This window comes from Homarus americanus, unplaced genomic scaffold (genome assembly GCF_018991925.1).
Source record: "Homarus americanus isolate GMGI-L3 unplaced genomic scaffold, GMGI_Hamer_2.0 scaffold14393, whole genome shotgun sequence".
Taxonomy (NCBI): Eukaryota; Metazoa; Arthropoda; class Malacostraca; order Decapoda; family Nephropidae; genus Homarus; species Homarus americanus.
This window is the reverse complement of record NW_024730271.1, coordinates 17,249-161,427: the sequence shown is the minus strand read 5'-3', so window position 1 is coordinate 161,427 and position 144,179 is coordinate 17,249. Positions and strand designations below refer to the sequence as shown.

General features: G+C 39.1%; 3 protein-coding genes across 4 annotated transcripts; 2 read left to right on the top strand and 1 right to left on the bottom strand.

Annotated features, from left to right (window-relative positions):
• The first annotated feature begins 32,556 nt into the window (after positions 1–32,556).
• On the top strand, positions 32,557–44,546 carry LOC121866940 (ruvB-like 1). 2 transcript variants are annotated; one of them, XM_042366692.1, is made up of 9 exons: positions 32,557–32,790; positions 38,035–38,163; positions 38,537–38,711; positions 41,146–41,348; positions 41,921–42,089; positions 42,815–43,013; positions 43,223–43,417; positions 43,578–43,777; positions 44,354–44,546. In XM_042366692.1, exons 1-8 carry the CDS (start codon positions 32,650–32,652, stop codon positions 43,735–43,737), a joined length of 1,371 nt encoding a protein of 456 aa, XP_042222626.1. In that variant the 5' UTR covers positions 32,557–32,649; the 3' UTR covers positions 43,738–43,777; positions 44,354–44,546. The 2 variants fall into 2 exon arrangements, with proteins under 2 accessions (XP_042222626.1, XP_042222625.1); XM_042366691.1 differs by having other exon boundaries at positions 43,578–44,546.
• Positions 44,547–51,646: 7,100 nt separating this feature from the next.
• On the bottom strand, positions 51,647–104,503 carry LOC121866939 (WASH complex subunit 4-like). The gene is made up of 22 exons (XM_042366690.1): positions 104,387–104,503; positions 100,644–100,783; positions 99,777–99,942; positions 99,355–99,548; positions 98,078–98,302; positions 97,568–97,669; positions 91,870–92,013; positions 86,458–86,643; positions 84,626–84,724; positions 84,001–84,234; positions 83,113–83,268; positions 82,470–82,643; positions 75,931–76,050; positions 74,147–74,312; positions 72,701–72,855; positions 66,084–66,263; positions 65,054–65,164; positions 62,302–62,431; positions 61,935–62,152; positions 59,272–59,452; positions 53,647–53,747; positions 51,647–53,237 (listed from the first exon to the last, which is right to left on the bottom strand). Exons 1-22 carry the CDS (start codon positions 104,421–104,423, stop codon positions 52,974–52,976), a joined length of 3,483 nt encoding a protein of 1,160 aa, XP_042222624.1. The 5' UTR covers positions 104,424–104,503; the 3' UTR covers positions 51,647–52,973.
• Positions 104,504–109,234: 4,731 nt separating this feature from the next.
• LOC121866938 (transmembrane protein 184C-like) lies at positions 109,235–126,773 on the top strand. The gene is made up of 11 exons (XM_042366689.1): positions 109,235–109,497; positions 111,456–111,626; positions 111,937–112,079; positions 115,197–115,233; positions 115,453–115,655; positions 115,906–116,032; positions 119,894–120,048; positions 121,750–121,870; positions 122,085–122,259; positions 123,296–123,483; positions 124,372–126,773. Exons 2-11 carry the CDS (start codon positions 111,507–111,509, stop codon positions 124,408–124,410), a joined length of 1,308 nt encoding a protein of 435 aa, XP_042222623.1. The 5' UTR covers positions 109,235–109,497; positions 111,456–111,506; the 3' UTR covers positions 124,411–126,773.
• The last annotated feature ends 17,406 nt before the right edge of the window (positions 126,774–144,179 follow it).

Here is a 144,179-nt window from a genome sequence, read left to right as displayed (position 1 = left end):
TGGTGACCCCCAGAGTACAATGCCTTTCATTGGTACCCAGGTACAGTACACTACAATTGGTGACCCCCACTACAATTGGTGACCCTGTGCAGTACAATTGAGTGAGCAATGCTACAATTGGTGACCCAGTACAGTGCGCAATGCACTTAATGCGCCCAATTGGTGACCCCCAGGTACAATGCGCTACAATTGGTGACCCGAGTGCAATGCGCTACAATTAGTGACCCCCGGAGTACAGTTTGTTACAATTGGTGACCCCCGGAGTACAGTACGCTACAATTGGTGACCCCCGGAGTACAGTACGCTACAATTGGTGACCCCCGGAGTACAGTACGCTGCTACAATTGGTGACCCCTGGAGCTGTGAACACCACACTCTCTCTCTGCTGCTATACCCCTGGAGATGTGAACATCACGCTTTCTGCTGTCGTACCCCTGGAGCTGTGAAGACCGCCCTATCTGCTGCCATTGTGGGCCAACTGACCTGACTGGACCACCCGCCACTACAGCGCCGACACCATCTCACGACCGTTAGGTTTATCGCACATTAGTATGTTCTCCCCACTGGTGGTCTGAGTGACCCCACACCACAGCTGGAGAGCAGCTATAGCGCGATATTCCAGACGTGGTTTGAGCTCTTTTCCTTCTTTTTTTTCGCTCTGGCCTTGGGACCTGCACCCTCAAAAGTATATTCGTCCTGCAGTCCCCCCTGCAACTGTTCACCTCCCTCCCAGGAGATTGTGAACACGGAAGGGGGTTGGAGTAAGCACCCATCCCTCATCCTTACCCAACAGCATTGAAGACTGGCTTTTCCACACAGAGGCAGCTCTCATCAGCTCTACAGCCACAGATGAACAGAAATACGTCGCCCTGATCTGTTCCCTGCCCACAGAAGTCGCCACACAAGTCTAAGAAACCATCACCAACCCTCCAGCTGACAACAAATTCGCAGCTCTACATGATGCACTCAAGAGGCGATACCAGCGGCCTGACACCAGTCTCCTGCAAGACCTAACCTGTCTCTCCCTCGGCAACTCCACGCCTGCCCGTTTCTGGGGCGAGATGCGTAGACTGAACTCCCACCACACATACAGGCTTCCTGACATTATCCTGTGCCAGCTTCACACTCAGAAGCTCCCTGCAGAAGTTCGTCTTGTCCTATCAGTATTGGACTATTCTACTACCTCGACGACCTATGCAGCCACGGCAGACAGAGTATTCCACGAATACACTGCTGTGCGCCATGCTGCCGTAAACAACTCAGCGGCCACACTTTCACTTTCCTCCAGTCTCGTCAACCAGATCAGCGCTCCCCAGACGACCAACACCTCACAAGACATGAGGGACCTGCTACTGTCCCTACACTGCAGGTTGGACACCCTAGAGCAGCTCTGCTCCTCCAAGCCTGCAGCTGCTCCTGTTCCTGCCCCACGCACTACGTCCTACCGACCCCAACACACCCGTCCTGCCTCAGGCGCTGCCGCTGCCAGCCCCCAGCACAATGTACCTACCTCCTGTTGGTACCATCAACGTTTTGGTGCTAAAGCTAGACGCTGTGAGGCTCCCTGCACCACACGACGAAGCGACATCGACGGAGATTGGTAGGCGCCATAACCTCCAACACTATCAAGCAGCACATCACACACCTTACTTCTGACCTTGACCACTTCACTCCTGCTGCCCGTCAGGTAGTTTCTGCATTCAAGGCTACTGCCCCACGCCAGCCTTCCCACCGCCCTGAACACATTCATCCAGCACCTCCTCCGCCAGTCTTCCCACCATTGCCGCTTATAGCACCACCTCGCCCACAACATTTCTGGGTACCCTCTTTTCATCCTCAGGTGCCTACTGCTCCTGATGATCCTGCAGCCGGCCCTATGGACCCAGACACCCCACCCGGCGCCCCTGCGCACTGTGCACCTGCCGCGAGAGAAGCACCACATTCCTCGCCCGTACAACCTTCTCTTATCCACAACCCTCCTTCTCCCTCTGCTTCTCCCACAGATCTCGTGTCTCTAGACAGAGTTGTCTCCTGTAGCAGCCGGCTCATCCACACCCCCGCCCGTTATGCCTCACATGTTGGATACAACCCGGCTGACAACAATTCTCCTGATGCGCCCGGAGGGGAGGGGGAGTATTGTAGTGGATACTCTCCCCTATAACTGCCGACTGATCACCTGCTGTTCGCTTACCAGCCAATCAGCTTACAGCCAGCGACGTCCACAGACTAGGTCTCAGGTGCAGACGCAGGAGTACTACCGCTGACTGATTTCTGACCTTCCGCTTACCAGTCAAGCAGCGACGAGTTCAGCACACCAGGCCTCTCTCGCGAACTGCACAGTGATTGGCGCCACACATTTTACACCTCACTTCCCTGATCCTGACCAACCGTATAAATACGTGTAGGCCTGGCTACTACTTTACTTCCCGTTTCATAACTTTCCTTCTACCTTACCTCTTCTCTCCCTTCCCATGGCAAGCCATTGCCATTTTATCTCCATTATCATCATCATCATCATCGGAGCTCATTCTACTCTACTCTCCAGAACCAGCAAGACCTCCCAACAAGCTCCTCACCAACCAGCTCCCTCAGCAAGCTCCTCACCCAACAGGATCTCTGAGCAAGCTTCTCACCACACAGCAACTCCTCAGCACAGCACTGCACTGTACATACATCTTACATGCACGTACGTATGTGAGCCCATACAAAGAGAAATAGACAAACAAAGAGAACTTGACAACTGGCCACATACAGTTTGCTACAATTGGTGACCCCCGGAGTACAGTACGCTACAATTGGTGACCCCCGGAGTACAGTACGCTACAATTGGTGACCCCCAGAGTACAGTACGCTACAATTGGTGGCTACTCCGGAGTACAGTATACAATTGGTGTACAGTACGCTACTTGGTGACCCCCCGCCCCCAGGCTACAATTGTACCGCTACAATTGGTGACCCCCAGAGTACAGTACGCTACAATTGGTGACCCCCGGAGTACAGTACGCTACAATTGGTGACCTCCGGAGTACAGTACGCTACAATTGGTGACCTCCGGAGTACAGTACGCTGCAGTACTATGTGAACCTGACGATGAGGCTGACCTGTGACCAGGCGAAGGTCGTAAGACTGTATCCAGTCACATGCCCTTCGTGCAAGGAACTAAACCTCCTTGTCCTAAGAAAGTTTTTTGACTCCTTAGGAATCAGGGGGGTGACAAGGGTCGTCCGCAGACCAGTGAGTGGTGGCCTTATCGTCACCTTCGCGGAATGGGGACAGGCCCAGCAAATAGCCACATAACATAAATCAACGGGACCAAGATACTAGTGGAAGCTCACACAGAGGATAACTTGGTGTTGGGAGTCATCTCCTACACCGAGATAGAACACCTTGAAAAAGATGAACTGGTCGAGCTGATCGGAGACCAGCTCTCAATAGTACGGAAGCTGACCAGCGTAACTGCACTGGTTGGTTACCCAAAGAATCTACCAAGCACCGTATTGCTGGGATAGGAGAACCTCTCAGTAAGACCGTATGAAAGAAGACCAACAAAGTGTTACAAATGCCAGAGGTACGGCCATCTGGCAGGGAAGTGTCGAGCTCGGGAGGTCTGTTGCAGTTGCGGGACACCCGGGCACCAGCACACCAACTGCTCGGCGGCCACCAAGAAATATGCAGCTTGTGGTGGCCCTCACTCCTCCTCCGACCGGGAGTGTCCCAAGTGGAGGGAGAAGTGTAGGGTGGCTAAGCTGTGAAGCAAGAAAAAACTGAGCTACAAGGAGGCTCTTCTTGTAGCGAAGACCGAAGAAAAGAAGAATCAAGACCCTAACAAGACAGAAAGAAAAATGAAGACCCCAAGAAGATCACAGAAAAGAGCCAGAATTAAACAAGACTGAAGAAAAGACAAAAAAGCCAGATTTAGTGACATTAAAATCATCAGCGTTTTTAGAAGTTTACGAGAATATACCAGAACAAGACCAAGAGGAAGAATGGAAATTGAAAAGCAAAAAGAACAAAAGAAAGAAGTCCAAAGAAAAAGACTCAGGAAAAAAACAGCTTCGGCCGAAATAGGCTAAAGGTGAAGTGGCCAGTAGTCCCCAAGACAAGACATGAAGAGAGACTGCCGAGGCAAGAAAGGTCTGAATGTCGTAAGATTTAACAACCACTAAATGAACAGTGAATCACCGTAGCGATCATTGGCCTTTTTTTTTTAACAAACTCCTTCACCAGAACCTCCCTTATCCATTCACTGGTAATATTTTTCATGACAGTCGAGGCTTTGTAGTTCATTACAAAGCCAGTACAGAGTGCTGTACCGGCTTTATCACAAGAAATAAGTGCCAAAGTGGGTGCACGAGGTCGACGGTTATTTGTCGACGTCACCAAGACACTCATTTCTTGGAATATCGTACTGGTCATGGGAGTCCATATGACCCAACTGCTCCTTATATCTTCTCAATGATTATGCACATATTAGGCAGTCATAATATCTGGCCAACACGCTCCTTTGTGGTGCCTCCTCCGGTTCTTTTATTGCAAGACTTCTCAGCCATCCTCACTCACCTGGTCACACAAAACAACACTGCTGTCCCCCAAGATGCGAGGATGGCAGGGAGCAACAGCAGTACAGTATAGAGGGTTTATAGAGAGAGCCTATACACCGCTTAACTCATAATCAACTGCCACACCACGAGAAAAAAAAAAACTCCATCTCTCACTCAAAACCAATCAACACCCTAAAACTTACCAACCAAATGAAAACAGACGATGCCATGTATCTCATGACCTCCCGCCCTTCACTCCTCGTCTACTGTGAGGCCGGGGCAACAGTGGGGATCCTGAGTGACAACCTAGCAGGTGGCTCAGGGTCCACTACAGGGACTCCACTACACTGATTGACAACAACTAAACATAAATGATAATAACACATCGCGCTTGCATGGCTCAACGCCCCCCCCCGACCCAACACATCCTGATTAGATGCAACTGGTGACATTCACATGAAGCCCCTCTGGATTCCCTCTCACATAGGAAGGGACTGTCATAACTTCTCCCCCACACATACCTTCGCCTCCTCTCCCACACATACCTTCACCTCCTCCCCACACACCTCCGCCTCCTCCACACCTCCTCCACCTCCTCCCCACACACACACCCACCTTCATCTGCTCCCCTACACCTCCACTTCCTCCCACACCTCCGCCTCCTCCCCCACCTTTGCCTCCTCCCCACACACTTTGCCTCCTCCCCACACACACTTTGCCTCCTCCCCCCACACACCCCTCCTCCTCCCCCACACACACACACCTCCATCTCCCCCACACACTCTTCCATCTCCCCCAGCACACACACCTCCACCTGTTCCACACACACACACACACACACACGTATATATGGCGTCCGGTAAATTCGTTGGGTCAAGTTAAATCATTAGGTAAGGTCAGGTTACTTTAGGTAAGGTCAGGTTGCTTTAGGTAGGGTTAGGCGAGGATAGATCAAGTTAACATCAGGTCAGGTCGGGTTAGGTCAGGTAAGGTCGGGTTAGGTTAGGTCAGGATTGGGTTATATCAGGTTAGGTCAGGATTGGGTTCAGTCAGGTCAGGATTGAGGTGGGTTGGGTTAGGTTAGGTCGGGTTAGGTCAGGTTAGTAAGTTAAATTGTTAATAGTTTCTACCATCATCAATAATGAATAAGCCACAAAAATAAAGACTGGAGGCAGATTATGAATAACCAGTGTACAATAGAATACTTAGATGAATGAAAACCTGACAGGAAACTTTCATATTATAATCTTGTATTTCAATTTGTCTTTGCTCCCCTCTCTCATGGGAGGAGGGAAAGGCCTGGGAGAATAGTGAAGAGAGAAGGTATGAAAAGAGCTGTGGAAATACTCGACATACACTTGCTCACATCCTCAACTTGTAGATGAAGAATATAACATGAACCCTGAACCTCAACATCCAGTACTGTAAATTTACAATGGTTCATACTAATTCAAACAGATTTATATTTTCTTTACTGTACTTGAAGATGATGGGAAGTATTTATTCTCTCTACTCATGATTAGGCAGTACAGTACTTTACTCTAAATTATAACTAAATTTAATCAAGGATGGATATAAAGTACTGTATGGGTAAAATGGCTTTTCCATTATAGTATATATACAGTAAGCGTACTGTAATATGAAATTTCATTAGAGTTTCTTTTGGCTTTTCTCTCGTAACCTTTCATTAAAAAACAAATAAACTTAATACTGTATAGCACGCAACATATAAATTAAGTGTGACTTCTGTTGACTGTATTCTTATAAGGATACAGTACACTACAAACATTCCCTACCAGCGAGAAGGGAGGGACTGGCTTTTGTTTATACAGGTAATTTACAAAATACTATATGTACAGTACTTGGTGATATTGAGCCACTCAACAAAAAATTACAAATACAGTACTGTAACTTGTAACTAAATCATGAATTGTTTGCATGAGATGTTTTTAATTATATTTTTGTTAAGAAGCACTAACAGCAAATGCCATTATTAGCAAGAATATTGTCCATATGTAAGATGAATCTCTAGCACCTGTCTTCTTTACCACTACCAACAAATTAAAAAACAATCGCATCATAAATGTCACAAACCTTCTGACATAACGACAGTTGACAACTCTTGTCATAAACCTTCTCATCAAGCAGGAAACACTAACATGAAACAGATTACCTCATTTGACAGAAGGCACAGACAGAATAAATGAATAAGAATGGACAGAACAACCTTAAATAAACAAAACATAACAATACAATACCTAATGTATGACTGATCTCTGGACTTCTTAGATAATAATATACCAACAATACTAGATACACTTTTTCTCTGTACTGTACACAGTAAAAGTGTTATGGATAAAAGTGTTGTGAAGCAGTGCCAATTTGCTACTGTAGTGTATGCTGAATTTTGTATGGGATCCTGTACAGTATTCTTTACTGATAAGTTAATTTAAATAAAAATATAAATCTGGTTGGATCAAAAAAATTTCACAATTATGGTGCTAAACCATTTTCAACAACATTAATCACAAATAAAATAAATCAAACCAATGTACTGGTTTAGGTTTGGTTTGGTTTGGTTGGTTTGTGCCATCTGCTATCATAAAGGATTACCGATAAGTGCCAAGCCTCTGACATGATCAACAACACATATGTTAACATTAATGTACAGTACAATACTCCTACAGATAATAGGCAAGGAATTTGGGTGATTTCACTATTTTTTTTTCTTATTTCCACATCTGATTTACATTCTATTTATCAATATTTACATAATTATCAGTGATGGCCTTTCTGATACCTTTACCATAATGCAGTATGGTACTATATGTAAGTTTGGGTTATTACAAAGATCAGCATCACAGTCCATTTCAGTCAAGGCAGAGTGAGGTGATATAATTAATTTTCTTTGTTTATTTAATGTATTTCTTTAACAGGCCTAACAAAACCAACTAACCATACCTAACCTGCCCTACCTCACTTAACTATACCAGTACTGTAGTGTAATCTAAGACCATTAAGTTAAGTTAGGTTAAGCTTGGTTAGGGTAAGTTAAGTTAGGCAGAGTTGACTCCGTTTGGCTGTTTTAAAAGATGGTGTTTAAAATTTCCACCAAAAATTTAATTGGGAAATCCAAAGTTTAGGATCATTAGGTGATAGAGGTTTACAGGTAGAATTATTTTAATTTACCCTCCTCATCACCTGTCAGCTTCTTAGCCAGTCAGTCAAACAGTTGTGTAGAACACATTGTCTCAAGTAATGGGCATGTTGAATATTCATGAACCTGTTCCACTGTGGTAGACAGATAAGTAGCCAAATATTTAGTGAATAAAATATCTTATTTTAATCATTAAAACTCATACAAGTTCATATTGGTTCAGCATTACATAGACAGTACAGGTGCAAAAGTAACATACACAGACAGTACACATACACAAAAAATGTACATAGTGTAGGTATACAAAGAACATGTATAGAGAGTGCAAGTACTGTAGTATATAGACAAACTTGGTAAATAGTAAGGTACCTGTAGGTTTATTTGACCTTGATAACCTGGATGACATTTACGGGAAATTTTTCTGTAAATTTGATCTCCATAATAAACGTTATCTGTTAGTAGACGCTTATAAATATGACAAGATCATATTTGTCATAATGACCAAAAAAAAAAACTAATTACTTTACTGTGCTTCAGGGACACTTCCGTATACAGTGCAGAATCTTTAATACTGAACTATTTATACTCTCTGTGGCTAATATCATTGTGTTTCAGCTTCACCATCTGTAATTACCTCAGGAAAATTAATAATAAAAATGGGTAAAAGAGATAAGCAAGTGAGAGACTGACAGGTTTCCATGATGCTCTATCAACACCATATTTAATGATTTTGGTACTCACCAATTCCTCATTTCTCAGCTGATACTCTGAGAAATATGCTTCAGATGTCGATATGCATCTACTTTTCCACAGGAGTAAACCGTGGGTGGTGTGTGCAATATGTTTACGGTGAGATGAGGCGTTCCAGCTGTGTTCCAGCCGTCGATGCCAGTCAATGACACGTAAATAAAGAAAACCTGCTGCCAAATGTATGGAAAACGAAGCTTTACTTTCTTTAGGATTTCCTGGAAACCATTATGGATGTCAGAAAAATATCTTGATTTTTTATTAGTTGCAAATTGTGCTTATTAAATTGAGGATTGTTTTAAAATAGACATCCGTGGTGTTAGATCAGTTAGGCTGAGGAGGCGTATAGGAGCACAGCGCATGAGTTTAATATTGACGTCACCATCCTGAGCCACACGTCGCACTGCCTCCTGCGACCTTGATCTGCCTCCTGCGTTCACGGGTTGACTTTACTTTCCCCAAAAATAACTAATATTCGCGGATCCTTGGAACAAACCTTTCAACCAATGTTATAACTCTGAGACTGGCGAAAGCTTTAAGTTTACATATGATAGCACATGGTGGCTGTAGAACGGGAAGTGAGAATTAATGCAACCTATGTATGTTATTGGCATTGTTATTGATAAGAGGAAATCAAACCTATTGTGTGATGTCTGAAAAGTTGTTTGTCCGAAAGCCCTCAATCTACTTGAATAATCGAGATGGCTTGGAACATAAGAAGATAAGAAAGGAGGAAACTGCAGCAGGCCTATTGGCCCATACTGGGCAGTCCCGTTTACACCCAACCCCTATCGCTCATTTTTCTTCTTTTATCCTCTTCACCACTGATTGCCTCATAGCCGCTTGGGCGATCGGTCACGTCTTTGCCACTCTACCAGAAGTGTGGAACAAAATTAGAGCCATTACCAAGTCACCCACCCCAGTCCAGCTTCATCACAGCCCTGCAGAATATGCTGACATGCTATTAGACCAATGGTCTAGTGTGTCGCAAATCACTTCCCTGCCTCCTGACATACAGCAATATCTTAAAACCACACACATTAATAGGGGTTTCAATATTGAAAGAGCCTGTTCCTTACCAGACCTTACCGACCAGTTTCCTATAACGCACCACGAACTAACAACAGCACTAATAAAAGGTGAATCATCCTCCTCTGGTGAGGATTACATAACCTATAACACCCTGAGATTGTTAAATGAGGTCCCTAACCATCCACTGCTTGACCTGTATCAAATGAGCCTCACACAGGGTATTCTGCCTAAGACATGGACTCATGGAAACATAGTACCAATCCCTAAAGCTAACTCTCCAAACTTCAGGCCCATTTCACTCACATCCTGTGTGTGTAAAGTTCTTGAAAGAGTTGTTCTCAACTGTCTCATGTTTCAAGTCAAAGACAAACTGGCCCCTAATCTGTATGGGTTCATGCCCGGGCGAAGCACACAGACATGCTTTGCAGAATATCTTGTTCACCCGAAAGATAAGACACAAACAGCCTTCATAGACCTTAAATCAGCCTTTGATGTAGTTAATAGAGACATTATACTTGAACAACTAACTAATTTTGGCATCCAAGGTAACCTCCTGACATGGATAAAGGGTTATCTGTCCAACAAGTATGTCAGTGTTCTGTTTAGGGGAGTCAAAAGTGCCAGAATGAGATCATTTGAGCTTGGCACACCTCAGGGAGGAGTGTTAAGATCCTATGCTCTTTAACATACTGATGCATAAGCTTATTGCTGACATTCCAGTGCAGCCAAACGAGGCTGTAATATGCTATGCTGATGATATCTGCATTATGACACAGACCAAGCTCAGGCTCCAAGCCTTGCTGGATGTATTTGTTTGGAGGACTGTGGAATGTGGTCTCATAATATTTGTTGACAAATCGAGTGTCCTCAATCCTCGTCCTGCTCACCCTCTGCCTCTTGACTTTAACATTAACAGGATGCCCTTGGAACTATGTAGCTCCTATAAATATCTTGGAATTTGTGTGAATGATGCAAACTTTGTCGGCAACCTTCGTGCTAAACTAATGCAGTGCATTAAACCCCTCAAAACCCTTGTTGGCAAGGGCTATGGAATTAACATCACTTATGCTTGTACTTTCTATCTTCACTTCATTCTTTCTGTAGTTGACTATCATACTTTCCATCTTGTGACTATTCCGCCTAAACAACTTAACAGGTAATGCAAAATAAAGCCATGCTCATCATTCTAGGATGCCCAAAATCAACCAGAATTGTAAACATGAGGAAAGAGCTCGGACTGCCCTCCCTATCTGAGAGGATAGCTCTACTTAATACCATGTTTTGTGTCAAAGTTTTGAAAAACAATGGTCCCCAAACTACAGCTCAAACTGAGTTGATGTTCTATCTAGGAAATCCCGACTATCTCGCTAACCTTCCACAAAAGACTCTCTTTGGGGGTGGCTTCATAAAAGTGTTGCAGATCTCTTGAAACTGAATGTTCCAATCACCCCAGACGAACCCATTAATGCCATTCCTCCATGGCTGGATATATCAGTTCCTATTAATTACACTCCTGTTGGTAGTGAGCGAATGTTAAACACCTATGTGATGAGATGTGTCACACTAGAAACTATTAACAGACACATAGATAGTATTAAATCAAGTGAATGTTATGCTTTTACTGATGGTTCTGTGCAGACAAACACAGGTAGAACAGGCTGTGCAATTGTAATATATAAAGAAAAAGAGATGATAGTGTCAAACAAGCAAAGGCTGAGCAACTGGGTCATCACAACACAAACTGAACTAACTGGAATCTACTTAGCCACAGACTACCTTAAAGAAAATGGAGGTGGGGTAATATTCTGTGACTCTCAAAGTGCTTGGAAATCAATGAACAGCCCGTTAGGTTTTATGTCTAAAGTTGTATGTATATTAAAAGAATTGTGATAACTGCCAATGAGAACAACTCTCGTATCGAATTTGTGTGGATTACGTCCCATGTTGGAATTAGGTATCATGACCGTCCTGATAGACTGGCCAATGAGGCAAGTAAGAAAGAAAATGTTGACCGTGACCTTGGCCTGTCCAATGCTGTACATTCAAGTCAGAATCATGAACTCTGATCTAGAAGAACCGAGAAATGCAGAGAGACCTGTGTTACGAACCCCTCCACCAATTGTCATGATCTACCTACCCAGCACTACGAACCACGCCATCTATTGTCCTGATCAACCTACCCAGCACCACGAGCAACGCCATCTAGGGACGAGACACGAGTATGACTCGTCTTAGTTACCACTCCGGGGTTTCCCTTCTCCATATCCTGGTTGTTGCGTCACGTCCTCCAAGTCTTCTTCGTCAGCTCGAGTTCGAGGAGAAAGCACTTCACTCTGGGAAGTGACCCCAGGATCACCTATCGTGGAAACTTACGGCACAGTGACTACCTACCGTCTTCTACAATACTCAGCCTTACTCGTCAGCCATCTCAGCTCCGCACTTAAGTATTTGTAATCTTGTATTGCCTCTCCCACCTCCACCTTGCTTCACGATTGTTTTGTGTTGTATTAATATGTATATACTGTTAATGTTTAGGTTAAGTATGGTTAAGGGTAATTTATAGGAAGCTGATTATTTTGTTAAGGAATTCATGGTACTTTATTATACACAACGAAAACTCGCATCCTTTGTCTACCCTTTTATAGTCCGATTGTCTTTGTTTTTTGTTTTTTTGTTACCTGTTGGGATCTGGGTAGACGTATAACTATATTCTAAATCCCCAACTCGTAACACCTGGCAGTTGTAGCATTAGAAATATGAAAAATTTTGTAACGAGAGGTACCGGTATGGCCAGCATAAGGTCCGACAGAACCAGACAATGCGATGTAGTCGTGGCCAGAATTAGGCTAGGATACAGACACATCTGGCAAGTTAGTAATGCTGTACCCATACCGGAACACTCGGCATGTAAACTTTGTGATAAACCTTTAATGCATACACTAACACTATATTACTGAACGTGACACTGTCAAAGACTTCAGGCCACCTGGCTTATTGTATCATGAACTTTGTAATTACTATATTGAATCGGGGATGATTGGGGACAGTCTTGCTGTTTATCCCAAATTTGCTAGCCCACACTGATTAGTCTTCAATTAAAATATGACGTCCAATGTATATGAACCACTGTCTTGCATGGCAGCGAACAATGGTATCACCCACATGACTCTGACCCATATATACTGCTAATGAATATGATGCATTTCTTTGTGTACGAACCTCTGTCCTACATGGCAGTGAACAGTGGCGGGCGGGCGGGTCGTGTTGCGTCTCTGTAACAAAGCGTGTTCGGCATTAGGGCCTTCGATGTAGAGTCGCAGAAATTGGACAGTGATTACATAAGATCGTCAAGATCGTCTTAGTGATGTGAAAGTGTAAATCGATGTACGACTTTTAATGCTAGACGCTATTGTATTTTTGAAAACTCAATTTCCACCGAGTTGGAGGTACAGCCAAGGTCACGAGGCCTATAACCACAAAATCACTGCCACATGACAAAGCTTTTTTTTTTAAGGAGTTGTGGTCAAGGCTGTGATAAAGGCCAACCACGGAGTGTAGTACTGTGATTTTAGGTAAACCAGTTCATAGTGTCATCAGTGACAGCAGAAGAGACTGTAAATAACTTAAAGTGAATACATATTGGCAATCAAGCTGGTAAGGACAACTGCCAGCCTATTCGTGTCATAGGTGCCACAGAGACTTTAAATTTTATTTTGTTTGTGTGCTTTCTCAAGGACTGAAACTGTGTTTATAATACACCACTCACAGAGAGATACAGTGTACACAGTGATAGTTCATAGTGTCATCAGTGACTGCAGAGTTGTAAATAACTTAAAGTGTGCGCAAACTAGCAAGCAAGCTGGAAAGGCACCGTGCCAGCTGAAACCAAGTCGTGTCATAGGTGCTACAGAGACTTTAAATTTTATTTTGTTTGTGTGCTTTCTCAAGGACTGAAACTGTGCCTACAATACACCATTCACAGGGAGATACAGTGTACGCAGTCGCAGAAGACAACTCTATAGGCAACAGAGAGTAGCTAAGTACTGTTCTTTTTCTCTCTTTACTTTTTTTAAATAGGTGTAGATCTATACACAGTCTGCACCCCCCCCCCCACAACAACAACCATGAGTTTGATATGTGATTACTGCAGGGAGACGTCGCATATGGAGGATACAGGCCTGACTAATGCAACGTTTAGGAAGTTACTAACTGCCGTAAAGCATGATGGCTATTGCTGGTATTGCCCTGGCTGCATAGTCAAGGTGAATGAAGCGATTGCAAGCCATAAGGGAACGAGTTCTCTAGGGACAAAAATAGATGAAGCTGGATCCCTGCTGGTTGCCAAACTGGAGCAAGTTGGGAAAGAGATCCTTGCTAAGACTGATGAAGTAGCCGATAGAATGGAGGTGGTTGCTAAGAGGAGTTATGCTGACGTATTAGGAGGGCCACGGGAGGGGGCGGAGAGTAATGCAGGATCAGAACAGGTTCTACAACAGTTTGGGACTTTGAAGAAGTGTGTCGAAGAAATGAAAATTAACGGACCTACTGTTAGGGGAGAAGAGGAACACCAGGAACGTCTGTAGTGGATTTCTCCCCTACAAACGCTGTTTGTCGCTGAGTAGCCGACCCCACCAATTCCCCAGTGTATGCCTCGTGGTCTAGGTCAACCAGCGCCGCCATACATCACGGAGCGGGGGTCAACTACTAAGCCACGCCTACCCCCCGCTATTTAAGACCTGACCTCGTGGTGACCTGTCTCTTTCTACCTACACCAACCAGCCAGCAACACCTCCTCCTCCTCCTCCTCCGCCTGCCTGGCGGTCCTCGCTCCCGCCGGCGAGCATGGCGACCCACAAGCTGGTCCTCCTCTGAGCATCCTCACCAACCAGCTCTCTTCATCACGCTTGTAACCGTGCTGCCTTCCCAGCACCAAGCTGCATTGTACATCCAATAAAACATGTATATAGAGAGCACATTGTGAGTTTCCTTTCTCCACCCCATCCTGAGTGTGAACCAAACATCTCATACCCCACAAATGGTGACCCCCGGAGATTCGCACTCACACAGGATGGAGGAGAAACTGATCACGCTCCCAGTCTTCAAGCAACATGGAAGACTGGCTTATCCACACAGAAGCAACTCTCATCGGCTCTACAACTACTGTCTCTACACCGCAGGTTAGACACCCAAGAGCAGCACTGCTTCTCTAAGCAGACACCAGCTCCTCTTCCTGCCCCAAGCACCACGCCCTACCGACCCCAGCACACTCGTCCTGCCTCAGACGCCGCCCCCGGCCCAGCAGTAACCCCTGCCGCCCCTGATGCGGCCTCTGCTCCTGATGCGGACCAACACACCCGTCCTGCCTCAGACGCCGACCCCGGCCCAGCAGTACCCCCTGCCGCTTCTCCTGACGCGGCCCCTGTTCCTGAGTGCGGACCCACACACCCCTCTTTTCTCCCTCAGGTACTCCCTGCTAATGTCCTACACCCTGCTGCTGTCGTGGACCCAGCTGCTGTCACGAGCCCTCATCTGCTTCTGCTGACGCAGCCCCTGCTCCTGACCCAGGCCCACACACCCCAGCAGGCGCATCTGACGACTCTGTACCTGCCGTGAGGGAAGCACAACATTCATCGCCTCCACACACCCTTTTTCTCCCTCTCTACTCCCACAGATATTGTGTATCTAGACAGTTGTCTCCAGCGACCGGCTCATCCACGCCATCGCCGTTGTCTCACATGGGGCATGCACCGCCCGTTCTGCCTCACATGTGCTATGCAACCCTGCAGACAACAAGTCTCCTACACCGCCTGGAGGGAAGGGGGAGCATTGTAGTGGATTTCTCCCCTACAAACGCTGTTTGTCGCTGAGTAGTCGACCCCACCAATTCCCCAGTGTATGCCTCGTGGTCTAGGTCAACCAGCGCCGCCATACATCACGGAGCGGGGGTCAACTACTAAGCCACGCCTACCCCCCCACTATTTAAGACCTGACCTCGTGGGGACCTGTCTCTTTCTACCTACACCAACCAGTCAGCAACACCTCCTCCTCCTCCTCCGCCTGCCTGGCGGTCCTCGCTCCCGCCGGCGAGCATGGCGACCCACAAGCTGGTCCTCCTCTGAGCATCCTCACCAACCAGCTCTCTCTACATCACGCTTGTAACCATGCTGCCTTCCCAGCACCAAGCTGCATTGTACATCCAATACAACATGTATAAGAGAGCACATTGTGAGTTTCCTTTCTCCACCCCATCCTGAGTGTGAACCAAACATCTCATACCCCACACGTCTCCAGCGCAGGAACAATGTAATAGTTTTTGGAGTCCCAGAGAGCCAGGCGGAGGAAACTGTGAGTAAGGAAGTACACGAAAAGGTGCTGTTTCAAAATATTTGTACAGAGGTTCTGAAGATTCCATCAACCCCTCAGGTTGTGAGGAAGCTGGGACAAAAGCAGGGGGCTAAGCCTCGCCCCCTCAGGATCACACTAGTGAGTGAGGAGGAGAAATGGCAGGTTATTTGGCAGGCAAAAAACTTAGCAAGGAGCGAGGCATTTCGGGATGTATTCATTCACCCACATCGCACGGTAATGCAGAGGGAACAGCACAAGAAGCTCCTGCAGGACTTGAAGCAGAAGAGGGAGGAGTCGAGGAGGAACGGGGACAGGTGTACATGGGTTATACTCAGGGGGAGGGTAGTGGAAACAAGTGTGCCGACACAGGGCCAGGGGACAGCAGTGCACCCTCCACCCACTCAACCCCCCACCCGGGAGGCGGCACCAGCTCAGCCTACTGGACAGGAGGAGGCGAGCGCCGTGTAAACAATGACGTTTCTAACCACACCCTGCAAAATACAGTGAACTTAGCAAATGCTGCAGCTTCTGAGAATGGGTGGGGGAGCGGGTTTATTACTAAGAGCAGAGACGTTACCGAGAACAAATTCTGGCTTGAATGTCATGTACACTAATACTGACACGTTCCTTGATAAGAGAGGAGTTTGAAACGCTACAAAGAGTACACCAACCAGATATTGTAGGTGTTGTAGAACTGTTGTACAAGAACAGAAGAATCGACCCAGAGGAATGTGAGTTCAGTATTGCTGGATATGACTCATTTACGAACCTTTCTCAAGAAACTTGCAAGAGGGGTGTGGTTATCTACGCTAGGCAAAACCTTAGAGCCAGCCAGACGAGGGTGTGGGGTTATGAGATATTGGTTCACACTCAGGATGGGATGGAGAAAGGAAACTCGCAATGTGCTCACTGTATACATATTGTATTGGATGTACAATGCAGCTTGTTGCTGGGTAGGTAGCATGGTAATAAGCGTTGAGTAGAGAGAGCTGGGTGGTGAGGGTGCCCAGAGTGAGGGCAAGCAGCTTGAGGGGCCGGCGGGAGCGGGAGCCGCCAGGCTGGCGCGGAGGAGGTGTTGCTTGCTGGTGGCACTGGGTAGAAAAGGGCTGGTCACAGCGGTGTCAGGCCTTATAAGGCGGGGGTAGGCGGGGGTAGATAGTTGACCCCCGCTCCGTGGGCGGCGCTGGAGGCGTAGGCTGGGGAATTCGAGAAGGTTCGGTGCTTGTAGGGGAGGAATCCACTACATGGGTACAGGGAGAGGATGTTTTTGAAGAGTCCAAGTGGTGTAAAATTAAATTAAAGGGAGGGGACTTACTTATCGTCGGGTGTATCTACAGATCCCCAAACTGTGGCCCACTAAATCAAAGGAACTTAAGAACCTTAATAAACAACGTGGCGATGCTCAACCCTAGCCACCTCCTTTTCATGGGGGACTTTAACTATGGTGACATCGACTGGAGAAACGAGTCCACCCCGAATGACTTGAATAACCCTGCTACTCTTTTTGTAGAAACTCTGAGATATAATTTTCTGTTCCAACATGTTAGAGACCCGACAAATTACAGAGGGGAGCAAACACCCAAGCCACTTGACCTCATCATAACAAACGAGGAGGGTATGGTGGCCAAACTGGAACACCTTGCCCCAGTCACCACATAGTGTTGTCATTCAGATTTAACTTACCTAGTTCAGGATAAGGCCAGGCCAAGGTGCCAATATTACAAGGGAAATTACAATGGGATGAGGGAAGAGATGAGGGGTATCAACTGCCTGACTTATTAAGGTACAAGAACGCAGACACTACGCTGAATATCATAACTAGTAAAATGACCCATTTGATCGATAAATATATACCCAAGACCAAACCCAGTGCTTCTAGGAATACGAGGGGATCCCTACACATGAACCATGCGGCGGTCGACAAAATTAAGAAGAAAACCCAGAAATTCAAGACGTGGGTTGGGTCAAACGATGAGCAAGACAGGAGGATGTATGCAAGAGCCAGAAACCAAGCAAAGATAGAGTGTAGGAGGGCTGAAAAGGAGTTCCAGAGGCTGGTTGCAAGCGAGGTCAAGTCAAACCCAAAGGCGTTTTACCGCTATGCAAAGTCGAAATTGAAAACGCGAGTAGGAGTATCAGACCTGAGGCTGGTGGATGGTAGTTACGCAGATTCTGACCAGGATAAAGCTGAGGCATTGAACAGCTTCTTTTCCTCGGTGTTCACAAGAGAGGATGCAACTAACCTTCCTGCGTCTGAGGACAGACGGTTCGACACAGCACTGACCCACATTGTGTTCACAGAAGAGGGTATTAGAAATATACTGTCCAGGCTAAAAGTCCATAAGAGTCCCGGACCTGACATGGTGCATCCTAGAGTGCTAAGAGAGTTGTGCAACGAGCATGCAGAGCTCCTGAAGATCCTGTTTTGTAAATGCCTGGATGAACAAATGGTCCCTAGTGAATGGAAAGTGGCTTATGTGAGTCCTATCTTCAAGAAGGGCGATCGTCACTGCACGAACAACTATAGACCGGTGAGCCTGACCTGCATAATATGTAAAGTACTTGAGAGTATTATTAGAGATGCCGGAATGGAACATCTAATATGAAACAACCTTACAAAAGATTGCCAACACGGTTTTATGCCGGGGCGCTCCTGCTTAACACAATTGCTCAAGGTATTGGAAATTTGGACCCATATTCTGGAACGGGGTCGTAATATCGACAATATTTACCTAGATTTTGCCAAGGCTTTCGACAGTGTACCCCACGAAAGGCTGAAAATCAAACTGGAAGGGTACCTAATTTGGGGAAATGTCCTAGCGTGGATAGAAGACTTTCTACATGACCGCAAGCAATGTATGGTGATTAATGGCACGAAATCGTCATTTGTACCTGTCACAAGTGGGGTACCACAGGGCAGTGTATTGGGCCCGCTGTTGTTTGTTTGTTTCATAAATGACATGCCTGACGTTGAACACTCCTCCATACAAATGTTTGCCGATGACGCCAACTTATTTCGGGAAATTAAGAACCAAGCGGACTGTGAAGAACTGCAGAAGGACCTCTGTGGGCTCCAGGAATGGTCGAAGAAATGGCTGCTGAGATTCAATGTCACGAAGTGTAAGAGGATGCACCTGGGGCGTACCAACGGTTAGGAGGCGTATCATATGTCCCAACGGGATGAAGAAACTGCACTATGTCATGGGTTGCGTTGGACCTCCCGCACAACCCATCCCAAATGTTTGTTTATGGTAGAGATAAGGTAACCGGCCAGCCATAACTGGGACATGTTTTCAATTAGTGGTATGTTAGCCAGCCGATAGGGGGGGCAGGTCAGTGAGACAGTGGTGTACTGTTCATCACTTCACGCCTCAAAAAACCAATTTAGCCAGTGGGCTTTAGACCTTGGGTTAGAGAAGACCTCCTGCTCCGCGGACTTAAGAATAGGGGCCATACAGTCCTACCAGTGCTACGAGTCTGTGTGTGCAAATCCCCGAGATTTTTGTTAAGTCCAGCGACAAGTTAACACATACTGTAAAGGAAGTGATCAATGGTGAGGACCTGTTTGCTACAAGAGCACTCCAGGCCGGCCTAATAGATCTAAACGATTAATTCTCCAGGTTGACAAACTCTCCCTTATAACTTATGGTATTGTGGCGTGAATGTGAGTGACTGACCTATCCATGCAAATTATAAGTCCAGTGTATGGAATTGTGCCAAATAAAAGTAAGTGCAATCATCTGCCCGTATCTGTGATCCCTCTATTATTATTATTACCAAGGGTATTGACTGATTGGTTATGACAAAGTATAACCAATAAATTAGATGGATGTTGGAAGTTAATGGAATTCATTAAATCATCATTTATCAAGTACACAACGCATTGAATGTCGGAAGCAGAGTGAATTTGTACGTAGTGATACACCATAATCTCCTGGGTGAGTAACCAGTGTGAAGGTATCCGAGTTCTACGGTAAGAAAACCACTTTCCTACATTTAAAACAACAATTGGCGCCCGAACAGGGACACAGACCGTGGATGATTGCACAATTGTATCGCCCACATCTACACCATGTCAGCTCGTGCAGCGGCTTTTGAGGAAGCACGTGCTCTCGGGCTGGAGGGGGCTGAGGCGGTTGCATACATGGAGAAGGCTGAGGAGAGAGAAGACAAGGCTGAGGAGAGAGAAGACAAGCGACGCGAGCATGAAGGACTCTTAGCCCAGCTAGACTTTCAGAAGGAAGAAAAGAAGCTGGAACGAGAAGAGAGACAAAGGGAACGGGCGTCCCAACTGGCCTTAGCGGAAAGGAACCAAAATTCTCCCACTCAAAACGTCACTTATAGGAAATTCCCCCAGATGCCCACCTTTAAGGAGGGCGAATCCATGGAAATGTACATTTCCCGGTTTGAGCATCTCGCAGAAGCCTACGAGCTTGATGACAGCATTAAGGAATTTGAGTTCCTGAGCCTATTTGATGGGAAAGCTTTAGGGATTCTTCGACGACTAGAGCGTCCTGAAAATAAATTCCCTGACATGAAGTCTACACTGCTGCGGGCATATGGGCTGACTACTGAGCAGGCCAGGCATCAGTTCAACAGGGCAATGTTGAAAGAAAATGAAACGGCTGCACAGTTCCGGGATCGTTTAAAGGACTATGTGGCTCAGTGGATGAGTAAGGATGAAACCCCCAAATCCATGGAAGGGGTTATAGACTTAATGGTGCGCACGCAGTTTGAAAGGTCTTGTCCTCCTGAACTTGTGGCTCAAATTAGGGCTAATGGAGTTAAGACGTCGAAGGAAATGGCAAGCAAATCAGACACTCATTTCAGTGCTTTCGGGTACCACACTCGGAGGCGGTGGTCGAACAGGGAGTCGGCAGGTAACCAACAAAGTCAACAACCTCTACAGAAACAGCCACCGAACCCACCCAGGCAACAGGGAAATAACCAGCAACCACAACCACAAAGACAGCAACAGAAACAGCAGCAGAAGCAGTACCAAGGCCACCCTCAGTATCAGGACAGTTGGCGCCCGGGCAACGATCCACAATGGAACCGGCGGCAGGAAGCCGCCATGGCTCAATTCGTAGGCCAAGGTGCCAGCAATAATAATCCACAAAGAGACCAGCAGCAGGAAGCCGCTGATGTTCAAACTGTGGGCGGGGAGTGGCCTGACCTTCCAGCAGGGCCGATCGTCATGCAACCTGAAGCAGGGGTTCATACCGAATCAAGTCTACCCCAACACACCTACTAACTAACTGCCGCCTCCAACCTCTCCTCGAGGGGTCACCCCACCTTTCTTGTTAAACCTGGATACATTGGAGGAGTTCCAACGACTGTCGTGCGAGATAGTGGGGCATCGGGCTGTATTGTCAGGAAGGCATTGGTGGGGCAACATCAATACACCGGAGCACAAGTAAGTGTTAAATTAGCCAATAGTTACATTCAAACGGTTCCAGTGGCCAAGATTGAGGTGGACACCCCCTTCTTCTCAGGTTGGGTCGCTGCAGCAGTCATGAGGGAACCTATATACGATCTCATCATTGGGAATATCAAGGGAACAAGAAACAGTTGTGCAGTGGATGCTGCAACCCAAACTGATGCTGCCGCTTTGACCCAAGTTAATGCTGCTGCAGTCACTCGGGGTATGGCTCAAACAAAACCTCGAGTCACCCCATTGGCTATTGCCACAGCGTCTGATCTCATCAATAGTCAGGATGTCGTCCAAGAGCAAGAGCATGACAGCACGCTCACTTCGGTACACAAGAATTTGATGGTTGGGACCATCAAGGAGACATTTGGGAATCGAACGAGGTTCGTAAAGAAGAGGAACCGTCTCTACCGAGAGACTGTGACGTCTCTGGGTGAAACACGACTGCAGTTCGTGATTCCTTCCAAGTACCGCCTGGCTGTGTTCAAGCTAGGTCATTGCACTGCTCTTGGCGGTCATATGGGAAAAAAGAAGACCTTTGATCGCATCAGTGCAGCGTTCTTCTGGCCAAAGATGGGCCAGGAGATCACCAGGCTAGTCCGCTCTTGTGATGTGTGCCAGAAAACCAGTGATCGAGGGCGAGTTCCGCCTGCACCACTACGGCCCCTCCCACTGATCTCTGAACCCTTTGAGAGGGTGGCGGTGGACATTGTTGGGCCGATAAACCCAAGGGCGAGTGATGGGGCAAAGTATATTCTCACCTTGGTGGACTTTAGCATGAGGTGGCCCGAGGATGTGCCCTTGAGGAACATTGAGGCCACGACTGTTGCAGAAGCCATGTTGGAAATCTTCTGTCGGGTTGGTACTCCCAAACAAGTTCTCAGTGACAGGGGGACCCAGTTTACTTCTGCCATGATGGAGGAGTTGATGCGGTTGTTATCGGTAAAGGGGTGAAAGACAACACCCTATCACCCAATGTGCAACGGACTCTGTGAGAGGTTTAATGGGACGCTGAAGAAAATGCTCAGGAGGATGGCAGCCGAACAACCTAAGGAGTGGCCACGCTACATTGCCCCACTTCTGTTCGCATACCGGGAGGCGCCACAGAGCTCACTCAAGGTGTCTCCCTTCGAGCTTATGTACGGCAGGTCCGTCCGGGGACCACTACAGGTTCTTCGGGAACTGTGGGATGATGAGGAATCAGATCCGGAAGTCAAGACCACTTATACATATGTCATTGACTTAGCTGATCGTCCCCAAGAAACCTGTCAACTGGCAAAGCAAGAGCTGATAAAGGCTCAAGAGGTCAAGAAGACTTACTATGACAAGAAGGCCAAGCTTCGTTGTTTCCAGCCAGGTAACCAGTGCCTGGTTCTGTTGCCTACGATGCGCAATAAGTTACTGGCTCAGTGGAAAGGTCCATTCGACATTGCAGAGCGTGTCTCGGATCTGACTTACATCGTCAGGTGGGATCTCGACAGAAAGAAGTTATTACTTATGCTGAAGAGTACTTCCAGTGCGATGGGGTAGTCTCCCACTGAGAAGACAAGTTGAGCCTTCCCAGTGTGATTCAGGGTAACCTGTGCTGCCTGGCGATCTCTGCCAGTGATGAGGAGGATGGGCTGTCACTGCACGCTCCCGCCAGAGTGAGACTTTCACGGACGTTGGAGTGAACGGAAATCTATCAGCAGAGGAACAGAGATGCCATTGGCTCTCTGTTGCATTGCTACAAGGGACATCTTCTCTGATAAGCCAGGGAGTTGCCGGGTCGACTGTCACACTATTAGACGGCCAGCCCTACACCTGTTAGATAAGCCTATCCTATACCTGTCGACTACTGGACACTGTCAAACAAGAAATTGAGAAATGGAAGCAGTAAGGAATCATCGAAATCATAGTCTCCATACCTTAGTCCTATGGTAATTAAGTCGAAAAAGGATGTAAGGTGTCAGATCTAGGGATTATGGAGAATCATGCCATTACCCAGGTGGATGCTGAACCTATGTGTGATCAAGCTACTAAGAATAGCTGGTTCCCAAGTTACCAAGCTTGATCCTGACCAAGGGGTTCTTCCAAATCACTGGACAGAGTCGGCAGATCACAGCCTTTGGTACACCTGGGGAGGTCTCTATCAGTACAGAGTCCTTCTCTTTAGTCTCTAGAAACTCCCTGCCATCTTCAACCGTGTCATGAGGCAAGTCTAAAAGCAGCATCCAAGGTTGAGGCATTTGTGGACGATGTGTTAATCCATTCAGCAACATTGAGAACAGTTGTGTTCTGACCTCCTCAGTTGTGTTCCTGACCTCCCCACTAGGGAAAGGTCACGGCTTGGGGTTAGCTCGGAGGGATGATTATCGAATATGGCCAGTGCTATGTGCGGTCTTGGGTATGAGGATTTGTTGACCAAACTGGAGTGGTCCATTGAAAGAATTGGCGAGGCCAAGTTAGAAATTGAGAGGGCCACGTTGGAAGGCCACAGAAATTAAGGAAGAGCTGGCGAAGTTAAAAAGAAGGAGGGCTGAACGAGTAAAGCCGGTGTCTGACGAAAACTCAAGCGAGTGGAAAGTTGTGAGTAGTGGGAGAAAGCGAAGCTGGTGGTGAGGTACACCAAGGATCTGACAACAACGACAACAACAGCTAAGTGTACCAACGTTCAGTCCCTTGATAGACAGGTGGGCGTTAGTACAGTCAGGGACAGGGATGACAAGGAAAGGTATAAAACTTTTAATTGTTGGTGACTCACAGGTAAGGTACATGGACCAAGGAGACCTTTTGTGGTAAAATCAAAAATGGGATGAGGTGTGTGTTTGCCTGGAGCTGGGGTGGGGGATATAGTTGACAGGATGGACAATATCTTGTCTGTTAATGGGGAACAAACCCATTATCTGCCTCAGTGCAGGAGGCAATGATATTGGCAGGTGTGAGGAATAGAGGAGCTTCTTGATGGATTCAAGGCAGCTATAGATCGTATTAGGACTAAGGGAGGATCTATCATATCACGGTGTCCTGCCTAGGAGAGTTGGCAGTGAATGGTTGTCAGGGCAGTTGAGAATTGTCAACGGCCGTCTTGACACAGATATTGCAAGAGTCAATATCAGTCCCATTCATTGACAACTGGGACCTTCTATGGGGTGCACCTGTCTGGGGATGGAGTATTAACAACCTGGCTGGGGCTCTAGAGGGGGGCAGTTCAAAAGATATCGAAATCTTTAAACTGCTAAGAGAACATATGAGCTTGCGGGGGTGGAGGAGACTGCAGTAGGAGGCGGGTAAACAAAGTGAAAGATTACGGGAAATAGTGGTAGGAATGATGACAAAACTAGAAATTAGACGCTGGGAGTTTAACTTCGCTTGTGTGATGAGGGGAGGACTCAGAACAGACCAGCAAATGTATACTCTGCGAACAGTAAGTATGAGAAACAAAATGGATGATATTAGAGACCTTGGTATGTACCGAAAAAATCGATATAATTGCATTCACTGAAACATGGATCAACCCTAGACACACGTGAGTTACCAGTCGAATACCAAATTGCGGGTTACAAACTGTTCCATACCGATGAGCAGACCAGGAAAGAGGAGGCGGAGTAGCAATCTATGTTGGGGATAATCTGAAGTGTGAAATAAATAAGAAATAAAACTGAGGAAGATACAGAAACAATTTGGATAGAATTAGCGGCCCGATCGGGAAAAATTAATCACAGGAATATATAGACCCCCAATCTTGATAAGCGCCAATGCTGACTTATCTGGGATGAAATCGCTTGGGGCTTCCATACACAACAAAGTCTGTATAGTAGGCGACTTTAACATGGCCAAATAGACGGATGACCTTCTGAACTCAGAATCAGAGGATTTTTCTCGAGACGATCAGGACTGTTTCCTAAGTCAACATATAACCGAACCACGAGATGACAATATGCTCGATTTAGTTCTGTCGAGACAGAAGAAAACCTCATTAGCAATGTCGAGTAGAGGAGCGAACTTGCAAACAGCGATTACAAGAAATTCGATTCCAGTTACATTTTCCAGGGCAGATGGAAGGAAAATTTCACTAAAATTACCAGATTTCCAGAAGACAGAAGCTTTGACGGTTTAAAGGCAGCTGAGAGAAGGGTGTCGCTTGGCACGTGAACCTGACAGATGACACCGACCTGATATGGGATCCAGTTGCGGATTCCACGACAATTTAAATAGTGAGTTACTTAGTGCACAAGGCAGAACTATGCCATACAAAACTCAGATCAGACAACAATGACCTAAATGGATAAATAATTATTTAAGAACATCATTGGCCAAAGGAAGGCTATAGGTAGAAAGGATAAATGGCGAAATTCACCTCCGGGACTATTATAGGGTATTGACGAGTAGGGTTAAAACCGAGATTAGGAAAGCAAGAGGAATAATGAGGTAAGGATAGCAAAGGGCGAAGACAAACCCCAAAAGTTCTACCAAATGTATCAAACTAAAACCGAGAAAGATTGGACCAATACGGTCAGACTCCAGCAAGCTCTGATATGACGGAGAAATGAGCAATAATTTGAATAAATATTTTCAACAGTTTCACCACCGAAAATTTTAAACATGATACCGAGGCACCGACTCTATTCAGAGATAGTAAAAGAAACAAATTAAATTGAGAGATAGTAGTGACTAGTAATGATGTTAGTAAACAAATAGACAAACTAAAGCCTAATAAGTCACCTGGTCGATGAGATATTTGCCAGAGTATTAAAGGAATGTAAGGAAGAGCTTAGTATGCCCTTAGCAAGTTGTTTAACATGTCCTTAAAAACAGTGTAATCACCAGAATCCTGGAGGATAAGCGAATGTAATACCGATTTTTCAAAGAAGGGGGATAGATCACTATCCTCTAACTACCTTTAATCAGTCTAACATCAATAGTAGGCCAAATTACTGAAGCAGTGGCGGCTCGTGCATTAGGGCTGCAGAGCTACAGTCCCCCAGACACTCACTGCCAGGTGTATGATTCCTTTAGAGAGACAGCTGAATAATACACTACCAACAAATATATCATTTTATATGTTATTTAATTATTTTCAATACGTTGCTAAGTGAATTTTCATTAAAATCAGACCAAAATTTGTTACTTCATAGTTGCTGTACGATTCATGTCTGTTATTAATTGTGCCGCTGCCGACCACTTGAGACAATGAGCTGCACTTGAAGCAGCTCAGTCTCGTACAACGTGTTTACATTGCGTGTGGACGGTGTGGTTAAATCGTGCTTTCTTTAATTACCCTTTGACGATGGAAAATCGAGTGAAGTATTTGCAAAACATCAACTTTTCCCAGCTGAGATTAAATGAAAAGACTGAAATCAAAGCAAGAGGAAGACCTACACCAGTTTTATCCATTCAACAGAACAGTACAAGCAGGAACAAAGAATATACACGCCAGTTTAACATGAGTGTTTATGGCTCTGTGGTTGTGACGAGGCAAATACTTTATTCTGCTTTCCATGCTTATTGTTTGGTGGGGACTCGGCATGGACGAAAAGTGGTGTGACTGACTTGAGGCATTTGCCACAGAAAATAGTGAAACATGAGCAGTCAGCCAAACATATGAATAACATGATTAATTTATCGTTGCTGGGTAAAGTGAACATTGCAGCTCAGATTGACACAGCATACAAGCTCTCAGTTGCAAAACACAATGAACAGGTGAAAAAAAACAGAGATGTGTTATCCAAAATCATAAACTGTGTAAAATTTTGTGGAAAATTTGAACTCCCTCTTAGAGGACATGATGAAACAATGAGCTCTAAGAATCCGGGAGTATTTCGTGGATTAGTTGATTTTGCTTGTGAACTGGATTCTAGCTTAGATGCTCATTTAAAGACTGCTACAGTTTTTAAAGGAACATCTAAATCAATACAGAATGAACTTTTAGAATCTATGTTGGAAATTTGCAAAAATAAGATCAAGGAAGAAGTAAAGAATGCAGATTATTTGGCAGTTATGTGTGATGAGACAACTACCATGCCCTGGGAATTCGTGGACATCAACTACAACTCATACCTGAGGTAGGTCAAATTTGTGTATCCTACTGTTGTGTGAGGCTTGCAGTCCCTCCATTTTATTTTTCACGAGCCGCCACTGACTGGAAGCAATCATTTCAAACCCTATTCGAAATCACCTGGAGAAGCACCGATTGATCAATCATTCCCAGCATGGCTTCACAAACGGACGTTCTTGCCTAACTAATCTATTAACATTCTTTTCATCAGTTTTCGAATCGGTGGACGAGGGGCGCAATTATGATGTGGTATATCTCGACTTGAGCAAAGCCTTCGACAGAGTCCCCCACGAAAGACTAATTAGAAAGGTAGAAGCAAAGGTGACATCCTTAAATGGATTAGGGCGTGGTTACAGGACAGGAAACAGCGAGTGAGCTTTATCGGCACTAAGTCACATTGGAGCATTTTCACAAGTGGAGTTCCCCAAGGCTCAGTACTTGGACCATTATTATTTATTATATACATAAACGACATAGATATCGGCATAGACAGCAACATAAGTAAATTTGCTGATGACACTAAAATAGGACGTGTTATCAAATCGGACGAGGACTCGGCAAAACTACAGGAAGATCTAAACAAATTTTTCGAATGGTCTGAAAAATAGCAGATGAAATTCAACGTCGACAAATGTAAAGTACTCAGTATAGGAGATGTAAACAGGGAAACCAGATACCAGATGAACAACGATGCCATAGGGAAATCCGACTGCGAGAGAGATTTAGGAGTAATGATAAGTAGGAACCTTAAGCCAAGTAAACAATGTGTTTTTGCTCGTAACAAAGCTAATAAAGTACTTGGGTTCATACAAAGGAGTGTTAGTTACAAGACTAGCGAGGTCATCCTAAAACTGTATCTTGCTCTTGTGAGACCACACCTGGATTATGCAGTTCAGTTCTGGTCACCGTATTACAGAATGGATATAGAATCCTTGGAAAGAATTCAGAGGAGAATGACAAGACTAATCCCGGGCATTAGGAACCTTGAGTATAGAGACAGGTTAAAGCATCTTAATTTGCACTCCCTTGAGAGACGTAGAGCGAGGGGCGACCTGATAGAGGTGTATAAGTGGAAGGCAGGGCTAAACAAAGGGGACATTACAAAGGGTACTCAAACTATCCAACCAGGAGCGAACTCGTAACAATGGTTTTAAATTAGACAAATTTAGATTTAGGCGCGAAATAGGTAAACACTGGTTTGGAAACAGAGTAGTGGATGAATGGGACAAGTTACCAAATATCATCATTAACTCGAATAAGCTGAATTGCTTCAAACATAGGTTGGATGCCTATATGAGCAATAGGGGTTGGGTGTAAACGGGACTGCCCAGTATGGGCCAATAGGCCCGCTGCAGTTTCCTCCATTCTTATGTTCTTATGTTAACACCTGGAACTCTTAGAGGAGGTGTTCCGAAGGTTACAACAAAAAAACATGACCGTGAAACCAAGCAAGTGCGAGATTGGTCAGGCTGCAGTACAGTTCCTCGGGCACACTGTCGGCGGAGGACGCTGCACCTGTCAGAATGAGAAGATCAAAAAGGTCCAAGATGCACCACGGCCCACTACAAAAAAATAAGTGAGGTCATTTCTGGGCCTCGTAGGGTACTACCGGAACTTCATCCCAAACTTTGCCGTGGTGGCTCTTCCCTTATCCAACCTGCTCAAGAAACATGCATCTAACAAGGTGCAATGGGGATCTGAACAAGAGGATTCTTTCAGTGCCCTCAAGAACCTGCTATGCATGCAACCCATCCTTCAACTGGTGAGGAAGGAAGAGCCTTTCATCCTCCGGACCGATGCTTCACAGGATGGGGTTGGCACAGTGCTACTACAAGAGGCAGATGGCGAGGTTTTTCCAGTTGCGTATCACAGTCGGAAGTTGAAACCTGCGGAGAGGAATTACAGCACGGTTGAGAAGGAACTTTTGGCAGTGGTGGAAGGCATCAAGAAGTACTACTACTATCTCTATGGAGGTGAGTTTATGTTGGAGACAGACCACATGCCGCTCACCAGTCTCCGACCATCTAAGAATGCAAATGCTCGTCTGATGCGGTGGGCACTGTATCTCCAGCAGTTCAACTTCGTCCTCTGGTACATCAAGGGCAGCCTGAATGTGGGGGCTGACCTCCTATCTCGACTTGTGGCGGAACCAGAGCAACTGATTGAGAGGTCACCTTCCCAAATGAGTGTGGAGTTGGTCTAGACTCCAGTCGACTCGAGCCTCCAGCGTCTGGCGGCTCGTCAAATGTTATGTATAATTTTCTCACACCTTTCTGCACTTGAGAACATAACACAACACCTGTGCCACCTAAACAATGTCTGCATACCCTACACCACACAACACGTTGCTCTAATGTAAATGTAGCGTGCTTCCACTTAGCATGAACTATTGCTCGGGAATTGTCACCCTCGCCGCGGAGTTTTCCTCCAGCCAGAAGAACTAAAGTAAATGTTGAGGTTTTCCCTCAGTGGCGATTGGTGACTACATTCCGTTGCAGTGTTAGTGTTACACGCACACCACAGTGTGAATGTCGAATTGTGTGTCTGGGCTAGGCATTCTCTTGATTGTATACAGGTGCTGAAAATTTATTCTCCAAGAGAAAAATTTTTCTTAGTAGGGGCGATTGTCATGGGTTGCGTTGGGCCTCCCGCACAACCCATCCCAAATGTTTGTTTACGGTAGAGATAAGGTAACTGGCCAGCCATAACTGGGACATGTTTTCAATTAGTGGTATGTTAGCCAGCCGATAGGGGGGGCAGGTCAGTGAGACAGTGGTGTACTGTTCATCACTTCACGCCTCAAAAAACCAATTTAGCCAGTGGGCTTTAGACCTTGGGTTAGAGAAGACCTCCTGCTCCGCGGACTTAAGAATAGGGGCCATACAGTCCTACCAGTGCTACGGGTCTGTGTGTGCAAATCCCCGAGATTTTTGTTAAGTCCAGCGACAAGTTAACACATACTGTAAAGGAAGTGATCAATGGTGAGGACCTGTTTGCTACAAGAGCACTCCAGGCCGGCCTAATAGATCTAAACGATTAATTCTCCAGGTTGACAAACTCTCCCTTATAACTTACGGTACTGTGGCGTGAATGTGAGTGACTGACCTATCCATGCAAATTATGTCCAGTGTATGGAATTGAGCCAAATAAAAGTAAGTGCAATCATCTGCCCGTATCTGTGATCCCTCTATTATTATTATTACCAAGGGTAATGACTGATTGGTTATGAAAAAGTATAACCAATAACTTAGATGGATGTTGGAAGTTAATGGAATTCATTAAATCATCATTTATCAAGTACACAACGCATTGAATGCCGGAAGCAGAGTGAATTTCGACGTAGTGATACACCATAATCTCCTGGGTGAGTAACGAGTGTGAAGGTGTAGTGGATTTCTCCCCTACAAACGCTCGTCACTGAGTAGCCAACCCTGCGAATTCCCCAGTGTATGCCTCGTGGTCTAGGTCAACCAGCGCCGCCTTACATGACGGAGGTCAACTATTAAGCCACGCCGACCTCCGATTATAAAAGACCTGACCTCGTGGTGACCACTCTCTCTTTTCTACCTACACCAACCAGCAAGCAACACCTCCTCCTCCTCCTCCTCCGCCGCTGCCTGGCGGCCCTCGCTCCCGCCGGCGAGCATGGCGACCCACAAGCTGGTCCTCCTCTGAGCACCCTCACCAACCAGCTCTCTCTACTCAACGCTTGTAACCATGCTGCCTTCCCAGCACCAAGCTGCAATGTACATCCAATACAACATGTATACAGAGAGCACATTGTGAGTTTCCTTTCTCCATCCCATCCTGAGTGTGAACCAAACAACTCGTACTCAACAAATGGTGACCCCCGGACATTCGCACTCACACAGGATGGAGGAGAAACCAATCACGCTCCCAGTCTTCAAGCAACATGGAAGACTGGCTTATCCACACAGAGGCAGCTCTCATCGGCTCTACAGCTACTGTCTCTACACCACAGGTTAGACACCCTAGAGCAGCACTGCTTCTCTAAGCAGACACCATCTCCTCTTCCTGCCCCAAGCACCACGTCCTACCGACCCTAACACACTCGTCCTGCCTCAGACGCCGCCTTGGCCCAGCAGTACCCCCTGCTGAGCCCACACACCCCAGCAGGCACATCTGAGGACTCTGTACCTGCCGTGAGGGAAGCACAACATCCATCGCCTCCACACACCCTTTTTCTCCCTCTCTACTCCCACAGATATAGTGTATCTAGACAGTTGTCTTCTCTAGCGGCCGGCTCATCCACGCCCTCGCCGTTTTGGCTCTCATGTGGCATGCACGGCCCGTTCTGCCTCACATGTGCCATACAACCCTGCAGACAACAAGTCTCCTACACCGCCTGGAGGAAAGGGGGAGTATTGTAGTGGATTTCTCCCCTACAAACGCTCGTCGCTGAGTAGCCGACCCTGCGAATTCCCCAGTGTATGCCTCGTGGTCTAGGTCAACCAGCGCCGCCTTACATGACGGAGGTCAACTATTAAGCCACGCCGACCTCCGCTATAAAAGACCTGACCTCGTGGTGACCTCTCTCTTTCTTCTAGCTACAGCCGCAGCGAGCAACACCTCCTCCTCCTCCTCCTGCCTGGCGGTCCTCGCTCCCGCCGGCGAGCATGGCGACCCACAAGCTGTCCTTCTCTGAGCATCCTCACCAACCAGCTCTCTCTACATCACGCTTGTAACCATGCTGCCTTCCCAGCACCAAGCTGCACTGTACATCCAATACAACATGTATAAAGAGAGCACCTTGTGAGTTTCCTTTCTCCATCCCATCCTGAGAGAGAACAAACATCACAACCCGTACGCCACAAAGGTATCCGAGTTCTACCTTGAGCAATTGTTTTAAGCAGGAGCGCCCCTGATCATGGCGTCAGCAAATAAACGAGTTAAAAGGTAAACAGCCATCAGTATTGTAATCTACTATTCGCTTTTTATTATTTGTGGGATATAAATTATTGTATATGCTTTAAGTATATTTAGACAAAATTGTCCAGCATATGCCGTAATCGTGGATTTTCTTTAACATTGTTTATTTAGCCTCGTTGCCTAGTAACCAGAGGACGCTTTTTTTATCAAATTGGCTTTCTAGTCATAATTGTTTAGATGCCTGCACTCGCTTTGTATATTGTCAATAAATCTGTACTGTATATTTAATCCTTTAAAACGTGGAAGTTTTTTTGATGATTTACTTAATTAATGTATAACTGTCAGATATTAACATGAGCCTTGTGTTGCCCCGGGCGTCCACAGATGGCAGCAGTGGTCAGTGTTCAAGAGACCGCGGCACGAGGACTACACTAACAAGGACTTTTATAGCTTTTAACTGTGAATAGATATGAAGATTGAAGAAGTAAAGAGTACGACCAAGACACAGCGAATTAATGCTCATTCTCACGTGAAAGGTTTAGGGTTGAGAGAAGATGGGACAGCGGAACCCTCATCTGCAGGCCTGGTGGGTCAGGTCCAGGCCAGAGAGGTGGGTCTTTTTATTCTCTCCACGCCACTGTTGTAGGTATGGTAAATGTGTTGATAAGTGGGGGAGTTTTTTTTACAAGTTGCCCATAATGTCCCACAATATATTTGGGTCCAGTTTGGTATTTCTCCATTTTAACACCTAAGTCACATATAACAATACTAATGGCTGTACCACTTACCTTAGGCAATTCTAAGCAACTTTTCGGGAAAGGTGTAGTTTGTAGAAATCGTTGAAATTTTGTCTACACTAATAGCATCCTAATCAACACAGACATGGAAACGACGACACATAGAACCCGGTCCGACTAATTACCCAAATATAGCCAAATGTAGCCGCAGTGAAGTCAAATAATGGTCCTAGATGAATAAATCGGACTGCTAATCACTTCTCGACTAGTATTTGGTGTCAGAAAGTCACAAAAAATTGGAAAACGTACTTTAATCTGAGTTGTGTTAGGTTAGGTTAGGTTAGGTACGGTACATGCACTTGATCTATTAACTCAGATTAAATTAAGTTTACCAATTTTTTGTGACTTCGTGACACCAAATACTAGTCGAGGTTAGGTTAGGTTTGGTACATGCACGCGATCTATTAACTCAGATTCCAGCTATATTTGGCTACAGTTGGGTAATTAGTCGGGCCCCATAGAACCTATGGGTATGTTAGGTCACGTTTTATTAGGTTCTATGCATTATCGTGTTAATTTATGTGTTAAATAACTTGCCTTAATATTGAGGGATTCAGCGAGGTAAACAACAAAAATGGCGCCGGGAGAATTGTGAAGCAGGATAGAGTAAATAAAAAAAAAAAAAAAATATATATATATATATATATATATATATATATATATATATATATATATATATATATATATATATATATATATATATATATATATATATATATATATATATATATATATATAGAAATACTTAAAATTGTACTAGAAAGTCGTCGTTTCTTTTAATATACTTAAAATCATCAAAACAAGTACAGCAAAAATAAAGTAAACCAACAAACTCCTTCTGGTGTTAGCCCTAAACTACACCTTTACCAACTTTTCTTCTATAAACATCCGCTCGGTTACCTTTGAAGCTTAAAATTGTGTTTTTCGTATGGTCTTTAGTGTGAATCATTTGATTCTAATATCCATTTCTGTTGCAAATCACTTGTTTTTGCATGATTACCCCACCCAAAAAATCCGCTTTCCTACCGGTCCCTCATGATTGTCAGGGTGTTGGACAACTCGTACGCAAGCAAATCGTACCCATCAGAACATGTCAACTCTTGCCCAATTACGAGATAACTCGTACCCAATTTGCAAGACAGTTCGTACCTATATATATTTTAAAGCCTGCATTACATTTCTCTATTTCACTGCACTTTCCTACAAGATTTACATAATTTTTTTGTAATCATAGATAGAGCTAAAATGCATGGTATATACTGTATACTAATAGGTATAGATTATATCTTGAATTGGGTGTAAGTGATCTTGGGTACGACTTATCTCGTGAGTTGGGTTCGATTTATCTTGGGTACGAGTTGTCTTGGGTACGAGATGACCCTAACCCTGATTGTCAGGGGGGGGAGGAGGTCATAATTTGTTGACAAGTGATTTCCGACAAGTGGATGTTAGAATCAAAGTTTTAAGATTCAAAGAGAGTTGGGTGTTAATCAAGAAATTTACCCCCAGTATATCTCATCATTTCTAACAACTTTTCTGAGCAACGTTTCCGTCGCAAATGATTCGTTTTTTAGAAAATCGCAGTAATTTGTTAGGGAGACATCAAATATTTTCTAAGTCCAGTGTTGATGTTACCTGTGTCCTCAGAGAGCTTGTTAGGTTAGGTCAGTTGCTTCAATATGAGCTCTGTTGGGGGGGGGAGTCCTACAGGCAGAGCCCCCATTGGTTAGGTAATATATACAATGGTCCCTCGGTTAATGAACACAATTCGTTCCACAAAGTCATTCGTTTACCAAAAATTTCATTAACCGAATCCATTGTTTCTATGGGATAATGGGTAATTGGTTCCAGCTCACTGAAAAGTACATACAGGTTGACAATCCCTTATCCGAAATCCTTGGGGCCAGAGGAATATCGGATTTCGGAATTTTTCGGTTTTCAGAATGGTTAGATTTTTTTTTTTTTTTTAATGTGTGTATTAGCCCACCTGGGCATATATCACTGACCCACATCAGGGGGCCTGGGGGGGGGGAATATAATAAAAATTATAATAATAATAATTCATAGGTCTAGGTCGTGTTTCTCACTTTTGATCTTTTTTTCATTCTTGTATTTCTTTATTATTATTATTATTTTATTATTATAGTACTCCTGTATTATTGTTATTTTTATTAATTTTATTATTATATATTATTATTATTAATGTTATCATATTATTTTATTTTGGTGTATTTTTATAAAAAATTTATTTACGTACTTTGAATAATTATTATTACTATTATTATTACTATTATTACTATTACATTTTCGCCCCCAGGCCTGATGTGGGTCAGTGATCTATGCCCAGGTGGGCTAATCCTGTTTAAAAAAGAAAAAAAAAAAAACTTTCGATTTTCAGAGCGTTTCGGTTTTCGGAATTTTGGATAAAGGGTTGTCAACCTGTACAAAGTAAAAAAAAATGCAGTAAAGTACACTTACTTTGAGGTGTGTATGTAGAAGGTTCCTGGTTGATGATGATGATGGGAATTAGAAGTAGGGGTGGAGGAGGAGGGAGAAGGGAGAAATCACCTTTCAGGGGACCCATGCTTGATGCAGTCATTTCACCAATAAAATTTAAAGTTCACTAGGTGTAATTCAAGATTATTTTATTTAAATCAACACTGCACTGTGCTATATATTATCAATATATTAACTAAATTTCAGAATGACCAATAATTTTAATGTAAAAATACAAAAAATATTCAAGACCAACAAAATCGATGTTCACTCCACTGTAAACAAAGTCAAACTGATGCCTGGTGGGTGACTGAAGCGGCTGATGGGTGCACAAAAAAAATAGTTCCCTGTACTGCATATATTATCAATATGTTAACTAAATTTTAAAATGACTAATAATTTTAATTTAAAAAATGCAAAAATATTAAAGAGCACAACTTTCTTGATATTTACTCCACTGCAAACGAATGTAAACATAGAACAGATTACTGAATTGGCAGACTAGCCCATCAGCTGATGCTCACAACAAAACTTGTTTGTCGTAAGGTTTTCGTTAATCAAAGTTTTGTTCGTTAACTGAATTGAAGATCCTTACGGGAGGTAATTCATTAACTGAAATTTCGGTAATCGAACCGTTTGTTAACCGAGGGACCACTGTATAGTATTCTAAACAATGGCGGTTAGGACAGGTTAGGCTAGCACAGAAACTGATTTTGAGATGAAACCTAGTTTTTCCGATGGGTTTTGGTGTGATTCATTCAAATTTATAGTATTGTACATGTAATCCTTCTCCAAAACTTGGTTCAGATTTTCAAATTTTGGCTTTTCTTTACTCATTTTTGTCTCCTCCCACCCAAAGACCCCAATTTCCCATGGGTTGGGTCCCCTAAGATTGTAAAACTAAAAAACGAGTCATGTCCTAAACCATTATGGGCAACTTGTAAAAAATTACCAAAAGAGGTTATTTCTAAATTAAACATAACCTAACCTTCGTTGATAAGAAAAACAAGTGGCAGAAGCGTTGTTAAAAGACCTCACCAATTTAACCAAAGAAATTTACCTAAACTTATCTAATTTCCTAGCTATGAGGCTCAACCCTCCAGCATATTAAACACAAAGAACTTAATATTACAGTGTATGGTGTAATTTTTTCGTTATTGTGGATGTGAGTGCAACGACCCAATCCGTGTGGCTTATAAACATACATTGGTGACTGGCGTCGATCGGAGATGATTGGCAATGTACCGCTTCATGCCGAAAACAACAAAGTACTGTAGTGTGTGCCAGACAAAGAATGCGTGGCTAGACACCTAATTATCTACTAAATGAAACAATTTCCCTAAATATGATTATTATTATCAGAACTCACTGATGAAAATATAGTAATAATATAAACATCAAAACAAATAATGCGATGGCTGCGAAATCCTTCATATTAGCCACAGAAACTGCTAATTTGCACAAAAATGGAGTCAGTATTTGAGTCAAATACCAAAATATTCATTCTCATACCAAAGGCACCAACCTACCTAACCTACAAGGAAAGGAGGAGACAAGTGACTCTTAAGTGAGGAGTAAAGCCTCGGGTAAACATGGCGGGCACCTGCGGATAGCCGGTATACAAATATTAGTCGGGGCGGATCCTGGATTTCTTGAAGGGGGTTCGGATTTTGGGGTGAACAGAAATAAAATCACAAGAAAAGGTAATGGAAAATAGTCAAATTTTGGCTTGGAAAAAATCACATTTATAAATACCATTAACAGGTTGGTGGGAATGGAGCTAAATTATTTCTGACATCAGATGACATGAACCAGTTTCATGTACTGATAGTAGGTTATTTTGTATTAAATTGGTGATTTATGAGGAAACCAGAAGCAATTGTTTGATTTCATTCATTTCTTTCACAGATGTTCTTATCATTATAGTACAGGGGGTCCCCGGGTTATGAACGAGTTCCATTCCTGAGGACGTTCTTAAGTCTAGGTTTTCCCCATGGCAATTGGTGTAATTCATTCCAATTTTTCCTTCATTTCCGTCGGAAATGAGTCGTTTTTAAGTTATCACCCCCTACCCCCATAGAACCTGGCTTAATCAACCAAAGAACCCTACCTAAACTTACCTATCTTAATAGCCTGGGGGCTCCACCCCCCCCAGCCATATTAAACAGAAAGTACTTTTGATATCTGGTACCAATAAAAGTGACTTTATTGAAGCATCATGGTGTAATTTTGTGTCTATTTTTTTAACTTGCGAGTATGCTCAGACCGAGTGGATGACTGCAAATTTACATGAATTTTCTACGTTAATTTACCTTCTCTGTTATTATCCATTTGCGGCAGGAAATCTGGTCACCTTATTTACACTTAGTCTTATTTCTTTGAAAATCATGAGCTGAAATGCTAGCAAATACATTAATTGTTACACCAGTATTCTATTATATTTAATGTCAGTCATGAAACAGGTTCAGTAGTCATATAAAGATAAGCTTCCTCGTGCATGTCATCCTCTCATATTATTGTGGCTCTTTTAGTATTACTGTACTGTAATTTGACCATTTCAGGCAGGAGGTTACTTAGTTGACCTGATTCGCACAAAGAGAATGTCTGGCCGAGCAGCCCTGTTTGCCGGACCTCCAGGAACTGGCAAAACTGCAATTGCTCTTGCTCTTGCACAGGAACTTGGAAGCAAGGTATGTTGGGAAGATTATAAATACAGGTACTACCTGTATATGTATATAAAATACTGTGCATGTTTATGACCTTTGGATCATCACCAAGTGACTTACAGATCCATTCACTGAACACCCCCTGGTAGAGTCAACCTTGACACAATATCATCTCATTTAACTGGATTAAAACATTCAGATCTTGCACTGCACTTGACCTGTTTTCTGTCTCTGCAGTGTGTCCTTAGATAATAGGATTAGGTTGTTTGACATTGCCATGTGTGACATCAGGGGAGAGCAATTTATCTAAAGGAAGGAAAGGAACCATAAAAGTGAGTTAATGAATACACACAGGTGAAAAGTGAAAATAATACCTTAAACAAGCTACTATTGACAGGTGCCATTCTGTCCAATGGTTGGCTCGGAGGTATACAGCTCAGAAGTCAAGAAGACGGAAGTATTAATGGAGAACTTTCGGCGTGCAATTGGTCTTCGTATTAAAGAAGTTAAGGAGGTTTATGAAGGAGAAGTCACAGAACTCACACCGGTTGAGACTGAAAATCCAATGGGAGGTAAGAATTAAGATTATGCAGTACCTCATATTCCAGCATCATGCATATACCTGTACTGTACTCAGGTACCATATTTAGCTGATCCCATTATATGGCTTTCCTAGTTTTTTATAATAATAATTTACTGCTATATTTTTCAAATAGTGTATTTTCAGCCATATCACATCAACTACCTAATATACTTAGCATTTCTTGCAATAATTCTTAACAGAACAGTTATTTCTAACTACTTTTGTTTTGAAATCTACAGCCCAGAAAAGTTATTAAGTATATACCAGTGAAGTATTCTTATTGAATGCAAGGCATGCATTGCATGCTTAGTAGAAAGCAAAATATATTTTTAAATAGTATCTTCAATAATACATATTTAATTTTAGAGTTCACAGTTTTCACTCAGGAAAGTCAAGGAGACTCGGCGTCCCTCAATGCATGCAGTAGGATAAGCCGCATGCCCTCAATGGACATATAGACGTAACCATCCTATCAATAACATGCTAAAATGAACTTTATTGTGTTGGAGCATAAAGAATTTGAGCCATTTTAGTCAAATTTAATACGTTTTCCCTTAATAAGCATGGTCTTATGTTATATGCTGATATTATTTTACCTAAGAGTTGTTGTTCCATAAGAGTGGCTATTTAATAAGGTTTCTGTAAATGTAATGGGTACAGATGCATGCACTTCGAAAACTGCATTCACTTGTCGAGAGGCTATGTAGACCAGCGGCAGCTCTCCGTCAGCTGGACAAAACTGGTCCTCATTATTATTTTTAATATTTCTAAATACTGTAATTCTACAGTCTGCTTTCAGTTATAGTTTTTTCACTTGGGGAAGTTATTCAGTTTTCTGTTTTACTTGAAATTATAATCGGATCATAGAAATAAAAATATTTACCGATTATATAAATGTTCAGCAATAAGATCATTGGCAACTTTACAGAGGGCCAGCATCATGCATGATGTCTAGTCATTTTTTTTAACTGCAGTGGTACCACGATTTACGCGGTCAATTGAACCCATGGGGTACCGCGGAAAGTGAAAACCGTGTAAAGTGAACAACAGAACATATGGGATTAATTCCAATAGAGACTGGCCCGACCCCCAAACTCCACTTTTTCAAACACAATACCTACGTTGTGGTAAAATTAACATCTTAATTTTATGATGGTATGCATACACAATTAATAATTAAGAGAAATATCAATAATATTAGGTTTTTTAACACTTACATTAGTAGAAAAGATGGATGGGCACACGGGGATGGGGGGTTGGTTCCGAGGCAGAGGGCAGATTATTGGCCCTCACCTGTATCAATTGTATCACTATCCACCACATAGGCTTGCAGGGCCTCTTTGTCAAACCCCTCAAAGTCCATATAAGTCCATATCCTCACTATCACTGTCTTGGGCCGGCTGTGGTGGGTGGCGGGTGAAGAACTCGGTAATGTTTTGATGACTGGGCGACCTTATGCGCATCCTGCCCGTGCCGCTTCCCGCGTATATGAGTAGATGCACCGCGTGAAAGTCCGGTTCTGGCGAGGTATTACTGTATTTTATTTCCAAATTACTGTAGATAACACTGAAAGCTTAATATTCTTTTGCCATAAGTATTTTTGTACCCATTATTTCAATTCAATTTCAATTGTTTATTCCTTGACAGAGGACGCAGGATCCTAGTGCTGTCACTAGGTACCCCTGCCCATTATTTAATGATTTATAATACCCTGTAGATACTTTGTCAGATGCCACTGGCATAATTTAAGAAATTAAGTGCAGCTGTAATTTAGATTCTTAATTAAATGGCAACTAGCCAAATATAAACTGTAGGAAATAGGACAACAAAAACCCTCACATCTCTCTTTAATTTCAATCGAAAAATTGTTTTTGTAAAAGTTAATGGTGAAAAGAGAAGAGTTTTATAACAGTGTTACGGAAGAATTCTGCAAAAATTCTCGGATCTGAATTTCAATATAAGTAAATATTTCTTTATTGCAAAATTATCTGAGGTAAGATACTTTAATTTTAGTATTGTTTCTTAGGTGTTTGTAAAAGTTTGACAACCCTTATTTAGAAAAAGGCCGTATCCTACTTGATATTTGATTTAATAACTGGTGTATGTGGGTGTTCTGCATGCCTCATCAGTGCAATCATGGTACTCCACTGGTATATACAGTATATTCGACGTCATGTTTTTTATCAAAGGACTGAATAAAAAATACACTAACAGAATTGAGGTAAAATTTTAAGCTAATAGTAATGTATGGAAGATTTAAATGCTTTCTAGGTGTTGTTTATATTTTACCTTGTATAAAGTAGGGATCAGTTTACTGAATAGTACATGTTAAAATACCATATTCTACAAGTATATTGTTGTACTTTTAGGAGTTTGAGGCTTTCTGGTGTTACGGATAACCCAGTCAATTTTTGTTTTTACAGGATACGGGAAAACTGTGAGTCATGTTTTAATTGGCTTGAGGACAGCCAAAGGAACAAAACAGTTAAAACTGGATCCAAGTATATATGAAACACTTCAGAAAGAGCGTGTAGAAGTTGGGGATGTCATCTATGTTGAAGCCAATTCTGGGGCAGTCAAGAGACAAGGACGTTCTGATACTTATGCGACAGAGTTTGATCTAGAGGTGAGGTTTATGATACTGGCTAGTATTGATCTAGAGTATACTGGTTTGGTTTATTTTAAGGTTTATAGTAAATTATTATTGTTGTGGAGCATTATAATAAAATTAAATGCTTCAGGAATACTGTCAATAAATGCTGAATGAAAAAAAAATTGTATCTGTCCAAAGATGTTTAGATGCAAGAAACAAAATTCAGTGAGAATGGATGCCGTAGGACTTTCCTCTTTGGAAGAGAATTGTACAGTACAGTACATGTATGGGGTAATAGAAAAGGTTAGGAATGAGCTGTGGTGGAAGACAACGCTCATACCTTACTGGTAAATAGACAATGGAATAGCATAGGACTTTAAGAGAAATGTAAATCTGGAGTGCAGTAAGAATGTATACGACATCTTGTATCAAAGGATAATTATGGAGTTAATGTAAATTAAACCATCTTTGCAGAGCATATATTGGTCAACAAACTGTAGAGGTGATACTGTAGATGACAAGGCAGGGTGAAGTGAGGAGTATAATTAATTACTTGTATTAGTTTTGTATACTGGTATCTAACAATTCCCCATTTCTGTTTGTAGGCAGAAGAGTATGTTCCATTACCTAAAGGCGATGTACACAAGAAGAAGGAAGTGATCCAGGATGTGACTCTTCATGACCTGGATGTTGCCAATTCCCAGCCACAGGGAGGTCAAGACATACTCTCTATGATGTCACAGCTGATGAAGCCAAAAAAGACAGAAATAACAGGTACAGTAATTGTAGACTTCTGGACTTCATTAATTTTAACGGAAAATATTATTTGTGACGCCTTCAGAATAAGAAAGATATAATATAAAATTGTATTTAAGGGGTATGGAAGTGACAAAACAAAATATTCAAGACATTTTGTGGAACTGAGGTCATGTGTGATTGAAATGATTTTTTAGAGTTAAGTGAAAAAGGGTTATATGAGCAGATGATAACATAGAAACATTGTGCCAAGACACTAAATTTCTATATTTTATTGAGGAATTATACAAATGTTACAAATACCCAAGTTTTAAACTATGGTCTTAGGATAAAAATGAATTTTTTTTTTTTAAGGAAAATAAAAGCACGTGGTACATTTTTAAGAAGATACAGTATATCAGAGATGTGATAAAACTGTAACAATGGAGGACAGTGAATATGGAAATCAGAAATGGAAGATGATCTAGTTCGTTGTGAGCCTCAGGCATCTCTTCCACTTCATCAAGTTAAGATTGTAGATGGATTGATGGATAGAATAGGGATAAATGAAAAAGCATCTAGAAAAGTTTTATCCCTCTACTGTATTGTTGGAAAAATTGATGAATATTCCTAATTCTTGATTTTATACTGGAAGTAGTACAGTACCTACCTATGAAGAATAGATTTAATAGCTACGTAAATTTTCAGTGGAAATAGTAGTTCTTTCCCCCATGCTGTTAATTCTTTGTTTTTTGGTCATTCAGAAAAGCTGCGGTTGGAAATCAACAAAGTTGTGGATAAATACATTGACCAAGGTATAGCAGAGTTGGTACCAGGTGTGCTGTTTATTGATGAGGTGCACATGTTGGACATAGAGTGTTTCACATTCCTTCATCGTGCACTGGAATCAAGAATAGCACCCATAGTTGTCTTTGCCACAAACAGAGGACGTTGTGTCATCAAGTAAGTAATTGGCTCTTGATTGTGCTCTTTATTTTCTGATTTGTAATATTTTATGTTTGGGGGGATATTGTTTTTTATATCCATTTCCATACTGAGTTCACTCACAAAATTGTCAAGAAGAAATTTACTTGTTTATTCATTGTTGGGATTTTTTAAGAAACATTAATTCCAGAATGAAAGTCATAAATTGTTGATGTATTTTATTACAGAGGCACAGGAGATGTTGTATCAGCACATGGCATTCCACGAGACTTACTAGATCGCTTAATTATTGTACGTATGCAACCATATGGCCAAGATGAGGTAGCCCAGATAATCCGAATTAGAGCGCAAACTGAAGGCGTTAAAATTGAAAATGATGCCTTACAAGAACTTACTTCAATTGCTAAAAGAGCATCACTCAGGTTGGTATTTGTTTATTTTATTCCCTTTTACAGGAGTTGCCCAAAATTTTGACTAGGGTAAGATTATTTTGTCATGAACTTATTGTCTTCTCTGAAGAAATTTTTTAACTTTCATGCACTAAATCATAATGCAATATTAATCCTTAATCTAATTCCTCAGATATTCTGTAAGGCTGTTGACACCATCAAATGTTGTGGCTCAGCAGAATGGAAATGATTCTGTTACTGTTGAAGATGTGAAAGAAGCCGCTGATTTGTTTATGGATGCTAAAACATCAGCAAAGATGTTGGCAGAAAATCCAGAAAAATACATGAAGTGATTTGAGTATATCTGAGAACATGGTCAAACATTTATTAAAGGTAACATTGGCAATGTAGAAGTACTGTACATGAAGATGAGTGGATGCTGATATTGCAAGATATGCATGTCAAAAAGTACCATACTATATATTTTGATTGAATTCAGCAAAAGTTTTACTGTAGTGAATCTGATAAAGATTAGGAAGTTAATTTGTCAAGCATTGATACTTTTCTTTATGGTACCAGCAGACAGGGTAGGAGGAAGCATTAGAGTAGTATTCCCTGCACTTTAAGTGATTAATTTCCAAACCTTTAAACATCTGCTTACGCTATCTTCTATTATCCTAAGGTGGGATAAAAGTAAAATTAGACCTGATCATGGTGTTATGATTAACATAGGTCTCAAATGCCTAGTGTTACTCTTTTTGGCCTCAGTTGCTATTCAATTAGGATAAAACTTGTAATTATTCAATGATGTCTTACAATGGCGGTATCAAGAAAAGTACTGTTATTAGATATTCCAAAGCAAACATTATTTAATATTATGGTCAGAGAGGTAATGTAATGGATTTCACATTATTCTCAAACTAATTTTGTAGGCATGGTAATTTTTTTTTATTTTGTTGTGTGTTTCAGATCTGACATTGCTTTGGAGATTGGATGAGAATAAAGTTATATTAGAAACCAATATTCGTTACTGAAAACTCATTTCTTCACTGAGAAAAACAGGTGTGAAAATACAGTACTGTATCACATTGTGGTACAGTACTCAGTACAAAAAGTTATTGTATCATTAATGTGATTTATTATTAAAAACATTTTACATCAATTCATGAAGTTTTGATTTAAAAACTAAGTACTGTACCCTGTACAGTTATACTAATAAGCAATGTGTAAAATTAATCAGGATTCAATACCTTGTAAAAGAGGAGTACCCATGCAAAAACAGCCTTTTGCAACAGCAAGTTTGAATACAGGGATAATGTTTGCATGTATGTGCCCTTGTGTCTGACCATCTGCAACTTCTCTACTAGTGGAGTGTTGAGTCGAAGATCTGTGATGGATTAAGTATGAAGAAATGTTCCTTCTGTTTGCATCCGTATTCTACGCATTACTCTTCATCCTCTGAAAGATTATCATCACCTTTCAGAATCCAGGGTGAGTTAAGGGGTAGTGGATATGACTGAAAGACCTTTTGATATATATATGTATATATATACTGTACTTTATTTATATTTTTTCTTCGTATACAATAAATCATACAACTTTGAATCAAAACTACACCTTTTCACACTGTATCAAAAACACACATTACTGTTTACATTATCACAGACTTTATGATACTAATAATATACAATTTTTCAAAATATATGAATTTCTTACCCACCACTTAATAAAGATTATGCTGTACACCAAGCATATTCACCATTGGTACAAATTAACTATATACTGTATAGTACAGCATTAATCTACTAATGTTGGTGAACAAACTTGGGCACCCTGGTTGATATTTGGTACAGTAAGCCCATGAAAATAAGTTTTCACATGTACTGTATACTGAAGCACTATACACTACCTTTAGCTACTGATATACTGTACAGTTAAATTACAAAAAATATTTGGTTTATACTGAAGCACTATACACTACCTTTAGCTACTGATATACTGTACAGTTAAATTACAAAAAATATTTGGTTAACACAATGTAATAAAAACAACCAGGGTCTTGAGCCGAGTGTTGCACCTTGTCTCTCTTCCTCAAGCCAAGAAAATTAATTCTTGGAGGGTTCAACCATTTATTCTATGCACTCATTATTAATTCATTGGAGTAAGATTTACTTTGTAAAACAAAGACTGACCACATAAAATCATCATCGTTAATGTCTTCAGTACAATAAACCTCATGGGAAAAGAGGTATTGGCTCCTCACTGAAAAGATTTTTCCATGGATAGATCACAGCTAATGAATGTATGCTGAGCACTTGCAATTGTACTTCTTGACAAACTTTCCCAGATATTAGCCTCGGTTTTCCAAACAGTGCACAAAGGACTCATTAATGCTACAGGACCTTACCACAGAAGCTGTTTTCACCTCTGACCAAGTGATCCAATTACAGTAATTTTCCCAGTAGTTGCAATAATAATAAGACAAATCTCTCAAACTCGGAAAAATCCCACATTCTCGGAATTTTCTCGGGTACTGGTAAAAGTTTGAGTCTAAAGTATGTATCACACATGGACATACACTATCGCACATCTCCAGAATGTTTCCGAGTCTAAATTATGTGCATCTCTTCCCAACTAAACTACGCATCATATCATCTCATCTCGCACAGACAAACACTCCTCCATTACATTTACACTATGGGCATGAGCAAAAATATTTATGGCTAGCGAAAAAGTGCATAAACTTTTATTTACATGTTTTAATTGTGTTCGAGATAAATTTGATACCATAATGATCCTGAACAAATTCTCTAAAAGAATATTTCACGAACAGCTCCTTAAACAAAATATTTTGACACGATATAATGACAGACTAAATTCTTTTATGGAAAAACGTTAAGAAATGTTTAGACCGGAGTCTAATAAAAAAATTATCATTAGTTAGAAACAAATTTTTGTTACTAAAATAAACCTTAATAGTTTATCTAAAAGTATGTTCAAAGAAATCTATATTAAAACAATCTATATGATACGGGCGTGTGAGGTGCCTCATGAATGGAGCTGTGTCATGGCCAAGACTGGAAGTTTCCACTCTGTACTGGAGAAAGTTTTCCCCGAGTCTAAACTATGCATCTCACATGGAGCTGTATTTATTTATGTAAATACCTCTGTATACAGTATATTGTAAATAAGCAAAATAATGTCCAAGTCCTCAGTATATGCGAGGGATGCGTTCCTGAAACTCGCAAAAATTAAAATTGCATACAGTACATCTAATAATTAGTTAAATATAAAAATTAAGATGCATTCCATAACCCAAAATGAAGATGTTCCAGACCCATTTTCAAGACAAATAAACCATAAGCAAATCATCACAATATTATTTTTTTAAATAACAGATAAGGCAAGGTACAGTATAGTGTACTTACCAATAAAAGCAGATACTGTACATCAGCTGGGTAGAGGGAGATGATGGCGTGCAAAAAAACACCAAATCTCAAAAGAATCCATAGGAGTGATAAAGCGGCAGTCCACGGAGAACGCGGGCAAGAAGTGACGCACGCACCACCCAAGAGTAGCCGATGAGACTCGGTAACGACGCACTTACTTGCAAAAGGGTGAATTTTACTCACATTAATTGAATTTCCAGTAGGAATAGGATCCTTACCTGTGATTGAATTCGCATATACTGAACACACATATATCGAGGACTTAATACCACTGTACTCAGCAGTGGATACTGTTGTCTTGAGCCTTCATTCATTAGGCATACACTGTCCACTCTGCTGAATGTAATACCGTACATATTTGTGATCACTTTTTACATCTTAACACTTGCGATGGAGGTGGGGTAGGGTATTAGTGGGGTCTCATGTTACTGACCTGACCTGATGCAATGTCAGGCCACCCATTGTCAGGGTGGGGGATTAGTGGGACCTGAAGATGTCTTGAATACAGACAAAAGCTACGGTGCTCCAGTGTTTCCTACTCACTGAATGCACAGTGCAGTAAATGTAACTGTAATCACTTTTTATGTCTTGGCACTGCTTTAATACTGTATTCTTGGCTTATTGTGTCCTGGTACAGTAATATACAGTACAGCAAGCCATTCAAATTTGCAGGGAATAGGTTCTCAAAATGGCCGCGAATCTGCGAATAACATTTGCTGGGGGTTTACATTTTTACTTGTGTACAAAGAAATGTATATTCCCTTTATGTGTTTACCGAAAGGGCAATTATTCTTTTAACCTGTATTGTACAGTAGCTAAAACAACTATCTGTGCATACTTTGTGGGAAACAATATGAGACCATGGACGATAAATTTTGGTATGCGAGGACTGTCACTAGTCACACGTAAAATTTCGGACCATATCGACCCCCACCTGCACAGATAGTTGTTTTAGCTACTGTACATACAGTATGTGTAGACACACACAAACACAAAACACATACCATACAAATAAATAATAATGGGAAAATCCTCACAAATAATCAGAAACAAATGTTCATTAAAAATGTTGAGTCTACCCTCAAGTCCACTACGTGTTTTATTAATAACAAAGCACGGAGTGGACTTGAGGGTGGACTCAACATTTTTAAGATACATTTGTTTCAGATTATTTGTGAGAAGATTTTCCCATTATTATTTATTTGTATGTGTTTTGTGTGTGTGTGTGTGTCTCCACACACACACATAAAATACAGGTAAAGGAAATTACTGTCTCTAGAACGAATAGCTCCCTGTCCCAGCCTTGAAAATGCCGGCAACTTTAAAACTACCCGCAGACATTCTTGGGTACATCTAGGGTGTCATCCGCGAAATAAAAATCTGTAAATTATCCGGGCGTACTGTACTGCAGAAAGCAAATTTATGCAAAATCAGGAGCGAACGAGGGATCAACTTCATACGATGGCAGTGGACTATGAACCAAGTGCACCATGATGCTATGCTTAGAGGCGATAAGCTGGCAGATGCATCAGCCTATCACAGGCATGGTTTTTGCCTCCATCCCCACAAGGGAGAATGACAGTTATGAAATTTGATCGAGGCAATGTTATATTTTCTGTCGGTGAAGGAATCACTTGGTTGGTTCTGCAGATGTTACTACATTAATTATGACAGTTTTTGGAAATTATACTATAAAATTTCCAAACCATACCACGAACTCTTCATCAATGTGTGCCTGGTACTACAACAGTAAATAATACACTAATTTGAGAGAAAACTTAATTTAAGTTTAGACATGATACATATTCTGTGTAATGTGATAATGTTAATACAGTACTTTTACTTATAATCATACAAATTTACATAAAAAAATTTTCATCAATAATGAAATTTAGAGAAGGGAATCCATCAATAATATGAATATAAAATCATTACTTATCTAATAATACAGTCGTTGCTTGCATTAATTAGGATTGTGGAATTTCACCCACACGGAATTTGTAAATTTAAATCATTAAATCCAGGATATGGCACAAAAGTTTTATTGTACAGAAATGGGGAAAAATTGTCAACACATGAAATGTGATGGGAAACAAAGATTTTACCCAAATTTTAATTACAGGTATTGTATTTGTTCTATATAAGTTGTCTTAGCACACATTTGCTTGTACAATTCAAACGACAGTAGTACAGTACTTATCCTGTCTGTCTGCTGTAAACATGTGGTCAACTTGGCTTGCTTTGTGTACTATCTGGACTGCAGTGCACTGTTTCTGCTAAGTTGAATTTGCAACTTTTGTTTATTATTAATAAAATAATAAAATATTATCACAGAATAATAATGTTTCTATTAAATGTGCTTAAAAATTATGTATCACATTCTTAAGTGTGGTTTTAATCAATCTTTTGGTGACTTCTTGAGATACAACTCCAAAAAAATGGAAGCAAACTTCAAAATTGGGTTCACATTACAAGCAACTTTACAGATGAATCCCAAAGTAATGCACGGATAACTGTATCAAAATTAAAAATGTAATCATTCTATTCCAATGAAACTGAGAAATCCTATTACATTTGTAAAAAAAAAAAAATTGACGAGGATGTATACTGTTCTGTACAGTACTTAGTCCAATAAACATGTACTGTACTGGTTAAGAATAGTCTACAGTGATTGTAGTGGATCCCCATGGAAGATGGCAATCTACCAGAAAGAAGAATCAACTAATAAGGGATTTAGTTGCAACAAAAGTTATCTCGATGTATACTGACTTGAATAACACAATTTCTTGCTAAGTCATGATTAGGGATTACCAGAGAGAAAATTTCAATGGTGATGGCATCACATTATGAGTACAGCATTATTTAAATAATTATACAGCCAGTCACATGAATTACTGTATAACCAAAATAGCTACAAAATGTGAAGGGTCCATATGTGGTGTTTTCTGCAAAGCTATAAATCTGTATACAGTACTGTATCAGATTGATTAAATGCAGGTGGCATTATTACTAAGACAGGGATAGTTATAAAAAGATGGAAGGAGTAAGAGCTAGACATCCGTAACAACTTCTGAAGGTCAGTGTGAAGTTTAGAAATATACAGTAGATAAGTGAAGTGACTGATGGAATAGAACCATCAGAAGGAGAGAACAATACCTCTGGTTGTACTTTATCTCCCGTCTAAATTATCATTATCCTAATTAGAATTACACAGATTGCTTTGTCTCCACCTACAGTAAACCCTTGATAACTCAGAATAGTATATGGGGGTCTAACCAATTCAAGTTAGCAAGGCACTTTGTTCCCAGTCTTTCGTCCCACCCCAATACCCAACTTTTGGGCCAAAATAACCCCCCATAATCAGAAAACGTGTATAAAAATGAACATCTACCAGCACACTGCAGGTGAAGAATGAGGATAATTCAAGCTTGTGGGGGTAAGAGTCAGAGCTTGATGGTGGGCTCTCTGTGCTACAGTACAGTATTCAGGTATTATAATAGACAGTATAATTCTGTATTGTAAGCACTTACAGAACCAACTTTAAATGTTATTATTCTCTGAAACACTACATGTATATACTAGTTAAATTTTCAATGTGGGTAGAATAACACTTCGCACAAAATATAAAAAAATTAGTAGAACGACTACAGGTGGGTATCCTCTCACTAGGCCTACCAATGCATACCCGAGTGGCTGACCAGTCAGAGCCTCTTGCGCACCCCGCGTGGGTCACACGTGTTACGCCATTCCGAGATTGCATCATCATGTTTCTGATATTGTGAGTATAATGTAAAAATTAATTTTAAAATAATTTACAGTTGAATATTTTACTGTCATTCCGATTTATATCGAATTACGAGTTATCAAGGGTTCACTGTGCTGTCCTGTAGTCATTAATCCATAATGGAAACTAACTTTTTCATTGTTCTGGTTATCCAAAACAGTCTCTACTGAACACTGAAATGTAATTCAATCCAAGACCTTACTATGGGCAATATTGTAAGAAGCTTCATAAAAATTAATATATACTGCACAAATTGGCCTCATGCCAGAGGTTGTGTTTCCAGAGTAAACAGGTTATATTCCCAGCCACAGAGATCCATTTTTTATGATATTTCTGTACTGTATTAAACTTTTATGAATAGACTAATAGCAGTTTTGTAACTAAATACAGTACATACAAATATTAGTCAATGAACATTAAAAATGAGTGGACAGATGGCTCACCGTACATCACATATTTGCTAAATGACCATCCTTTACCTTTCATCAAAGTGTTCACAACTAAGATCCTCACATGTCAAGTGTCCTTATTTTGAAGTGCTTGTTCTCAGAAATTAAACTGGAGTCCTTCCTCTCTCTGATAAGTATAAACCTAATATTAGAAATACATTTACAAAGTTTTTACTGACTTACTATACTATTACATAGATACAGGTCAGTTTACAGTGCAGCAGGTACATATATTAAAGTCAACAATTTATGTGCAATGGGCTTAATATTTTTGCTTTTCTGTATTTGACTTATTTAGAGGTTTTTCTATAATAATCCACAGTTTGGGCCACCTACTGTACTGTTACACATCTTGAGTTGATATAAAAAATATGTATAGCTGATTTTTGGTATTAATGATATTTTTTCCTCAAGAAATTACTCTGTAAAAGCATATATATATATATATATATATATATATATATATATATATATATATATATATATATATATATATATATATATATATATATATATATATATATATATATATATATATATATATATATATATATATATATATATATATATATATATATATATATATATATATATATCCTCGATAATTGAGGGGACTAGGTTCCAGAAAACTACTATGAGCAAACCCTTACATTCTGAAACATAACGTATGGGAAAAATTTGTTTCGTCTCATGACCCGAAAGATGCATCCCCAAACTGACCAAAATGTGTAAGTACACTAAATTATATAATACTAGTAACATATCTTTATTAATTAATGAATAACAAATAAACAATGTACAGTCCTGTACAATGTTACAATGCTGTATCATGAATGACAGTCATAGTAGAATGAGTGAGAGGGGCAGAGTGTTGGTGAGACGCAGTGGGTGGGAGGCAGCGGATATAGTGCTAATCTGCTCTGGCTAAAGCAAAGTCATCACTGAAATTATGATTTAGGTAGTGATAATAGAGGTAATGGTGGTGATCGTGGAGCTGGCGGTCGAGGGGGAGATTGTGGTAAGTGGTGAGGAGATATCAGTTTGTTTGGTAACACTAGTTGCAGCCCTGCCAGACACCACTGAAAAGTTGATTGTCTACCCAAAAAATTGAGTTTAAGTATAAATGAACGTCATATTCCTTCCACATTACGTTACATAAATTTTAAATTATGGAGTGAGAAAGTAGAATGATGGGGGTGACTAGAGAGGTGGAGTGGAAGGAAGTGGTAACATGCTTATCCTTGTCGGGAACATCGGAACATTCAAGCAGAGAATACACATGTCTTCGCCGCTTAACTGGATCAAGAACCTTAACACTCTTCTTGTTCACAGATGCCATGGTGGAAGTTAAGTAAAAGTTACAAAAATTGCACCAAAAACAAGCACGAAGCATGAAACTGTCTTCAAACACCAACCAAAACAGTGCAGGGAAACAAATGCTGTCACTGGAAGCTGGCGCCATGAGCCGTGCTGCCATCTCTTGGCAGTCGCTGCTACCGCTGGCTCTCGTAGACCCACTGCTGTCCCATGATAATTCCGCGTTAACCCAGATCAATCAGTGATAAGCATACACATGGTCGCAGTTGAGGATACTATAAGCCAGATCAGTGATTATCAGGTCCCGTGATTATCGAGGAATATATATACTGTATATTGTAGGAATCTGTATAAATGCAGTACACTGTATGTATGTTTGTTGGTTGGTATATTAATGTATCTACTGTAAGTAAGGAGGTACAGTACAGGTACACTGTATATTTCTTATGTATATTTTAATTAATAGGTATGCACTGTATATTCATTCATGTATTTACATTACGATATACATATGTATGAAAAAGCACACATGCATTCTCACATCTGTATTCATACATACTGTGTACACAAACAATCAGTGATAGTCGATGTTATACATTACTTTCTGTGGCCTTGTCAGTAGCCTTCTCCTTATTACTAGAAGCACTGTTGGTTGACTGAGTATCACTGTTTTGGCTCTGTGTTGTGGAAGTGGAGGAAGCCCAGTCTCCTCTGAAGAACACTCGAGCACTGCTGACACTCAAGTACAACAGCTCAAATTCCTGTTGGTACTGCAGCAGACGTGTCAGTGTGAGTGCAAGAGTCTGCTGTAATTTGTCATCTGCACCTCCTCCACCTTGGCGCTGTTGTTCAACCTAAAAGATTATACATGAAGATCATTACCACCATAAAGTCTGGGGAGGGTAAAAAAAAAATTAATTCTGTATATACAAAGTTCAATAGTGTCTACCAGAGCATTAAGTGGGCTGTAATATGGAAATGGCCTGAGGATAGATGAAATAATTAGAGAAAATATATGAAGGCTTATTTTTTTATGATGCACAGTCCAGTCCAGTCTGTGCCCCCCTTCCCTATTAAGACTACGTACTGTACTTGTTAGACAATCTAAACCACTGATGATTAAAAAATCCAACTTTGCAATCTTTCCAAGATGATAATCAAACCATGATATTATCACTAGTGAACACAATCCACTGTTGCTGTACCTCAAAGATAATATTAAAAACTTAGGGAACTCAAGAATATTCTTTCTTCAGCACTTACTTTTTCTCTTTCTTTGATGTATTTTCTCCTCACTCCTGACCACCAGTGTAAGGAATCAAAGGCAGAATTCTGGTCAAGAACCTTCAGCATATAGGCAAGTCCTGTAGAGGTTAATTATTTTTAATTAATATCTAAAACTAAAGTAAGGATTTGGACATTACTGTGAACACTATATATATATATATACTTTTTTAATTTGTGGGAGAAGCATGTCTTGTGTTTACAATAATTTTAATATTTCTACCCTGTTGCAAATCAAATTCTTTTGGATAAGACAAATTAATCCGGGAACCACAGATATTCATATGTCACCCTACACCCTGTCCAGCAAGTAGTGCTTGTGAAGATGTTAACCAGTTGAGACCACTACCCTTTCTCTTATTAAAAAACAATCCATGTGAGTCTCTCAGAATCACTCTGATGGAAGTGATACTACGTGTACTTTAATTGATACCAGTATATTTTGAAGTCCTAAACTTTTTGAAAATGATAAATCAAGCAGTGGAGGAGCCTTTCAGTCATATACAGTCTCTCTTCAACTTACGACATATTCGACTTATGACAACCCAGACATACGACGGCCATGGTAGTATAAAATATTTTTCACATTACAGTATAGTCTGGATTTACGCGGTCAATTGAACCCGTGGAGATCCGAGTAAAACGATTAACACGTAAACGAAATAACAGAACATATGGGATTAATTGAAATAGAGACTGGGCCGACTCCCAAACTCCACTTTTTCCGACACAATACGTACCTTGTAGTAAAAATAACATCATAATTTTATGATGGTATTAACACACACATAATATCTATATAAAAAACTACAAATATAAAGGTGTTTAACACTTACGTTAGTAGAAGAGATGGGTCGGCACACGTGGATGGCGGCTGGTTTCGAGGCAGAGGGCATATTAGTGGCCCTCCGGTGAATCACTTTCACTACTCGCAGAGGTTTCCAGGGCCTCCCTGACAAACCCCTCAAAGCCCATATCCTCACTGTCACTATCACTGACTTGGGCTGGCTGTGGTTGTGGTGGGTTGCGGGCGAAGAAGTCCGTAATACTACATTGACGACTAGCATTGATGTTGTCGTGATACATCTGGACATAAGCCTCCATAATTTTTGCCAGAAGGTTATTAAGACACTTCATACCGATGCTTGACTGTGTCTTTGTCAAGGACGAGCTTAATTTTCTCCCCCAACTCGATGATTTCCTTCACATAACAATGGCTTGGTCCAGGTAATTCAAGGTTTTTTCGGGTGGTGGGGGTCCAGTGGAAGCCATTGTGAGTGGAATAGCGGGCACAAGAGAGAACTGTATACGCGGACTGAGAACAATGAGACTGGCCCGGCTAGGTCAGCGACTTCTGGTGGCAGGGCACTTCATGTTACATTAGACCAATCACAGCTAGTGGCGGAGGGAATGCGTGGGTGGTAAGGATGAGTGGCCCAATCACAGTCCGATACGTCATATGACGTCAGCGATAATGTAAGAGCGACCTAAAGCACAATACCTGCGCCGCTTCCCACGTAAATGATGCAATGACCAGCGTAATTCAAAATTTTCATTCTGGCAAGGTGCCGCGTAAATGACCAAACGCGTAAACAAAATCCGCGTAAATGCAGACTATACTGTACGTATTTTCGAGTCCCAACGTTTGGTAGTAATATGACGCCGTACGATAGCTTGGGCTGGGCCACCTCGTGGTGTACAGCATCCACGTCGTAGCCGCTCAGTTGGTGTTTGGCCGTCGTTGTTGTTAGTGATCGCGCTGTGTACTGAAAATTTTTTTTTTTGTAATTCCCTTTAAAATGACTGGCAAACGTAAAAGTGAGAGTTCTTGTGGTGCTGAGAAGAAAAAGAGACAGTCAATTACTTTTGAGATGAAAATGAAAATAATAATGCAATATGAAATGGAAAAACAGTAGCAACCATTTCACGCGACCTTGGCTTCTCTCACTCAACGATATCAACAATTTTGAAGGACAAGGAACGAATTTGTGAGTTAGTGAAAAGATCAGCACCTATAAAGGGAACAATAATAATGAAAAAAAGACTAGGTCCTCTTCATGAGGTGGAGAAATTACTTGTGATGTGGATGGAAGATCAGCTGCAAAAGCGTATACCCTTAAGCCTTCTAACCATACAGGCTAAGGCAAGAAGCCTTTTCGAAAGCCTGAAAGAGCAGGCAGGAGATGAGTGCGACCAAAACTTCACAGCAAGTCATGGGTGGTTCCAAAGATTTAAGAAACATTACAATTTGCACAATGTAAAGGTGAGTGGAGAGGCAGCAAGTGCTGATGTGGGTGCTGCCAAAGCTTTTAAGGAGGAGCTAGATCGTGTCATCGTGGAGGGAGATTATTTGCCTGAGCAAATATTTAATGTGGATGAAACTGACTTATTCTGTAAGCGCATGCCAGAAGGGACATACAACCACAAAGAGGCAAAAACCATGCCGGGATTCAAGGCATTCAAGGACCGAATCACACTTCTGTTGGGGGGGAATGTAGCTGGTTTCAAGGTAAAACCCTTCATGATATACCATTCAGAGAACCCAAGGGCTTTTAAAAATGTCAGCAAGCACACACTGCCAGTGTTTTATCATAGTAATAAGAAAGCATGGCTGACCCTAGCACTGTTTGAAGATTGGTTCCTGAGTTGTTTCATTCCACGAGCCAAGGAGTATTGTCTGCAACAAGGGGTTGCCTTCAAGATTTTATTAATTTTAGATAATGCTCCTGGACACCCACCACACCTGGACGACCTGCACCCTGATGTTAAGGTAGTCTACCTTCCACCTAACACTACCTCTATCATCCAACCCATGGATCAAGGTGCTATTGCTGCTTTTAAAGCGTATTATTTACATACCACCTTCTCTCAGGCTATTGCTGCTACTGAAGGTGAGAAAACACTCAGAGAGTTTTGGAAGGACTACAACATTTTGCAAAGTACAAAGAACATAGCTGCAGCATGGGATGAAGTTACAGGTCAGTGCATGAATGGGATATGAAAGAAGGTTCTGAAAAGATATGTGAACAGTTTCAAAGGATTTAATGAAGATGAAGCAATTTCTGACATTAGTAACAAGATAGTGCAGATGGGCAAATATCTGGAGTTAGAAATTGTTAATGAAGATGTTGAGCAGTTGGTGGAAAGTGTAGCAGAAGAGCTAAGTAACAGAAATTTGCAGAGGAAGAAGAGAGACAAAATGTAAAAGAAGAACCTGCAACCCCAAAAAGTTTTCAGTGAAACAAATGGTAGAGGCATTTGCTACTACGTATTAATAAGGCGATGCAAATGTTTGAAGAAATGCATCAAAATGTTGAGCGTTTTGCAAAAGTTGACAGACTGATCCAAGATGCACTTGCTTGCTACAGGGAGATATACAATGAAAAGAAAAGGCAAACTGTGCAGTCTAAATTGGACATTTTTTAGAAGTCCCCCACTGCTGTTTCCTCACGCCCCACCACTGCTGCCTCTTCACTCCCTAAAGATGATCCAATACCTTCAACAAGCAAGTATGTTAGCCTGTCTGAAGAAAGGAAACTTGATGACCCACCCAGCCCTGTCTCCTCCTCTGCTTCTTCCAATTAATGTAGTCGCCATGCTAAATTAAAAAATTATTGAGGCCTCGTGTGCATTCAGCTGACTACATTAAAGGTAAGTGCACAGTAACACTTTATTCATTTGTCATTATTGATTACTTTTACTGTACTGTATTTCATTTTAGAATTTTTATGTATTATTATCGCCTTTTCGACTTGCGACCAAATCGACTTCCGACCTGGTCGTCGGGATGGAACCCCATCGTAAGTCGAGGAGAGCCTGTACCTGTAAATCATGTAGAATAAGCAATGATTACCTGGTACATGGCAACAACCAACCAGTGCACAAATTGTGGTCAGGTTGTCCTTCATGCTCTCATTCTCTATTGGGTGACTGGAAAAGAACTTCTATTAATAATTATGTATCTGAATTACTCACATCTAATGCTGCCAACATATACCGGTAACTGATTTTTCTGAAAACTCTATTTATGGTGATTTAATTATATGAAAATATCACTAATAAAGGAGTTAAAAAGAAAAAATTTATATTTAAAAGTAGAAAATTTAGTACATATACAGTACTACAGGAAATATTTTGGAACCACTTGGTAACCTTTGGCCTGAACAGAAAACACATTTGTACTGTACTGTAATATGGAAGACATTCAGTACTGCGGAATGATGAAAATTTTATTGCCATTAGGAGAGAGATTTTAGAACAAACTGGACACAAATGTTTGCATTAATATCGGAAGGGTTATGACAAGATGTGTCAAAATAAATATGGAAAATTAGTAAATTGATCTTTGTTTTGACATAAGAAAGAATCAGAGACAGTGAAATTAACACATGTCAGAAAAACAAAAACTAGATTAATCTTAGACCTGAAAGTTAACAAGTGATAAAAACTAATGGACTTAAGATCTCTGAATGTGTCATAAATGGGGCAATTCTTATAAGTCAATAGAATATTTAAACATTTATGAGACAGAAACGAAGCAAAAAAAATATATTTACAGATGTCATATGATGAAAGAAAATTTGGAGCTAAGAAAACAAACAGGATCAAGATAAACATTTACAGACGCCAGAAATTTGAAAGAACACCAAGAGATAAATTAATAAAAATATAAACAGTATATACAGTGGGGTATGCTATAACGAACGGATCCTACTACGAATATTCCTATAACGAACGGTTTTACCTATAAAATTGAGAATGCTATAACAAACGAAACTCCAACAACAAACATTATCAAAAAAAAATTTTGTTTTTTTGTTTTTTACTAATTTATTGTTTCTGTATTTCAAGTATTAATGATATTCTTTATTTCAGGGGTTTAGATGCATATTTATGCACTTTTTTACAATTTTTACAATTTTATATTATATTTTTCAGTGTTAAGTGGTTGTATTTGGGGGGCCTGGAACGGATTAATCCTATAACGAATGAATGCTATAACGAACAAGGTTCTAGAACCAATTAGATTCGTTATAGCATACCCCACTGTACTGTACACTGTACTAATACAGAATTTTTTTTTTTTTTTAGCGGGCATTAGCCCACCGGGCCACAGGCCACTGACCCACATCAGGGCCTGGGGGGCAAAAATGTAATACTGTAATAATAATAATAACTAAATTAATAATCAATAAAAAATATAATAAATAATACAAATAAATTGATAATAATAATAAAAAAATACAAATAAATTGATGATGATGATAATAATAATAATAATGATGATAATAATAACCATAAATAAATAAAAAAATAAAAAAATAAATGAAGAGTGAGAAATTACACACATTATGATATGTTGTGTTGTCAAAGTGAGAAACAATTGAGACCCCACAATTGTGTGTAAATGAGGCAGAAAGTTAGATCAGCAATCTGGGACTTGGTCACAATTTTTCTGATGCTATATGGCAGCAGAGTCTACCATTAGACAACACATTATGCTTCCAATATCTTTCCAGGCGGTAGTACCTCCCTCTTTGGTAGCTGCCGACTACCTACTACATAAAGATTAACCCATTGTATTATAAATTGTATTCTCCTTACCCATGGCAAATCCATCATCAGTGAAAGCAGCTCCTGTCTTGTTCTTCTTGTTCATGTTATCTTTGGCAGCCAGTGAATGTTCTACAAAATTTATTGTCAGAGGAGGAATGATGAGGTAGAAGTTCTTAAGATGATTGTTTTTGTTGTCACGAAGAGCTGGTGAGAAGACATCTACCAAGAGCTGATGAAACACAGAATAGTGTAAGGGAAAAATGACTAACACAGTAAAATGCACCATACCTAAATCAATATGGAATCAACAGAATAAACTTTTATTACATCAAAACAACAATATTTTCCACTGCAAACTGATGCTGAATCTCCAAAACATTTACGAAGGCTGCACCTCCCATTTCCCACTACAGTACAGTATTATAGGTACCATATACAATGTAGTACAATATTCTGAAATGTATTTACAAATTAATTTTAAATGCTATGGTAAGTAATTGAAATATTTAATACAGTATTATGGTATTTTATAAATGATCCAAGGAATGAACCATCTACTGTATATACCAATAAAAGTTTACAGTACAGGCTTAGAACCTATGAAATCCTAAACTTAGTGACTGGGTCTTAATCCAAATATTAGCCCTATGTCCTGTTAAAACAACAGACCTTACAAAGGGGACTAGAGGCCATGGCACCACTGACAGCTGATTAATAATGAGTCATGAAGCTGTGTAGACATTGCAAATGCTGCCCAATTTGCTTTTGAATTTACCAACCAAGTCAAATAACAAACTTGTAATATCAAACTCACTTTTAGCCAACCTCCAAGGACATTCCACAGAGGCAAGTGGGACTCAAATCCCACCTCTTTGACATATTCATACAATGGGCTTTCAAAATTTTGCCTCCATTTATCATCTCATGCCAGTTCAAAGCAACTCCTGTATCAGAAGCCAGCTAACAACATCGGAGGAGATGGAAAGAAGCTCCAAAACTTGTGCAACATCTACCCCAACAAAGATAGTTTCTCCATGGTTGTAGTGTTGAGTGACAGGAACTTAACTTATGCACTTCCTTTAGTCCTGTATCTCATGGAACCACTACATAGAGATAAATGTACCCAAATATTCATACATGTACAGTAATGTGTAAAACTGAGAAGAAAGCAATACCAAGTCTCTCACTACTCTCTAACTTTAAAACTGAAGAGGGAAAATTAATTGGCTTTGTACCCAATCAGGATCAGGAGGGATAACAAAAGTCCACTAAACCAAAAGGGAGCCATTGATATAGATCAGAGTTTACATACAGCATCCTGGAAGGAAGAAAACAAATAAATCTGGTCTCATTTGTTCCAGTGCATAGAAAATGCATCAACTCACAATGAAGAGTCCTGAGATACAAGTGATACAAAAACTTGAAGTTGATTATCCAGCAACAAGAACAAGTCCCCCAACAGAGAAATTCTCAGAGAAAGACTCTGGATTTAACATTCATTCAGAAGGCATTGCATTATCAAAGACAAGACAGCAGCCTAAACATTAACATAGTCAGCAAGTGCACAGGAAGGCTCCAACATCAGACACACTAATTTAGAATTTCCCACATGAGAAAGGATTTAAGAGGAACTGTCACTGGTTCATGGTTATTCCCGATTTCATAATTAACTGAAATGGGCTTTTTCTGTTACTTTTTATTATGTTCACTATCTAGCTCCTGTAATGTTTAAATTTCAACTGTCATAATATGACATATATTACTGTATATGGTATGTTAATCCTTTCATGAATAATAGCTACTGTACCTTGTCTATTTTTGGCATTCATGATTATATAGTACAGTTTCTTGAGGGGTTCAGCTGAGAATCTGTACAACTGGCATTATTCCCTTTTCTTAGTCCTTCCTTAGATCCCTATTACAGTACATTGTATTTTGATAATTTTATCATACACTTTTGGCTTCCTGTATCTACTACTGTGGTAGAGCCTGTGCCTTGAGCCGACCCAGCCAAGAGGCTGGGACATTCGCTCTCCACTTGTGTAGGTGTCTGGTGGTCTTAGTTGGCAAGGAATGTCATTTTTCTTCCTAGGTTAGCTGTAGGGGTGGGATATCTAAATCTTTACCATTTCTCCCACATTACCAGGAGTACTGAGTCAAGTGTCTAATTTTTGTGTGACTTGCATATATATTTGGACTATTATGTATTTTATGTATATATTTGGACTATTGTTATGTATTTTAAGTATATATTTAAACTCTTGGAATAATTATAAGTACATAACTGAACACCCACTTTAAGTGTTACATTTATCCTCGTGGCTCCATCACTCTATGTGTACCGGTAGTGAAGATGAGTAGGTATTCTTTAGGTGTAACTTTATCTTGTCTGGCCATTCATTTAGAAATGCTATGGTGATGAAATAGTAAAGAGGAGAAGGTGAAAAACAATTAGGATGGAGGAGCATCCTGCAGGTTGTAACTGGCCTTGACAGGAACTTTGCTTTTCTAGGTACACCATGCAGATGTATTGTCAATTAAAAACAAAATACAGGCTACTTCTCCTATGGTGCTTATGTTCAGTGTTCCTCAGGAAAGAGAGAAAAGATATACTAGATTTTTCACATTACTGTGTATACTCAGAGAAGCCAGAGATCAATCTCTCTTACTGATAGAATATTAGAAAATAAAACGGCAATGTATCTGTCTACCTTAAAATAATCTGTATCTTGATGAAAATTTCGAGTCAAGTTGTTAATGACAGCATCCAAGTTCTCAGCTGCCCTGATTGTTTCTTGGGAAACATGAGCATCTTCACACAACTGCACTAAGCTCACAACATCTTGAAGGTCCGGGATGAAACGTGCTGCATTGCTTGAGCAGTGAAGCCCACCAGAACGTACCAATCGAACATAACCCATGGCATTTCCTGAACAACAATATCAAAGTGTTGAAAAGCTTTTCCCAATTTTTTTTAATAAGACACAATATTTCACTGAGGAGAATGTATATTCCTCCAAAGGATGCAACATCACATAAATTATACTTTGCAGAAAATAAATCATCATTTATATCTACCAATATGAGTAAGAAGTCCTCGAAATTGGTCCAAATATGATAATCCTTCTGGTGTCAACCCCAGTTTCCGGATACCACGATTGAACTTTTCAGCTCTCTCATAGGGGAAATACTCTTGACTGACTTTAACCTGAAATGAATAGAACCAATTCCTTTCATTTATACAATGTACAGTGGGTATATTTCACCAATTACTCTACACAATTGTACTGTACTGGCAGTTACATGCTAAGGAAAGCTATGCAAACATGAGAACTGCCAGGTAATTTCCTGGCAAAGCTGGTTTAGGTGTAAGGAAGGACCATGAATGAATGTATCTGATGTGCTATGAAAGTCTATGGGTGATGAAGAAAATTTTGGATGAGGAGAATACAGCTGCTACAATTGTGGATTTCAAAGAACCACAGAATACCTAAAACTCATGGATCTGATGAACTACCCTGTTTCTAATGTATGTACAGTACTATGTAAGGTAATTTTACAAAAAACTGATGAGGATTTCCAGAGACCATGCAGTATGAGAGGAATGTATGTTATGAATGTTTTGACACAAATGCAAAAATTCACAAAGGTTGTAAAATATTAGCATTGTTGTTTCATATCTTGATATTTAACTGCACCAGCACCTAAGTTAATGACTTATTAATTTATCCACTACTGCTACAAGCACTACTACTATTACAGGCATTTCCCAATTTTCTCGAAGACTCCCATTACAAAAACTGAGATATGTTCTCATGGAAAAGAAACTTCCCCAAAACATCTTAAAATTCCATAAAACAAATTCTTAATGGTAATTTTTGGTGCATACAATGACTATAAGCCAAACACAAACATAATACAGTAAATGTAATACCATATGTATATAGTACAGGGGGCCCCCCTAAATTCGCGAGGGTTAGGTTCTCAAATTGGCCGCGAATCACCAGATCCACAAGTAACATTTGCGGAGGGAGGAGGGGGGGGGCACATTTTACTTGTGTACAAAGAAATGTAAATTCCCTTTATGTGTTTGCCCTTAAGACAATTATTTATTTTACCTGTAGTATTGTATATGTGTGTGTGTGTGTAGACACACTCACACACACACAAAACACATACAAAGAAATAATAATTGGAAAATCTACTCACAAACTTATTAAAAATGTATCTACCATCAAGTCCGTGCTCTATTAATAAAGTTCTGCAATAGAGCATGGACTTGAGGGTATACTGTCACATTTTTAATAAATTTGTTTCTGATTATTTATGAGAGGATTTTCCAATTTATTATTTATTTGTACGTGTTTTGTGCATGTGTGTGTGTGTCTACACACACACACACACACACACACACATATTTACAATACCTGTATACAGGTAAATGAAATTACTGTCTCTAGAACGAATGGCTCCCTGTCCAGCCGCAAAAATATCGGCAACATTAAAACTACCCACAGACATTCTTGGGTACATCCAGGGTGTCATCCACGAATAACCGAGAACTGCGAAGTAAAAATTAGCAAACTTGGGGGGGGGGGGGCTGTAATAGTTTTATACCTGTACTGGAAAACTGGATGAGATTTGAAACAAAGTGAACAGCATGAAACACAAAACCAACATCTATAAAACATATATAGCGACCCCTCGTTTAACGAACGCCTCGGTTAACGAAATTTCGGTTAACGAACTGCCTTCCATAAGGATCTTCAATTCAGTTAACGAATCTCTTACGAACCGACCTCAACATGTTTTCGCTTGCACTGACCGGGCAACCAGCTTTAGTATCAGTCCGCCAATACATCAATCGGTTCTAGGGCTTAAATTCCTTACTATTTTAGTAAATATCAAGAAGTTTATACTATTCAATAATTTTAAAAGTTTAATATTCAATTTTTTAGTCATTTTAACAATTATTGAACATAATTGAAGGTAAAGTGACTAGTTTAATGCGCGGTATCCAGCCTCTTAACACAGCAAACAGGCGTTAGTCTCTGTTTTCACTGGAGGTAACATCTTGCTTGAGACTCTCTTCAACTAAACGCTTTTTTTCTGTGTTTCCAAGCAAATTATTGGTCATTTTGAAATATATTTTACATATTGACAATATATAATGCAGTGCAGTGTTGATTTAAAGAAAATAATCTTGAATTACACCAAGAGAGCTAAAATTTTATGGGTGAAATGGCGCCATGGGGTGACTTCTCTTCCACCCCAATGCCTTTTCTTCTTCCTTCTCCTCCACCCCCATTCTAAATCCCATCATCATCATCATCCAGGAGCCTTCTACATACACACCTCAAAGTAAGTGAACTTTTCTACCATTTTTGTTGAATTTAGGAAATTTTCGGTGAGCTGGAACCAATTACCCAAAAACCCATTGAAACAATGGTTTCGGTTAACGAACGACCTTCTGGAACGGATTGAGTTCGTTAACCGAGGGGTCACTGTACAAGTATATTACTGTAGTAATACATTGATTTTCATTCTATAGCTGTAGGTACTGTACATTCAAGAGCCTGTGTATGCTCATCGGTGTTTGCTATGTTTGCCAACAGTGTGTAACATTAATAACCGACCACCTGAATAACAAACAAACCAGCCAGTGGGGAAGAGGATAAAGTAAGGTAAATCCACCTCATGCTGATGGGGGTGGAGTAAATCCACCTCATGCTGATGGGGGTGGAGTAAATCCACCTCATGCTGATGGGGGTGGAGTAAATCCACCTCATGCTGATGGGGGTGGAGCCAACGGAACAAAACCCATTATTACCTCTCGCCAGTGTTGCAGGTCCTTCAGCAGGCGAGACTTGATATGTTCATCATACAGGAACTGAGAGAAGACGTGAAACTTTCGCCGTAGGAATTGATAAGTGAAGTTTACCTGTGAGAAGTATAAGGTTATCAGGTCACTGTAGTTATGACACTGATAATAATAATAATACCAGTTTTTATACTCTTGTACAATGATTCACACAGATTCAGAAACTTTAGCTCAGACAATTACTCAAAATTTTCTATGGATAATCAATTATTTTTACAGTATCAAAATATATATACGTACACATGGAGTATATTTAACTCTTCTAAAAGTACACTAGTTTTCATTCATTATTAAAATGTATACAATGACTTTTCACTCAAAAATAGAAAACTATCTCAAAACATAATTTCTCTGACTGTCCTCATCAAGTCCAAGATCAACCACATAAGACCTAAACCTAATATAAACATCGTCGGAATATTACTTGTTAAGAAATAATACTGATCACCATAGTACAGTAAAGGAAGGTTAATTACCATATATCAATAGGTGTAACCAGGTACAGTAATTATCAAAACAACTTTAATTCATACTTAGTGAGGCTCAACTGTAAAATATCATCACCACATAGATATTCCTGTACCTGTACCACACACCTAATTATGTACGGGGTTAGTACTTGTATTAATATTCATGAATACAGCACATGAATATACAGTCTCTCCTCGACTTACGACAACCTGGACATACAACAGCCATGGTCGTATAAAATATTTTTCACAGTACGTATTTTCGAGTCCCGATGTTAGTGATCGCGCTGTGTACTGACAAAATTTTTGTTTGTAATTCCCTTTAAAATGGCTGGCAAGCATAAAAGTGAGAGTTCTCGTGGAGCTGAGAAGAAAAAGAGACACCCATTTTAGAATTTATATGCATTATTTTGCCTTTTCGACTTACGACCCGGTCGTCGGGACGGAACCCGTCGTAAGTCGAGGAGAGACTGTACTGTACTGAAGCCCAATAACACAAAAGCTCTTACTGTGGTATTAATGATGCCTGCTCCATGTGTTCGGATGGAATTGGCAATGTGTTTGATGGTGACAGTGCTGAGGTGTTTGTTGTTGCTACTGGCCTCCACAAAGAACTGCTGGTTCAAGTTGTACAGGTAATGCTGCACAAACACGTGAATATTGCGCATAATCTCCAGAACATCAACACCCTGTCAAAATTATGCCAGTAGTTAAGTGGTAGAATGGAGAACAAGACTGAAATGAGTGATAAGACATAGTAACATACAAATAGATACATATGAAGAAATATATAAATACAGATAGACACAGGCCACACAACTACTGTACTGTATACTATACAAAGATAATGTCCAATGGTCAAGTGGACTGACAGTGATACATTAGGTGAGGAGGGGTCTTGTTGGATGAATATAACTCTACTAAGTCTTTGACATGAATCCCTCAGATACCAATGACCATAATCCATAAAAGCTTTGAATAAATTAACTGAATAATTTTAAGACATGAATCTTTAAAAAAATAGAAAAAAAAAGGCCAAGTATCCCATAATGATACAAGTCAATATTCCCTTCAAGGGCATTACTTTGCATATCAATGACCTTCATCCATGATTTTTTTTTAATTATTTGCTGATGAGTTTTTTATGAAAAGTACTGTACAGTACAGTAATTGATTTTTGAAGTTTTCTCTACAAATCTCCCCATCACCATAAAGAATAAATTCTAGGGACAATTAATGCCATTCACCACAACCTTTAACTTATCCGAGGTTATGACATGGTCATACAGCAACCGTTCAGTATTCCACCAACAACAACCATCGTAGACCAACACCACAATACCTGTCTCAAACAGAGAGGGCAATTCGTCGGCATACGTAATGCTGGGTTAAGTATCAACGAGATTGCAAGGCAGATGGGAGTCTCGAGATCAACAATGCGGTGTTGGTTACAGCGGTTTGAAGAGTCTGGTAATTTAATATATCTTTCCAGATCAAGACGGCTTAGACTGACCAGAGCAGCAGACTATGTGAGGATTGTGGCAGACATGCGCGACCATCCTTTCACCAATGTGGTGGCCACTATGGAGCAGCTGCACTTGGAGAGTTAGGCAACGACTCCATGGAATTGGGATCCACCACAGGGTTTCTGTTATCAAGGAAAGGTTCGAAGAACAACACTGGGTTAGGGGGCTACAGTTCCCAGAGCAGTATGTGGGGGAGGACCTGGACTTCTGGGCAACCATGGCCGTCTTCACTGCTGGAGACCTGTTAACACCAGTTACAACCGGCAACATGTTTATCAGGAAGCCAGGGGCAGCCACGTGACCGTAAACATGTGGAGTTGGATCAACCGTAACAGTGAGGGCGAGTTGGCAGAGATAATATGTTTTTTCCTTCTTTTTGTATTATAAACATATAGTTTTTTTTTGTTTAGAGGCAACATGTTTTCTTCCTATCCTCATGTGGAACACTTTTATTTCACCAAATATTTAATACTCAATTAAACTTAAGAGTGATATAACATAGTTCACTCGAACCAATTTTACCAATTGGAACATAGAGCACACTCCCAAACAAAGTAACGCTCAAACAGTGTGTGTGTGTGTGTGTGTGTGCACATCAGTCAGGGAGGGGGTGTCCACATCATGTTTTCCGTTCTCTTTCAAATTACCATGGAACCCTGTAATATGTAAAGTTAATATATCAAATGTGGCACCTCATTATACTAAAAATGGTAGCCATTGAAATGTGACACTGATGATATGTAGGAACGAAAGGAAAAATTTACTTGAGCACATCACTCCTGCCGCCCTGCTGTCTGGAACCTTCAACAACCCTCTCACCTATCAGCAACCATCTCTCCTATTAGGAACCCTCTCTGCTATGACTTGAAATTGAGTTTCTCTTTATGCAGCATATTTGATACCTGTCCTCCTGACACTGACATAAGACAACTCTTATCACCGATACATGGTGTAGTTGAAAGAGGATGTGCACATAGACACGACATAGAATGGATTGTTCACATAATCAAGGTGTCTAGCAGACGGTGTAGAATGATGTGTGTATGATGGTGGTGGTGGTGGGGGGGGGGGCACACATTTCGTTTGTGCTCACAAAATACATTGGTTCTCGTCATTCAATGTAGGTCATAATAATTATTAATTGGTTTGTTCCTGACATTGCTGGCAACATGGCAATCTAGGCATGTAATGTGCCCTTTAAACCACAGATCGAAGCTTAAACTATGGGCCCAGTAGTTCCATCATGTGTGTTCGTGCGTGTGTGTCTCTGACGTTGCCACTTAGCCAGGTTAGGCAAAACTGCCTGGCACAGGACTTTTAGCCAGGACTGTACATGCACTGTATACTGTACATACAGTACACCCTCTACACACTAATCTACAGTAGGCATACACTGTCCACTCTCTTCTATTCAGTACTGTACAGTACATATGGTACTGTACTTTAACATTTATTGAATGTAAAGTACACTACTGTACAGTATACGTAACTGTAATCACTTATTACTTCTTAACACTACTTTTAAGGTCTTCTTAGATGATTATATCCTGATACATTAATGTACAGTACTGCACAACACAGATCGCATGCAGAAACAGAACAGCAGTGAGCAAGCGAACATGCATGTACAACAGCAGCAGACAATGAATTAAGTGTGTTTAAGGAGATAGGCTGTGAGGTACATCAGCCAATCATGGCATCCCATGCAGTCACATGACAGAAGTGGCCAAATGTAGCTCACGGGCACTCTGAGCCTACCCACCCACACAACCGGCACGCCCCCGTGTCGGAAATGTGATGCAATCTTTCAGAAATTTGTTCCCATGCCCGGAACGGAGAGATTTTCACAAAATTTTCTGGAAACATGCAAGATGCAATCCCCGGAAATTCGTTAGGATACCCTGATTGAAGAGATTTTTCCTGGAATTTCTCGTAATGCAAAAAAAAATAAAAATAATAATAATAATAATAATTCCAACTGTTGGAGAGTTCCACGCATTGATGATTCTGGCTAATGGGGAGATTACTGTAATATAAATAAAAAAATCTCGCCATTGACCCCTTCAATTCTATGTCATCCATCCCTGAAGATTTCTAAAATACTCATCATCCTTACTAAAACATACTCATACTGTTGAACAAACAGATTCCTGTACAGTAGAATGTCAGTTTAAAGCGATTCAATTTAAAGCAACACCCACAATTAAGGACAATGTTTTAATTTAAAGCAAATCTTTCCTATTTTGAACGGGTCAATCTGGCGCATCATATTTTAAAATTCGCGCCTAATGTTTCTCTGGGAACGCGAAAGTGTCCTAAGGGCAAAGCTGTACTGTACATGTACTGTACTCAAAATAATGTAATAAATGATTACTAAAATTTTTGTCAAGTGCAAACTATAGCATGATTACTGTATATTAAAATTAATCATTATCTTATAAGAATTCCAGCAATGTAAATTATATTCTACTCGGTCACTTCTGTGACATTTTATAAACAAAAAACAAAAACTCAATCTAAAGGACATAAATAAGCAAATAAATACTTCACTAGACCTTCAGCCCCAACTGTCAAACATGTCACTGTCACCTCCCCTTCCTCCCTCCCTCCCAGGGTTGGGTGGTTATAGGCTTACAGTTTTTATCTTATATAATATCACAGACTAAAGTTAGGAGAATATAATCTGTATTGCTAGAATCTTTGCAAGACAGAGGATAATTTTAATATAAACGTCATATATTTTGCACAAGAGAGTAAAATTTTAGCCATTTGTAATAAAATTAATTAGAACATGTCAGTTCAGTGACATTTTAGAAGAGAAAAACTTAAAGTCACTCTTATGGACAGATAAATAAATAAGCACTAGACCTTGGCATCAAGTGTCAAACATATCACCTCACCCCCCATCTTCCCATCAGCTGATCGCTAGTAAACAGACCATTTTACGTCCCAAAATTTTAGCTGTGTTGATTTATGAGTGTTTCTTTTAACATAATACTACAAAAAACAATGTTTTGTTTATTCTAGGAGGTGGGCTGAGGTGCATCTGGGTAGACTCAGTCTTTTTAGTATTTTGTGTTTCTCTCAAGTACAGTCGGCCCTTAACATACGCGGGTTTAGCATACACGGATTTGCAAATATGCGGATTGCCCCGCCGGAGGAATATTCTGTACATTGAAGTAATTGAAGTACATTCAAATCGGGCGCCATTCAACTCGCGCGTGGCACCAAACACAGGACACCGCCCGCTCCCGCAACCTCACACACACACACGCATAGCTCTCCCTCACTCAGTCAGTCTCGCTGTAACCACACTTGTGTTGACATCAGCATTGTAGTTGCAAAAATATTACATTTCCGTGAATGTATTATATCAAGCACAGTATGAATAGAATATCACTAGTATAACAGTATTTCAACCGAAAACTATTAAAAAAACGAGTAACATATCTTGAACATCGGAAGGTTAGGTAAAGTCTTTTGCTTTCATGTAGTTTATCCTAATTTACATTGAAATACAATACGTTTCAGCAAAACTACTATTTATTTCTGAGAATATGGAAATGTAATATTTTTGCTGAAATGACATACGTATTACAGTGGAAAGTGGCGAAAGCAATGACTTTCGCTTTCTTTCGTTCAAAAGTTGTTACCGTAATCGCTTTTCGAATGGTTTTCAGTTAAAAAACTTTTGTATTACAATAGTATTCTATCCTAATTCACTTGTGATGCAACAGTTTTTTAAACTGAAAATCATTCGAAAAGCGATTACGGTAACATCTTTTGAACGAAAGAAAGCAAGTCATTGTTTTCGTCACGATTTTATCCCACTTTCCACTGGAATACGTACGTCATTTCAGCAAAAATATTACATTTCCGTGAATGCATTATATCAAGCACAGTATGAATAGAATATCACTGTAATATAACAGTATTTTAACCGAAAACTATTATAAAAACGAGTAACATCTCTTGAACATCGGAAGGTGAGGTAAAGTCTTTTGTCTTCGTCATGTATTTTATCCTATTTTACATTGAAATACATCACGTTTCAGCAAAACTACTATTTATTTCTGAGAATATATTCATTCAGCCACAGTTTAGGTAAAATATACATGTGATGTAACATTTTTTTAACTGAAAATGATTCGAAAAACACGTACCCTCTAGCCCTGTTCAAGGAGAAGACTGGGAGGAGCTGTTTGGTGTTGAAGACGATGACAAGGAAAATTATTTTGATGGATTTTTATGAAAATATTCAGAAATATGGTAACGTAGTATTTGTTCAAGTGAATTAGGATAGAATATTATTGTAATACAACAGTAGTGACAATGTGGAGGAGGTGGAGGGATAGAGCAGGGAGAAGGCGGAGGGATAGAACGGGGAGGTGACTGGCGGGAGCAGGGACGAGTGGAGATGCCAGCCAGTACATTACGGGTGTATTAATTGTTTTTATAGCTATTTTTGCATTTTAATATTAAATACTGTACATTACGTTTCAACAAAACTACCATTTATTTCTGAGAACATGGAAATGTAATATTTTTGCTGAAATGATGTACGTATTACAGTGGAAAGTGGGATAAAATTGCGACGAAAGCAATGATTTTCTCTTTCTTTCGTTCAAAAGATATTACTGTAATCGCTTTTCGAATGGTTTTCAGCTGTGGGATTATAAGGCTAATGATAGGATAGAATATTATTGTAATACAGTACGAGTACAACAGTTTTTTAACTGAAAACCATTCGAAAAGCGATTACGGTAAAATCTTTTGAACAACGAAAGAAAGCGAAAGTCATTGTTTTCATCATGATTTTATTCGACTTTCCACTGTAATATGTACGTCATTCCAGCAAAAATATTACATTTCCATATTTATTTCCGAGAATATATTCATTCAGTCACAGTTAAGGTAAAATATACTTGTGATGTAATATTTCAATGAAAATACGGTATCGTAGTTTTCTTTTGTTTCAAATTTAATTAACAAAGATTGATGTTTCAAATGTAATGAACAAAAATTTATGTACAGTATCTATAAATAAACTTTAATAAATGAATACTTTATGTTTTACATCGTCCTGTGCTACCATACCATGCATTTGGCTACTTTGGGCTTGCTATGATGGCGCAAGAGATGTGCCCTGGCAACTGTACCGACACTCACAGCTGGTGGTGCGTTGGTGCATCGTTTCCATTGTTTACTGGTAGTTACTGGTAAATATTTTTCAACCTAACGAAACTATTACCCGTTTAGAGGTCAACCCCCAATTTTTTGCCAAATAATTTGGTCTTAAAAACTCGAACTACACACAGGTATATACGGTAAATAAGGACATGGGGGCAGCAAAAATACACGGATTTTTAACATCCACGGGTATCTCTGTTCCGTAACCCCCGCGTATGTTAAGGGCCGACTGTACCAAACTAAATTATTCCATTGAAACAACACTAAGATTTAGTGTGAATTCGGTTTAAAGCGACCTCTCTTGGAACGTATCTCGTGTTATATCGACGTTCTACTGTAGTCCTCTCGATAATCCAGTTCATACAACTAAAACACAAACGACTACAGAATGCCAACTTTGTGGATGATACCTGATCTAAGGTGTGAGACGGCAGGTGTGACGGTACAGTAAATATGTTGTACTTGGAAGCTGCCAGGTTTCGCATTTCCTCATAGGTTCTCCAGTCATGGGGAGCCACAACAGTCAGGGCATAGAATGTCCTCTCCAGATATTGCTCAACATAGTCTAAAACATATAAGAATCACCTTAATAAGGTACTAATGCAAATAAATAAAATAAAATAAAGTACAGGGGGGTCCTCATTACATGCCAGGGATATGTTCCAGAGAAAAATTACTTATAGTGAAACATTTTATAATGATAATTCACTTCCCACTCTTATTAAGTCTCATTTTATAGATTATTTTCTTTATTTCTAAATTTAATTAGAAATAACGTATACCAATACAGGTAGTTCTGCTATAACGCGATAATTGTGTTCTTGTAAAATATCGTGTTATAGAAAATCGCGTAATAGAAATAACAGGGCTTATGGAGAAAATAGGGTTAGGTGCAGATTACTCAAAATCGAAAAAATTTAGTAGTTAGCCTAACACAAAGGATAGCACAGTCTAAATAAATGTTACATTCATATCTAATAATGAAATCATACAATAAATGTAACACTTTACTTGATGGGGGAGAAGGGTGATTTTGAGGTTGATAAAATCGAGCTTCTCTTCAAGTGTTATATCCTTTCTTTTACGATCATCACCGGGAATTCTATCACCAGAACGGTTCTTGTTGATATTCTTCTTTACCATATTCACATTATTTAAATTTTTTTTTCTTTATTGTTTTATTATTACAAATATTAATGATATTCTTTATTTCAGGGGTTTAGATGCATATTTATGCACTTTTTTACAATTTTTACAATTTTATATTGCAGTATATTTTTCAGTGTTAAGTGGTTGTATTTGGGGGCCTGGAACGGATTAATCCTATAACGAATGAATGCTATAACGAACAAGGTTCTAGAACCAATTAGATTCATTATAGCATACCCCACTGTACCACATAATTGGAGAAATAGTGAGCAAAAATCGCGTTATAGCAAACAAGCGTTCGCGTTATACAAATATCGTTCCTAATTCATAAATCGCGTTAGAGCAAATTCGCGTTATCAAAACACGCGTTATAGCAGAACTCACTGTACAGCGCATAGTGAGGACCCCTATACAATAATAAACAACAGCTTGAAATGGAAAAAAAAATTCCTTCTTCACACAGTAGCTATAATCATGAGCAATGTCATCAAGGAAGTGACACACAATTGCCAATCATCTGGATCCTAGTGACTTCAGCTATTACAAAATGTCCAATAAGCAGGTTCAGTACAGTACTTGTAGGAGCTATCATAAAAAGTCTTACTCTGAAAACTTTAGTGTTTCATAGGTCCAACATGTGATGATACCTGCAAAACTTGTTTATTTATATGGAAATAATGTATAGCTATAATAAAGACATTGCTTACCTTTTACTGATATGACAGAATCAAGCAGACTGAGCGGCTGTAGGTACAGTAACGGAGAAACATCCTTTAATGGAGTCTGGAAGGGGTTGCGGTTATCTAGCTGAAGGTGGGAGTGAGTGCTCAGTCGTAACTCTGTTTCTACAGCTTGACAAGTTTTATCCAGAACCTAAAAAAGAAAACAAAACAAAAAGATCTATGAGATTAAATGTCACACTTTAAATCCTAATACAGTACAGTATAGTATAGTACACAGTTTAAAGGTTAACTCCTGAAAAAATGGGTACAGTCGCTCAAAAAAGTATCTGAAAAATATTGTTCATGACAATATGACACATCAGACGTATGTTTTGGGGAAATGGTAGAGGACCAGGCAACAATGCCCAGACAACAGGGGTTGTATTATTCATTTTAACATCCATTGGACCTCACTTTTCAGATACCTTTTTGAGCGACTGTACCTCATGAAGATTTGGAACCCCATATTACAGTAAGTCCTCACTTAATGTCGTGGTTACGTTCTTGAAAAACACAACGTTAACGGAAACTATAACAGAATAAATTTTCCCCATAAGAAATAGATAAAATACGCTAGTTATGTTCCCCAGCCTCCCTTTGCCCCATAAAATACATTACATATACATAATTTCAATGGAATTTTTATAGAAAATAGTATACTGTATATTATACATCCCAAAAGATAAATAAGCTAAATCATTTTGTATTGTACTCAGTGATGGGCAGAGGTGGTGCGAGTGTGTGGTGAGTAGTGGAGGGGAGGGTGGCGAGTCATTGAGACCTCCATTTTCATAGCAAGGCTTATGGTCTAGCATTGCTTCTTCACAACACAAGCATCACTAGCACTTAATGGGCGCTTTCAAGTAATTTCGAATGGTTGCAGTACAGAATTTAGAGCAAAAACACTTAAACATGCATGTACTCTGTGGAAGCCTAACAAAGACTGGGGACGCTGTGATGCTCCGCGAGAGAGCGTAGCGCGGCAATATGAGAGAGGGCGATGTTTCATACAAAGTAGTCCGTGACGACGTTATAACGAATCGGGCGTGACGTTGTCGGAATCATGGGTATCTAAAGAGTAGCGACGTTATAACGAAACAATGTTGTCGGGGGCAACGTTAAACGAGGACTTACTGTACTTCATCTCATGATTAAATACCCTAATACTAAGCTATCCTATCCTTACCTAACCTCTCTCAGGTAATGTTAGTGGTGAAATATATTGTGGTTCCTAATCTTCATGAGATCCCAAAATGCTATTCAAAATTATTTTTTAGATCACATCTTATCATTATGCAGGAGAGAGATTGTTGGATACTACTTTTGTTTTTGGTCATTCTGATCCACAAACTGTGGAAGCAATTTTGAGTAGATTGGTATTTAAAATTTTGTACCTCCAATCATACAGCATGGAAGGTTGATGCTAAGTTTTTATACAGTGTGTTTTTACTTTTTTTTAAGAAAATAAAGAAAAGGCAAGTTATAATACCCTTAAATTATTTGTTTTGAGTTATTTTACCCAAGACACTCATATTTTTTACAGTTAAAAGAAGAGCGTATGCCATGGACTTTCTGGATACACATGACTAATGTGTAATACTGTATAAGTAATATATTGATAAGAAACAGACCAGATGTAAGTTGAGAGAAAGTACAGTACATGTAACTATATAATCAACAATACTAGAATCTATCATTATGATTCACACAAAAGTTTGTTTCTAAAGGAAAAAGTTGCCATAAAACATACAAACTCCGAAGTAACTTACACACTCCTTGATGTGTAAATAGACCTCGTCCTTGAACTGGCTTAACAGTTGGTCTGCAGAATCAAGATGACAACATTTCTCTAGCTGGATGGCACAATCTTGTACTGCTGCCAGCATAAACTGAATTGATAGAGGGACAATTTAGTCATTCTGTACAGTGTTGTCTTAATATACAATGAATAGAAATACTAACTACAGTAAAGTGATTATTAATGATTATTACGTAGCACAGGCAGTCCCTTGGTTTTGAACGAGTTCCATTCCAGGGAATGTTCTTAAATTGAAAATGTACATACCGTATGTCGAAACACATGCTATGTGCATACCATACTTACAAGTACAGAACAATGTTTAAAAATCCCACTATCAAAGACTAAGTCCTTACATACTGTATATCTAAAAAATTACTTAATTTAAGAGAAAAGAAGAATTAGAATGACAAAATACAGTAATGAAAGTAAAAAAAAAGTCAACAGGTACATAAAATACTGTAAACTTTAAGTTTAACCTCGTTCGTATCGGCTGATGTTCGTAAGTCGGACGTTCGTAAACCAGGGACTGCCTCTATTGGATTAGGGTGTGTAATACTCTCTGGCACATAGGAAAGTCACATACCATTATAAAGTACAGTAAAACCTTGATAACTTGGCACATATGGGGCTGTAGCCCTACCGAATCATCCCAAATTCTGATTCATCGAGGCACTTCCGACCCCCTTACAAAAATACAACAATAATTTTTTTTTTGCCCATAAGTAACACTTACTGGCACTCCAGGCATTGAAGCATTGTAGTAGGTGAGAGGAATGGTAGGTGACACAGAGGCATGATAGGTAACGCAGGGGAATGGTAGTTCACGCAGGTGATGGAGGGGAAACACTACATAAACAGTAAACAATTTGGCACTTATGTATACTTCTGTAATTTGGTCACTTATACAAAATAAAAAATAATAATTTTCTCTACGTATAATTCAAGTCTGAACACTGTATGTAAATAAACATATACAGGTACTCCTTGACTTACGACCTACTCGACTTGCGACCACCCGGACATACGACCGCCGCAGTTGTACCAAAAAAAATCTAATTTCATACGTATTTTCTAGTAACAAAATGTTTCCATCCCGTACGACAGCATGGCGTGGGCTGGGCCACCTCGTCATGTACAGTGTCCACGTCGTAGCCCGCTCAGTTGGTGTTCGGCCGTCGTTGTTGTTAGTGATCGCGCTGTGTACTGAAATTTTTTTTTTTTAATTCCCTTTAAAATGGCTGGCAAGTGTAAAAGTGAGAGTTCTTGTGGTGCTGAGAAGAAAAAGAGACAGTCAATTTCTTTTGAGATGAAAATGAAAATAATAATGCAATATGAAAATGGAAAAACAGTAGCAACCACTTCACGCGACCTTGGCTTCTCTCACTCGACGATATCAACAATTTTGAAGGACAAGGAACGAATTCGTGAAGTAATGAAAAGATCAGCACCTATAAACGGAACAATAATAACGAAAAATAGACAAGGTCCTCTTCATGAGATGGAGAAATTACTTGTGATGTGGATGGAAGATCAGCTGCAAAAGCGTGTACCCTTAAGCCTTCTAACCATACAGGCTAGGGCAAGAAGCCTTTTCGAAAGCCTGAAAGAGCAGGCAGGAGATGAGTGCGACCAAAACTTCACAGCAAGTCATGGGAGGTTCCAAAGATTTAAGAAACATAACAATTTGCACAGTGTAAAGGTGAAAGGGGAGGCAGCAAGTGCTGATGTTGGTGCTGCCGAAGCTTTTAAGGAGGAGCTAGATCGTGTCATCGTGGAGGGAGATTATTTGTCAGAGCAAATATTTAATGTGGATGAAACTGGCTTATTCTGTAAGCGCATGCCAGAAGGGACATACATCCACAAAGAGGCGAAAACCATGCCGGGATTCAAGGCATTCAAGGACCGAATCACACTTCTGTTGGGGGGGAATGTAGCTGGTTTCAAGGTAAAACCCTTCATGATATACCATTCAGAGAACCCAAGGGCTTTTAAAAATGTCAGCAAGCACACACTGCCAGTGTTTTATCATAGTAATAAGAAAGCATGGCTGACCCTAGCACTGTTTGAAGATTGGTTCCTGTGTTGTTTCATTCCACGAGCCAAGGAGTATTGTCTGCAACAAGGGGATGTGTTCAAGATTTTATTAATTTTAGATAATGCTCCTGGACACCCACCACACCTGGACGACCTGCACCCTGATGTTAAGGTAGTCTACCTTCCACCTAACACTACCTCTATCATCCAACCCATGGATCAAGGTGCTGTTGCTGATTTTAAAGCGTATTATTTACCTACGACCTTCGCTCAGGCTGTTGCTGCTACTGAAGGTGAGAAAACGCTCAGAGAGTTTTGGAAGGACTACATTATGAAATGTATAAAGAACATAGCTGCAGCATGGGATGAGGTTACAGGTCAGTGCATGAATGGAATTTGGAGGAAGGTCCTGAAAAGATGTGTGAACAGTTTCAAAGGATTTAATGAAGATGAAGCAATTTCTGAGATTAGTAACAAGATAGTGGGGTTGGGTAAACTGCTGGAGTTAGAAAATGATAATGAAGATGTTGAGCAGTTGATTGAAAGTGTAGCAGAAGAGCTAAGTAACGAGGATCTTATTGAACTGGATGCACAGAAAATTGCAGAGGAAGAAGAAAGACAAAATGTAGAAGAACCTGCACCACCCAAAAAATTTTCAGTGAAACAAATGGCAGAGGCATTTGGTACTACAGTGGTCCCTCGGTTAACGAATGGTTCGATCAACGAAATTTCGGTTAACGAATTACCTTCCATAAGGATCTTCAATTCGGTTAACAAACAAAACTTCAATTAACGAAATCCTTACAAACAACACATTTTGTTGTGAGCATCAGCTGATGATGGGCTAGTCTGCCAATTCAGTAATCTGTTCTATGTTTACAATCGTTTCCAGTGGAGTAAATATCTAGATGTGCTCTTCAATATTTTTGCATTTTTTGTATTAAAATTATGTCATTTTAAAATTTAGTTAACATATTGATAATATAGTGTATGCAGTACAGGGAACTAGTTTTTTGTGCGCCCATCAGCCGCTTGACTCAGCCACCAGGCGTCAGTTTGGCTTTGTTGACAGTGGAGTGAACATCTATTTTGTTAGTGTCTTGAATATTTTTGCATTTTTACATTTAAATTATTGGTCATTCTGAAATTTAATTAACATATTGATAATATAAAGCGCAGTGTTGATTTAAATAAAATAATCTTGAATTACACCTAGTGAACTTAAAATTTTATTGGTGAAATGACGGCATCAAGCATGGGTCCCCTGAAAGACGATTTCTCCTCCATCCCCACTTCCTTCTCTTCTCCCTTCTCCTCCACCCCCACTTCTAATTCTCATCATCATCAACCAGGAACCTTCTACATACACACCTCAAAGTAAGTGTACTTTACTGCATTTTTTTTACTTTGTATATACTTTTCTGTGAGCTGGAACCAATTACCCAATATCCCTTTGAAACAATGGATTCGGTTAACAAAATTTTAACTTAACGAATGACTCTGTGGAACGAATTGTGTTCGTTAACCGAGGGACCACTGTAATAATAAGGGGACGCAAATGTTTGACGAAATGGATCAAAATGTTGAGTGTTTTTCAAAAGTTGACAGATTGATCCAAGATGCACTTGCTTGCAACAGGGAGATTTACAATGAAAAGAAAAGGCAAACTGTGTAGTCTAAATTGGACATATATTTTAAGAAATCCCCCACTGCAGTCTCCTCACGCCCCACCAGTGCTGCCTCTTCACTCCCTAAAGATGATCCAATACCTTCAACAAGCAAGTATGTTAGCCTGTCTGAAGAAAGCAAAACTGATGACCCACCCAGCCCTGTCTCCTCCTCTGCTTCATCCAATTAATGTAGTCTCCATATTTAATAAAAAAATTATTGGGGCCCCGTGAGCATTCAGCTGACTACATTAAAGATAAGTGCACAGTAATACTTTATTAATTTTCATTATTGATTACTTTTACTGTACTGTATTTCATTTTAGATTTTCTATGTATTATTTTTGCCTTTTCGATTTACGACCAATTCAACTTACGACCTGGTCGTCAGTCCCTAACCCCGTTGTAAATCGGGGACTGACTGTATCTTGTATCACTAAGGATATTATAGTCCATCCTAGTAAAGCCATTTTCCTTATTACAGAGCAAAAGAGTACAAATTATAATGCTCAAAGGTGGCTTAGAAATAGAAATAAAGAAAATATAATATAAAACTATAAAATAAGAAAAATGAAGTGTGTGTGTGTGTGGGGGGGGGGGGAGGATATGTGAAGGCAGTGATTTGTACTGCCTGAATGATTCACCCACCTCCTTCCCTCTCATGTGACGTCATGGTAGACACACATACACACACGTCTCGGTCAGCTGGTTAACTGCCTGGCTGAACTGTGATGTTACTCAGATAACACTGGGCTGCATTTGAAAAAAAATTCATGAGGTGCCGGGTTTCTTAGCTGATTCTTTATGTATTTTGCGTGCTGATTCCAAAAATGCCATTCATTTTGCCCAATCAGGTCAGATTTTTATGCTATGGGAATTAGGAAAAAATCAAAATTCTTAAATATGATGTCAAAATTTTTATGCAAAATATATCATAAGAAATGTAACCACAACACATAGGACCAAAATATGTCAACTACATAGATGCCTTTACAGTTAGACATGCATAAATGGCTGTCGCAGAGAATTTCTTTGGTGGTTGGTGTCTGGGGCGTCCCGTTTCAGACACCAACAGTAGTCGGCGAGCATGTTGATATCCCAGCGACCCTGGTACCGCTCCTCCATTACACGGATATCTTGATGGAAGCGTTCTCCTTGTTCCTCACTCACATCACCACAGTTCTCTGGAAAGTAGTCCAAGTGGGAGCTGAGGAAGTGCATCTTGATGGACATGCGTGCACCAAGAACTTTGTAGCTCAGAAGTAGGTCCTCAACAACTCGTTCATACTCTGGACTTCTGTAGTTGCCAAGAAAATTGGAGACAATAGACTTAAAGGCATGCCAGGCTTTCTTCTCATTTACATCCATGCTGCAATCAAACTTGGGATCTTTGAAAAGCTCTCTGATCTGAGGGCCATCAAAAATTCCTGCATTCAGCTTTGCCTCACTGACTTTTGGAAATTTTTCTTTCAGAAAATTGAAAGCCTGGCTTTTTTTGTCCAGTGCCTTTACAAAGTTTTTGAACAGACCGAGCTTGATGTGCAGTGGCAGAAGAAGAATGTTCTGCGGATTCACCAGAGCATGGGCAACAACATTGTGAGAACCTGGAGTAAGTCCACTTCTTGCAGGCCAGTCACATTGCATGTAGTGCTGCTTGTCTGCTCGACTATCCCACAGACAGAGGAAACATGCCATGTACCACCAGATGAAAAAGAAATTTAATTGTGAAAAAATATATGTAAAAAAACACGGACATATACTCTTTTCCTTTGCGTCACGGCGGACATTTAAATGGCCGGCGAGCACGTGGGTGTATTTAAATGCATCGTAAGGGCATTAAAACTGACCGAAATCTTTTCTGTGAGGCTTGCCAATGTCTCGGATGATTTTTTTAATGAACGAATATGAGGACCCCATTTTGAGCGAAAAATGCCAATATTTTACCTGAATCTCCGCTTAAAATGCTATAGCACAAAATTCTGACCTGATTGAGCAAAATGGATAACATTTTTGAGATCAGCATGCAAAATACACCCAGAAAAGCTTAATAATACACAAACCTCAAAAACTATGCAGGGCAGTGTAATGGTTTGAGTGTGGAAGGAGCTATCTTTTCTACATAAAAAATGGGCTGTTTTATTTTATATACTATGCTATGTATCAATTTTATTTTTTATCATAGCATTTTTTTTAAAGTGGTTATAGCGCTACTGGTGTCAAAGACGTGGATAAACAACTTCAGTTGTTTTTGGAATGTTGGACTAAATTTGAATTTTTACCAAATGGACAAAGTTGGGATACCTGGAAGATTCAGATAATTGAAATTAAGATAAAATGAATTGCACTGTAAATTAAATAAAGTTTACCACATTGGATTTACCGTAATAGAGGAGACGTTCTGCATACAGTGGCTGGCCCAACATGAATGGAGGAGGTTGTTGGGTGTTAATGGGTTAGTACTGCCCCAGATAGTTTGTGGTAAAATGTATAGTAGCTTATACCCAAATTATTGGGGTGCTGCAGCACCCTCCCTTCCCATGTCCATGTACAGGGTGGAGTGAGCCAGCACACACCGGACCACAACAATAGCAAAAACCAGACTGACCAAGCATGGAGCGTGGCGAGTGTTACCCATGCAGCCAAAAATGCTAAGATTTTCCAAGATAATTTTATATAACTCGGCATTTCCTAAGTTATTTTATAATAAATTTTGAGACCATATATGTGCCGAATTATATGAAATTCCGAGATATCAAATGCCGAGTTATCAAGGGTTTACTGTAATATACAGGAAGGGGGAACTCACATGAATATGATGAACATGGTCAAAACTTTGAAAGTATTGATTCAGATATGCTGGAAAGATTACACGGTGATGGTAGAGGATTGAGCAGTTGGTGGCTTCCTTCACACGGGACTGAACTTCACAGGCCAGGTCTAAGCGACGCAGAAGTACTAGAAGTGATGAGACATCTTCTTCCTGAATAAAAAAATTATCATTTAGAGGGATTTTCTCCACAAAAATGCTTTTATATTCTAAGTGATAGTCTTACCATTCTAAAAGAATCATTAATATGCCTTCCTCTTACTGTCAAACCTTACAATAAATCAGCCATCAAGTACACTACTCTACAGTAGATTCTGAACTCTCTGAATCTTGTCCTGTAATATTTATTTTTTGTTAAATTCCTTTTACCTATCTTGTGTGATTTGCATTCTCATTAAACTGTTTTACCATAATACTGACTTGTGGAATCTTTTATATAGTAGTTTTTTAAATAGAATTATTGCACAAATGAAAAACTCTCCAAATGTCTCAGAAGTTAAAGAATATGCTGATTATTTACCAGACATCATCTAAACCTTCCCATGGTAGAATCCAGAGTACAGTAATTAAATTTACCAGTTTACCCTTATATTATTGTACTAGAGGATACAGCTTATCTTACCCTTAATGCTCTAGCCTGATTAGCAAGTGATAGAGCCACACGTATGACCAGCCGCCGTTCCTTTGTCCCAGATCCTGACAGCATCTGCTCAACCAAAGCAAGTGCCATTAAGATGTCCAACCGACGGCCATCTAAACGTGCACTGGATACTCTTGTCTGTAAAGGTACATAATGTAAATTATGGTTTCTTATACTTTGAAAGCATTAAGTAATATACAACAATATTTATAGAGGAAATCCAAAAATGACAGACTTGGAACTATGAAGATGTATGACATCATGTAACTGTTACATGATGCTTCAATAACTAACACCAGAGGATCTATAAAATAAAAAGTATAGATTACTGTACTTTGCTCCTTTATGTTACTCAAATAAAATGCAAATACATGTACTGTATTGTACTTGTAATGGGCCCCTGTCTCATCAACAGAACATATTGTATAAATGGGTCAATACATCTGATATTATATTCAGATTCACCACCCTGTAACTTTCCACTGTCGTTGAGTAAGACATGAGTTGTACACGTGAGAGGGCAACTCTCCCAGGAGGGAGAGACCCATCGTCAGCATATTTGTAAGCCCGCACAGCGAGGCCCTTACTCCTTAGTCGCTCACAGAAAGTTATACCGTAAGGACGTGACCTAACGTTTATAATACATAAACGCTGTCCCTTTCTCATTCACTCCTATACAGTGGAACTTACGGTCGATCTACACTCAGGAATTATATATACAATCCTTTTATAATTAAACAAGGAACTGCCGTTTGGGTTTCGTTACTTAAACCCAAATAATAAATATATGTGAACAGCCTGGTTAATTGCACAAGTAGCCGATTCATACTCCTAACACACAGGTTTCACCACACAGTTCATTATGCTGACCTTTGCAGCAGAAACAATAGAGAGCACTTGGCATGTAAGATATTGCATAACGTGAGGCAGTGAGTCTGCCAGGAGGGAACTGTGACGATGATATGTGTTCTCTATGGCCTTCAGAGATTCCATGAGACGACAGACACTTAAGGCACATGCCTTTCCCATGGGACGACCAAGGATAGTGTGTAGATTGAGTACAGTCTCAATACTGTATTTGATTGTGTGTGCCAAGATCATCCCCTGGAAAAAAAAAATGAAAATTAGTTAGTCATTCAACATATAAAACCTTCTTCAACTTGTTATTACCAGTACAGTATCAAGGCCGATCATGTAATTCTTCCAGGTAACTTTGGTAAGAGTAAACTCGTCAATAATGATCAATGTACCAAAATATTTCCGTCTGGTGAACTATCTCTATATCATAAAAATATATTAAATCCTCATTATTTATTGCAAAATTACCCATTTTGCACAATATGTTACAAACAAGACAAAAGAGGATCTGATTCTTACAGTTTTTAATCCTTATCATTGTTTAAGGGTTAAAGAATTGCTTTCTATTAAGAAGGTAAAAGTTATACAAATTATATACAGTAGTACAGTACTTTTCAAATTTATATGATTCACATACCTGTAATAACAGAAAAGATCGCTGACTCAGGTCTTGATTTTTCATTTGACTTGAATGTTTCTTTGATGCAGCATCCAAGTTCACAGACCAACCACACACCTTTATGTAATCACTAAATTAAATACTGTACTGATACTGTATTTTCAGAAACAATAAATTACAGTACAGTACACACATACACACTGTAACTATTCATAAATATACAATACAGGTAAACCTCAAGATACGATATCCCGAGAAGCAACATTCTGCTTTAATGATGGTCATAAATTAAAACTATCTCGCTATATACAGTACAATCAAAATATCTCGCTTTAATGATATCCATCGAATAGCCATCGATATCCATTGGTTGGATATTTTTATCTGTAGTGCAAACTATGGGTTGTATATATTCAAATTAATTGCTATCTTACAAGGATTCCAGCAATGCAAATTATATTATTCTACGTCAAGTCAGCGACATTTTATAAGGAAAAGTTTTTTAACCCTATGCATGACACATCTCTACCTTCAATTGTAAGCCTACCTATGCAGCATCACAAAGCCAACTCGTGCACTACAGCCCTGTGTTTGGTCCTTTGTTGATAGTTAACCCACGATTATTGGCCAGCATTGTACATTATACTTATTTATCATCGGTGTTTTTTCTTATACGTATAGAGAGAGGACAGCACTAACATTTAGATTGAACTGTTTTATGGTGATTATGAAGTGATATTTTCTGTGTGTTTGAGACTGTAAGGTGTACGACTGTTGTTATGAAAATGTGAGCAGTGTCAGCCACTTTCATTGTTTTTGTTATCATCATCATTTACTCTGTTTTTATGAAAAGTACTTTTGCTGTTTTTGTAACTGTGAAGTGAGCAGCATAACTTTGAAAATGTCTGGGAAGGACGAGACATCCCAGACAACCGTGTTTCTGAGGTGAAGCTTGACAATGTTAAGCAGCATGAAACTCCCCAGAAGCTGTGACGTCTCCACTCCACCTACAAGAGTCCCCTTAGCCTTGAAGGGGACACGTGATGATGACCAGGCTTATTCTTCAGGATGTGTTTTGTCTGTGATACATGTGTCTTTGGGGACTGGCTGGGAACGTATCTCATTGAATCCCATGTTATAATGCTCCAATATCTACAATAATTCACCTAGCGATGGGTTTTCAGGAACCTAACCCCATTGTATCTCGAGGTTTAACTGTATTCACATACCTAACTGCCTACCAACATATGTACAGTGAGGGACTGAAGTATTTTCCCAGCTTAGGCAGAAATATAATGAAACCTGGTGATCATTCTGGAAGCATTACTGACACTTCATTCTCCTACTGTACATATCTATATAATTTATCCATGACTCTTACTCTATTTCCACCTAAACAGAGTGGAAGATGGCTACCAAATCAAACATTAAATAGTGTACTGTATAATTTTTATTTTTCAATCCACTTATCTAATTTTGTGTTGAATGAAACATTGAAAAACCCATTAAACAAATCAATAACAAAATATCATAATTCATGACTTTTAAACCAATGTGTTGATGGACATGCAAAATATACCTGATAGTATCACTAGCTACAATGTCACAATTCAACAATACAACACCAAACCCAAAATATTGTAAATAAAACAAGACCAAAAGGCAGAAAACATTCATCAGATTGAAAGACACAGAGTCATTGGAAAGATAAACAATGTCACCAGCATAAGTAGAAGGGTATAAAATAGGAATGCAACATATCAGTAAATTTTAAAAGCTAATACAGTACAGTATAGTGTAGGATAAGTTACAAAGAATAACATTACACAAATAGATGATTCAATAATTACCTGTAAGTTTACAGTTTGAGCCTCCTTGGCAATACTTTGACTCTTTTGTGCCAAGTGGTTGGTCCTGTAACTGAGCAGTGCATCCTGAGTTTTACGGTCAAAAAGTTGGCTCAGAGTAGGAGCTACTGTTGGAATATATTGTTCCCCGAGCCATACAACTGAGCCCACCAATGTAATACATGGGATCTGCAATAACACAGAGATATCAACAATATATTATACAGTAAAAAGTTTTAAAAAATTATCCGGGAATGGCATCTTCATCCAATCAGAGTACATCACTTGGGGAGGATTGTCTTTGTAGATTTTTACAAAACATATTTTCCGCAAAAATTGATGATTACAAAAAAGTAAATGAAGAATTTCTCCATCATCTGAAAGTTACTGACCTACCCAGGAACATATTAATATATCATTCAAATATCTATTTCCTCTTCTGCTTCAAACTGCTAATTCATTATATATCCATCCTAATCTGGATTTTCTTAAATGAAGCACAAGCACAGTATAGGTTTGAATCAGCTGACCTTTTTAAAAAATTTCTGCTTTATGTAAGGTGACCAAAAACATGAGCAAATACATATGAAGACATCTGCCTTATATATGTTGTTATTCATTCTTATTACTACAGTACAGATGACATGTTCTGCTGTGGGTATCACCTTTCACAACAGGACCCTAAATCTGGGTTACCCTTGAGTAGGCTGTTCCTTACCCAAAAATCAGTTGAAAACAAGCTCATTCCATTCGGTCACACACCCTACTGCTTCCTGTACATCTATGCCCCTTAATTTTTATCACTTGTATACAGGTATCAGTATTCATACAAGTAACTTACAAATCACTTCCTCATACAGTATACAGTACATAATTATATTTCCCACAACTGATTTATTCTTTTCCTAGTTCTTATGATATTACTTGGCTCAATTACTTTATAAATGTCCTGTTATAACCTTCTATTTAACAACCTTCATCAGTAATAATGATAATACAATGTACAGTATAGGGGTCCCCAGGTAACGAACGGGATCCGTTTCTGAGGACGTTCGTAAGTTGGATATGTATGTAAGTCAGAACACATGCTATATGCATACCATACTTAGAAAACAATGTTTAAAATTCCACTACAGTGGTCCCTCGGTTAACGAACGCCTCGGTTAACGAATTACCTTCCATAAGAATCTTCATTTCGGTTAGCGAACAAAAATTCGGTTAACGAAATTCTTATGAAAAAGTTTTGGCATGCTTTGGCTTGCTCACCAGCTGGAAGATTAGTCCGCCAATACAGGGGCTCCCCGACTTACGATGGGGTTAGGGACCCAAATCCAGGTCGTAAGTCCGACATGGTCGTAAGTTCGACATAGATAAAAAAATAAATAAATAAAATAAATAAAAATAAAAATCTACAATGAAATACAGTACACTAAACGTAATAAATAATGAGGAATGGATACAGTACAGTAAAAGTAATAAAGAATGAGGAATGGATACAGTGTGACTGAGCACTTACCTAATGTAGTCAGCTGAATGCACACAGGGCCCCCATAATTTTCTATTTACAGGATACATGGAGACTATATTAATTGGAAGAAGCAGAAGAGGAGACAGGGCTGGGTGGGTCATCAATGTCGCTTTCTTCAGACAGGTTTATGTACTGTGGAAACTTGCTGGTTGAAGGTATTGGATCATCTTGAGGGAGTGAAGAGGCAGCACTGGTGGGGCGTGAGGAGACAGCACTGGGGGACTTCTTGAAATAGATGTCCAATTTAGACTGCACAGTTTGCTTTTTCTTTTCATTATAAATTTCTCTGTAGCAAGCAAGTGCATCTTGGACCATTCTGTCAACTTTGGCATAACGCTCATAATTCTGATCCATGCCATCAAACATTTGCATTCCTTTATTAATTGTAGCAAATGCCTCTGCCATATGTTTCACTGAAAACTTTTTGGGGGTGCAGGTTCTTCTTCTACATTTTGTCTCTCTTCTTCCTCTGCAATTTTCTGTGCATCTAGTTCAATAAGATCCTCGTTACTGAGCTCTTCTGCTACACTTTTAACCAACTGTCCAACATCTTCATTATCAATTTCTAACTCCAGCTGTTTACCTAACTCCACTATCTTGTTACTAATATCCGCAATAACTTCATTTTCATTAAATCCTTTGAAACTGTGCACATATCTTTTCAGGATTTTCTTCCATATTCCATTCATGCAATGTTTTGTAACCTGATCCCATGCTGCACTAATGTTCTTTATACATGACAAAATGTTGTACTCCTTCCAAAACTGTTTGAGCGTTTTCTCACCTTCAGTAGCAGCAACAGCCTGAGCGAAGGTCGTGCATAAATAATACGCTTTAAAGGCAGCAATAGCACCTTGATCCATGGGCTGGATGATAGAGGTAGTGTTAGGTGGAATGTACACTACCTTAACATCAGGGTGCATGTCGTCCAGGTGTGGTGGGTGTCCCGGAGCATTATCCAAAATCAGTAAAATCTTGAATGGAATCTGTTGTTGCAGACAATACTCCTTGGCTCGTGGAATGAAACAAGTCATGAACCAATCCTCAAACAGTACTAGGGTCATCCAGGCTCTCTTATTACTGCGATAAAACACTGGCAGTATGTGCTTGCTGACATGTTTAAAAGCCCTGGGGTTCTCTGAATGATAGATCATGAAGGGCTTTAGCTTGAAATCAGCAACATTCTCCCCCAACAGAAGTGTAATTCTGTCCTTGAATGCCTTGAATCCGGGCATTGTTTTCGCCACTTTGTGGATGTATGTCCGCTCAGGCATGCGCTTCCACAATAATCCAGTCTCATCCACATTGAATATTTGCTCAGGCAAATAATTCCCTTCCACAATCACATCATCTAACTCCTCCTTAAAAGCTTTGGCAGCACCAAAATCGGCACTAGCTGCCTCTCCACTCACCTTAACATTGTGTAGACTGGAGCATTTTTTAAATCTATCAAACCACCCATGACTTCCTGTAAAGGTTTGATCACATTCATCTCCTGCCTGCTCCTTCAGGCTTTGGAACAGGCTTCTTGCTTTAGCCTGTATGGTTAGAAGGCTTTGGGGTACACGCTTCTGTATCTGGTCTTCTATCCATATCACCAAAAAATTTTCCATATCGTCAATAGGACCTTGTCTTCTCTTTGATATTATAGTTCCCTTTATAGGTGTTGTTCCTTTCACTACTTCACGAATACATTCCTTGTCCTTCAGAATAGTGGATATAGTCGAGTGTGAGAAACCTAGGTCACTTGAGATTGTTGCTACAGTTTTTCCATTCTCATGCTGTGTTATTATCTTCATTTTCATCTCAAAAGTAATTGCCTGTCTCCTATTCTTTGGAACACCACCAGCACTCTCACTTTTACGCTTTCCAGTCATTATAAAGTCAATTAAATACGATAATAACGAAAGTTCACAGCGCGATCAGTATAGGATACGATAGCCAAACACAAACAAAGCGCTCCACTGAGTGAGTGTACCCACGAGGAGACCCGAGAGGCGCCACCCACTCGCCCCGGACGGAAACGTTTCGGTATAGAAAATGCGCGCGTCATTTGAAAATATTTTTGGTCACGACTGCCGAGGTCGTATGTCCCGACGGACGTACGGTCAAAGCAGGTCGTAAGTACCAATGGACGTAAGTCCATGTGGTAGTAAGTCGGGGTCTAGCTGTACAGAAATCGGTTCTTGGGCTTACATTCGTTAAAATTGGAGTAAATATCAAGAAGGTTGTACTATTCAATAATTGTCCAAGTTTTATATTAAAATTTTTAGCCATTTTAATACTTATTTAACATAATTGCAGTAGAGGGAACTAGTTTTTGGTGCCCCCATCAGCCACTTCACTCACCCACCAAAGCCTCAGTTTGTGTCTCTGTTCAGTGGAGGAAACATCTTGCTTGTGGGTCTCTCGAACACAGAGTACAGTAGAAGTCCAAAAATCCGGATGCCAGAAATCCGGACCACCTGAGAATCCGGACTTTTTGAAAACTCAAACTTTTTAAATTTGGCGGGCTTTTGTGTGTGTGCGCATGCGTGAGCGCCACAGCTGCACAGCGACAACAAGCGACCACGCGGTCGCCATTTTAAAACGAGCAAGCAAACTGTGACAATGTTTTTAATATTGTGTCCTACTCTTTCCATTTACCATATACTGTATAGCATACGTACAAGCCCATAATAATGGCTCCTAAAGTAGATAAACTTCGTTGTGTGAAGCAAAAGAAGAACACGTTGAAATTGAGTGACAAACTTGAAATAATTAAGAAACCAGAACGTGGTGTGAGCAATACTGATCTAATGGAAACATACGACATCAGAAAGTCTACAATTAACGATATAAAAAAGGCAAAGAATAAAATTCCAGAATTCACAGCCTCGTCTGAGTATTTGCTAATGAATAGACTATCAAAATTTACCTGTTCATCTCTTCTTTATTCCTCCTTAAATTTGAATTTAAAAGTACTGCCTGAGAATCCGGAAAATCCAAAAATCCGGACCGACCCAATCCCCGAGCAGTCCGGATTTTTGGACTTCTACTGAATTTTTACGTTTTTACATTACAATTATTGGTCATTCTGAAATTTATTTAACATATTGACAATATATAAAGCAGTGCAGTGTTGATTTAAAGAAAATAATCTTGAATTACACCTGGTGAACTTAAAATTTTATGGGTGAAATGACGGCAACAAGCATGGGGTGATTTCTCTTCCACCCCCACTTCCTTCTCTTCTCCCTTCTCCTCCGCCCACACTTCTAATTCCCATCATCATCATCATCAGCCAGGAGCCTTCTACATACACACCTCAAAGAAAGTGTACTTTACTGCATTTTTTTTTTACTTTGTATGTAATTTTCGGTGAGCTGGAACCAATTACCCAAAATCCCATTTTTACAATGGTTTCGGTTAACGAAATTTTCGGTAAGCGAACGACCTTCTGAAACGAATTGTGTTCGTTAACCGAGGGACCACTGTATTTCATAGCTTAAGTCCTAATATACATCTAAAATCACTTAATTTAAGACAAAAGAAGAAATAGGATGACAAAATACAGTAAATGAAAGAAAAAAATAAGTCAATGGGTAAATAAAATACTGTAAATTTTAAGTTTAACCTCGTTCGTATAAGTGGGCGTTCGTAAATCGGGGACCTCCTGTAGTTACACAAAAATAAAAAATTATTGAAGCCACATTCTCAAAACACAGTAAACATCTAATTTTTTACCTCAAGTATAAAACCTTGCATAAATTTTAGCTTCATGTACAGTTATACAGTAGAATAACTAATAATAAACAAAGGCTTGCATTGAGTAGGTACATTAGATAGATACATTTTCTCGCTGCCTCTTCTTTCACTCTCACATGCATATCATTTGTAAGGTTTACCTTCTTGAAGATGCTAATTAGCGTTCTGGCAAGCTTCTTTTCCTGTGAGTTGAATATCACCTGGTGAAGAATACCCAGGGCAGTTACCCCAACAACTTGAGGCTGATAGTCACACCACCAGTCTTCACCACCACCTTGCTCCAGCTGCAATAACATTTCTTTACCTCAGTATACACTATACACCATACCTCATCCTATATACTTTGCAAGTACGGTAACCCTTTCTTTACTGCTCAGTCAAGCTAATATTCACTCCCAGTCAATCTTACTTTTTGCACTGTCACTTCGTATGTTGAAATGCCCTGTAGTTTGAGCTTCTCCCCACCTAGTTATTATATATCATATTTGTATCACCTTTGTTACTTGTATATTATTTGTAAATCAAAAGACCCATTCCCAAATTATGTAACTGTATATTTTCAGCCTTCCGGCTGCCATGCTCTTTCAATAAATCGTTAATTATTATTATTACAGTATTATTATTATTATTATGGATGATGGCAGCAGTATATATTCAACAGACATATTAGAAAATGTGGTAAGGAAAGCTGCTATTCTCTTTCTGTCAAGAGTTTACAAAATAAAATAAAAAATCTAGGGAGAACATCGTAATATGCATGTAGAGAAATGTTCTAATCACATTACTTGCTGTCCATCTCCTTTACAGGCATCAAACAATTCAAAGCTAAAGTTAAAATAAACTAAAAATACTTGGCCAATGAAGCCACAGCAAGAGAAGAGTGATTTTCACTATTACTGTACAGTACAGTACTAATAATAGAATGTTGTACTGTATTGATGGAGTAATTCATCAGCTTCGGTTAATTTAGGTGCAATGTAAAGTTTGTTACATTCAACCACCAAGTTACTGAATGCTCTAGGTACACTCGCTCCAAAGAAGTATCATCAAGGTGGGGTCTGACGAATTTCCAAATGAACACTGCGACTCCTGTTGTTTCGGTAGGGATGTCAAAATCCTTTATTCGTTAGGTCATATTGTCTCACACAAAAGCGTTTCGTTTAAGATACTTTTTGGAGCGAGTGTACATTGTTTGCATATATGTACTGTCTAGGTATATTGTAAACTTGTATGGTTAATCAACTGCAAAATTATCTACGTGGTGGTCAGTCTCTTATCAAACAAATAATAAACAGACCAGGCTGATCACTCAGGTAAAGAGATAAGAAAACAGAAAACAGATAAATACAGTACACTCAATAAAGTACTGTACTCAACCGAACACAAGAGTAAGAAAAAAAAAAAGAAAAAATTATTTTATATATATATATATATATATATATATATATATATACAGTTAACCCTCACTTTACGCGGTCCCGCATTCCGCGTTTCCACGTTTACGCGGTGCCCTGCCGGAACCCAGGATGCTCACATTCCGCGGTGCGTGTACCCCTTTACGCGGAGAGCGGTTGGCGAGCTGCGCCATTTTTGGATCCAAACCTCCAGCCATCCGCCATGTTGTGTAAGCTGCGCAAACATGGTGCGCACAAGGTCGCCCAGTCATCAAAACATTACCAGTTCTTCACCCGCCACCCACCACAGCCGGCCCAAGTCAGTGATAGTGATAATTATGGTGAGGATATGGACTTATATGGACTTTGGGGAGTTTGACAAAGAGGCCCTGCAAGCCTCTGTGGTGGATAGTGATACAATTGATACAAGTGACACAGGTGAGGGCCAATAATCTGCCCTCTGCCTCGGAACCAACCGCCCATCCCCGTGTGCCCAGCCATTTTTTCTACTAATGTAAGTGTTAAAAACCTAATATTATTGATATTTCTCTTAGTGACTATACAACATGGTTGATATATGTTATACAAAAGTTGTAAAAAGTGTTGGGGATCGGCGGACTCCATTTCATTCCCCATATTTGGCTATCACATTACGGGACCCTCAGTTACATTAAGTGGTTATATATATATATATATATATATATATATATATATCTTCACCCTCCCAGCTTTTCCTACTGTCATGAAGGTCAAAGGACATACCAGATACGTCCTTCTGATGCGAGGCTTAGTGTAAGAGGATGTACCAGGTAAGTACCTCTGATTCAAGGGTTTAACCCCTAAGTCCTGGGCTAGGGTGCTTAGGGCATTTTTGGAAAAATCAACTTTTCCAAAAATAATTTTTAACCCTTTTAAATGGTAAAATAATCAAAAAGAAGTAAGAAAGACTATATATTGACCTTCTAGAAACTTACCCGGGGCAGCAGTGGCGAGGAAGATAAGGGGACGTTGTTGTTTTGACGGCTAGCACTCGTGGTCACTATGCGCTTAGCAGCCATTTTTTGCTTGCCTTTGTGTTCGGGATGGCCAGCAATGCATATATTTACTGATCATAATACTTATTTCCTATAAATAATTCATTTTGAATATTACCTTGATACAACATGATAAATTGGACAAACAGTCTCTGTGGATTGCCTTGAGGAGAATATTCTGTACATTGCAGGAATTGAAGTACATTCAAATCGCGCGCCATTCAACTCGCGCGCGGCACCGAACACGGGACACCGCCCGCTCCCGCAACCTCACACACACACGCATAGCTCTCCCTTACTCAGTCAGTCTCGCTGTAACCACGCTTGTGTTGACATCAGCATTGTAGTTGCAAAAATATTACATTTCCGTGAATGTATTATATCAAGCACAGTATGAATAAAATATCACTAATATAAGAGTATTTTAACCGAAAACTACTAAAAAAATGAGTAACATATCTTGAACATCGGAAGATTAGGTAAAGTCTTTTGTTTTCATGTAGTTTATCCTAATTTACATTGAAATGCATTACGTTTCAGCAAAACTACTATTTATTTCTGAGAATATGGAAATGTAATATTTTGCTGAAATGACCTACGTATTACAGTGGAAAGTGACGAAAGCAATGACTCGCTTTCTTTCGTTCAAAAGATGTTACCGTAATCGCTTTTCGAATGGTTTTCAGTTAAAAAACTGTTGTATTACAATAATATTCTATCCTAATTCACTTGTGATGCAACAGTTTTTTTAACTGAAAACCATTCGAAAAGAGATTACGGTAACATCTTTTGAACGAAAGAAAGCGAAAGTCATTGTTTTCGTCACTTTCCACTGTAATACGTACGTCATTTCAGCAAAAATATTACATTTCCGTGAATGTAGTATATCAAGCACAGTATGAATATAATATCATTGTAATATAACAGTATTTTAACCGAAAACTATTAAAAAAAGAGTAACATCTCTTGAACATTGGAAGGTTAGGTAAAGTCTTTTGTTTTCGTCATGTATTTTATCCTACTTTACATTGAAATACATCACGTTTCAGCAAAACTACTATTTATTTCTGAGAATATATTCATTCAGGCACAGTTTAGGTAAAATATACATGTGCTGTAACATTTTTTTAATTGAAAAAAATTCGAAAAACACGTACCCTCTAGCCCTGTTCAAGGAGAAGACTGGGAGGAGCTGTTTGGTGCTTAAGACGATGACAAGGAAAATGATTTTGATGGATTTTAATGAAAATATTCAGAAAGACCCTGGCATTGTCAAGGAAAGTGGCTGCTGAAGGCTTCCAGGACATGGCAGAGAACGAGATTAGGGAGCTAATTGAAGAGCACGACACTGAGCTGACCGAGGAGGATCTACAGGAGTTAGTAGACTCAGGCAAGGAAGAGGAAGCGAAAGGGAAAGAGAATGAGGAAGAGGAAGAGCACCAAGAAATAACGTTGGAGAAGTTGGGGGAGATGACCAGGAATATTGAGGCACTGAAAAACCTGGCCTATAGTATGGACCCCTCCATGGTGCGTGCCCTGAAATTCATGCGAGGGATGGATGACGTTTTCGCTCCATACAAAAACATCATGGAAGAAATGAATGAAAGAGACGACAACTCCCCATCACCATGTTCTTTGATCACCGAAGGAGAGATTTAACACCATCAATCACTGGCGGCAGTGAGGAAGCAGCTGAATTCACCATCGCCCCCACTTCACCACCCGTTATGGAATTGAGTGACGATGAGCCCGATGACCCCCGTCCTGTCGCCGAGGATAGGAACTGTACAGTAAAGTGAAATTTTTATCTCTTTTTTTTTATTAGCTTTTCTTGCCATGTTTATTGTTTGTAAAAATGCACAGCACAGTACAGTTCAGTACTGTACATAGGAAGTGGAGGTGCAGTTATTCACAAAACATTTGTGTTTGTTGTCGGCAGTAGTGACGGTGAGGAGGTGGAGGAGGCGCAGGAGGGAGCGGAGGGAGCGAGTTGGGAGGAGTGGTGACCTTGGACGCGGGAGCAGGGACGAGATGCCAGCCAGTACATTACGGGTGTATTAATTGTTTTTATAGCTATTTTTGCATTTTAATATTAAATACTGTACATTACGTTTCAACAAAACTACCATTTATTTCTGAGAACATGGAAATGTAATATTTTTGCTGAAATGATGTACGTATTACAGTGGAAAGTGGGATAAAATTGTGACGAAAGCAATGACTTTCTCTTTCTTTCGTTCAAAAGATGTTACCGAAATCGCTTTTCGAATGGTTTTCAGTTGTGGGATTATAAGGCTAATGATAGGATAGAATATTATTGTAATACAGTACGAGTACAACAGTTTTTTAACTGAAAACCATTCGAAAAGCGATTACGGTAAAATCTTTTGAATAACGAAAGAAAGCGAAAGTCATTGTTTTTGTCATGATTTTATCCCACTTTCCACTGTAATATGTTCATCATTCCAGCAAAAATATTACATTTCTATATTTATTTCTCAGAATACGTATATTCATTCAGTCACAGTTAAGGTAAAATATACTTGTGATGTAATATTTTAATGAAAATACGGTATCGTAGTTTTCTTTTGTTTCAAATTTAATTAACAAAGATTGATGTTTCAAATGTAATGAACAAAAAATTTTTGTCCAGTATCTATAAATAAACTTTAATAAATGAATACTTTATGTTTTACATCGTCCTGTGTTACCATACCATGGATTTGGCTACTTTGGGCATGCTATGATGACGCAAGAGATCTGCCCTGGCAACTGTACCGACGCTCACAGCTGGTGGTGCGTTGGTGCATCATTTCCATTGTTTACTGGTAGTTACTGGTAAATATTTTTCAACCTAACGAAACTATTACCCTTTTAGAGGTCGACCCCCAATTTTTTGCCAAATAATTTGGTCTTAAAAACTCGAACTACACACAGGTATATACGGTAAATAAGGACATGGGAGCCAGGTTTTTTTTGGGGGGGGGGGGCGGGCAGCACATATACGCGGATTTTTAACATCCACAGCTATCTCTGCTGTTACGTAACCCCAGCGTATGTTAAGGGCCGACTGTACTTACATTCAGGAAGCTTCCCTGTGGCCGAGCGTGTAGCGTGACAGGCAAACACTGTAGTCACGCTGGAACGTAATAACCCGCGCTGAGCATTCAAACAATGCCATGAAAAGGCGAGTGTTCCGGAACATCAACCGGGGCGCCCTAGATGGACGTTGCGGAATGTCAACCGGGGCGTAGGGGTTAAGCCTATTTTTCCATAAGTAGTGACTCTACTGGATCCCTTCATTCTATACAGCATCAAACTTTTGGCTTCAACTTCAGGCTGGTACCCTATCAGATCATTCTTGTGTGTGAGCATAATACTGTACCTTATCTGTAACAATGTAGACTCACCTGACCACACCATCCCAGTATCACATTCATCATCTCTTCTCGTAATGTTCCATTCCTAGTCACAGTGAGTCCGTCACAGTCGTATGGCTGTCGCACCACAGACTGAGGAAACGACACAAATTATGCTTATGAACAATAAGGAAAACGCTTTGTACAAAAATTCTTAGGATTTTATGAAGAAAAATAATTTACAAATTTTATAAAAGAAATGTGTTTCATATACTGCATTCAGCCTGATTTTCATATTGGTTGACAAAAAAGCAATAACACTGTAATGCTACTTTATGTAAACATCATAACATCTAATCTCAATATTTTGCATAATCTGAAAACTTAAAAAAAACATACAGTACATCTTCCTAATACTGTATATACAATATATTCTAAGATTCAAACATATCAATATGTATCGCACAATACAGTACTGCAATACAAAAATCACATTTCCTTTACATAAAGTACATGATCGGGTCTCAAGCATCCGTAACCGGTCACACATATATTTCTTACCAAAAACATTGATCCTTGCATCACAAGATTCTCTACATCACTCAGCATCTTCTCAAGGGGCTGTAAACTGTTTTTATCGTGACCAAACCTCTGTTGATCTGACCCAGCAGAGCGCACCAGACGACGATAAGCTCCCCAGTGTTCATGTAAGAGTGAGTTTCCTATTACAACTTCATCCAGGGTGATAAGAGTACCCAGGAGGATACCCAGATGCTCATACATGACCTGTAAGTAAAAAATAACATGAATAGTCTTTAATAATAAGTTGTGTCTAACACTCTACATAATGAGTTTGGATGAATTTTAAGTTTTTTGTCAGAGGAAGATTTAAAAAATAATAATTCTGTAATAATAATAATACAAGTGGTAATGTGCATATCTTTCCCCGTTATGTCATGGGTTTGAGTCCTGGCTCAGACACCAAACACTGCAGGTTTCCTCCTACACTAACATTGAAGAATAAGGTTTATAACAAAGTACAATAATAAAGAACAGAACAACTGACAAAATAGTTAGTAAGCCGATAAGGGGTGAAATAATAAATCAAAGTGTGAAGATGGGCATTCTTGCATCATATTAGTTTCTATGGATAGAACTTGTAAGTAAATGATAAGTTCTGATATTGGAGTTCAGTATTTCATCAGCTCTTTCCTGTTGCCTTTTATATATATGTCTTACAGTACCGTATATTCCCTATTATTCATCCCTTCTTTCTCGTTTTTATACACCTTCATCCACCCCAAACTTAAGCGAAAAAGGAATAATGTTAAAGAAGAGATGACATGAGTACATTAATTAAAAGAGGAGTTGGAGATGTTCTGTGAGCACAAACCTGCATTAAGGAGTGTTTTCCTTTTGTTTACAGTATAAGTGAACCTAAAACTTCTCCAGTAGAATATGAGAAATTAACAAGTTAAATATTGTTAGAAGATTTATTATTGCTACTCCCGTGGTAGTATTTCTATTGGCTGCAAAAGCCTCCCACTCTGCTACCACAATAAAACTTACTTTTTTTTTATCAGTATTTATGTAAATTCTGGGTTTAATACTTGGCTGGATTAGAGGAGTTTAATCCTTTCCTATACATGAATACTTGGCTTACTTTCATACTCAGCAATAAAATAAGTTGTGTACACAATCAGGTGGAATAGTATCCTGCCAAGGATGAGAGGTAACCCTTAAATTGCTAAACAGGGAATAATGGAATTAGTAACTCCTGGATAGCACAGCAGGAAAAGGCTTGACAGGGTGAGTGAAATAATGATCACATTACCAACCTGAAAGTGAACATCAGTCACATCAATAAATCCATTTGCTTTTTTTTCTGAAGAATATAATGATGTCATCTGATGTATTACATTCCGAGAAACTTTTTGGACACGTCGCACATAACACGAAACTTGATGGAGAGTTGGAAGAATACGTGATAATGATATTTGGGATTCTCCTGTTGTCTCTCCTTCTTCTCCAACTGTAAATGGACAACTCCTGAATCATCAAGCAATACCTATTGTGGGGCCTTGTAACTATAATTCATAAAAACATTAAGGGTCTCATTCAGTCAGCTACTTAAAATAAAAAATTAGCAGCTAATCCTGGAATCTCATGCTCAAGAATTCTTGATTTATAGTTTAAAGACATAATGATGGAAGAAAAAATCTTTCACAAAAAAAGTGAGCAATGCTGTACAAGTGCTTACCTCCATTGCCATATAACACAAGAGGTGGATAGAGTTGTTGACGCGCCTCATCCACTAACTCGGTTGCTTCTAAGCATAAAGCACTGAGAGCTAGCACTACTTTATTCACTAACTTGTTGTTGGACTGAATAAGTTGAACTAATGATGGTTGTTCAAAAGGTGCCATCTGAAAAGCATACACATAATTTTAAATGTGAAGATCCCTAAATAAAATTATTTTTCCATTAAGATAAATTCTTTAAATATGGTAAAGTACTGATATGAAATACAGTAAACCCTCGATAACTCGGCATTTGATAACTTGGAATTTCATACAACTTGGCATGGATATTGTCTTGGAATGTGTTATACTAGTATAACTCGGGAAATGCCGAGATATATAAAATTACCTGGGAAAATCTTAGCCATATCTGGCCACCTGCATCACCTACCATGCCTCTGTGTCACCTACTATGATGCTTCATTCTTCACCTGCAGTTCTGTTAAGTTTTACATTTTTACATTTAGTAATTACATGTACACATATATGGGTCGATATTTTTTTTATTTTTGTAGGAAGGGGGAAGTGCCTCAATAATTTGGAATTTGGGATAACTCGGCAAGGCCAGAGCCCCATACCCCATATGTGCCGAGTTATCGAGGGTTTACTGTATACAGTACTGTATAATACAGTGGAAATCGTTTTAACAATTATAACATAATATTTATATATTTTTTTTAATTTACAGTACAATACTGTATATGTATCAGTATTCTCTCTCTATAGAATGTCTAACTGCAAAAGGTATAAAACATAAGGTACATATACTTGGCCATGTTCATGTCAAGATAATACCTCAATTGCATATGCAAGACAAAGGCTCTCACCTTAAGCCTGACTGGATCAAGTACAGGATCCCACGGTGGCAGTGGGTGGGGCCCCAGAGCCTCGATAATCTCTTCCAACTGGTCTCCATGTTGCTCTACAATACTACTGTATCTTCGAAGTTCAAGTTCAGCCACAGTCTCTGTCAAATTTCTTTGCTTTAACAAGTGCTCATTATTTACCATACAAAACTGTTTAAAAATGTTATATTACAGGTACAGGTAGTTCTGCTATAACGCGATAATTGTGTTCTTGTAAAATATCGTGTTATAGAAAATCGCGTAATAGAAATAACAGGGCTTATGGAGAAAATAGGGTTAGGTGCAGATTACTCGAAATCGAAAAAATTTAGTAGTTAGCCTAACACAAAGGATAGCACAGTCTAAATAAATGATACATTCATATCTAATAATGAAATCATACAGTAAATGTAACACTTTACCTTGAAAAAATATGAATATAACTTGATGGGGGAGAAGGGTGATTTTGAGGTTGATAAAATCGAGCTTCTCTTCAAGTGTTATATCCTTTCTTTTACGATCATCACCGGGAATTCTATCACCAGAACGCTTCTTGGAGATATTCTTCTTTACCATATTCACAGTTAATACCACAAAATTGGAGAAATAGTAAGCAAAAATCGCGTTATAGCAAACAAGCGTTCGCGTTATACAAATATCGTTCCTTATTCAAAAATCGCGTTAGAGCAAATTCGCGTCATCAAAACACGCGTTATAGCAGAACTCACTGTATACTGTATTCTAAATATCTTTAATTGTTTTAGAAGTCATTTATTAACACTAATTACTCGAAATTTTAGATTGTGAACCCAGATCCTCAATCAGCATGTAAAGTAGTACAGTGCTGTACCTTTGTATGAAATTTTAACAGAATCCATGGTATGACCCCAAGTACCGAAATGCAACATAATGGGTAAGGCGTATTTTTTACGTCAAACGACATTCTCTTGGAATGTGAAAACTAACTTGTCTACCTGTATATAGTAAAGACAGTCTATATTTTTAAGAATATATATATATGAAGGTGATTTAAAACTCAGACACAGCGTAATTTTGTTTTTAAGTACTGTACTATGTATGTATGTATGTATATATATATATATATATATATATATATATATATATATATATATATATATATATATATATATATATATATATATATATATATATATATATACAGGTAGTTCTGCTATAACGCGATAATTGTGTTCTTGTAAAATATCGTGTTATAGAAAATCGCGTAATAGAAATAACAGGGCTTATGGAGAAAATAGGGTTAGGTGCAGATTACTCGAAATCGAAAAAATTTAGTAGTTAGCCTAACACAAAGGATAGCACAGTCTAAATAAATGTTACATTCATATCTAATAATGAAATCATACAGTAAATTTAACACTTTACCTTGAAAAAATATGAATGTAACTTGATGGGGGAGAAGGGTGATTTTGAGGTTGATAACATCAAGCTTCTCTTCAAGTGTTATATCCTTTCTTTTACGATAATCACCGGGAATTCTATCATCAGAATGCTTTTTGGAGATATTCTTCTTTACCATATTCACAGTTAATACCACAAAATTGGAGAAATAGTAAGCAAAAATCGCGTTATAGCAAACAAGCGATCGCGTTATACAAATATTGTTCCGAATTCATAAATCGCGTTAGAGCAAATTCGCGTTATCAAAACACGCGTTATAGCAGAACTCACTGTATATATATATATATATATATATATATATATATATATATATATATATATATATATATATATATATATATATATATATATATATATATATATATATATATATATATATATATATATATATATATATATATATATATATATATATAAATAAATCACTATGAGTGTAGCGTGATCTGGGTATATGCTGATAACCACAAGGAAGAAGAAACACGTTCCCAAACTTCGTGTAATTCACATCTTCAGGGTGAGTACAGACTAATATATATATATATATATATATATATATATATATATATATATATATATATATATATATATATATATATATATATATATATATATATATATATATATATATATATATATATATATATATATATATATATATATATATATATATATATATATTTCATTAATAAAAACGGACTTCTACATACAATCATGAAGCCTTGTGCGTGGGTTCGAATCCTGGTGGAGTTGAGAGTGTTGATTGTATATATATATATATATATATATATATATATATATATATATATATATATATATATATATATATATATATATATATATATATATATATATATATGCGTGTGTGTGTAAGTAAAATGAACTCTAAATGAATCTGAACACTTAATGCACTCTGGAATATTGTACTTTACTGTACAGTATTTGTTTGTTGACTTTGACTACATAGTAGATACATTATGATGATCCTTCTATAATGTTCATTTTTATGGCTGCATTAATATATGCTCCTGTATAATACAGCTCCTCCCCGACTTACGACCTACTCGGCTTACGACCACCTGCACTTATGACATGCCTCAGTCGTACCAAAATTTTTAAAATTACGTATTTTCGAGTCTCAACGTCAGTACACAGACAAAATTTTCGTTTGTAATTCACTTTAAAATGGCTGGTAAGCTTAAAAGTGAAAGTTTTGTGGTGCTGAGAAGAAAAAGAGACACCCATTTTAGATTTTCTATGTATTATTTAAGCATTTTCGACTTACGACCGTTTCGACTTACGACCTGGATTTGAGTCCCTAACCCCGTCGTAAGTCGGGGAGGAGTTGTACTTAAAATGCTGGCTTGGGTTGGGTTAGATTAGGTTAGCTAAGTTAGTTTAGCTACTGCAGTCTAATGGTATAATATTTTACATGTCAATGCTTTTTTGATTAAAATTGGTAAAATTTTAGTTTGTCAGCCCTGTATATTTATATATCCAAACAATGATTTTCAAACTTTTTTTTACGTTTTTTGAATGATTTTGACCTTCATTTCTACCAAAAATCATTAGTTTTTGAGATCCCCCCTCTTATGCAACGGTAATGGGGGACACTCAGTGGGAACCCAGGGTTTGGGGTGGGGGAAAGTCACATAAACTAGTGATTTCCGACCTATATGAAGGTCCAAATCTCTCAAAACACGTCATAAACCGCCGGAATAACAAGGTTTGGATATCTAAATACAGGGATGACCGAAACTAAAATTTTACCAATTTTAATCAAGAAAGCACTGACACGTAAAATATTATATCATATGACTGTCATAGCTAAACTAACCTAACCTAATCTAACCCAATATAGCCTTGTGTAATATAACCGAACCTATTTTGCACTGTAACTGAGGGGCTGTTGTCCTATTTTGCACTTTAACTGAAAGGGCTTTGTCCAGGGGGCTTTTTCATATGGGGGCTTTGTCCGGATTCCATTATTAATGTAAAAAATAAAATAGCCATAAGGACTAAAATGGTAATAGGAAAATTAGACTCCCAACACTTCATTCATCTATGGTCTATCCTCACTTTTTCACTTATTAAAGGCTCTTTGAGTCTATCAACATAAACTATGTGATTAAAATAAATAAATGGCTAAGTGCAACTCCCAAACTGGGAAAATGAACTTTCCATTAACAAGGAAATACGGTTGTGCATGAATATTAAGTTAGGAAACTCTAATATCTAAGTAACCTCCATATAAATAATAATGTTCATGAACAATGTGATTATCTTACTGTGGCTGTTTTCATCATAGTCTACATCAGCTGTCATTTTGGTGTCTATTGGTGGCCGCCCTCATGCCTGGTGGTCTCGTGAGTGTTTACACCGCCCACCTCGACACCTCCTGCGTCCGAATGTGAACACCAAGTTTAATTATACCGGTATATTTATCATATATTTTATAGCGATAAATATGTATAAACTAACCGAGTCTGAAATTTATTGGACTAATAATTAAAATTTCGCATTTAATTTTATGGAAATTAGATAACTTTTAAACTATCGTGCGGGCAGTGGTCCAGCAGGGTACATTGGAATCAACTTTTATCCTCTTCACCAAATGATCGGCTCGTTAGTCGCTTGGGCTATCGGTCACGTCTCTGTTACGCGCTATTGGTAAGTACTGGGCATGCACCGGCTCCTGAATGTACCTGAACCTGCTCCAGTGTTGGTCAAGTTCTTGTCTTGAAAGTGCTCACACTCGGTGCCATCACAACACTTTCTGGTAGATTGTTCCAAGAGTTCACAACTCTCACTCCGAAAAAGTTTGCCCTCACAGTTTTCTGGGCCTGCAGCTTCTTCAATCTTGAGCTGTGGCGTCGTGTGGGGCGAGCGTCCGCCAGCTCCAAGTAAGGACACTCCAGTGCCGGATTAACCATGAGGCACTTGAGGCATTAGCCTCAGGCCCCCCGACTCTAAGGGGCCCCCAAATCCAAACATTCTCGAAGTTGAAGCGTATAAAACATGAACTTCGTTCAACGATGTCCTAGCAACGTCTCAATTTTCTGTCTCTTATGAACATGAAATGTGTTATTTTGCAGAAGCTTAATATTGATGAAATTATTGATAAATTTGGGTATATTCTGTTCTTGTTATTTATATATACCTTGAGGGTAGGGGGCCCAAGTTGATCCGTGCCTCAGGCCCATATTAAGCTTAATCCGGCCCTGGGACACTCGACTGAGTAGTGCCCCTTGAAATGCTTATACACCTCAATTAGGTCGCCCCTTGCCCGTCTTTAGTATAAGCTAGGCAAGTTCAGGCGCTCCAATCCCTCAGGGTAGTTTTTTTTTTTTTACGGGAATTAGCCCACCCGGGCACAGGTCAAACGACCCACAACGGAGCCTGGGGGGCGAAAAAAAAAGAACGGAAAGAAATCGTAAATATAGAAAAAAATGTGTAGTGACCACGGTCATACACGTCAGTTAACGTAAAATCAGACGATTCATATTACGCTCACTAGCCCACAAAACATGTAGCTATGCCTGCTTTATTGAGTCTCCCATCTGAGGCGTCCGTTTTCTCATCGCTCCCAAGCTTGGACAGTCCATTTTCTCTGACTTCCTGAAACCAACCTCTCTATAAAGTGAATTTGAATGTGAGAGAGAACACTATTGTCTTGAGTAAACTTAGAGATGTCTGATTACAGTTAAGGCATACAAGATCCTGTGTGAGTGATGTTGAAAGCTTTAACTGTCTTTATTATTTGTAACATTTGTTAAGTAAGTGAGTGTCGAGTCTGCCAGTACGAATGGCATTCCATGATATTGTTCCTGGGGATAGCCATGAAATTCCAATTGCTACTGAAGTTAGATTATAAGCCAATAAATATAAAATAGATAGGCTACTTATAGAGAGAAAGATTCAGGATTATAAAATTATTAATATATATACACAAGAAAAGATTAATAGAAAATATAGATATGAAGCAAGAATTTAAGTATGTTACCGCCACAGTAAGATAAACTAGAAGAGAGAGAGAGAGAGAGAGAGAGAGAGAGAGAGAGAGAGAGAGAGAGATAGCTACAGTAAGATTGTAGTGGATTTCTCCCCTACAAACGCTGTTTGTCGCTGAGTAGCCGACCCCGTGAATTCCACAGTGTGTGCCTCGTGGTCTGGGTCAACCAGCGCCGCCATACATCACGGAGGTCAACTACTAAGCCACGCCTACCCCCCGCTATTTAAGACCTGACCTCGTGGTGACCTGCCTCTTTTCTACCTACACCAACCAGCCAGCAACACCTCCTCCTCCTCCGCCTGCCTGGCGGTCCTCGCTCCCGCCGGCGAGCATGGCGACCCACAAGCTGGTCCTCCTCTGAGCATCCTCACCAACCAGCTCTCTCTACATCACGTTTGTAACCACGCTGCCACTTCCCAGCACCAAACTGAACTGCACTGTACATCCAATACAATATGTATACAGAGAGCACATTGTGAGTTTCCTTTCTCCATCCCATCCTGAGTGTGAACCAAACATCTCGTACCCCACAAATGGTGACCCCCGGAGATTCGCACTCACACAGGATGGAGGAGAAACCGATCACTCTCCCAGTCTTTAAGCAACATGGAAGACTGGCTTATCCACACAGAGGCAGCTACTGTCTCTACACCGCAGGTTAGACACCCTAGAGCAGCACTGCTTCTCTAAGCAGACACCAGCTCCTCTTCCTGCCCCAAGCACCACGTCCTACCGACCCCAGCAGGCACATCTGAGAACTCTGTACCTGCCGAGGGGGAAGCACAGCATTCATCGCCCCCACACACCGTTTTTTTTCCCTCAGGCACTCCCTGCTACTGTCCTGCACCCTGCTGCCGTCGTGGATCCTGCTGCTGTTGTAGAACCTGCTCCTATCATAGACCCTCCTCCTGAAGTCGCCCCTGACCCAGTCATCCCAGCCAGTGACCATGAGGACACTGCCCCTGCAGCTACAGAAGCACAACATTCATCGCCCCCACACACCCTTTTTCTCTCTCTCTTCTCCCACAGATCTCGTGTGTCTAGACAATTGTCTCCCCTAGCGGCCGGCTCATCCACGCCCTCACCGTTATGTCTCACATGTAGCATGCACCGTGTAGTGGACGTCTCCCCTACAACTGCGTATCGCATTCCGACGTGCCGTCTCCTAGCAACCAAGCGAGAGCTGACGCCAGATGGTACGGTTGCTTAGCAACGAAACTAGTCACCGGCAACTTTCTGGGTTTTCCCAACATGATTCATAGAGGACTGGCGGCTGCTGCTGGGTATATAAGCTCTGTCTCTCCATTGAGATTGATTCTGCCCATCTTCCTGAACAAGCAACACCTCCTCCAGCAAGCTCCACGCTGTTAGCATTCATTCAACCAGGAGGCCAGCAACAGGCAACATCTTCTCTAACGAAGCTCCTGCACATCTACCTCCTTCACCACGCTACCCACCGAACGCTTCTACTGAGCAGCTCCTCACCACACGGCACCTCCAGCACCAGACTGTCTATCATATAACTTATATTATACAAGAAAACCACATTAGAGTTTCCTTCCATCCTGAGTGCTAGACAACATTAATATCTTGTAGTGGAATTCTCCCCTACAAACGCTGTTTGTCGCTGCCTAGCCGACCCCACCAATTCCCCAGTGTATGCCTCGTGGTCTGGGTCAACCAGCGCCGCCATACACCACGGAGCGGGGGTCAACTGCTAAGCCACGCCTACCCCCGCTATTTAAGACCTGACCTCGTGGTGATCTGTCTCTCTTTCTACCTACAGCCGCAGCCAGCAACACCTCCGCCTGCCTGGCGGTCCTCCTCCGCCTGCCTGGCGGTCCTCTCTCCCGCTGGCGAGCATGGCGACCCACAAGCTGTCCTTCTCTGAGCGTCCTCACCAACCAGCTCTCTCTACATCACGCTTGTAACCATGCTGCCTTCCCAGCACCAAGCTGCATTGTACATCCAATACAACATGTATATAGAGAGCACATTGTGAGTTTCCTTTCTCCAACCCATCCTGAGTGTGAACCAAACATCTCATACCCCACAATCTCGATACCCCTACAACCGCCCGTTCTGCCTCACATGTGCCATGCAACCCTGCAGACAACAAGTCTCCTACACCGCCTGGAGGGAAGGGGGAGTATTGTAGTGAATTCCTCCCCTACAAACGCTGTTTGTCGCTGAGTAGCCGACCCTGCGAATTCCCCAGTGTATGCCTCGTGATCTAGGTCAGCAACCAGCCCGCCTTACATGACTGAGGTCAACTATTAAGCCACTCCTACCTCCGCTATATAAGACCTGACCTCGTGGTGACCTAGCTCTCTTTCTACCTACAGCCAGTATTCAAGTAACACCACCTCCTCCGCCCCTGCCTGGCGGCCCTCGCTCCCGCCACGCTGGCGACCCACAAGCTGGTCCTCCTCTGAGTACCCTCACCAACCAGCTCTCTCTACAACACGCTTGTAACCACGCTGCCACTTCCCAGCACCAAGCTGCACTGTACATCCAATACAATATGTATACAGAGAGCACATTGTGAGTTTCCTTTCTCCATCCCATCCTGAGTGTGAACCGAAATAACCCGTACCCCACAGTACCTCCCTGTCTGATAGTTGCCTACTACCTACCTACTGTTGTTTGTATGCTCCACTGTCTATTACCCAACATTCTATGGTTAGTAATACAGAAAACCACTCTCTTCTCTTGCTGTAGAGGAAGGAAAATGCATCGAAAGGAGAAACATGAAATGGGGGAAGGAGAAGGGAAGTACTGGGAGGAGTGAAGCATAAAGGTAATGGGTGCAGGTGGCGGAAGATGAGAAAACGGAGAAGAGCGAGAGAATTCCGTCTACACGGGGAGAAATTTTTGGAAGGGATGGAGAAATAATTGTTTCTGCTGTGCATCAGGAGGTTATACAAGGAAGAAGCTAAAATTTCTTCATACTTGAAAGTACTGAAACAACATTTAGTACTCTCAAAGTTTGGGATACAGAGCAAAGGAAGACAAATGAATGTAATTTAACCTGTATGTGTAGGCAAAGGCTAAATGATTTAGAAATATTGTGTTAGCACTCATTTAGCAAAGATACACAGGCGTTATCTTAGGTGATCCTGGGAAAGGTATGTGAGGTGACACCCAGTGACGCTGCTCACGTGTTTCCTTCACCTCAGATGTAAACAAACATCAGCAGACCTCTGGAAGGGTTACCTGCCATAACTGTTGTCTCCATCACTCAGCAGACCTCTGGAAGGGTTACCTGCCATAACTGTTGTCTCCATCACTCAGCAGACCTCTGGAAGGGTTACCTGCCATAACTGTTGTCTCCATCACTCAGCAGACCTGCCATCCTGTACAAGGATGCCGTTGGTGGTGTAAGACGTATGTATGATGTGTTCAGTTCAAACCATTGCAAAGTTCTGTTTGTTAGAATGACATTTCTGTTAAATCAAGCCAGGAACCGCACCCTGTATTGCAAATCTGAAAGAGACTTGAGATCAAACTCACAAGCATGAAGAATATTCCCAATGATATTGCATAAACTAAACAGGTAAATTTCATTTATGTGAGTCGTTGTTTGTCTTGATATTTCTGACAAGATCTTCATTAGTACAGTATTGTGAAAAATGCAGGTGTGGAGGTGAGCAAGTCTCGGAAAACAGTAATGAAATGAACCACAGAAACCACAATATTGTATCTAATCTAATGGTAACTCATGGTAATACTCTACTTCTCTTTTGCATTTAAAGTAAGACTTTTGTATGGGAATAAAGTTGTTCCTTACCATGAAAGTAGCTCATATTCACACTGGAAATTGTATTTGACATATTTTAGTTTTCTGCACTTTTCTTACTGATAAATTGAGTCTCACTTCTTTTAAAAACAAAAAAGAAAATTAATATATCAAACCTTGCCTCACTTACCAATTATTAAGCTGAAAAGCTGAGAAAACATTAAATGTTAGAACAAAATTAAAAATTATTCCAAGATTAGGTTAGTTTTGGTTATACCATGTCATCCTCAGTAAATGGTTCAACATTGTACAATATGAAAGATGCCATTAAAATAAAAGCAGTTTGCATGTAACTTATTACAGTACTGTATACAGTTTTTTGAAGTAGGTACAGTATCTGGGTAATGATATGTTAAACAAGTAATGTAGTATACAGAATATTGAAAAAATAAATCTGTTAAAAGTGACAGTGACTGTACTTAAATAATAGATATTAATTAGTTATTGAGGAAGATGGTGATCACTGGGGATCAGGTGTGGCAGCCATTGGATGTATAATTTTCAGGAAGAAAATCATGAGAATATATAAATACTGTACATAAATTTGTAGTTCCCTGGGTGGATATGAGTTATTTATGAGGTTTAATAGGAGATGAATACTTTAGTACTTGTTTATGGTACAGGTTGACAATCCCTTATCCGAAATCCTTGGGACCAGAGGCATTTTGGATTTCGGAATTTTTCGGTTTTCAGAATGGTTAGGTTTTTTTTTTTTTTTTTTTTAGCCCATCCAGGCACAAATCACTGACCCACATTGGGGCCTGGGGGGCGAAAATATAATAATAATTATAATAATAATAATAATAATAATACAGGTAATAATAATGATTCATAGGTCTAGGTCGTGTTTCTCACTTTTAGCTTTTTTTCATTCTTGTATTTCTTTGTTATTATTATTATTATTATTATTATTATTATTATTATTATTATCATAAATATTATTTTATTAATACAGTATTATTGTTATCATTATTGTTTTATTTTGGTGTATTTTTTAATTAAAATGTTTATTTACTATGAATAATTATTATTATTATAGTTATTATTATTATAATAATTAGTATTACTATTACATTTTCGCCCCCCAGGCCCCGATGTGGGTCAGTGATCTATGCCTGGGTGGGCTAATCCCTGTTTAAAAAAAAAAAAATGCTCCACAAAAAACTTTCGGTTTTCGGAATTTCGGATAAAGGGTTGTCAACCTGTACAGTGGTAATGTGCATATCTTTCAATACTGTGTCATGGGTTTGAGTCCTAAGGTTAGGGTTGACTTTGTTAGGTGATACACGCTTTTCCTTAAGTTCGTAGGAAAAAAAATCAACTTTTTGACTATCAATTTGCGCAAAAAACCTGCTTAGAATAAAAGAGAATCTAAATCTCATTTTACATCCATTAAGCATAATTTCAACTTACAAATCTTTGGGTGGCAACAAGTAAAATTTTACTCAATATTTTTTCTCTCTTAATGGTTTTATTTTCTGTTATAGTTACAGTATATACATTTATTCTTGTGGAATAATTCTTATTCTCAAATTTTTCCCAACAGGATGGAATACTTTGACTGGATTTATTGACAGAACAAAACACCCAAGTAAAGATGTGTGGTGAGCGGTGCCGCATCTTGTGTTCACAATGGCGTTTGTGGATCAGGCCACTTGTGTTCATACTGTATGGAGGCATTATTCTGGGTTTTGTTCCCTATCTTATATACACAATGGTAAGGTTCCATCACAAAATTTGTTGTAAGCAGTTTATGGTGTACAGTATATTATATATTTACTCTTTTTTATATACATACTGTACTGTACAGTAGTTGACAGAAAGTGTACAAAATTACATACATAGTTCAATATAGGTTTTTATATATAGTAAATATAAAGAAGGAACATTGTAGTTTAGTGTTTATTTGTTAAATATTATTCAGGTAAGATGTGCTATATACAATATGTACTCTTTATAAATTTCTCATATTTATATTTACCGGGTATTTATTTATTTGTTTTATTTTATTTTATTTCTGTTTACAGATTTTAAAGGATATGAATGGATTCGAGATTGCATGGCTTATTGGTGGGATATTTGTGTTCCTGGCCATCCCTATAACACTGTGGGAGATTGTGCAGCATCTTATAAACTACACTAAACCCAAACTGCAGAAACACATAATCAGGTTTGTCAGAAATTTTTGTTTTAATTAATTAGCATCTTCACAACTGGAAACCACATTTGATATTTTATTGGGCTAATGCGAGATTATTTTATTCAGCACAGAAACCTCTAGTACCCAAGGGGTTAAACAAACAAACTTGGCATGAATGTACTTGAAGAAAATTTATATTACAAATAACTTTAGGTGGCCTTCCTGTGCAAAGATTTGGGCATCCATAAGAACCAGGTGTAAATATTGGGGACTAAATCCTGAATTCCCACTTATGATTAAGGAAGAAATAAATGACTCATGATGTATAACACTTGCTCATGCTTCATGAGAGAGCTGCCTTGTCATGTTTAGATACAGCAGTGATGTGTTGATGAAACAACTTCTGTTCAAACTAAAACTGAACCTCTCATTATATTGAAAAAGAAAATCCACCAGTATAAAGGTTATTGACATTTTAAATAGTCACTTGAGTGTGGCTAGAACCTCCACATTTTTAGTGACACTTGCTTCCCTAATCAGATAATGTGGTCCTAAGGCAACAACTGTCTCGTCCAGTATCACTCCCATTTCTCTCGACAGTATCCCGTCTCTTCAAATTGTAGTTTCTCAGGAACTATAGTACATTAAAACATTCTAACAAATGGTAGATCCATATTCATATCTTGAAGTAAACCCAATTTTACAATTTTAGGTTTTATTCAACAAAGTACATAACCATCTGTTACAAAAGAAACACAATAACTATCTATGGACGAACTACAACACAACTTAAGCATGAGCATCAGGACAGAGATTATGACAATCTCCCCTGCCAAAGAAAAATGAACAGCAGTTTGACAGAATTACACATTGTCTCAGGAAAAAAAAATAATTGTGTACACAGGTACGACCATGACACAATTGCAAAACTACAAATCCAAACGTTTTTGGAGTTGATGGTGATGCTCTGATCTGCTTAGTTGTGTCACTCTCTCAGGAGAATGTGTGACAGGCTGCTGGACAAATCGTGGCTTATTCTCTAACAAATTAACTGATTCAGGTTTGCCATCGTATCTTGTAGAATCAATGTCGTTGTTGCTGTTAATTTGGTTGTCTAGCGTATCGGTGCTCTCAGTTTCTATAGCCACAGTTTGAATGTCCCCAATTGGAGCCAGGTTTCAAACTGATACTGTCGTCTCCCTGCCGTTCGAGAAAAGAATATGGGCATACTGAGGGTTCACTTCAAGGAGTTGTGCCTCTTCAACAATAAGGTCTTATTTGGACTCTCTGACTTGGTGTTTTTTAAGTACAGGTCTGGGTGTAGAGAACCAGGTTGGAATTGAGCAGCTAGTGGTTGATTGATGCTGATGGTGTGTTGCGTTTGTTGCAACTGAAAGTACAGTAGAGTACGAATTGAATGTAATGCATCGTGTAGAGCAAGTTCCCAATGAGTGATAGTTTAGTGTTTACATTTCAGTGCAAGAGTTATAGCTTTCCAGGTAACCCCATTGTAATGCTCGTACTGGCCATTGCCTTGGGGGTAATATAGAGTTGTTCGACTTATGGATATCCCTTGACTGTGTAGAAAATTACACACTTCTGATGACATAAACGAAGAACCTGTGTCTGAATGTATGAATGCAGGCATACCTAAAATAGCAAACAATTGATTCAGGCAATAGACAACAGTCTGTGAGGTCATATCAGTATGTGGGAATGCATACAGGAAGCAAGAAAACTCATCTATAATTGTGAGCAAATATGAGTTTCACGTCAATGATGGCAATGGTCCCTCAAAATCAATGCTGAGCCTCTCAAACGGCAGTGTTGCATTGATCAAGTGGGATGTCTGAGGTCGATAAAACCTTGGCTTATACTGAGCACAAGTAGGACATGAGGAAGACAATCTCTTCACATCTTCAGCTGCCAGGGTGGCAGAGAGACTTTTTTAAAGTTAAGTAACGTTTCTGAATTCATGGCTGAATAATACACCCTTGAAAACATATCTGCTGAGACATTGTCCTTACCAGGTCAATATTGAATGTCGAAGCTGTTGCAGGCAAGCTCAGTTCTCCACCTCTGGATCTTATTGTTCTTTATCTTACCAGACTGCTTGGAATCGAACATAAATGCCACTGACTTCTGATCAGTAATGAGGGTAAAATGACATCCAGTTACATAATGTCACCACTTGCACAGTGCTTCTACAATTGCGTCCTGGAAAAAAAGGCCATTGGTCTTCCAGCTTGATTCAAGGTAGCCTCAATTGCCTGTTCTGTTGCATCAGCCTCAACAACAAATGGGATGGTCTCATCAATTGATTGCACTGCAGCATTTTCAATTTCTGCTTTTAACAACTCAAATGCCTCTTTAGCCATCTTTGAAAGTGGAAATTCTTAATTTGAAATTTGAATCAGTGGAGCGACTTTGCCTAAGTAATTTGGGATTCATTGTGAATAGTACGAAAACATACAGTATATCAAGTTGAGAATAGTTATGTTCTTTGTTGAATAAATTGAAGTAAACCCAGTTTCACATTTCTAGGTTTGTTCAATAAAGAACATAATCATCTATAACAATAGAAACAAAAAGATATAAAACACAATAATCATCTATGGACAAACAGTAACACAACCTAAGCATGAGCATCAGGACAGAGATTATGATATACCTTACCAAGTTTAGTAATTAGTATGTCCTTTCAAGTTGTGTACCGGTAATTTGAATACTTTCCACATTGTACTCACGGTAAAAAGTGTATCTATCCACCTGGGTCTGATGAATTTCAAAATGGTCAATACGACTCGTGTCGTATTCGTAGGGTTGTCAAAATCCTTCCTCCGTGGTGTCATATTGTTTCAACAGAATATGAATACTATAGATATTTTTTTTACCAAGTGTACCTATACTTTTACCCCATCCTTGTTGACTAATGTCCTCCACTTTCTTACTGTCACAAAAGAAATTTACCTCTTAAAACCTACCTAGTGGTTATTATCTTAGTTGAATAAAAATTAAACAAAATATTTTTACTTCCCAGTATGATATTATAACAGCTCAAATATTTTACATATAGTAGAAGTTAGTGGAGATATCTTTTCTTGTTTAAAAATTCTTATATTAAATTATAATAAATTCTACTTCCAGAATACTTTGGATGGTTCCAGTGTATGCCCTCAATGCTGTAAGTATTAAAAAACTCTTTATCTGGTAATTGGTTTGAATTGTAGTGCACAATATGTTCCAAGTCATTGAATGTTAGCTAATGTCATTTTTTGGATGGTACAATTTGAAATACTGTACATAACCAATTCAGCAGATTGAAAGATTAAGTTATAAATTGAAGTGCGGTAGCTCATTTGCTCTTCAGGAAACTTTCATTATTCTGTTTATTTTTTTCCAGTGGCTGGTGCTGAAATTTCCATCCCTTGCACCATATTTAGACACAGCAAGAGAATGTTATGAGGCATATGTCATCTATAACTTCATGATGTTTCTCCTCAATTTTCTGGATGATGAAATGGACCTTGATGCCACAATGGAAACTAAACCTCAGACAAATCACTTTTTCCCACTTTGCTGTCTTAAACCTTGGCGCATGGGCAGGTAGGACTTGCCTCCCTTGTTTCTCTTAACTATTACAATTAATATGACAGTGAATAGATTCATTTATTGTAAAATGTGATGCATTGTATTTAGAGAACATGTAAAACATTGGTAAATGTTAAAATCTTAAGTAAACACTGTGTACTGAAAGCACAACACACTGTTTGGTAAATGTGAAGAATGGTGAACTTTAGGGACTTGTATTGAATATTGTCCAGTCTTATTTATGGAGATCTTTTTTCCTTGGCAGGGAATTCATTCATCGATGCAAGCATGGCATCCTGCAGTACACAGTGTTCCACCTTATGACAACCTTCATAGCCTTTGTGTGTGGCCAGGCAGGGGTTTATGAGGAGGGAAAATTGTCTCCCAAGAATGTAAGTTGTTAGATCATATTTATTCATAGAATAAAATTTTATATGATTACGTCTTCACTGAGGATTTTTAGTGGCACTTGTACTCTGAACATCATTCTGGGTTGTTTTTCTAGATGAAATAGTCTCATTTAGATTCTCTGGAACTGGGAGTAAATAAGATTAATTCTTTCCATATTTTGAGGTGACCTTTTTCTTTCTTTTTTTACGGGGATTAGCCCACCCGGGCACAGGTCACTGACCCACGTCGGAGCCTGGGGGGCAAAAATGTAATAATAATAATAATAAATAATAATAATAATAATAATAATAATTCTTCACAGTAAATAAAATTTTTAATAGAAAATAAAAAATAACAATAAAATAATAATAATAAATCTGTAATAATAATAATACTAATACAGGGTAATAATAAAGAACCATAAATACAACAAATTAAAAAAAAATCAAAAGTGAAAAACACTACTATATGTATGTTGTGTTGTCAATAGTAAGAGAAACAATCGAAACCCTGCAATTGTGTGTAAATGAGGCAGAAAGTCAGATGAGCATCCTGGGACTTGGTCATAATTTTTGTGATGCCCATATGGCAGCAGGGTCCACCATTAGACAATACATTATGCTTCCAATATCTTCCTAGGCGGTAGTACCTTCCTGTTTGGTAGCTGCCTACTATTTCCCATAGGGGAACTTTTAGCTGATTCTCTTATCAATTTCCTTCATCCTTTTCAATGTTGATTTGGTATATCACAAATCACTTGTCATATGATCCATTGGCCAGAAAACAAAGGATTGAGGTGTAAAATTAAATATTTTGGCTGAGGAGAAGAGAAAATTGACCTAGAATTTCACCCTTCTCCCTTAGCAGGTAAACGTGAGGTTGGATACATGACCTAATCTTACAAGTGAGGGATTTGAGTCAGGCAAAGTAATTTAAGCATTGGCCCAATGTACCTATCAACTCACAGATATTTGAAACACTCTTTATAAACTTTGAAATAATTAGGTGATTGGCTGTTGTGCAGCATTAGCATTGATACAATAAGACTGTGTACCAGCCACAATACTGTAATGCAAATATAGTAATCCCTTGATGAAGGTAGGTTTTGCATGGGGTTGTTCTGCTGGGTGGTCTCCTGTGTCACTTGACTCTTCCCTTTGGTCATAAATTGGATTTCTTATTTCACTCCTTTGTTTTTAGGTTGTAGCTACCAGTTATACAGTATAGTACGCCCGGATAATTCGCGGATTTTTTTTCGTGGTCCTCTATTATTCATGGATGACGCCCTGGATGTACCCACGAATGTCTGCAGGTAGTTTTAAAGTTTCCGACATTTTTGCGACTGGGACAGGGAGCCATTCATTCTAGAGATAGTAATTTCCTTTACCTCTGTGTGTGTGTGTGTGTGTTAATAAAAAACGGTTTATTAATAGAGTTGCAGCTGGTGGCTGAAAATGTACAGACTTACATTTGATTTAGACATAATGATATAATATGCATTGAATACATTTACAGGGCTATACAGTACATAAATCAGGAGTTGTTTATTATTTTAACAATAGATGGGATGGTGCTATACTTATATCTATCGGTGCAGGCTCTTATGGGCTGAATTTTGTTGTAGTGGCTGACTGCGCGAGGTGGGTGGGGGCTGCTGGTGGCAGGAGGTGGCAATGACGAGGGTGGTGCATTAATTGGCTGCCAAACCTTTCCAGTGCTTGGTGGTGGAGGTCACTGAGGGATGACATTTCCAGGGTGGAGAGAGCGTTGTTGTAGCCGGAGTATTCTGCGCCGAGCATGATTCTGCAGGCCCTTTTCTGTACCTTCTCTAGCTGACATTGTTGGGTGGAGTTGAGAGAAGACGACCAGGCTGGTGACGCATATGTAAGTTTGGGGAGAATAAAGGCGTTGTAGGTGGTCCTCAGCTCTGGCGTGGGTGTCCCAAGTGACCTAAGTCGTCGTAGCATGTAGAGACGGTACGAGGCTGCCTTGACTGTGTTATTTACATGGGCCTTCCAGTCAAGTTTGTTGTCTATAGTTACACCCAGGAGTTTGGCAGACTGCACCAGCTGGAGAGAATGGGCACCCACTGTGACTGCTGGGGCTTGCACTGGAGTGGTGGCGGTATTGATGTGCATGACTACGGTTTTGGTGTGGTTGATAGTGACCTTGTTCTCCGTAGTCCATGCCTGTAGCCTGTCCAGGGCACCTTGTAGCGATGTGTAGTCTGGTACGGTGTTGTCCACTGAAACCCCCACAGTGCAGTCATCCACGTACTTCCACCTGTGAGGAGTGTCCGATAGAGCGTCGTTGATCAGGATGAGGAAGCACAGTGGTCCCATCTTGATCCCCTGGGGAACACCGCAGGTGAGGTGTTGGAATGTGGAGACCAAGCCCTGATACCTCACTGCTTGGCCACGTCCACTCAAGAAATCAGTGAGCCATGAGACCAGGTTGGTGGGCAGCCCTAGTGCAATAGCCTTGTTGATAACAGTGCAGTGATCAACAAGGTCAAAGGCCTTCCTGAAGTCGTGTGTGTGTGTGTGTGTGTGTGTGTGTGTGTGTGTGTGTGTGTGTGTGTGTGTGTGTGTGTGTGTGTGTGTGCGTGCGTGCGTGCGTGCGTGCGCGGGTGCGCGCTACACACAAAACACATACAAATAAATAATAATGGGAAAATCCTCTCACAAATAATCAGAAACAAATGTATATTAAAAATGTTGAGTCTACTCTCAAGTCCACTACGTGCTTTATTAATAAAGCACGTAGTGGACTTGAGGGTGGACTCAACATTTTTAATACCATACATTTCTTTCTGATTGTATATATGTACAGTATTGTATTGTATTGTATATACGTATGTGTGTGCATGTAGACACTACACACACTCACACAAAACACAAATAAATAATAATGGGAAAATACTTTCACAAATAATCAGAAACAAATGTATATTTATAATGTTGAGTCTACCCTCAAGACTTGAGGGTGGGCTCAAAATTTTTTATACTGTAGGTATACATTTGTTTCTGATTATTTGTGAAAGTATTTTCCCATTATTATTTATTTGTTGGGAAACGAAATAATTGTCCTAAAGGCAAACACATAATGGGAATACCCTGTATGCATTTCTTTGTACAGAAGTAAACATGTAACCCCCGTGGTCAGCAAATGTTATTGGCCATTTTGGGAACCTAACCCGCGAATTTGAAGGGCATGCTGTACATGGCGATAAGTACAGTATAAACCTTTACCTTACTGCTCTCCGTATAATTTTTATTCATAAATCTTGCTACATTTACAAATTTAGTTACAGTAAACCCTCTATAACTTGGCACATATCCCCCCTCCTACAAAAATACAACAATAAAAAATTGTCGACCCATATATGTGTACATGTAATTACTAAATGTAAAAACTAACATTAACCAGCACTGTAGGCAAAGAATGAAGCATCATAATAGGTGACACAGAGCCATAGTAGGTGACACAGGCATGGTAGGTGATGCAGGTGGCCAGATAATTTAATAAATCTCGGCATTTCCCGAGTTATACAAAATACATTCCGAGACCATATCCACGCCGAGTTTTATGAAATTCTGAGTTATCAAATGCCGAGTAATATGAAATTCTGAGTTATCAAATGCTGAGTTATATGAAATTCTGAGTTATTAAATGCCAAATTATCAAGGGTTTACTGCATAAACTACAAATTCAGTGCTATAATTCCCTGGTGTTGAGTAATACAAGTTTATGCCTCAACCTAGCTAGGAAGATAATTGTATACATTTAATCTTTTAATTGATGCCTGATCAAGATCCAACTTAAGTGAAATTGGTCTTTTATAAGTCTTATTCCTATTTCAGGCATTTGTTTACCTCTTCGTGGTCAACAATTTATCACAGTTTGTGGCTATGTACTGTTTAGTTTTATTCTACAAAGCCATGAGAAGGGAGCTGGACCCTATGTCACCACTTGCAAAGTTCTTGTGCATCAAAGCTGTGGTCTTCTTCTCATTTTTGTGAGTATCAGTGTATTACATTTACCAGTAGTCAGATGTTTGTTTATTTTGCTGAGTTAAAATTAATTATGTACAATACTGTTCTGTTTTCCTTTTTAAGAAAAAGTACAGTACAGTAGTACCCCGATTTTGCGGTCAATTGAACCCACAGGGTACTGCGGAAAGTGAAAACCGCGTACGGAGCATATGGGATTAATTCTAATAGAGGCTGGCCCGATCCCCAAACTCCACTTTTCCGACACAATACCTATGTTGTAGTAAAAATAACATCTAAATTTTATGATAGTATGCTCACACAATTAATATTTAAGAGAAATACAGTCGCCAGGTTAATGTCCATTCAAATAATGGACTCAGATCCCCCCCCCCCCCTCTTCCCAGCTCACTGGCCCCTACCTCTCTGAGAAATGATTGGGTGAAACACTAGATTTTAACATTTAGTAATAAATAATACCTCGGACTAAAGTTGGGATAATATAATTGACATTTCTGGATTCCTTGCAGGTCAGGGAATATTTTGAATGTAAACTTCATATATTTTGCACAAAAGATAAAATACTTGCTTTGTGTAAACCAAATTATTACATTAGATCTAAAATTTGTATGTCTAATGCAAAATCCATGATGTTTATATTCAAAATGATCATCATATTGTAAGAATTCCAGCAAAGTAGATTGTATTCTGGTCGAGTAATTTGTATGAATTTTATGAGTTAAAACAAATATCTTCAGTTAATAAAAAAAAAATATATTCTTCACGACACTATCTGTCAATCAATGTACCCCAACTTGCCTCCCCCCTCCTCACACTCACGCCAGCTGGGTCAGTCGTCCCAACCCTCCCCCCACCCCCCACCTTCCCTCCATACCAGAGAAGCTTTGGGAGAAAATAGTATATTTACATTTTTAGTAATAAATAATAACTCAGACTAAAGTTAGGATAATATAATTGACATTTCTGGATTCTTTGCAGGTCAGGGAATATTTTGAATGTAAACTTCATATATTTTGCACAAAAGATAAAATATTTGCTTTGTGTAAACCAAATTATTACATAAGATCTAAAATTTGTATGTCTAATGCAAAATCCATGATGTTTATACTGTATTCAAAATGATCATCATATTGTAAAAATTCCAGCAATGTAAATTATATTCTGGCCTGGTAATTTGTATGAATTTTATGAGCTAAATAAAAAAATAAATAAATTATACTTCACCGCATATATGAGTAGATGCACAGCGGAAAGTGAAAGTCCGGTTCTGGCAAGGTACCGGTTCTGGCAAGGTACCGCGTAAATGAGAAATCGCGGAAAGTGAAACCGTGGATAATACTGTATTTTTGTTTACTGTATATGGTCACTTGGAGGAAAAGGTCTCGCCACATGTAGGTTTATCAGTATTTTCACATGGCATTAAATTGTGGGATAAATTATGATGATATTTTCTTTATTTAATGTCATATCATCTTATTATCTGCCCACATGTCATTCCTTCCATCTATCAGTTGACCTGTCCTATATCTCAAGTCAATCCATCAGTCTGTCCCTCTTATATGTTTTCTGTTATGATTTTTTTCATTAATTAAATTCAAATGGTAATACAGTACTAGTAATGTGTAAAATCAACACATTTGTTATTTATCATCTCCATGTACAGTATGGTATTTTTGAGTTGGTGGTGATGCATGTTGTCTCTGCAGTCAAGGAGTTGCTATCATGTTCTTGATGAAGGCTCAGTTTATGCACGACATATTCCACATAGTAGCTGAAACTGAAGAAGAGAGATTGAAAATTGAACGAAAAGATTCCAGCATTTTACAGGTATTTCTTAGTTTCTATTTTCTGTAATACATGTGATATTAGTGCACCAGTGACAGTTTCTTATCGCTAATATTATTTGTTTTCTCATACTGTATATTAAAGGGATGTTAAAACTATCTTAGTGTAGTACTGTATTTGTTTCATGTACAGGTACTGTAATAGTTTAGTATTTACTGTACTGTACCTTGTTTAATTTAATTTAATTTTTTTTCAGAACTTTTTAATCTGCATAGAGATGTTCATAGCAGCAGTTGCTCACCGCTATGCCTTTTCTTACAAGCCTTATGTTGATGAAGAATATGAAACTGGAAATTGCTGTCATACTTTCTTACTCATTTGGGACATATCTGATGTGCGGTCTGACATCAGAGAACACGTTTATGTTGTTAGTAAGTATAAAACACCATCTCTCTTGTTCACTTGTTTTAATAGTTCATCTGTCATGAAAAAAAAGGAGGTAATAGTGAAGATGATAAAGAATTTATAAATTTTAAAATATGTGGTTGTCTTCATCATGTGCTGACATCTATGTTCCTTACTATTTGTTTCTTTGTCAAGTGTTTAGTATAATAACTTCAGGGGATATGAGGAAAACTTCAACATTAGTACAAACTGAAATTAGTGTCAAGTTTATCCCACAGCACTGGTTGTCTACCTTGACTTCTTAATTTATCAGAGTAGAGCATTAAGAAATTACAGTTTGTTAAAACAATGAGTAGTAATGGATCAGCTGATTGGTTATACTATTCGCCTTTTATTTTAAGCATTTCTGGTTTTATCCCAGGGCACATTTCAGTCTCCTTAGCTGTAAGTTGGTGCCTAATCTTATGATCGAAGTAATGAAGGTAATATAGTGCAGTGCTTTCTCACCCTAATACATCATCATGACTATAGGATGCACTTTCACTAAAGTAAATACAGTTTCATGTAGTTTTGCATACCTGTGTGGATTATTTCAAGTATTCATAGTGGAAACATTTATTAATATTGTTTCCCCATATCATTCTACTGTAGTTACCTTACTCATCCCTCAATTTGTCTATCTTACAGCAATACCCTTGTACACACGAAGAAGTACTGTACTGTAATACCTATGTAAGGACTCAATAAATTGACCCTTTGGTAACCAACTTAAGATGAGAGATATTTTTTAAAGTCTTTTTTATTATTTTTTGGGAAACCTTTATAATTTAAATCATGGTTGAGTTCACAGCAGCAAGTAAGCCATTCTATCAGAAGAAGTATCCTGTGTACATTTATAAGCATAAGCCTCCTGGTCCCTATGTACAGAATGTAATGTATTACTGTACTCATGTATTAAGCTGCTTGCTTAGAACCTGATACAGTATTTATTTATTCTTTTTTGTGATTAGGGACATTTTTATTTATTAGGTATAATATTCAACGAGCTCTGGTTCTATTTAGGTGAAGGTATGAAGCGTCGGTTGACTTCACGTGGAGGTGGATGGCCTGGTGGTGCATCAGCTGTAGGAGGTGTAAATGGTGGTGATGAACACACACGCCTCATTGCTCCTCATGCACACACAGGCTCCCACACAACGCAACGTTACATGTCAACCTCAGATTCTGAGCATGATATTATCATACAACAGGTAATTAAAGAAGGGAGATCATGGTTGTCAGTTGTTGTTAATAGAATAAAGAAGATATTGCAAAGGCATCCATAAAAAAAGATTACATTGCATCTAGATCCTGTATACAGATACATTATGTGCATCATGCTGGATCACACTTTGCATCTTCCAAACATGAAAATTGAATAAGTTCCTCCATCGTTTTTGCTCATCCAGCATTATGTCACACTCCAACTTATTTTTCTCACTCACGGCCAAGAGTTTGATCCTTGTCCCAGACACTTGAGGAGGGTATTATCCAGGGTGACCTTACCAAACATCAAAGGTTTCCCGGTACCTGGTTTCTTCCTGTACTAACACTGGATAGACCAACCACCCAAATGGCTAGTACAGTTAGCTGATAATCTAGGAAAAAAAATAATTTACACGTAGTTACATGTGCATCAGTTCTTTTAGTCACACACCATTTTTCTTCTTACCTATGTGCACAGCTTTTGAAGCACCCTATTTTTATTTCTTAGTTCCAGCATAGTGTTTCTTTTGGGTAAGTACAGTATCCAGTACTGTACTGCAGTACTGTATTTTAAGCCTTCAGGGCTATGAAAAGCAGTTAAGTCTTTGTGAAGGTTAAAAAAAACAAATGACAACAAAGAGCAAATGTTGTTCATAGTTGACATATAGTATTGTGGTAGTGATGGAAACACAACTAAGAGATGGACCTTGATTCCTGACGCTTTGTCACAAAACTTGTGAGAAAACGCCAGGAATAAAGCCCATCTCTTGGTTGCGTTTCCTTCACTACCACATTAACAACAAAATATATTGTGTCTTGGCTGAAACTTACATAATATATTTATGTTGGAATCATATTTAAATAAACTAATTATGGTAATGAAAAATTTTCAGGGTGAAGGGTCCGATACTGAAGACGTTAAGGCCATATGACACCCAAGCACCCCTCGACCTGGCACTGTTGTGTGATGGAAGGGGGTCATTTTGATAATAACCATTATAAGTAACAGTGGAGAGATTTGAAAACTGTCACCAGCAAGGTAGGAGGTACTGTAGTAGAAAGCTTTAAAATAATAAAACTGCCACAGGTTCTCCAAAACTGGTGTTTTGTATTTAAAAAGAGTTTGGTTGCTTTTAACACTGACACTACAGTGATAATTTTAAAATTTGGAAAAAATAAACAAAAACACTTAAGAGTTTGCCCTAGAGTTTAACTTCTTATTGAGTAGAGAGTGAGGCCAAAGATTGTAAAGTACAATACATATAAGCAGAAAATTATTTTTTCCAAATAATGGAAAAATTACAAAGTTGCTCATAACAGCAAGGAGGAAAAGAAATCAGTGCATGAACTTTTTGATAATGTTAAGAAATACCAAAAAACAGAAACAAATTCTGATATTGTAGCTCTTATTATATTAGGCCATAAATGACGTAGTTATGGGTAGATTAAGTAAATGTTTCACAGCTCATTGTATTAATTTGACTCAAGGGAATTTAAAGTTCTTGAAAATTTCTCTCTTACACCTGAATAGAGGATCATAGTATTTGATAATTAGTTAACACTGGAAATTGTATTCCAGGTAAAGCATTAACAATTGATATAATGCTTAGCTATAAGGTAAAGTGTAACTTAAAAATTTTGAGAATTTTTTCCAAAGATATGCTGTAGCAAATTTAACAAAGAAGTCATCACATTTATTAGTATATTAATAAGTATATAATACTTAAAAACAGTGACTAAATTAAATGTATTTCCAATAAACAGTATATAATACTGGTTAAATTTGCACTTGATAAGATAAGGAAATGACATGATAAAGAAAGATATATTTTTCTCCCAGTGAATGGTAATATGGCTTATGTAAACCGATCCCCACACAAGTTGATACATTCACATAATCCTCCATCAGCATGTTCCTTTCTCACTTCTTCTGTTCCATATTCCTTTCTTACTGCTTCTATTTCATGTTCCTTTCATCATTGCTTGTTCCATGTTCCTTTCTCACTGCTTCTGTTTCATGTCCCTTTCTCACTGCTTCTTTCCCATGTTCCTCTCTCACTGCTTCTGTTCCGTGTTCCTTTCTGACTTCTGCTCCATGCTCCTTTCTCACTGCTTCTGTTTCGTGTTCCTTTCTCAATGTTTCTGTTCCATGTTCCTTTCTTACTGCTTCTATTTCATGTTCCTTTCTCATTGCTTGTTCCATGTTCCATTCTCATTGCTTTTGTTCCATGTTCCTTTCTCACTGCTTCTGTTCCATGTTCCTTTCTCACTTCTGTTCCTTGTTCCTTTCTCACTTCTGTTCCTTGTTCCTTTCTCACTGCTTCTGTTTCATGTTCCTTTCTCACTGCTTCTTTCCCATGTTCCTTTCTCACTGCTTCTGTTTCGTGTTTCTTTCTCACTTCTTCTGTTCCATGTTCCTTTCTCACTTCTGTTCCTTGTTCCTTTCTCACTTCTGTTCCTTGTTCCTTTCTCACTGCTTCTGTTTCATGTTCCTTTCTCACTGCTTCTTTCCCATGTTCCTTTCTCACTGCTTCTGTTTCGTGTTTCTTTCTCACTTCTTCTGTTCCATATTCCTTTCTTACTGCTTCTATTTCATGTTCCTTTCTCATTGCTTGTTCCATGTTCCATTCTCACTGCTTCTGCTCCATGCTCCTTTCTCACTGCTTCTGTTCCATGTTCCTTTCTCAATGTTTCTGTTCCATGTTCCTTTCTCACTCCTGTTCCATGTTCCTTTCTCACTCCTGTTCCATGTCCCTGACTCACTTCATTTCATGTTCCCGACTCGTCCCCTTCTAATTTATTCTTCTCCCACTCGTTCCATATTGTGTTTCTCTTGCACTCATTCTGCCTTGGTGTATCTTTACTATATCTTCATTTTAGCTTTGGTATGTGATTGTACTAGACCCAAAGAATGTATGAATGTTATTATTTCAGTTAAAATTTAAAGCGGAGATTAAATTTGCTTCATGTGTTACTTTACATATACGCAAACATAAATATTTAATAGACACACTTGCTTATTAACTAATATATACAGTATCGTCATCTTTAGCAGTTAGGTAGCATGTGGTATTCACGTATTACTACAATTGCACCCAGATAGAATTGTCAGACTCCACTGGTCATGTTTGTAGATATTTGTACTCATTGTCCATATATACTGTACCTAGTTCCTTCTCAACAAGTAGAGGTATCATTTTTTTTTCCTTAAGAATATAAAACATTGTAATGATACTGAACATTTATTTAAAAGACAAAATAATAACTAATATTTTGTGAATAAAACTTTACTGGCTTTTATGTTTAAAAACTTTGTTCAAACATTATACATTTTATTTAATTAAATTTGTAAATTATCTCCATGCTGCACCACAGTAACACTGTAATTGCTCATTGAGCAAGAAAAATTAGTCCGTAATGATTACATGTACTATACGTATATCTATGTAACTGTACTAGTATAGCATTTGTAGCAAAATATCTATGCACAAATCTTGTCAAGTAATAGTCCATACACTTCACCTCAGAGCTTGAGACTGTGTTTGGCTGCTGGTGAACATTTTCTTAGTTGGACAAATACAGTAAGTGGAACTTATGACTGTACCGTACTGTGAGATTGAGATATTAAAAGTGCTATTAAAGGCACAGTAACACAATATAGTACAGGTACCATATATCTCGGCTTATAAGACGGAATTTGAACATTAAAAAAATCTGCCCAAATTTAGGGGGTCGTCTAAACCACCAAGTATAAAATTCTTACCTCTTAAATATTGTGGTTTAGTTTGTCAAGAGTGGTGATGGAAACATCATAAGCCACTCACAAGGTCTTACCACTAATTATTTTATACTGAAACTTACGTTTGGCAAGCTGGATTCAAATTAAGATTACCGGTATATTAAAATAATAAAAATGTATTATAAACCTGTCTAACATACCGTAAAAGAGAATTATACCCCGGTAATAAACACAGCTATCATCACACACCCCTCCCCACGCCCCCCCTATTTGCCAGTGAGGAGACAAGAAAGGGAAAGTGACCGCGAGATTGGGCTATTTTTAGCCATGGAGGTGGTCAGTAATGCATATCGGTATATTTACTGATAATAATAGTTAAAATTTATTTTTTTACAAGGAATATTCAGTAAATAACTGCATTAATTCTTGAAACTACTGACAGTTAAATACAGATATTATACGTCACTAGTGTTTACACTACACCAGCTGGTAACATTTGATGCCATTACTTGAAGTGAATTGGCCTTATTTAAAGTAACTAATATAAATAAATACAAAAAGTAAAAAAAAGATCAAAAGTGAGAAACTGAATACTGTATGTACCGTATATCACGGCCTATAAGACGAAATTTGAACATTAAAAAAATCTGCCCAAAGTTAGGGGATCGTCTAAACCACCAAGTTTAAAATTCTTACCTCTTAAATATTGTGGTTTAGTTTGTCAAGAGTGGTGATGAAAACATCGTAAGCCACTCACAAGGTCTTACCACTAATTATTTTATACTGAAACTTACGTTTGGCAAGCTGGATTCAAATTAAGATTACCGGTATATTAAAATAATAAAAATGTATTATAAACCTGTCTAACATACCGTAAAAGAGATTTATACCCCTGTAATAAACACAGCTATCATCACACACCCCTCCCCACGCCCCCCCCATTTGCCAGTGAGGAGACAAGAAAGGAAAAGTGCATTAATTCTTGAAACTATCGACGGTTAATTACAGACGCTCAAGTGACGTCACTAGTGTTTACACTACACCAGCTGGTAATATTTGATGCCATTACTTGAAGTGAATTGGCCTTATTTTAAGTAACTAACTATAAATAAATACAAAAATTAAAAAAAAAGATCAAAACTGAGAAATAATATACTGTATGTATGTTGTGTTGTCAAAGTAAGAGGAACAATTGTGTAAGTACGTAATATTTTTTCACTCAAATCCTAATGAAACACTACTGGAGAACATTCCTTTGTCGCAAAACAGTTTATAAATTAAAGAAAATAATTACAGTGTGTTTAATATATTACAGTATATTATAAATAAATAAATAAAACAAATAATTCGGTAAATCTATTTAAAGTAAATGGAAAATAAGCAAACATGTTATTTACCAAGACCCTTCCGTCTGGCTCAGGGTGAGATGTAGGGGAGATAAAGAAGGCTATTTATAGCCCATCAGAAGTGGCCAGTACCCTAATGCACCATAAATAATTCATTGAACATTCATTTTTTGTACATAGTATATTCAGTATATATATATATATATATATATATATATATATATATATATATATATATATATATATATATATATATATATATATATATATATATATATATATATATATATATATATATATATATATATATATATATATATGTGTAATAAATGTATGTAGTAAGTACATACTGGTAACCTTTTTCACTCAAATCCTAATGAAACATCACAATTAGAATACGGTGGTTGCTGTTGAACCACATGTTGTATAAATAGTCACACCACCGAGACGAGGGAACACTCCCACCACGCTTCAGTGACGTCACTAGTGTTTACACTACACCAGCGGGTATAATTTGATGACATTACTTGAAGTGAATTGGCCTTATTTTAAAAAATCAAGGATGGTTGGTAAAGGACTACTGAGTCAGTGGGTAAGTGTCACATTTGGGGTACTGGTCTTATACAGCAAATAGAGCTCAAAAGCTACTTTTTAAATGGAAATTTTGGGGGGGCGTCTTATGCACCCCGCCGCCTTATAGGCCGTGATATACGGTATATATATATATATATATATATATATATATATATATATATATATATATATATATATATATATATATATATATATATATATATATATATATATATATATATATATATATATATATATATATTTTGGTCACAATTTTCATGATGCCATGTGGCAGCAGGGTCTACCATTAGACAACACATTATGCTTCCAATATCTTCCCAGGCGGTAGTATCTACCTGTTTGGTAGCTGCCTACTACCTACACAATTTTTAGTGATATTACTTTGTTATATGATAAATTAGACAAACAATGAAAATAAACATCAAATTTAATTACCAAGACGTTTCCCATTGGCAGCTGTAAGAAGAGGGGGAGATGGGCTATTTTTATCCAGTCTTTGTGTCTGAAGTGGCCAGTAATACCATATATTTACTGATCATAATACTTATCTCCTATAAATAATTAATTTAAAATATATTTTTTACATAGAATATTCAGTAATTGACTTTTAAATAAATAAACAAATAATTCGGTAAATCTATTTCAACTAAATGGAAAATAAGCAAACAAATGTTATTTACCAAGACCCTTCCCTCTGGCTCAGGGTGAGATGGAGGGGAGATAAATAAGGCTATTTATAGCCCGTCTTTGTGTCTGAAGTGACCAGTACCCTAATGCACCATAAATAATTCATTTAACATATATTTTGTTGTATATTTTATGTACATATATTTTGTTGTATATATATATATATATATATATATATATATATATATATATATATATATATATATATATATATATATATATATATATATATATATATATATATATATATATGTGTGTGATAATAATAATAATAATAATAATTAACGGTTTATTGAAAAAGTTCTGCAGCCCGAAGGCTGAAAATATACATTGGACATAAATGACTTATTACATACATTGGTGGTTTAACAAAAGCCTTCATTAGAGATAGGTAAAGGAACATACAGTGAACATACAGATTAATGTAGGTGTTGAACAGCAAACACGAAGTGTAGTAACTCTCTCCCAGATGGTGATAGGAGGGACCTGATGTGGTGTAGTAATTCCCTCACAGATGGTGTTATGAGGGGCCTCACGTGTAGTAATTCCCTCACAGATGGTGTTATGAGGGGCCTCACGTGATGTAGTAGTTCCCTCATAGATGGTGTTACGAGGGGCCTCACGTGGTGTAGTAACTCCCTCACAGATGGTGTTATGAGGGGCATCACGTGGTGTACGAATTCCCTCACAGATGGTGTTATGAGGGACCTAACGTGGTGTAGTAATTCCCTCACAGATGGTGTTATGAGGGGCCTGACGTGGTGTAGTAATTCCCTCACAGATGGTGTTATGAGGGACCTGACGTGGTGTAGTAATTCCCTCACAGATGGTGTTATAAGGGGCATCACGTGGTGTAGTAATTCCCTCACAGATGGTGTTATGAGGGACCTCACGTGGTGTAGTAATTCCCTCACAGATGGTGGGGGACCTCACGTGAAACATCAGGAAACTAGTGCGTCTTGGCCCTTGATTGGTCAGGATGTATGTATGTATGTATGTGTATGTGTGTGTGTGTGTGTGTGTATATATATATATATATTTTCAAGTAAATGGAAAAATTTTACTCGACACAGACATTAGTTCCAGTTACCGGTAAATAGCAGACGCTTCAGTGACGTCACTAGTGTTTACACTACACCAGCGGGTAACATTTGATGACATTACTTGAAGTGAATTGGCCTTATTTTAAAAAACCAAGGATGGTTGGTAAAGGACTACTGAGTCAGTGGGTAAGTGTCACATTTGGGGTACTGGTCTTATACAGCGAATAGAGCTCAAAAGCTACTTTTTAAATGGAAATTTGGGGGGACCGTCTTATGCACCCCGACGCCTTATAGGCCGAGATATACGGTAATGCCAGGAATGATTAGGAAATATGAATAAGTACAAACATGTACAGTATATATAAGAAGCAGCAGTGATCATGAGTGGGTGGAGATCGTGGTATAGATTGATTTTGAGGAAGGATGGACTGTTGATAGGTGGTGATGCTGGCTTGTGTGAAACTATGGGTTAGCCCTATTTGGGGCCTTGTTATGGAAATGGGAGCATGGGGAATTATCATAATACAATTTCAGCATTGAGAATGAATGAAACATGATGTATGAAGGGAAAATATGTGCATTTATGTTTATGTGTTTCTACTGCAGTAAAATGAAAAAGACTTAGGAAGAAAAAAAGAGAGTAAAAGGTACTTAGGAACTTGAACCCTGCTGCCCTCTATCAACCTCATTTTTTCCCTCACACTACACTACTGTCTTTCTACATTAATTTAAAGTTTTAGTTATATTTATTTAAATATAAACAGTAAGCATTACATTAAATTCTTAAGCATTTTATTATCATATTATAATTTTAAATTGATACTTGACTCATTTCTCTTAACAGTTTCCAAATAATAGGTGAAATATGTATTGGCCTGAGATTCCTTGTTGGATAAATGGTATACGAGGTCCGACACAAAAATAACGAGACTGCTTATATGGTCTCCTCAAATATATAACATTTGATAAGCAATGGTAAGTATATTTGAATTACTTCCTTTTAAATCCACAACTTAGCTCATAGGTTTGAACTCTGTAAAGGTATTTCTTATGTCTACCTCGTGGACATAATGTATCTGATGGTCTCTTTGTGTTTATGATTAAGTATGTATTATAAGCAATCATGCCTACTGGACACATTTCTTGATTGTGAAATTTTATCTGGAGTACAGTTACCGTTATCAAAGTTTTTAAGCAGTTTTAGACTGGAAAATTTAACCTTTTAATATGCTGTGTTCCTTGCTCTTTATCTTGTGCTTCTGTATACAGTACAGTAGTATATATTTTTTTATGTCTTTGGGATGTGTAGTGGATTGGATATTCAACCTTTACACATCATAACTCGGTCATCGGTAGCTTGTGTGATGTTTGTGTGTTTTGGGTTCCAATAATAAGTTATTTTGAGTGGTTGTTGGTGAAACAAGAGCACTGAATCATTTTTTTTACTGGGGGTAAGGGTGAAGGGTTGGAATATAGTACTGATATTGCTAAGAATGATAGGGAAGTACCTATTAGTTGGCATTACCCTGTGATTGTAATTGTGTTCAGTATTTGGACACTGGAAAAAAAATCTTGAAGCTAACATTTATTTACTCTAAAGAAAGCTCTGATTTCATTTATACTGTATACTGTATTTCCCTTAAATTTTGTCTGTCTGTACAGTGTATAGTACAGATGTTATAATTAATGAAATGTAACCTTTGTATATTTTCACATATTATGATAAAATATTATTTAAACAGGTTTGGGAGTATAGGTTTAAATTTAGATGGCTTTCACTAGAGAAAGTGAGGTTACATTCCTTTTTGATGATTTTGTTTGTATTTACTTTTGATTTGTGATCTAGGATGTAATATAAGTATTGTAATCAAACTAGTACCTGTATTGAATGTTTATTTACTAACTGTAATTATAGAAATTGTGCAAATGCAAGACAACACTATTGTACAGGGAAGAGTGTTACTGATAGTATTCGGGCAGAGCTCCTGGCTGACAATGAAGCCATAGTGGTGAGTTCCAGGTACATACAGTATATCATGGCACTTTTTGTATCTTGCATACTATATATTTCCAGTTTGTTATTTAGCCAGTTCCTATTAAATTACCTCTTAAGTATAAAATATACAGTGACCCCTCCGTTAACGAACTCAATCCGTTCCAGAAGGTCGTTCGTTAACCGAAACCATTGTTTCAATGGGTTTTTGGGTAATTGGTTCCAGCTCACCGAAAATTTCCTAAATTCAACAAAAATGATCGAAAAGTTCACTTACTTTGAGGTGTGTATGTAGAAGGCTCCTGGATGATGATGATGATGATGATGAGATTTAGAATGGGGGTGGAGGAGAAGGAAGAAGAGAAGGCATTGGGGTGGAAGAGAAGTCACCCCATGGCGCCATTTCACCCATAAAATTTTAGCTCTGGTGTAATTCAAGATTATTTTCTTTAAATCAACACTGCACTGCATTATATATTGTCAATATGTAAAATATATTTCAAAATGACCAATAATTTGCTTGGAAACACAGAAAAAAAGCATTTAGTTGAAGAGAGTCTCAAGCAAGATGTTACCTCCAGTGAAAACAGAGAGAGACTAACTCCTGTTTGCTGTGTTAAGAGGCTGGATGCCGCGCATTAAACTAGTCACTTTACCTTCAATTATGTTCAATAATTGTTAAAATGACTAAAAAATTGAATATTAAACTTTTAAAATTATTGAATAGTATAAACTTCTTGATATTTACTAAAATAGTAAGGAATTTAAGCCCTAGAACCGATTAGTGTATTGGCGGACTGATACTAAAGCTGGTTGCCCGGTCAGTGCAAGTGAAAACATGTTGAGGTCGGTTCGTAAGAACTTCGTTAACCGAATTTTTTTTGTTAACCGAATTGAAGATCCTTATGGAAGGCAGTTCGTTAATCGAAATTATGTTAACCGAGGTGTTCGTTAAACGAGGGGTCACTGTATAAGGCAAACGACTGAAAATAGTTTGATATAACAAGTGTCATCTGCTTTTGTATTTATGGTGTAGTGTCAGTAAATGAACACACTGTAATTTTGACGAGATATTTGTTGTTTTTAAGCCATAACACGGTATGTGAAACTTAAGTCACAAAAATTCCCCCTTTCATCATCTTATCCCACATCATGTAATTTCCTCCAAGAAATGCATAAATTTCCTATGTTGCAAGCAGATAGAATATGTCCCTTATTTGAGTTTTTACTCTTTCATATAAACTTTTTATGTTTAAAAATGTAATAATGTATAACCAAGGTTATCAAACTTAAGAATATTTATTTACTATCTACAACACTAAAAGTTGTGGAAGTTCCATTCAAAACAGTAAAAGAAAGAGGTCTGGACAATGCTTCAGGTGCACTAGTGTACAAGATGGAATGTAGGACGTTTAGGCCATGGGCCACAACCCCCAGACATTTGGGGCATGAATCAAAGTAATATAAATAGCAACATAATAATCATATATTTGAAATATCATAGTTCATTTTATATCATACATCACAATTTATCAAAAGTAATATAAACCTAACCTAGAGTTTGTATTAGGGGATTATAATTTACAGTCAGGAAATTTTTGGCTCAAGACCCAAAAATCAACCCCAAACGTCTGAGGTCATGGCCCATGCACCAAACGTCTGTCCATCATGCAAGATTTTTCCCCAGATGTATTACACATGAGAAAGATGAAAAATGTGTTGCATTTCCACATGTGTGAACCTTATCCTGTTTTCAATGATATGTTGGTATCAAAAGTAAACTGCAGTGTGTGCAAATCAAGTTCTTGCCAAGCCAGCATAAATGAGGGTAATCTGTTCTATAAAATTTTCAAAAGATTTGAATGTTCGAGTTTCAGGATAAAGTACTGTACATACAGTACATAAGGTATAGAAGGGACTGAGATAGCAGTGTTCAGACTGCTCAACTGCACTGTGCCTAAAAAGATGGTTATGAAGGAATGCTTAACATAACCTGATCGATATACTCATCCTGGATGTTTGTGCCTCGCTCTTTCTCTTGTGATCTAACACTAATTTAGTTTTAGTTTTAGGTAGATTTTCATTCCAGTACAGTTAAGTAGTGTCAATATTTTGTTACTTTGATGTTAAAACGGTAGATACCAAGATTGTTATTTCCAGTATTACTGAAGTGTATATTGTGCAAGGGAAAATTTATTCAGTAATTAGATGTATCAGAGGTTTTGTTCATTTGATTATTTTTATACTAATTGAGTAACCAGTTCAAACTTGCATTTATTGTAAGATTTTTAGGATATTGCACCTCATTTGCCATACAAAAGATGTGCAAAAAGAAATAGGGTTACAGTTTTAAATGAACTGAGGAAGTAGATATATAACTAAGAAGAAACTACTATTTTTGGATCATACCAAGTGCCAATTGTGTGTTCATTATTTAATAATTTTTATTTACAAAATTTGATCCTGAAATATTTTTCGGTTACAACTCGATTAATTTGGTATGCAGTTAGTTTGTAATTAAGTTGGAAATTTAATAACAATGAAAATAAAAGTTACAGATACACAACTATTTTATGACTAGCATTAAGGGGTATCAGATAAATGTTGCAAATGATTTCTCCAAAGAAGTGACATGTTTGACTCCTCTTACCACAATACCTGTACTCCCTTTTATTGTGCACTGCATTATATTGACAGTAGATTGAAATGTTTAACAAATCTAGAACTTTCACTCATGTGCAGGACAGCATCAGTGTAATTGCATGAATTGTAATATACAGTATAACCTAAACCTGATATGTATATTGAAATCATTAATTATATCATTTTACCACCCTCCACATATGTTTATTTGTTGTGTAAAATTCTGTTGCCTCTATGAGTAGTTTTAGCAGTTTAAAAAATTTTGTGAACAAATATTTCTTCAAAGCCACTTCCTCCTCATTATTGATACTCATTTTTACATCATATGCTTAACCCTCTTGTGGACTTTTGGTGCAGACTGCATAGCTAAGCACTCCTGTGCTGGCATAACCCATCCTGTTGAGCTATATCTCACACTGAGAGCATACCTCCCATAAGAAGTAGAGCTGGAACAGTGAACCAGCCCTATCAACTGTGTAAGTTCCTTTCACTAGCCTTGTGGGCTGGTAGGTGCACCTCTCAGGATTTTACCGCCGCAACCTGCATTGAAAGACTGTTCGGGGGTGAGATTTCCAACCGTGGCCAGGAGTACCAGAGGGTTAACATGTTCATATAGGCTGTAGCAAGATGAGTCACTTGAAAAAAAATTAAAATTAAAATATCTTCTCTAAAATAAACATTTAATTTAATGGCAGATCCTTAGACCAATTTGAACATGGCCTTCAAAGGATGAGTGCTCGTGTCTGTCCATATTACTCACAGAAAAAGAAACTCCTTTTAGGCTTTTCTCTGGCTGATGCAGTGCTTGGGGCTATAATGTAGACTTGTATAGCAATGCCAGACAGATTCACTGTGTACTGTATATTGAAAGCTAAGAAAGTAGTCTGAGGTTTCAAAGGTTTTATTTATTACTGTGTTATTATTATTTTTCTTTTTAGATTTATTTTTATGAAGTAAAGGCTTGGTCATATTCAAGATTTAGTTGATACATCTATGGAGCCAGTTTAAGTGGCCAAGATTATGAATCACGGGGAATGTTAAAAAGTGAACACCTTAACTCTGAATCTGTCAACTGCTGATGTCCAGTCGCTCAAAAACTATCTTTACAAAATTGTGGTAGACAATAAGAGGCAACGAACGAAGAACTTTGAAAACCCTACCGAGACAACAGTTGTAGTGTTTATTCCGAGATTCATAACTACCCCCAGTAAAGATAGCTTCTTGTTTGCTGTAAATGCGTGTTTGCATTGTGTGGCAACATCCACAGAACTCACTCACACTTAGTTAATTTTTCATCACATTCAGGTGCTATACTGTATTACAAAATTGGCAAAAACTTCCAAGATGGAAAAGTGTGGGATTTGCAAAATGGGTGGGAAAGAACAATGACCAATTTGCAGGTAAAATTTTTTTATATCCCAAATAGGATATTAATTGGGCTTTATGTATTAAATAAGAAAATAGAGATTTTTTTCAGATGCAGACTCTGAGAAGTTTTTGTTTTAACCACTTGACTACAGGTTTGCCACTTTTAATGCTATTCATCACAAAGAGGACCCTATACACAAGGGGGTTAAGGACTAGAATGACTCATTTACGAGGAAGTCAGTCTTCACATTTCATTTACACCAAAGTGTCATTGGCTTGAAAAGATCAGCTTTGCCTTGATTCATAATGGAAATAGAAGCAGAAGAGAGAAGTTTCATGGTCTGGTGTGCTGCCTTCATTTATCAAATTACAGTACTGTATACAGCTAGACCCCGACTTACGACTGCTTCGACTTACGACCGCCGCAGTTGTGACCTTTTTTTTTTTTTTTCTCCAAATGACGCACGCAGTTTCTCTACCGAAACGTTTCCAGTTAATGTAGTCCCCGTGTATAATTAGAAAATTATGGAGGCCCCATGTGCATTCAGCTGACTACATTAAAGGTAAGTGCTCAGTCACACTGTATCCATTCCTCATTATTTATTACTTTCACTGTACTGTATCCATTCCTCATTATTTATTACTTTCACTGTACTGTATCCATTCCTCATTATTTATTACTTTTACTGTACTGTATTTCATTGTAGATTTTTTATTAAAAAAAAAAAAAATTATTATTATTTTTTTCTATGTCGGACTTACGACCTGCATTTGGGTCCCTAACCCTGTCGTAAGTCGGGGTCTAGCTGTACATGTACTGTACTGTGCACATCCCTCTAACAAAATGTTTTCATTCTTTCTACATATTCCTCCAACAATTCTTTACTATTCTGATAGCATCTGACTGTTGTTATAAAAACAAATATGACACACATTGTGCCACAGTACAGGTATCACATGCTATACAAACATTCAATATGAAAATTCGCTTATGAATTTCCCAAATTTCGTGTTATGAAAGCCTCCCCTGCTTTTTCGAATTTAGGTCCCCGCAAAAATTCAAATAGAGTGCCCCCAGGAGTCAGCTGGGTTGGCCATATAACCCCTAATGCTCTCCCTACCAGGCTGAGGTAGGAGTTATGTTATTTTTGAACTCAACTTAGGGTAAATAAACTTAATTTTTTTCATATTTTTTTCATTCAGTTACATGCGCACAATCCTACATACAGTACATGTGCAAAAAAAAAAAGCAAAACCAATAACTAACATAAGGTCAAAAACAAAGGGAATAAACATTTATTTGTCTGAGAGCTGGAGGGGGAGCATTCCCAGCCGGGTTGAGTTGCTATGGCGAGGCTTGAGGGTGGCTATGCGTGCTGCAGCCAGTTTCTATGCAAATGACAGTGTTAGACTTTGATTTAACTTCATGTTAATGATTTCAGTTGCATATTTTCATCGAGTTAGTATTTTACTAATGGTTTTAATGTGTTAGGTAGTAAATCATAGCAGTTGTATACTACAGTATTTATCAATAATATTTTTTTTTTTCGGGGACTAATTTTAGGTTTGGGGGGAATATTGGGATTTTCTTGTCAATGGTGAACTAAAACCAACTCTTTCCACACTGTTCTTTTATTTGATATACAGTTAACCCTCACTTTACGCGGTTAATGTAACCCGGAGGGTACCGCGGAAAGTGAGGAACGCGTAAAGTGAATAACATAACATATGGGATTAATTGAAATGGAGTCCGGGTCGATCCCCAAACTCCACTTTTTGACGACACACAACTATGTTGTAGTAAAAATTTTATCTTAACTTTATGATGGTATGAAAAAACAAGTAATATAGAAGAGGTTAGGTTAGGAAAGATAAAGGTTAACATAGGAAAAATAAAGGTAAGGTTAGAAAACTAAAAATTAGGTGTAACTTACGGTAGTAGAAGAGATGGGTCGGCATACGGGGATGGAGGCTGGTTCCGAGGCAGAGGGCAGATTACTGGCCCTCAGGTGAATCACCATTACTAGGTGAATCATCATCACTGTCACTTACAGTTGTCAGGGCTTCCCTGACAAATCCCTCAAAGTCAACTTCACTGTCACTATCACTGGCTTGGGCTGGCTGTGGTGGGTTGCGGGTGAAGAAATCTGTTATGCTTTGCTGACGGCTGGCGTTGATGTTGTCGTGATACACCTTGATGTACGGCTCCATAGCCTGCATCAGCCGGTTATGGAAGACTTCATAGCGGTCATCGTCATTGTCGCGGGAAAGGAAGGACTTCATCTTCTCTGCACACTCCATGGCACCCTTAATATCACTATGACTTAAATTGTGTTCTTCGGAGACTGACGCACCTTCTTCCTCCTCTTCACTGACGTGTTCTTCTTCCAACATCTCGTCGGCAGTCACTTCAGGATTTCTGATCACCTCCAGGATGTCGTCGTTGGTGGTCTCGGAGAAGCCTGGAACTGTAACAGTCTGCGCAGCTTCTCTGGCAAGGTCCACTGCTACTGCAACATTCTGAACCTCACCAGTCACAGATTGACTCCTCCTCTCACCTGGTATTCCATGCAACACATGTCTCCATGCGTGACGAATTGTAGCAATAGACAGCTGATCCCATGACTCCACCAAGAAGTCCACAGCTTTCTTGATGTTAAATACTCTCCAGAATTGTTTGAAGAGTATTTTTTGCTGTTCTAACTGTTGATCCTCATCTTCTTCGCTCTTGCTATCGGTGGTGGTGTCACTCAGGTTACGCAACTCTTCCCTGGTGTTGGTGTAGTCGTTCAGGAGCTGGAATTTTTTTGTTGAGAATGCAGCTTTCACATTGCAAATCAACTCCTGGTCCATGGGCTGTAATATAGACGTAGTGTTGGGAGGAAGGAAGACCACTTTTACGTTGGGGTGACGATCTAACAGTAGGGGCGAGTGTCCTGGTGCGTTGTCCAGCAGCAACAAAATATTAAATGGGACATTCTGTCGCTCACAGAATTTCTTTACATCGGGAACAAAACAGTCATCAAACCAGGAGAGGGACAGTGTAGAGAACATCCATGCCTTACGTGCTGTCAGCCAGTGGACATTTAGCTTGGTCATGTCCATGCTCTTGTAGGCGTGCGGCTTGCGGGCTGTGTGGATCACCGATAACTTGAGCTTACAGGTACCGGAGGCATTGGTGGTAAACAGGACGGTGATGCGTTCCTTCTGCATTTTCCGGCCCCGAATCCTGCTGGCATTCTTCACAACGAAGGACTTGGAAGGTAGTTTTTTCCAGAAAAGACCAGATTCGTCCATGTTAAACACCTGGTCGTCACTGTACTGTCCTTCCTCCATAATCTCACGTAAAAACGGAGGAAATTCCCGAGCCGCAGCACGATCAGCACTCGCTTCTTCACCACCAATGTTTATATTGGTGATCTTGTTCCGGATCTTAAACCTCTGTAACCACCCAGAGGAAGCATTAAAGGGTTTGGGCTCTGAAGTTCCCATCTTTCGTGCCACTGCCATGTACAGTTCACGTGCGTAGTCCTTAACAGAGCGCGTGTCGACCGCCATGTTCCGTCGCGCCTGATGCACCAAGTACCTCACAAGTAATTTTTCTGTCTTGAGAAGCACCTGGTTGTGAAAATACTTGATCATAGAAGCACCTGTAGACTTTGTGATCTTCATGTGCTCCTTTATCTTGGCTGAATCCTTCTTTATAGTCCGGATCGTAGATTCGTTCACGCCATGCTGGCGCGCCAAATCAACCTGCCTTGTTCCTTTCTCCAACTCTTGGATGATGCTATACTTCACCTCGTAGCTTAAGGAACGTCGTGTCTTCTTTGGTTTAGTGCCGCTGGGTCCAGGTAAGGAAAGGTTTCTCTGGGGGTGGTGGTCCGGCGGAAGCCATTTTACGGAACAATGGATGCGCGTTTACACGGAGTGGCCTGGAGGGATGAAACTGCCGCGGCTAGGTCAAGCGTTGTCTCTCCTCCCTCCCTCCCTCCCCCGGGTGGACACGTCATAATACTTTAAGCCAATTACAGCTAGCAGCAGAGGGGGGTAGGGATGCATGGCCAATCACAGGTCTGATACGTCATATGACGTCAGTGATAACTCAACAAAGACACACACTGCGCAACCTTACCGCGCCGCTTGCCCAAGCGGAGGGAGGAGGAGGGAGAGGCAGGCAGGCGGGCGGGTGGGTGGGTGGCGCGTGGGGCAAATCTAAAAATAGCGTCGCGCTGGACACTCTCCGCGTAATGGGGTTCACGTACCGCGTAATGTGAGCACATGAGGTTCTGGCAAGGCACCGCGTTAACGGTGAAACGCGGAATGCGGGACCGCGTAAAGTGAGGGTTGACTGTATACAAAAATTCATATAATTAATGGGTTTTCAAGAACCTAACCCATTCATATAGCATGGGATACCTGTACCAAAATTTAGCCTTGCCTACTCTTAACTGAAGCTAATGCAGTATCCACTCTGAAAGGTGGCATACAGTAGTCCCTCAGCAACAGTGGATTCCAGGTATCCACAGATTTTATTCTATACTGTACCATTTAACTAACCACAGCATTGAATTTAGAGTATCCGTGGATTAGTGTAGCGTCTTTATCTCTCCACAGTCTAATGTATTCCTCCATAAATGTGAAGAATAAAAATAATATTAATAAAAGAAAAGTAAAAATACTTTATTGCCATTTGGCAATCGTTTCACTGAGGACATGGGAGACAGGAGCTCGCACTCCCCCTTCCATAATTGTGGGCCAACTCCCGCAGATGTAAATGTTTTTTTGTCTATTGTGTGTGCATATACTAACAGTATAAAAAAAATTGCTATGTATATCTACCCGAAGACATGAATTGAAAAGAACACTAACATTTGGCCTGATAAGAAGAGGTTAATTCCGGTGGACATAATAAATGTTTATTCTCCATGTTTTTTACTTTTTTACCTTATTTTTTTAAACATTCTGTATGAACGATTGTGTGTGCATTTAAGTGTAAAAATAAAGAACAAAAATAAAATTTACATACATCTACTCGAAAATATGAGTTGAAAAATAATAACACAGCTTGGCATGGTTTTGGGAGAGCCAGGGGGGGGATGTAGCTATAGGGACAGCCTAACTTGGTGACCTGCCAGGTCCTCACACACACACACACATTCACTCAACACATACACTTCACACATATACACACACATTCACTTCACACATATACATACATTCACTTCACACTTATACACATTCACTTCACACATATACACACATTCACTTCACACATATACACACATTCACTTCACACATATACACACATTCACTACACACATATACACACATTCACTTCACACAAATACAGTACACACATTCACTTCACATATATACACACACATTCACTTCACACATATACACACACATTCACTTCACACATATGCATACCCATGCTCTTCATTTTTCTTATTTTATAGCAACATGCCATCTCCAGAGATGTACACATGTACAGTAAAATTTTTATTACTATTTAATTTATAATAAGTTATTTAATATAACTGACTCAAATTTAATTAAATTTATGACACAGATATTGTTTAGTGAAGGAACAGGTGTTACATGGCCATGGAACCTAACCCTCTATTTTTCATAACCCTTTAGTCTTGCTAACATTTTTTTCAGGAACCTAACCCCTGCAGTTGGCAAGGGACTACTGTATGTCAGCCTATGTGAACATAAATTTACATACGCATGTACTGTAGTTGTCCAATCTCACCTTTCCCTCATCCTTAAATTTGAATATACAGGAACTATGTACAGTACTGTACAGCACTAGCGTAGCTAGGGGGGGGCGGTCCGCCCCGGGCGGCACTTTTGGGGGGCGGCACTTTTGGGTCTGCTCATCACCCATATCTGCAGCTACTGGAGACGTTAATCCATCCCTTTGTATCGGCGGCAAGTTAATCCTTGTCGTGTCTGACCTAACACCTGACCCACATCTGTCTCCTACTATTCAGAACGAGTTTATAGAAATTTTGGGAGAAAACGTAAGAAGCAAAGTCATCAAGCAAGTAAAAGAAGCAAAGTACTTTTCCATGATATTCGACATCACTCCTGATATTTCACATAAGGATCAAACGAGCCAAGTTTTACGCTATGTTATGATCGATGGAGATAAAGTGAAGGTTGTGGAATCATTTGTCGATTTCATTGAAACAAAAGGTAAAACCGCCGAGAATATTTCAATGATGATTTTGGAAAAATTAGAGAAAGACGGAATTGATATTCAAAATTGTCGAGGGCAAGCATATGATAATGCTGCGGTGATGGCTGGTGTTCATACTGGTGTTCAGAAACGTATCAAGGAAATTAATAAAAAAGCAGAATTTGTCGCTTGTACAAATCACTCGCTGAATTTGGCGGGTGTTCATGCAGCTTCTGTTGCTCTGAATTCTGTTACCTTTTTTGGATGTGTGGAGCGTTTGTTTGTATTTTTTTCTTCATCAACCCATCGCTGGGATGTTCTAACTTCAGTCACTGGTCAAAGTGTCAAGCGCATAATAGAAACTCGGTGGAGTGCGAGGGGAGAAGCCGTAAGTGTTGTAAAGAAACATTTCTCAAAAATCTTAAGTGCCCTAGAAAAGTTAACTGGTGAAGAAGAAAATACAGCTACCAGGGCAGATGCTGGTGTTCTACTTGGTGCGTTGCAATCATTTTCCTTTTTGTGCTTTCTTGGCCTGTGGGGACCCGTCCTTCTAGAAATTAACGACACACAGACTTACCTCCAAACCAAGGGCTTGAACATACAACAATGTGATATAAAACTCAGGGCATTAGAAACATTTCTAGGTGAAAACAGGGACAAGCTAGTGAGTAATGTAGTTAACTATGCCAAAGAAATTTGCAATGATCTAGGGATAGTCATGGAGCGTCAGCGTCGACCCAAAAAGAAGAAACAAATGTTTGGTGAAGGATCACGAGATGCTGAATTGCCATACGACATTGAATTGAGGAGAGAAATGTTTTCTTCGCTGGACAGAGTGATCCAAGAAATAACTTTGAGATTTCAACAGCTTCATGAACTTGCTGAGAAATATGCCTCCCTTACCCCATTGAATCTTTTGGATGATAAATATGAGTGTTAAATAGATCACGATCACGACGACATTGATAAAGAGGAGTTCCTCGCTGAGAGAAAAAGACTTCAGCATTTTGTTGCTGTTGCTGCTATAACTATTAAAGACAGAATACAGACGTGGAAAGAAGGCCCTCTTGAACTTTTGCAGTTTATTCAAAAGTATAACCT

Bases quoted from the DNA above. Each gene is read 5' to 3' on its own strand.
- LOC121866940 (XM_042366692.1), top strand. From the start codon at position 32,650: ATGAAGATTGAAGAAGTAAAGAGTACGACCAAGACACAGCGAATTAAT. The intron at 32,791-38,034 runs GTGGGTCTTTTT...TGACCATTTCAG, and splicing joins GTCAGGTCCAGGCCAGAGAG to GCAGGAGGTTACTTAGTTGA. The intron at 38,712-41,145 runs GTAAGAATTAAG...TTGTTTTTACAG, and splicing joins GACTGAAAATCCAATGGGAG to GATACGGGAAAACTGTGAGT.
- LOC121866938 (XM_042366689.1), top strand. From the start codon at position 111,507: ATGTGTGGTGAGCGGTGCCGCATCTTGTGTTCACAATGGCGTTTGTGG. The intron at 112,080-115,196 runs GTTTGTCAGAAA...TTCTACTTCCAG, and splicing joins CTGCAGAAACACATAATCAG to AATACTTTGGATGGTTCCAG. The intron at 122,260-123,295 runs GTAAGTATAAAA...GGTTCTATTTAG, and splicing joins AGAACACGTTTATGTTGTTA to GTGAAGGTATGAAGCGTCGG.
- LOC121866939 (XM_042366690.1), bottom strand. From the start codon at position 104,423: ATGACAGCTGATGTAGACTATGATGAAAACAGCCACA. The intron at 92,014-97,567 runs GTGAGTCTACAT...ATGTTATTGCAG, and splicing joins TACTGGGATGGTGTGGTCAG to CTGGAGCAAGGTGGTGGTGA. The intron at 53,238-53,646 runs GTAAGTGCTGAA...ATAATCTTTTAG, and splicing joins ACATCAAAGAAAGAGAAAAA to GTTGAACAACAGCGCCAAGG.